Source organism: Megalobrama amblycephala, linkage group LG4 (genome assembly GCF_018812025.1).
Source record: "Megalobrama amblycephala isolate DHTTF-2021 linkage group LG4, ASM1881202v1, whole genome shotgun sequence".
In the NCBI taxonomy this organism is placed as follows: Eukaryota; Metazoa; Chordata; class Actinopteri; order Cypriniformes; family Xenocyprididae; genus Megalobrama; species Megalobrama amblycephala.
Genome location: NC_063047.1, coordinates 4346208 through 4490386, shown reverse-complemented (window position 1 = coordinate 4490386; position 144179 = coordinate 4346208). Strand labels below are relative to the sequence as shown.

The 144179-nt window shown below is 39.5% G+C and overlaps 1 protein-coding gene across 1 annotated transcript; it reads left to right on the top strand.

Annotated features, from left to right (window-relative positions):
* The first annotated feature begins 31862 nt into the window (after window positions 1-31862).
* def8 (differentially expressed in FDCP 8 homolog) lies at window positions 31863-128822 on the top strand. The gene is made up of 9 exons (XM_048186894.1): window positions 31863-32094; window positions 33289-33430; window positions 33935-34099; window positions 34427-34554; window positions 85692-85805; window positions 86101-86181; window positions 126551-126691; window positions 127178-127287; window positions 127989-128822. Exons 1-9 carry the CDS (start codon window positions 31933-31935, stop codon window positions 128071-128073), a joined length of 1128 nt encoding a protein of 375 aa, XP_048042851.1. The 5' UTR covers window positions 31863-31932; the 3' UTR covers window positions 128074-128822.
* Window positions 128823-144179: the final 15357 nt, after the last annotated feature.

The window sequence follows — 144179 nt, the reverse complement described above, 5'->3', positions numbered from 1 at the left end:
ATGGCCTTTGTAGCATATGCACACGTATCAGGATAATCAATAAACTTTGGAATGTTCAGAACGCTTTTAGCATGCTGGACTGGGTTGTAAAACCTCATCTCGCCTCCGACCGGTCTGCCAAAGATGAGCCCACTTGACACCTTTGTTACCCTCCGAGGTAAAACAGGAGGCCCAGTTTCCTTGCTCTTAGGACATCAAAGGGGCCCCTCATGTGGACTACGGGCCAGATCCACATTCCAACACCCAACACACACACACACAGACACATACAAAAACCCACAAACATACATTATTGACTGTAGATGTAAAATACAACTATGCCAAAATATATCCATCTTGTAGTTCGAGTGTATGCATGTTTCCTAGTGTTTAAATGAGTGTATTTGTGCTAGTGTGCATTTTAATGATGGAATTTTGTCTCTAAACCATAACTTCTTTTCTATGCCTTTCTGATCTATCGAGTTTGATCTCTCTGTAAAGCTCCAGACTCGAGCTATTCACTGAGATAGGTCACATAGTTGACAAATGCATTTTTCTATGTGTTTAATGATATTGTGAAGAAAGCACTCCATCTCGAAATCCGATCTGATAGTCATTAGGTATGCAAATTCAGCTTGGAGACAAGACAAAGAAATAACTTGCCCGCCAACTTTGCAGCAATGTCATTGGCTATTCCACCTCAAGGAGGTGTGTCGGCTTATCTATCATAAAAATGGAACACCAGGATTCTGCTGTGTGTTCTCCCGACGGCCCTGAATCATTCACGCACGTCTCTCCCGGACGTCTCCGGTGACCACGCGCCTCCTTCGCGCTTCTCTTTTCGGGACCACCACTTCTTTGGACTCTCTCTCTCTCTCTCTCTTCGGTTAAGTTACTTAAGTTTAAACCTCGTTTGAAAACCCCGCCGGAGAAACCCTCTCGGAAAGGACCAACCCAGCCAGGCGCATTGAAACTGCTACACACGGACTTGAACCAATAAGCAAGTATTATAATTTATCTGAAATTTTGATTTCTGTGCTGGCTCTCTCAAAAGGGTTTAACTGTGTAATTTGCCATTCTTTGATCATCTTTCTTTTCCTTTCTTTTCTTCATTTTCACTCGTGTATATATACGTGTATACCTTCTGTATATATTTAGACGTATAACCTCTGTAGCTAGTCTTAGTTTGCATATATTAAACACATTATTCATGCTCGATTGTTCTGTTTGTTCTTTCAACTGAAGACCAAGTCACTTTAACGTTTTTCGATCGTTTTATGCTTTGATGCTATAATAGCAAGTTATTCTCATGGCCAGAGAATAACTCCGTTCATAATATTCTATGAGAAGCAACGGTTTGCTGGATGAGCAATTATAATTTGTTGTAATTGATTCACAATATATGTTTAATTCCCCCTTTGGGTCGGTATATACATCATCATAACTCATAAAGATTTATGATTTATCATATTCATATATCTACCCATAAATTGATTAATAACTGTACGAACCGCTACATCGTTAAACCTTCTTGGACGCCCCTGTCTCACCCTCAGGTCTCTTCGGGCCAGCTGTGGAAGGGTTCACCGAGCGCTTCTCCGCTGCGCAGAAATCGTCCCAAGCAATGCGACATTTCTTGCCAAAGCGCTCCAGCTCTTCATCCGCTGCAAGTCGGTCCAAACCTGCGCCGACCCAGCTCCAGAGCAAACCCGCCCCTTCCGCATCTCAAGCAGCGCCAACTAAGGAGCAGCGCCAGCGAGCCCGCCCTGCAAAGCGCTCCACGCTCCCGAGACACCAGGGTCCCCGGCCTAGGATAGTGCTGGACCCGACGCCTCCGGCGTCTTCCTGATCAAGTAGGAAGAAAGAGGATGGGGTCAGGTCTCGCCACGGCCGGACCACCCCAAAAGCTCTCTCGCATGCATTCCCCGCCACCTTGCTTAGTTCCGGGTGTTGGGAATCTTCGGGTTACGTGCCCTGGGCCCACAGAGGTTGCGCCCACACAAACCGCCGTTTTAATGGCGAACCCAATATTTTTAAATTCCCAAAAAGAGAGCAAATTTCCTCATCCTGTAACGACGATGCAAAGACCCCTGCACAGCGGTCTGTCACCGGACGCTATTCAGCCCCTGGTCACACGGGTCGAGGTCTGGCAAGCCATCCCCGGAGTGTCACAGTGGGTCATCGGGACCATATCCCGCGGCTACTCCCTGCAGTTCGCCCGAAGGCCCCCGCGCTTCAGCGGTGTGGTCACCACTTCAGTCAAAGCGGACGACGCGCATGTCCCATATCCAGAAGTGACGTCTCTGTTACAGAAGGGAGCCATAGAAATTGTTCCCCCAGCAGAGAGCGAGTCGGGCTTCTACAGCCGCTACTTTGTTGTCCCCAAGAAAGATGGCGGTCTCAGACCCATCATAGATCTCAGGCTTCTGAACCTCTCCCTCATGAGACGGAAGTTCAGAATGCTAACGTTGAAGCAGATCCTTGCGCAGATCCGCCCCAAGGACTGGTTCTTCTCACTGGACCTGAAAGATGCATACTTTCACATCCAGATAGCCCCCCACCACAGGCGATTCTTGAGATTCGCCTTCGAGGGTGTGGCCTATCAATACAAGGTCCTGCCCTTCGGGCTGTCTCTAGCTCCCCGCACGTTTACCAAGTGCATGGACTCAGCGCTTCTCCCTCTGAGGGAGATGGGAATCCGAGTTTTGAATTACCTTGACGACTGGCTCATACTGGCCCAGTCTCGTACCGAGCTAGAACACCACAGATCCGTGCTCCTCAGCCACCTTCAGTGCCTGGGACTCAGGGTCAATTTTGCCAAGAGCTCGCTGCTCCCCAGCCAACGTATCATGTTCCTGGGTGCAGTCTTTGACTCAGTCCATATGAGGGCTGTAGTCTCTCCAGAGCGCACTCTGACGATTCAGAAGCTCTCGGCATCAATCAGGAACAATGTCCGTTACCCTCTGAAGTCCTTCCAAAGGATGCTGGGACTGATGGCTTCCGCCTCCCCGGTACTGCAGCTCGGCCTCCTCCGAATGCGGCCTCTGCAATACTGGCTGAAACTCAGGGTTCCACTGCTTGCTTGGCGGCATGGCCGCTTCTTAGTCAGGGTCAATCAGGCCTGCGTCACAGCTCTGAGACCTTGGACAGACCCCAGCTGGTTCAAGCGTGGAGTTCCCCTTCAGGCGGTGTCAAGAAGGAAGGTGCTCTCGACGGACGCCTCCAACACGGGTTGGGGAGCCATTTTCGAGGGCAGACCGGCCTTCGGCTCGTGGACCCACGAGCAGAGCCATCTGCACATCAACTGCCTCGACATGCTGGCAGTAGAACGCGCCCTGGCCGTGTTCCAGAAGTTCCTGAAAGGACACCACGTCCTGGTCCAATCGGACAGCATGACGGTCGTGTCATATATAAACCACCAGGGAGGCCTGTCGTCCAGCCGCCTTTGTGCCCTGACAAAGCGCCTCCTCGAATGGGCAGCGCCCAGGCTACGGTCGCTCAGAGCGACGCACATACCTGGGAAATCAAACCTAGGGGCAGACATGCTGTCACGGAGCAATGTCCCCTCGGACGAGTGGATGCTCCATCCCCAGACGGTACAAAAGATATGGGAGATCTTCGGGAAGGCAGAGGTAGACCTCTTTGCCTCAGAAGACAGCTCTCACTGCCCAACCTTCTTTTCAAAGGAAATGGATGCGCTGGCCCACGACTGGCCCAGGCTCCTCCTGTATGCCTTTCCCCCGATCGCGATGATTCCTTGCATCATCAGACGGATCAGGGAAGACAGACACAGAGTTCTCCTGGTGGCCCCACTCTGGAGGACCCAAATCTGGTCCTCGGAGCTGTTCAGGCTCTCCACGAGAGCCCTATGGCCAATCCCCCTGAGACGAGACCTCCTCTCTCAGGCAAACAGGACGATCTGGCACCCCCAGCCCGAGCTATGGGCTCTGCACCTGTGGTCCCTCGATGGGAGCCGATAGGTCTCCCCGGGAACATTCTGCACACCATTTCTCAAGCTAGAGCTCCGTCTACCAGGCGTTTCTATGCTCAGAAATGGTCGGTCTTCGTTGACTGGTGCTCAACGCGCAGCGTTGACCCTGTGGAGAGTGACATATCTCAGATACTGTCTTTCCTCCAAGAACGGCTGGACAGAGGTCTCACCCCTTCCACGCTCAAGGTCTACGTTGCAGCCATTGGAGCGTTTCACGCCCCTATCGCTGACCAGACGGTGGGCAGAAACGGCTTCATTGTCCGTTTCCTAAGAGGTGCTAGGCGTCTTAACCCCCCTAGACCACTTACCGTTCCCTCTTGGGACCTCTCCACTGTCCTTGCAGCCCTCAAGGGTCCGCCCTTTGAGCCGCTGTGGTCAGCTGATCTCCGGCCCTTAACGCTCAAAACCGCTCTGCTACTCGCACTGGCATCGGTTAAGCGTGTCGGCGACCAGCAGGCCCTCTCTGTGAGCACTGCATGCCTTGAGTTCGGGCCCAATGACTCTAAGGTCATTCTGAAACCCAGACATGGCTATATCCCCAAGGTGCTCTCGACCCCGTTCAGAGCACAGATCATTTCCCTCTCGGTGCTACCTCCTTCTTTGGATGAGCGAGAGGTGCAATTGCTCTGCCCAGTCAGGGCATTGAGGGTCTATTTTGAGCGGTCCGAGCCGTTCAGGCAATCGGACCAGCTCTTCGTCTGCTTTGGAGGCCGCACCAAGGGGTCTCCTGTCTCAAAGCAACGCCTCTCGCGTTGGATAGTCAACGCGATTGCTCTATGCTACTCCTCTATGGGCCTGGACTGCCCCATAAGAGTAAGAGCCCATTCTACTAGAGGCATGGCCTCATCCTGGGCGTGGTCTAGTGGCGTTTCTCTCAAAGACATCTGTGACACGGCCGGCTGGTCCTCGCCGTCCACTTTTCTCAGGTTTTACAACTTGGAGATCCCGACCTTACATGCTCGGGTCCTCTCAGTGTGATACGACGGCCTCTTCGAGCCCCGTCGTCACGCCTCCTCAGGGGTCTCCCTGCTCCTGTGTACCTAGGGTTCGACGGCCTTGGCCCCTCACGTATCCTCTGGGCCCCCTCGCGCCCATGATATGTTTTTGTCGTTCCCTGTCGTGGCACGGCGTGATTGTATTCGTTCCCCATACGCAGTATGAGTGAGAGTATCGAAAGGGAACGTACTCGGTTACGTACGTAACCTCGGCTCCCTGAGATACGGGAACGAGTACTGCGTTTTATGCCGTGCCTTGACACTGCGGCTCAGTGTCGTCGCTTCAGTCGAGTTTTAACTGAATCCCATGGCGAAACACCGGCTTATATAGCCATAAGCCACGCCCGTTTTGGCGGGCTTGTTGGCGCGCTGTTTCGCCATAGGCTTGCGCGACTATGCCGCGCTGTCATTGGTTCAAAGACTTTCATTCCTTTGAGCCAATAGACGTGCAGTTACACTGCGCTATTGAAAAAGGCTTCAGCGAGGAGGAAAAAGGAGCTTTTCCCCATACGCAGTACTCGTTCCCGTATCTGTAACCGAGTACGTTTTGGTGAAAATCGGATCAACGGTCTAGGAGGAGTTCGAAAAAGTTTTTAAAGAAAAACAATATGGCGGACAGGAAGGTTAAGCCGACTATGGCAAATTTGATATATATGTTCTCAGAATGACCCAAGGAATCTACTGAGACCAGTTCCATTACGATCGGTTAATATAGTTATTAGCATTTTTGTAAATTCTGTTATAACTTTTAACCACAAGGTGGCGCTGCGGCAAAACTTTGAGTATGGTCACGGCATGGTGCCAAAGACGCATACCGAGTTTCGTAATGATACGCTAATGCCTTCGTAAATTACAGCATTTTAGCACAAAATTCAAAATGGCCGATATGGGAAAAATTGGATAATATTCGATTCGGCATGATGCCCCGAATCCAACGAGACCAAATTTATAATTTTTGGACAAACCCATCAGAAGTTATAAGCAAAAAGAGCCATTTTTCATATCTCCGCACCAGTAGGTGGCGCTGTGCCGAAACGCTGCATGTTGCCTCAGGTCATGCTTGTGATGACATGTACCAAGTTTAGACTGAATACAATAAAGCGTTGTGCAGATACTGCCTTACGTCTATTTTTGCAAGCACTACGTACAATTAGTTCGCGTGTTTTTCAAAAACGGTTTCAGGAATCAACTTGAATTCCATAACTTTTTGTTGGCATGGTCTAGTCCAATTTTCGTGAAAATCGGAGTAACGGCCTAGGAGGAGTTCGAAAAAGTACATTTTTCAGAAAATTCTAAATGGCGGAAAAATTTTCATGACGGAAAATTGTCATGACGTCATAGGTGCATTCGATTCATCATGACCCAAGGAATCAGAGGAAAAATTTTGTTTCTAACCCTTACGGTTCAAAAGTTATTAACATAAACATGAGTGCAACTTTGGACAGCTGGTGGCGCTAGAGGGATTGAGTTAGAGACTCCAAATTTGCTATGTACACAGTTCAGACTGTCCTCTAAAGGTGATGATACACGTGGCAACTTTTTCAGCAATATTGCTGGGCAATGTTGCCTTCAACAGGCAACCTGATGAGACACAGGACAACTAATTAGGGCAACAAACAATTGGCAGCAACTAATCAGAGAGGATGTAATGACTGAGGCAAATCAGACACAATTATTGGTTAGTTAACCAATAGTTTTAAGCTCACTCTGGAGTCTGTCCCCATCCCCCGGTAAGGTTTTAAGTTACAAGTTTATTGCGCTGAGGAATGTGGTTGCCGCATGGAGAACAGAGTAGAGACACAGAAAATCTGCATCTTCCCTGCATTTTCCACACAGAACACAGACTCTATGGCATTAATGTATAGACAGACTGTGCTATAAATGAATCCTTCTCAGGAAATGGTATCCATTATTACTGATGTTGTATTGTACTCATTGTATTTACATGTTTGATGATTGTTAAATGTTATGACCTGCACGGTAACTTCAATCATGCCATGTTTAGTGTCTATACGTTCGTAGCGGGAAGATTTAAATGCTTGTGTATGCGGTATGTCCATACCTGTGCAACACATCAGTATTACAAGAATCTTTAATAGATCTGATTCAAGAACTCAGCCTGTTAATCTTTCTGGGTTGTAAAAGCCCTGACAGGAGGGGTGTTGCCACCCAGAATTACAACATCTTCATTGGTCCGGTCAACAACTGAGAGGTGTGACTTTGACCAGAGGTTAAAACCCAGTGAACAGTGACACTCCTCTCTCTTCTTCCTTGCTTCTGGACCGAACAAATCTCCTTGCGGCCGGCCTCTCTAGGCCCGGCCGCAAGGCTGGTAGGCCCCTGGCCTACAACACCCAGCCATGTGCTTATCACCCAACAGACTGGCAACAACTTCAGACGATAACGTCAAGAGTTATCCTCAACCTGCAGATCCGACACTCCTCAGCCTAAAGGCATCTTGCAAGTATCGTACATTTTAATGCTAAACAGCGATTTAGTATTGATTTGTAAAGACTTACCTTTGCTATTGCTAAAAGAAACTGATGAGTCCTTTCCAGATTGCCTTTGACATTTCATGTAGCTCTAGTAACAGCATCTCTTCCGGTTCAACTCTATCATTACTCATTCTGACTTGCGTATGTGTGTGTGTGTGTGTGTGTGACCCTTTATGTATGTTATGTTATGTGTTTGTTAGTTTAGTTATGTGTTTGTGAGTTAGTTAATAAAGATTGTGCACAATACACGTTTGGTTCTGACTCCGTCTGCTAATGAATTGCCTCTTAAGTGATAGATCCGGACTACGTGCTCTGAGTAGTACAGTACAATAAGAAATATTATTTTTCCATAACTTGGAAATTGACATTTCTTAGAATTAATAAACAATCAACACTGAGCGTTCACTGGACGAACAGGTTAACTGATTGTAATGTTAATTTTAATGTAGCTACGTCCAGTTAATCTGATTAACGGATTTGCATATTCATAATTAATCATAATTAATAATCATAATGAGTTATGAATAATTATTAATATTTCCCCTTTGAGTTAATTTTCGCTACAAGGAGCAAATCTATTGCCAACCCAATAAATACCTTATTATAGGCACTTTATTTCAACTTTTCAAATATTTTCTTAATTTTTATTAAAAATAAATGCCTTTCCGATCTGATTTGTGATAGAAAAAGGGAGAAGAGCTAGTTCAGCAAAAGGCGGATTCAAACCCGCGTCGATTGCATCAAAAGCTACATTCATGTGCCATACGCCCTACAGCCTACACTACTATAGACGTTATATTAGCTCCGTCTTTTTAGTATTTAACTGAAAACATTCAGTGGCTTAATTACAGCTTACATGCATTACTCTGGACAGTTGTTGGTATTTTAAACAATATATGAGGTAAATTCCCTGTTTTGGGCTGACGCATGACAACTTACTAGTGTAAAAAGATATAAGTTCACACTCTTTTTCTCCGCTCCACTGCCGCTGAGAGGCCGCCATCTTGTTTGATTTTTTTCCGAAATCTCCGAACCGGATACGTGATCGGCTGCTAACATTCTGATTGGAGGATCTCAAAAAATTGCCCACAACCGATCTAACGTATCCAGATATAAATTTGTTGCTCATTCTCAATGGGAAAGTGCCCAAGCAACGTTGCTCGGCTACATTGCCCGGCAACATTGCTCAAAAAGTTGCCCCGTGTATGATCACCTTAACTGTGTGCCAAATTTCACAACTTTTTACCATACGGTACTATGGGCTGCCATAGACTCGAGCGGAAGAAGAAGAATCAAAAATAAAAATAAATCTAATGATTACAATAGGTGCCTACACACCTTCGGTGCTTGGCCCCTAATAATAATGAACTTTATTTTCTATAGCGCCTTTAAAAGTAGCATCTCAAAGAGCTTCACAGAATAAAAAAAGGAAGCCTACAATTATACAAACAATACTTTAAAATAAGTGAGATATAAATAAAAACACACACAAAATAAGAACATACTATCAAAAAAGTAAATAAAAAAAAAAAAAATATATATATATATATATATATATATATATATATAATCATTTTAATACCCTAAAGAAATAAGCTTTAAGGGAGGATTTAAAAACACGAAGGGATTCTGCTTGCCTAATTCGAGCAGACAAGGAATTCCAAAGTCTTGGAGCGACTGAAGAAAATGCCCTATCACCTATAGATTTTAAACGGGTATGTGGGACGATTAAAAGGCCATTTTACGAAGAGCGGAGAGCACACACAGGTGTGTAGGGGGCTAAAAGCTCAGTAAGATAGTGAGGAGCCAAACCACTCAAAGCTTTGTAGGTAAGCATGAGAACTTTAAAATCCATCCGAAATCTGACAGGGAGCCAATGTAAAGATTCCAAGACTGGAGTGATGTGATCCCTTGTCCTGGTACCAGACAGGATTTGGGCAGCTGAATTTTGAACCAGCTGTAATTTATTTAGGGTAGCATTTGAGACCCCTACCAGCAAAGCATTACAATAATCAATGCGAGAAAACACAAAGATATTGATCAGCTTTTCAGCCACCGGGAGTGACAGCATAGGACGCAATTTGGCAATGTTTTTAGATGAAAGAATGATGTCTTTACAGTGTTCTGAACATGGGGAACAAATGTTAACTCCCTCGGGTCAGCGGTCATGATACCACCTCGGTTTTTTTCTTTACCAGTGTGAAAGAGACTAAAAATACTCTGTCAGTATTGCACATGCAATTAAGAGTTATACACCATTTTAATCTGTGGAATATCTTCTTTTATTTGTGTACACTCAGAGTAAAAACAAAATGTTGTGCTTTTTGTAAAATAAAGAAAACTAACATGATGCATGAACTAACATGATGCGTGAACGAAGTCCAATCTGGTAGTTCTCAGAAAATGAACTGTAACTTAATAATCACAAAAAATTAGACTTATGTCTAAAGAAACGTTGAAATGTCAGGTTTTAAATCGTGTAAGTCAAATCAAAAACAAAAATTCTGTGTTCATGTAATCTGTATGAAAAAGAGCCATGTCAGAAGTCTGTGATTCAGCTCATTATCCGCTAATGCGGCCACGCCCACAGAGCCAGCGCTATTCAGACGCAAATTCTGAGGTAATACATGTATACATCGTCTCAATCATGTATTTATTGTCTTGAAAAGTGTTTATCTCCATATTATAACAATCTCTGGAAGCCTCTGTTAGTTCCTGAAGAGTCACATGGTTGTTCTTCTTTTAGGAGGCATTTGTGGACTAAATGTGCACAGAGCGCCCTCCGGCTGCAAGTATGAATTGAAAACACAGTATCCAGTATCCACACTGCTTCATGAAGCATCGGAGCACAAATGAATCAGTGTATCGAATCATGATTCGGATCACGTGTCAAACTGCCAACGGCTGAAATCATGTGACTTTGGCGCTCCGAACAGCAGATTCGTTACACTGATTCATTTGTGCTCCGATGCTTCATGAAGCAAGTGTTTTGAAATCGGCCATCACTAAATAAGTCGTTATTTAGTTTTTTGGGTGCACCAAAAATATTCTCGACGCTTTATAATATTAATATTGAACCACTGTACTCACATGAACTGATTTAGATGTGTTTTTAGTACCTTCATGGATCTTGAGAGAGGAAGTGTCATTGCTCCCTATGAAGGCCTCACGGAGCCATCGGATTTTAACTAAAATATCTTAATTTGTGTTCCGAAGATGAACAAAGGTCTTATGGGTGTGGAACGGCATGAGGGTAAGTAATAAATGACACAATTTTCATTTCTGGGTGAACTAACCCTTTAAAGTTAAAGACCCAGCCTTACGTATCTGTTAGGGTGAACCAATGAGCATTACCTCCGTCTTGTCACTGTTCAGACACAAGAAATTTCCAGACATCCATTTTTTTTATCGTAGAAATACATTGAGAGAGAAAAGACACAGCCACATTAGCATCAGGTTTTGAATGTACATAAACCTGAGTGTCATCTGCATAAAAGTGAAAGTTGAGATCAAGTGATCTTAAAAGTTGACCCAATGGATAAATGTAAATGCTAAAAAGGGCTCAAAATTGATCCTTGAGGAACACCAGATTTCACAACACCAATATCAGACTTGCAACCACCCATAGTAATGAACTGCTTTCGATCTGAGAGATAAGACTCAAACCAGCTTAGTGCAGTCCCAGAAACACCAAAGACAGACTCTAACCGAGTAAGTAAAATTGAATGATCAACAGTGTCGAATGCGGCACTGAGATCAAGACGAATCAAGATAGAAAGACAGCCAAGATGCTTGATCGTGTTTTAGGTTTTGTAAACCTTCCCTCTTTCTCTTTTTTTTTTTTTACACTAAATCACAGACCTGGTGCTCAGATAATGTGCGCTCAAAGGCCATTATCAGTTTCGAATCTCCCTTCAAGCTTCAAAGGCATTCCAAGGGGGAGGTATGAATCTATGAAGGTAATATGCCATAAAGACTCGCATGTGCAGGGTAAGATTTGTGGAAGTGTAGGGGAGTTTGGGACACAAACTAACGTGAGGCTAGTTGTAACTGTTACAGATCCCTTGTTCCCCTGGACTCCATTTCCCAGTATCCTCCTGTTTCCACTCCTGCACTCACTTCCCTCGTCAGCTCCTCATCAGCACTCATCACCTGCACCTGGACTCTATTGTCAGCACTCCCCATATATTGCACTCACTCCCTTCACTCCTCGTCCGTTCTCTGTTTGTGTTAGTGTTTTGTATGGTGTTCTCTGCCTTCGTTTATATTAAAGTATTGAATGTATTGTGGAAATCCGTATCTGCCTCATCTCTACACCAGCAAACGTAACAGAAGAACGGACCCAAGACGACCGGATTTTCCACAGGAAAAGAAAATGGAGACTTTCACCGGCTCCCTGGATCCAGCTCCTCCAACGCCTCTCACCCTGACAGCCAGCGATCACCTTATCGGGCTTCTGCAGGTAGGTCGTTCGCTGGAGAGGTATGTGGAGGAGTTCGTTGAGCTCGCTTATTTGTCTGACTGGCCTGAAGCAGTTTTGATCTCCCTGTTTTTGGATGGATTGGATGACGACACTATCCGTTTTGATGAACCTGTTTTTTGTTTCTCCTTAAGCGAAACTATTAATTTAATTTTGTGGTTAAATGGCTCCAAATTCTACGTGGATAGGGTTCAGGATAAGTGTTGTCGTCCAGTCCATCCAGAAACACGGTTGGCCGGGCCAGTCAGTCAACCTCCGGCTTCCTCCGCATACCCTTCCAGCGAACTCCCTGCCTGCCCCATGCTGAACCCACATTCCTCTACTGGGCCCAGTAAGCGGAGGAGGAGGAAGAAAGCGGCTCCAGTCTCTCCAGTCTCCTGCGGGCCAGTGTCTCCAGAGCCCGCTCCAGTATCTCCAGAGCCCGCTCCAGTATCTCCAGAGCCCGCTCCAGTATCTCCAGAGCCCGCTCCAGTATCTCCAGAGCCCGCTCCAGCCCTTTCCGAGCCTGCAGCTCCAACCCTGTGCGAGCCACCAAGTGAGATGGCCTGGCTTATAGACTTTTGGACCGAGCCAAGCTCTCCAGTCTCGGCCGAGCCAAGCGCTCCAGTCTCCGCCGAGCAAGCCGCTCCAGTCTCCGCCGCCGAGCAAGCCGCGCCAGTCTCCGCCGCCGAGCAAGCAGCGCCAGTCTCCGCCGCCGAGCAAGCAGCGCCAGTCTCCGCCGCCGAGCAAGCAGCGCCAGTCTCCGCCGCCGAGCAAGCAGCGCCAGTCTCAGCCGCCGCCGAGCTTACTGCCCCTATGAACTGTGTTTCTGAACCCGCCAGCTCTAAGACTGTTTTCCCTCCCTGCCTCCCTCTCCCACCTCCATCCATTTATGTTTACACGGAACCTCCACCTCAAGCCCCCTCGCCCAGATCTCCACCTCGGACCTCTGGGCGATTACCTACACCCCGGCTCCAACCTCCCTCTGCTCCACCGTTACCTATCAGTCCACCAGCGTCACCAGTATCCATCCTGCCTCCGCTCACACCTTGTGCACTCGTCAGCCTGCCCTTCCCTCTGGACTACACTCCTCCGTCTCCGCTCCGTCACTCCGTCCCTCAGTTTCAGTTGGCTTCCTCACTCCCCCCGGTGTTCTTTTTGTTGGCTGTCCTACTGCTTCCACTGCGGCCTTCTGGAGTCCCGGCTGCGCTTCGGTCGGCAGAGCCTTTGGTTCCGCCATCTCCCGCCGGTCCTTCTGCACCGACTGGGCTTGACGGCGTGAGGACTTCAGCTCCTGACCCACCATGGCCGCCTTCGGCTCCTGACCCGCCATGTCTGCCCGCTGCACCTGACCCGCCATGTCTGCCCGCTGCACCTGACCCGCCATGTCTGCCCGCTGCACCTGACCCGCCATGTCTGCCTGCTGCATGTCTGCCCGCTGCACCTGACCCGCCATGGCTGCCCGCCGCACCTGACCCGCCATGGCCGCCCTCGGCTCCTGACCCGCCATGGTCGCCTTCGGCTCCTGACCCGCCATGGCTTTGGAGCCCGCCCTGGAGACCTCCACTCCAGTCTACTCATCCCCCTGCTCCGGTTTGAGGTCTCCAGGGCGCCCGCCCCCCTCCCGGTTGTTGCATCTACGGCGCGAGGACGCGCCTACCGGGAGGGGGAGGTACTGTTACAGATCCCTTGTTCCCCTGGACTCCATTTCCCAGTATCCTCCTGTTTCCACTCCTGCACTCACTTCCCTCGTCAGCTCCTCATCAGCACTCATCACCTGCACCTGGACTCTATTGTCAGCACTCCCCATATATTGCACTCACTCCCTTCACTCCTCGTCCGTTCTCTGTTTGTGTTAGTGTTTTGTATGGTGTTCTCTGCCTTCGTTTATATTAAAGTATTGAATGTATTGTGGAAATCCGTATCTGCCTCATCTCTACACCAGCAAACGTAACAGTAACACACAGTTTAAAAGATTCCACATATGCCAGCTGTCACGGAATAGAAGGCAGCAGACAGGTAAGTAATAACGGAGTTTATTTCACAGGTTGAGAATATAACAGGATCAGGAAGCAGCAATGGTAAGTATAACAGTTCTAGTGAATCAACTTAGCTGACGAGTAACTAAAGTATCTCTTGGCAGGTGAACACAGACAAACACGCACATGAAGGGCTGGGAGAAGCAGGTTCTGTGAGCCTTTATGGAGTGCGATGATGAGGTGCAGGTGTGGTGAATTAGTATTCCAGGGAGAGTGAATGAGTGGGCGGATCTTGTAATGATGGACTAATTGGTGTCTGTGATGGTTGCGACTCCGTGACAGTACCCCTTCCTGCACGAGCGGCTCCCGACATCCGGAATGTGCGATGACGGGGTCTACCTCAACCTCTAGGCGATTCGGATGATCAGTGTGGAACTGGTTGAGGAGAGATGGATCCAGAACATCATCCCGAGCAACCCAGAATCAATCCTCAGGGCCGGAGGAGGAGGTACCTCATCACCACCAGATCCTGTGAGGGGAGAAGACAAGGGTTCAGTGTGAGGTTTTAATAGAGAAACGTGAAATGAAGGTGAGATCCACTGCCTGTTGGGAGACACACATGTGCTGAGTCCCACAACCTCTCACTCTGTTGGAACCAATGATTGATAGCTGGAACCTCCGATGGTTCACCAGACCAGGGGAACAGAGGAGGTTGGTAGCCGAGCATACACGGAAATGGTGTCTTCAGAGGCCTCAAAGGCAGTGGGTAGCCCTCTCAGCGGAATGAGCTTACAGGCCTTTGAAAAGCGATCCACTATGATGAACATGCATGTGTTTTGATCAGAAGAAGGGAGGTCGGTCATAAAATCTATGCCCAGATGGGACCACGGTCGATGTGGAAGAGGAAGTGGAACCAGCTTACCTTCTGGGAGTCTCTGTGGGGTGTTGGTTATGGCGCAGACTGAGCAGCTCTTGACAAATCGGGAGATATCCTGGGTCATGGAGGGCCACCAGTAATGATGACGTAGAGCGAGAGGGTACGATTACTACCTGGGTGTCCAGAGCCCAGAGAGGAATGAGTTAAGTCTATGAGGGGCTGGCGAAGAGCTGATGGAACATAGAGAAGCCCCTCAGGACCTCCTGGTGGCGCAGGTTCGTAGCGGGTAGCTAGAGTGATCTGAACATCAGTGGACCACTGGATAGGACTGACGATCATGGCTGGAGGGAGAATGGGCTCTGGAGATTCTGATTCAGGATCGGGTTGATGAAGATGAGACAAAGCATCTGCTCTGCCATTCTTTTCGCCACACAGTAGTCCATATATGACAAACTTTGTATACATATTTAGAACTTTGTATACATACTCTTTGACTCCTTATTGTCACGGAACAGAAGGCAACAGACAGGTAAGTAATATATAAACAGAGTTTATTTCACAGGTTGAGAATATAACAGGATCAGGAAGCAGCAATGGTAAGTATAGCAGTTCAAGTGAATCAATGGATGACTCAGCTGACGAGTAACTAGAGTATCTCATGGCAGGTGAACACAGACAAACAGTACGGGCACACGAAGGGCTGGGAGCAGGCGACAGAAGATTGACTGAAGATCAGTTACATGGCAGCAGGTAAGTCCACAGGTGAGCAGCAGGAATCGGTACGTGTGTGTAGACGAGACCAGATAATGGAGTGCAGGTTCTGTGAGCCTTTATGGAGTGCGATGATGAGGTGCAGGTGTTGTGAATTAGTATTCCGGGGTGAGTGAACGATTGGGAGGATCTTGTGATGATGGACTGATTGGTGTCTGTGATGGTTGTGACTCTGTGACACCAGCATGACAAAACTTACTGTATTTACTAATTGCCATATCAAAACTAGAGAGAGAAGAAAGTGGCAATATTCAAAAATCTTTGGAAGATATTTGAAAGATATCGCTGAACATTTATTTAGCCATAGCAAATGCAAATTTCTGATTGATGATATTTTTTCATCTCAGTTTTTAGTGTTTATTTAAAACGAGACAAATCTGCTATTTTTAAATCTCCAATCTGTTATTTAGATAGTTCTTTAATGCTTATCTAACTAGCAGAAGACACTAGCCGGGTTTAAATCCCAGTTGCGCAGATGGGGCACGTTCACAATGTGCCCCGTTATTAGAACTACGCTGTTATATGACGTTAGCAATATTTTTAAGACAGAGAGTCAATGTTCAGTGTTAAGAAATTATTGTTTAAATAAATGTGAAGCATTCTGGCTCGTCTACCGTGTCCCATTATGTGGGAGCTGTGTGTGGAGGGAGTGTGTTCGTCTCTGTTTTTATGAATGTCTGACAAGGTTATAATCGTAACCGAAAACAACGAAAAAACGAAAACTAGGTGGGAAAAAACATTGTCGTTAACTGAAATAAAATAAAAACGAGGCATTACAAAAAAACGATAACTAACTAAAACTGCAATGTGTGTTTGGCAAAACTAACTAAAATAAAATAAAATTAAAGATTAAATGTCCTTAGTTTTCGTCTTTATCAATGTCTTTCATAGAGCAAATAACATTCAGCTGCATTTCCTTTCCCTGCGTCTATCACATACACGCGCGCGCGCGCGCGCGCGCGCGCGCACACACACACACACACACACACACACACACACACACACACACACACACACACACACACACACACACATGCCCCTGACAATAAGGAGCCCCTCCCGTCAGTGCACACTGCGTCTCCATGAGAACGAGTGTTCGACTTTGAAAGCAAGTTCGCTAAAGGTTGGTATCTCGTGAACACCTTTACACAAACACACATTAAAAAGTGGTATAAAAATATTTTTTAATTCTGAATATAACTTTGTCAGCGTGTTAATGTCGACGCGAGAAGCGATTGCTACTATAGCAAGTTAACTAGTCGCAAGTTTGAGGTAAAATGCACTTGGGTTGTCGATGTCAAAACACTATATAAGCTGTGATTCAAATATTAAATAATGTAATTTGTTTACTCTTACACTGAATGTTTGCTGCTTCAATCCAAATGTGTTTGCATAGTTCACCCAAAATGAAAATTACTGTGAGAAAAAAAAATCAAGTTTACAGAGTTTTAGTGTCACTGAAGGTAAACCTGCGTTGCTCATGGTGGTTAACGTTACCTCTCTTAACGTGCTCTTGCTGAATGGCAACAAGGATTGCAGTATGGACTATTGTACCTTTTGTATGTTTTCATTTTTTTTAACTGTATTTTATTTTTTATAACGAAGCTGCGATGTCACATTTCGCTGCTTTGTTGTGTGTGCGTGAGGCGCGGGCGCGATCAAACAAGCTGTCTTTGCAGGGGACTTGCCTCATCGTCATGGCAACGGTTCGTAGTCAGGTCAGATTAGGTCAGAGTTGGTTGCCGTTTGTTGGATGCTCAGACTACCAAACTAACGCTGATTAAACATGTTCAGTCTGGTGAAAACCGACTCAGACCAACGCCGGGTATCAGGGTTATCACACCGATCCAACAAACTTCAACAGACGAGTTTGTTGGCGTTTGTCGGTGCGGTGTGAATTGGCCTTTACACTGAATGTTTGCTGCTTCAATCCAGACGAGTAGGCTTTTGTAAATTTAGTAACTGTTATAGGGTGTGAAAATTGTACAGCTGTGGTATTTGTATAGGGTGTGAATAGAAGATGTGTAGATTTTTGGTAGATTTTTTGGCAATTTTCTGAAGGTGTCACACACACACTAAAAAAATTGAAAAGCTGCATTTAAAGGTTTTTTTTTTTTTTTTTTTTTTTTTTGTTATTTGTCATGTTCTTTTCTCAGATTGAGCTCCCTGACAATCTGACAGAAATGTCTTGTTGTGGCTCAAAAATGGGTTGAATACATGCGGTTCATGCATGTCTTCTTTAGTCTGTTGGCTCTTTAGGTTTTTTACTGGCACACGTCACTTACACATTTTGCACTAACTGCGGAGTGTTGAGACTGTTTACATATTTGTGCCCATATGTACATTTTATGTACTGGTTTTATTTTTGAATGAATATTTTCTAAAATTGTATGATGTTTTTGTTGAGTTATTATTACACAATACTTTTTCTGACCTTTTTGAATCTTGCCCCTGACAAATAACCCAAATTACAAAAAAAGACTAAAACTAACACTAAAACTAATAAAAACTAAACTAAAACTAAGCATTTTCAAAAAATAAAAACTAAACTAAACTAGCAAACCCACTTTAAAAACTAATTAAAACTAAACTGTTTTTGAAAACAAAAAGTCAAAACGAAATAAAAATAAAAACTAATGAAAAATGCAAAACTATAATAACCTTGATGTCTGAATGCGTTTATGCATCAGTTTGCCCACATTGTTTTAAACTATGCTGTATAGCTGTGTTTTGTCTGTGCTAATTGTCAAACTTCAAAATGTATTTTTAATTATTAAAAAAAAAAAAAAATTGTAAATGAAAAAGTTAATAATTTTATTTATATTGCTAAATATTTTACTTGCATTTACTTGTATTTACTTGCATTTTTATTTTTTTTTTCATTAGATCAAAAAACGTTTTAAGCTGTCATTTACAAATAGATTGTGCCCCGCAAGATTATGTGCAAAATGTGCAAGAGAAGTTTTGTAAAGGTGTAAATCGTGTTTCAAAAGTAAGAAAATTGATTTGCAGCATTTTACTGTTTTTTTGTAAGTGTAATTCATGTATTGTGAAACTGCATCTTCATGCTAACGTGAAACAAATATGATCTGTGTTCTTCTGATTTCTGATTTTTGTCGTGCTTATACTTTTGGCATGTTTTCTTTGCCAAAATACGGCTAAAAGCATTGCACTCCAGCGAACGGTGATTTGCAAGCGCAAACAGTTTAAAAAAATGCAAATGGATTGACTGTGTAGATCTGTATCTGTATGTTTGAGTAAACAAACTACTGCAAATGTCTAAATGTATTGTGTACATAGGGCAAAAAGTTCCAGAAATAACCCGATATGTACTGTTCCATCTTTCTTTTAGCTGTGCTTACAGTTTTAGCATGATTTTCACTCACCCAAGTTTTGCAAGCATGAGGAGGAAGGTGGGTTTATCTTCTTCTAGCCAATCAAATGAGGTTCTCGCTGACTTTCGATTTTCTCTTATCTGATTGGTTTAATAATCACATCCATGAACATGATTTGTTCCCGAGTCCAATCCCTATTATTTTGCACCGTCCGTTGAGGTGGAGACCACGTCTCAAGATTCTGCTCTCAAACTTGGCGTCATCAAGCTATGCCTTTTGTTTTGAATAGGCCTCTAGCGACCTCTAGCAGACAGAATTATTACATACTACACCTTTAACTGTGCTTTTATTTTGATGCATTGTATTTTTAAGGCTTGCATTTTTATGGGCTGAAATTCAACATGGTCGTATATTTAACACAATAAAAAGTTAAGGAAACTAAACAACAGAGAGAAATATATTACTATCTCAGATTTAACATTTGATCTGTACATCAGCATCGGGCAATAACGCTATAATCTCGTTTGCTGCTGACATGTAGCCTACACAGGGAAAGTAACCGTAAAGACACTGAATTAAACATAAATGCAGCTTTTGTGTCTTTATCAGCTTTTCTGAATTTATACTGGCCCTGATAATCATCACACATTCACACATTCACTTCAATCAGGTTTTAAGAAAAAACATTCCACAGAAACGGCACTGGTTAAAGTTCTTAATGACATTTTATTGACTCTTGACTCTGACAAATCTGCTGTGTTATTGCTGTTAGACTTGAGTTTGGCATTCGATACTACTGACCACTCTGTTCTGCTCTCTCGTTTGGAGCACTGGGTGGGCATTCAGGGTAATGCCCTTAAATGGTTTCAATCCTATTTTAATAACAGAAGCTTCTCCGTTGGTATTGGTGAATTTACTTCGGATGCAGCTCCTCTTATGTGTGGTGTCCCCCAAGGTTCCATTCTCGCACCGATTTTATTTTCCTTGTATATGCTTCCCCTGGGGTAATTTTTTAAGAAACATGGTATCTCCTTCCACTGTTACGCTGATGATACCCAAATTTATCTACCCCTGGGATCTGATCATCAGGGTTGGGATACTTTGGTTGCTTGTCTAGCAGATGTTAAGGCCTGGATGTCCTTAAATTTCCTTCACCTCAATGAAAGCAAAACAGAGATTATAGTCTTTGAAGCTGCTACCTCCCCTTGTCTAAATTTTGGTAAATTGTCTTCATGTGTGAAACCACTAGTGAAGAATTTGGGTGTGTATTTTGATAACAGTCCAAAATTTGGCAAACAGATTAATACGGTAGTCAAAACCAGTTTTTTTCCATCTTAGAGTCTTAGCTAAAGTAAAACCATTTCTTTCTTTTAAGGATTTTGAAAGGGTCATTCATGCTTTTATTTCAACAAGTCTTGATTATTGTAATTCCCTTTATATGGGTATTAACCAAGCATCTCTTAACCGTCTCCAAATGGCACAAAACGCTGCTGCTAGGCTCCTTACTGGTGTGCGCAAATGGGAGCATATTACCCCGGTACTGATATCGTTACATTATCTCCCAATTCGTTACAGAATTGATTTTAAAGTTTTGTTGCTGGTTTTTAAAGCTTTGAACGGTCTAGCTCCGGTATATATTACCGATTTACTATCTGTTCCTAATCCTGGAAGGTCTCTTAGGTCTTCCAACCAGAGACAGTTAAACGTTCCTCGGGCTAGACTGAAGTCAAGAGGAGACCGAGCCTTTGCTGTTGCTGCACCAAAACTCTGGAATAGTTTACCTGTTTTTATTAGAACTGCCTCTACACTACATGAGTTTAAAACTAAACTCAAAACCCATCTTTTTTCTCTGGCTTTTAATTGTCATTGATGTGCGCTGTGTCTGGTTTGTTCTGCGCTGTAATTTATGGTGTACATTGTGTTAGTTTGTTATACTGTACAGCACCCTGGTCAACAATTGTTGTTTTGATTGGTGCTATATAAATAAAACTGAGTTGAGTTGAGTTGAGTTATCGCTTGCTCTATTTCTGCAAAATACGTTTTTATGAATGAATGGTGACTTACTAGCCGTTGCTCTGGTCTTCATAAACAGCTGCTAGCGGCACCTGCTGGTGAAGCCTTCTAACAGCAGAAAGAGATCATGCATCGGCACTCTACTGCTTTTCCTGCAGTTCCCGGATGTGAAATGTTGAATTTTCTGCTGAATTTGAACCACTGAATTTCTGGAAGCGAATATGTAAAGCAAAATAAAATGGACCGAAAATTGCTAGTCAAATATTATAGGTTGTATTTTTAAACAGAATGAATATTTTGGTAGTGAAATCTGAAAGTTGAATATAAATTATTGAATTTTTAATAATGAAAATGTGTGTGAAATGTTTTGAATTAAAATATTCATAGCTTAAAGCTGCTGTAGGTAACTTTTGTAAAAATTTTTTTTTTTACATATTTGTTAAACCTGTCATTATGTCCTTACAGTAGAATATGAGACAGATAATCTGTGAAAAAATCAAGCTCCTCTGGCTCCTCCCAGTGGTCCTATGGCCATTTGCAGAAATACACCGCTCCCGGTAAGAAACAACCAATCAGAGCCAGGAGGAGTGTCTTAGCAGTGTCAATCAAGCTGATCTCACCCCTCTCATGCACAGCGCCAGCGCATACAGGCTTCAAGATTACCAGTGTGCCGCAGCTTTGCTTATGGCGGAAAAACAATCCAAACTGCCAATTCCTCGAGTGGCACCTGCTCATAAAATAAAGACGGGTAAACGGAAAAAGACAGATGACGATGATAAAAAAGCCAAAAAGAAAGAATTAGAGCCCGAAATAAAACGAGGGTAAATATCGGAGCGGCTTTTCCGAGGTGGAGGGAGCTATCCCTGCTTGATTTGTTTAATTTTTTAAGAACTACACAACTAAGATAATTTCAAAACAGGACTGACAAATTATGTATGGCATGGTTTCTTGTAGATTTCAGGGTGGTCCTTTGCATATAACATCGTTTTATTTCGCCATAAGCAAAGCTGCGGCACACCGGTAATCTTGAAGCCTGTATGCGCTGGCGCTGTGCATGAGAGGGGTGAGATCAGCGCGCACGCGAGCTTGATTGATTGACACTGCTAAGACACTCCTCCTGGCTCTGATTGGTTGTTTCTTACTGGGAGCGGTGTATTTCTGCAAATGGCAATAGGACCACTGGGAGGAGCCAGAGGAGCTTGATTTTTTTTTTCACAGATTATCTGTCTCATATTCTACTGTCAGGACATAATGTCAGGTTTAACAAATATGTAAAAAAATATTTTTTTACAAAAGTTACCTACAGCAGCTTTAAATATACGACCATGTTGAATTTCAGCCCATAAAAATGCAAGCCTTAAAAATACAATGCATCTAAATGCAAGCACAGTTAATGTAATGCATTTTTTTTATTTTAATTAGTGCAATTCAACAAGCTTTTTATTTCAAAAACATTTGGCATTAATTTACTTCCATAGTTTTGTGTCTGCTGATGCTGAAATGAAAATGGATACCTGTGTACCTTATTTGTTTTTGACTTGGTTAAATATTCATATTCTTAATGCTGTCGTTTGCAGGGAACAGAAGATATTTTATCCCACTGAATGGTAATTTGATGTTTTCACTTAAGTTTTGTAGAATTCTGTTTACAATGATCTGGTTACCGTGAAAATAGTGTCACGCGCTGCTGCTTCAGCCATCATGGTAGAAAATGTCCAAATAAATAAAATGTGTTCAACAAGCTGACAGAAGTCGATCCATTTCTTTGTTGGAAGGGTGTAAATGTAACTGTATTTTTAATGTTGTAAATATTCACTTTCCCATATGACCACAGAGGAGAATCGGAGGGGCATTCAGTGAACAGACACCCTTTTTTACAGTCTACGACAGACACAGACACACTGTATTTATTTATTTATTTATTTTTATTGCATATTTTTATTTCAAAAAATGACAACCAAAATCAAACCCATAGAAGCTCGTGAACAGTTTTGAAGCGGCTGTGTGCAAGTTACACTCATTCACAAGCAGAGTGAGAGTCATAGGCTACTCAGAAATGTAATGTTAATTATTACACCAAAACAAAATACAATACTTTCAAAAACACTCATCTTTGTGATTATTTTATTGGGTGATAGGGAGTGGGTTCAATCAGTGACATTATTAGATTTGGCATGTTCCCTGAACTATCCCTTAGGAGGTTGCGTAAGGTATATCTTCTTAAGTGCGACGTTACCAGGTGCTGTCCATGGCGGCGGTGCTGAATTGGTTGATATCGATGGCTCTTAAATCGATAATTCACTCTATACAGGGGCTGCTTCACTGCATTATGTGAGAAATCAGTGTTCTTTATAAAAAGAAGCACTTCAGAAGTAGAAATTGCATTTATCAGGACTCATGGGATGTTATTTAATGGGATGTTGTAATTTATCTATATTCTGGGGGTGCGGAGCCCTCATCAGCGCGAGTTTAAGGCGACCATTATTTAATTCCTTGGAGACGCGTCATGCAGCTGACACACATGTAGGCTATGTATCACATTTATATCTTTTTAAAAAAAAAATTTATTCAAAATATTCACAAACTTGTTAAATATATCATGAATTTTATGATATATTCCGATTGTAAAATATGTGGAAGTGAATGTGTTTTGTCGTGCGATGAGTTTGCATGCCAGTACAGAGCTGTTGGATTTACGAAATCTTCCCCGAAATACATAAAAGTATGTGGCCAGTGAACTGGGAGAAGAATAGAGTAAAGTTTATTGTTTCATACACAATGTGTATCTGATATAAATAAAACACTTTGTCAAATTATATAATTGAAAGGGTTATTGTTGCAGCTTTCTTAGACATCAGTGTATGGAATTTGATTTAACAAACAATAAATGTCTTTTTATACAGTAGCCTACTTAATTCAAATGTGTATTTAAATGTCTGAAAACTAAAATAAACCTGATGAGGTTAAAAACACTAAATATTTGTGATACATGACAAGCACAGAGTGCGCGTCTGTCTCTGGTTCAGCCGCCAAAGCACATTTGAATTTAGCGGTGAATCTTTGCATTTTATTCTTTGCCACTTATCCTAATCGAACACTGGGTGTATTACAGCTTCAGAATTATATTTGTATCGACTGACAACAGTGATAATGTATAGCTAAGAGTGGTCCAGACCAACCTTACAAAAGTATGACTTACAGAAGGTAAACTTAACAAGAACGTTTCAGGAAACGTATTAACGTTAAGGTACAGCTTAAGATATAATTTAAGAGTGATGTAGAGTTAAGAAGGTTTCAGGAAATCCAGCCCAGACTAGTACTGAAGGCAGCATGACGGCAGCTTCACATTCTCTACATCTACCTCCTCGATGGCTGGCAAGTCTTTCAACTCAGTAGAAAAGTCACTCCACTTCATAACATAAATATCACATCCAACATATGTTGTGATTTTCTGTTTATAACTTTTTAAACCAGCACAGTGCGGACTTCCATTCTAATTTTCACTGCTTGCCCTCCATCGTAATTCCGCGCATCACCAGAACCACGTGATTGCAAACAATCTATTCCAATCTAGCTACAATAACTAGATTATCACAAGGAATATTAATCAAAGCTTCTTGTAATTTAAAAAAAAATAATAAAACTCGTTCATACCCAACATTGGGAGCATATATATTACAGTTTTTCTCAGTCGCTTTGGTGCATTTCTCACATCACTATTTACATTTGCACAACAATTAGTTCAACCTCCACAACATTTAGTCATTTGTGCACATCATAGTAGCAGTTTCTCATTCCTTCGAACAAATTGCAAATGCTTTTGGACATGCATCAATTGCAACTTTCATACAACTCTCTGCTGTTTTATAACATTATCATTTGCTTATGTCATGTCAGTCAAAATTAATTATACTTGTGAATGCTGAATAGTCATTCCATATAAAACTAATAGTCCTCATTTCATTGCTTGAGTCATTACATACAAAAATGTTGAACTAGTTGTCAAAATCTGTCAAGCAAATTTTACACATTTTTTTAAATCTTTTTTTTCCTGAAAATGTCTTCTAAATTGAACAGTTTCTCTCAGGTGAATCTCAACTTTCACTGATGAGAAGGGGTGTGTGAAGCATTAGTTGCAACCAATGATAAGCCACTTCTCTACAATCACTGTCAGAGCTGAATCCCATAAACCCCCACTTTACAAGCATATATGAACCAAGCAGGACATAGTGTGTACCATTTCTACAATACTGTGACACAGAAATGGAAGGTCAGCCTCGTGGAAGAGGGGTGAGGGTGCGGGGAGGAAGGGGAAGGGGACAAAACAGGGGAAGAGGCCAAGTACATAGGCAGATCCCTAATGAAATCAGGGCTACAATTGTGGATCATGTTGTCAATCACAGCCTCACAATGGCTGAGGCTGGTCGAAGGGTGCAGCCAAATGTTGGGAGAACCACTGTAAATTCAATTATTCAAACATTTCTTCGGGAGAACAGGTGTGTATAAATGGACAGTAATTCAGCACTAAACAATCTGCACTGCACTACTGTCATTGTGTCATACATGAAGCTTGCAGTGGGACAAGATCTCATCACTGTACATTTTACATTTAGACGTACAGGTTTACTGCATCACACATTTAGTGTATTGTAGTGTACAGTAGTGTTACAGTAAAGATTTGCCATATGTACTGCAATATTGTTTACAGTTGTGCACAGCTCTACCCAAAGGGAGTTTATGTTTGTTGTAAATAAAGGTGTATTTTTTCTTTTGCACAATGCTGTGAACAAATTAGAATTGCAAAGAGCATATGTAGTAAAAATGTGAAACATACATATTCAGCATCTTGTACTCAGTTACCTCACTAAATACAGTAATGTGTAACTTTACTGTATTTTTCAAATGTCTGTGCAAATAGTATATAATGCTGTCTTGAGCATTTTCAGGTAGTGTCACCAAGATCTGACTTTTTTGCATTGGAAAACATTGACATAGTAAACTGTCATAATGAAAACATGACAAAGCCATTTGACTATCTTGTTCATAAACAATGGTGTCAGGACTTTTCATCTTGATGACACTGACACTTTCACTGACATGAATACTTGCTTTTGAGGAATGACCTATCCATTTTGAGCAAGTGACACGCTTTTGCAGCTTATCAACTAGGTTTTGCAGTTTGTACTAATTGTTTTGAGAACTGCATTAACTGTTGTGCAAATGTAAATAGTGATGTGAGAAATGCACCAAAGCGTCTGAGAAAAACTGTAATGAATGAAAAAGACAGATTCTCCAACCGCTGCATTCTTCCAGGAATAATTTCTATCATATTGGGAGTATTCCCCTGTACAATTTCTGATATGAGAACAGCTACTCCAGCACTTAGACTGGAACCATGGCTAAGAAAAACCTGTCCCTTCCATTCACTTAGCCATTCTGCCTGGTTAAATAAATCTGAGTGTTTCTTACAAGATTATCACACTAGACTTTTTAAAAGCCAAAAATTTAAAAAGACTATTCCTCTTTTCTTTATTTCGACATCCATTTAAATGTAAAGATCCAATATGTAAGGATGTCATAATATCTTACTATAATGCAGCGAGCAAATACCATCCCCCACAAAACTGTCCTTCACCATATCTCTATTGATTACTCTTTTTCATATCTTGATTAATCAGCTTCTTTACTTTGGTGATTATTTTTTTTGAGACTCTATCGTTTTTGTCTACTAAACTCATCGACTGTTGCATTCATCATTACATCTCTACACAACACTAAAAATCTTTTAAAATCTGGAAAAAACAGTTCAAGTTGTGGATTCCGTACACTTTTAGTTTCATCAAGGAAAACACCAATCTCTCTTGCAGAGTAGAGTTTTAATTCACAAGCCATTCACTTCTGATATCTCTATTTGAGAATCGTTTTCTCCCATTTCAAAACAACTCCCTATACTCTCACATTTATTTTCTGAATCACAATCAGACCTGTTCACACCAGAGCCAGCTGCAAATGGCTGACTGCAATTTTCATTCACATCTTCATCTGATTTATTCTCCCTTTTTATCATTTGCCTCTACATACTCCATAACTAGATCTTCATCTTCTCTATCTTTAGATTGAGAATGTACTTTTTGTGGTTCTGCCTTTGCATTCTCTTTTTCCACCACATTAGCACATGCAGCGCCATCTGCTGGCTGATCAACTCCAATGTTTACATTGTTTGTCTCTCTAGTACTCTCATTACTGCCTAATGTTACATTCCTCTCAACTTGTTCATCAGTCACTTCGTGAATAGCAGTACTGTTTCCTTTAACATTGTTTTTAGGAATTGTTTGTGAAGCTGCCACATCACATTGTCTTGTTTGCTGGGACATGTCTGTCTGAGATGTCCATGTTCGCCACACAAAAAACACTGCATATGGTCTGAACTAATAAAGACTGTATAATCTTTACCCTCTACAGCAATTTTTAGTACCAGACTGAGCAGCTCATTTTGCGAAATCAGTATCATGTACGTGAAGCGTCGGAAAGACATGACATGTTTGGATTTTTAAGTCCCAATGGAATCATCTTAATCGGAGTGGTTAATTTTCCATACCATTCAAGAATTTCTTTCAACGTTTCTTCTTTTATGAACAGGGGTACATTTGAAAGTACAACTTTCTTAGAAGGATTTGACAAGGGCAATACTGGTAAAAAGGTCTCATTAACAACAAGTCCCTACTCTAGCAGTTCATCAACCATTGAAACTTCTTTGATAAATATAACAAGCGCTCTATTCATTCTTGATTCAGATTTAATATTTAAACCACCGACCTGTTCGCTGATCGCAATCAGTACATCCTCAATTGAGATTGAGTCATCTGGCATACACTTGCATCTGTGGTCGAGAGTCAAACGTGAAAAATCACTGCGTAACTCCATACCTGCGCGCAATTTTGCACTGACCGTAGTCAGCGCTTAAAAGTTAAGCTCACAAAATACTTTACTTTATACACAATTCCTAATAATAAGAAGAAGCGAAGAAAAGAGAGAAACGCCAAAGACGAACACGTTCTAGGCCAAACGCTCTCACCGCTACCCACAATCCTCAGAGAGAGAGCGGGCCAGAGAGTGCCCAAGAAAAAAAGTCAGAGAATCAAAGAGAGAGCCCAGAAAAAGAAGAGAGTAAAAAGAGACAGAGCAATAGTTACAATTTTCTTTTATCCCTTCCATGACCATGTGATTGAAACCCAAATGTGAGACATTCAAACTGACCAATCAGTAGATTAAAACTTCCCTCACTGTACTAAAGGTGTGACCATTTTTAGACCCCTGATGTACACACATCTTGGCCTACATCAACACCTTAATGCCTTCCAAATGGCCCTTGTAGCAAGAGAGAGGGGGTTGAAACAGTAAAGCAAATGTCTTTGTTCATTTTAAAATATCTTTGGATATTTTCAACCTTACAAATCCCATCTTGGCACCGTTGGCCACACACATGCCTTCTGTTGTGTGTAGATATCAACTTCAGACTTCTTGTCCAGAGTTGTTGCAATAGCAGTTGGTCAGTCTTCAGTCTTTGTTCTCCTTTCAGTCCTGCATGAGAAGGTCCATCAAATGGTGTTGCACCGTTCATAGATATGCAAATCATCCATCGAACACTTCACACCTCCATAAGAATCAAGCACTGATGATGGTAGAACTCAGTTTTCCCTCTTTTGAGACAAGTCACAAGATTTGAACTTTGGCAGCAGGGATCCTGTGATTTAAAAGAACATATAGGACAACAAACAGTAAAAGCATACATATGGCATTTGTCATTGGTCAGAGGTTTGATGTGGTCAGATTAAATTTGTCTCTGGTAATAAGCCCTTAAAACAATGTACATGATAAAGTGGTCAAGGTGAGAATAAAAGAAGATCTTTGAAATAAATTGCATAATAACAAAACAACAGTTGTTGGTTTTAAACCCCCATTTATCATGAAGAGTATCAGCAAAATATTCAGTGTAACCAGATACAGAGATTCAATTGGATTGATGTCCAAAAACATTGTTACAATTCAAATTGACAAAATACAAAGAAACAAATCAAATAGGATTCAGGAATGTCTCAAAGGCATTAATGATAATACAAATGTTTAGGGCTGCACGATATATCGCATGAGATTGTCACGCGCATTTTGTCAGTAAAGCCAGTTCCCTGATTACCGCTAAATCGCCATCACCTGCTTTCAAATGGAGCAGCATTTAATAGACAGAGCCATAGATCACTGAAAAGCCACGCAATATCGCGTTCATTATTGAAGGCGATTCATCTGCCGCTGCTGCATTCAGTTCAGCACACCTTCCTTTCCTTCACAGTGGTGCGCTTTTATTCCTCCCTAACCCAAACTTAACATCCAAATCAGCCGAATAAGAGAGGGATGTAAAATGCAGTATACTGTTGCTAAACTTTGGGACGTGCTTGATATTAAACATAAACAGTGCTATTAAAAAAGCGCATTAAGCAGCAAAAAGGACGCTGTTCCCTAGGCAGCCACATAAGCATAAGCAAAGGGCTTCAGATACGCGCCTAAACAGTCAAATAGCCAACACATATATCGAAATGCTGTTTAGGTAAGTATCCTTGTAAATGCAGTCTGTTATTTCTTAAGTGTACACTGAGAAAGTGCGCGTGTGTATTGCTGCCTTCACGTGCTATCGGAAATTTGATAATTACCACTTCTGAAGTCATGATTACAAGCTCATCGCATTCATGTTGCGAAATGAAAGGGTGCTCATGTGAAATTTTTACTTAGGAATCTCGTATTTATCATAATTCTGAGACCTCGTGAAGGCAGCATAACAGTAGGCTTATATTGGGTCTGTGCAGCTCTTAAAGGGACAGCAGCCAACATTAATGATTGCTAAAGTCATTGTTAATCTAACAAGAAAAGACAAAGATAAAATCATCCACTGCTCTTGAATAAATAACTTTTTTAATTTTAAATAAGAATTAGTCTATATTTAATGTATACAGCAGTTATTTTACATTTGATTACTTTATTCAATTTCTGTTGGGTATTACTTATGTAAATACCACTGTTAGTACATCTATCTGAAAAACCTAAAGCACTGTTTATTTCATCTGAATTTTTGTTCTGTTGTATTTTTTGTCTGCTTTGTTTGTAATTAGTTTTTTTGTTCTTATTTAATTGACTGTTTATTGTCTTCTGTAGCTGTTTTGAGGACTTTTTACTTAAACTAATACTAGGCTAATTAATCTTTGCTGAAGTATTGATAATTATAAAATTTCACTGACATTTAAAATTACTCATATCATGAAATAAGACTTTGAACAAATCACCCACCAATAATCCTGTTAAATAATCGTGATTTCAATATTGACCAAAATAAACGTGATTGTGATTTTTGCCATAATCAAGCAGCCCTAACATAGTCACACATGCAACTAGAAATTGCAATACATTTCCAGTACACTTATTATTCCAATTTACACAAGATACATGGCCTAGAATGCATAGCATCTACAACCTTTAACCTAAGTGTTTCATACAACACTTATAGTAAAGCAATTGTGTGTTTTAAAGAATAAACTCAGCTATGTGTACATGTAGTATCACAAACAACTTTAATGTGTGTTCTATGTGCACAATGTGTTTAGCACAATATTACACATTTGGAAATACAAACAGGATCATTGCTATTTGGCTGCTAATCCACTAGCAAATGAAGTCAATAGCTGGAGGCCTTGCATGAACAATGCAGTTAACTCACTGATCTTTGCTCTTAGAACGTGGTTTCCTATTTCCTGAAAATAAGGTGGAGGTCTACCCCTACCCAGTGACCAACACTTTTCCTTTGTATGGCCTATTTTTTTGACAGGAACTGTAAAATCTGTTTTCTTTGCCACATGGTTGTTTGCTGTGTTCTCCTGGAGTTTGAGGATTTTAATGACTCTCTAATGCTTGTACACCATGCATTCTGGTACATGGTACATGCTATTCCGATGCTGCATCACCTTAAGAACTGAAATAGGCAGACTTTCTTGTGCAGTGGTCTCTGAACAAAACATTCTAGATTCATCAGAGCAATTCACCTCATCTAAGAAGTGAACATGCTTTTTAGTCCCACCGCTGTTAAGTGTTTTGGGAGACATAGACTCTTGAGCATTTAGCTTAGCCTTGATAATTGCAATGGTCTCTTTGTGTTTTTTACACTTTTCAGTCAGGGCTAACTGCTCAACTAATAAATGATCTAGCTGTGATTTGGAGATCCTCCATTTCATCATCTGAACATTTAATCCCAATATATTGTTTCTTGAGTTTGCACAGGGTAGGCTCAACTTTTTTGCTCCAAAAAGCAAACAATACGTCACTCTTTTCAGAAATGTTCCCTTCCATCCCTGAGGAGATCTGAATATCATACCATTAAACAATTAAAACAGATTTACCCATTCCTTGGTCATCGGTTCCTTGAGATTGCCCAAGAAAAAAGTCAGAGAATCAAAGAGAGCCCAGAAAAAGAAGAGAGTAAAAAGAGACAAAGCAATAGTTACAATCTTCTTTTATCCCTTCCTTGACCATGTGATTGAAACCCAAATGAGAAGAAGATTAAAACTTCCCCCACTGTACTAAAGGTGTGACAATTTGTAGGCCCCCGATGAACACACATCTTGGCCTAGAGGTCTTGATCACTATCAATACCTTTGTGCCTCCCAAATGGCCCTTGTAGCAAGAAAAAGGGGGTTGAAATAGTAAAGGAAATGTCTTTGTTAATTTTAAAATATCTTTGGATATTTTCAACCTTACAACACTATACATTTATGTCCTTCTTGGAACTTGAAACCTGACCTTCACTGTATAGATAAAACAGGTGAAACATTCTTCACAATATCTTTTTATCATACAGGTTTGGAACAACATGAGGGTAAATGGTGACAGATTTAAAATTTTTGGGTAAACTATCTCTTCATGCATTGAAACCTCTCAGGAAAGTAAGTGTTTCATCAAGAGTTGATCGTCCTGTTTTTTAAAGCACTGAAATGTGTGGATGTTTGCACAGGGTTCGTTTGTGGCGTCTGATGTAGAGCAGCTGAAACAGGCAATAGAGGAGTGCAAGAGACTGATCCTGGAACTGCCAGAACATTCTGAGAAACAGAAGGACACAGTGGTTAAACTAATCCACCTTCGGCTCAAACTACAGGAACTAAAGGTTTGCACTACCAGTCAAAAGTTGTAATTTCAACAATTAACAAAAAACAAATAAAAATTGTTAAAAAAAGTTAAGTTGACTTCAGTCAAAACTAATGTTGAGCAAAATGTTTCATCGTCTCTACCATATTAAAATGTAAACATTAATTAAAATGTAATGTACACATAACTTTGTGCATATTTTACGATACAATGTAAGCGTCATAAAAAAAAAATTGCAAATACATTAATATGGTACTATACACGTTACATTAGCTGCATTTATATGGACCTTAATAATCTAATTGAAATCAAACTAGTAGCACAATCAGAGTAAAAAACATCACATGTAACCACATCAATCAGAATGAATTGGTCAAATACGATTCAAATTTTATTCGGATTGTAAGGGGTGGTTTAAACATTTTCTAATCCATTTGATAGGATGTGTAAACATTTGATCAGAATGAAAATCGAAACTTAAACGTTCTATGCATGTGCAATGACGTAGAAATGGCATAATGACATATGACACACAGAACGAGCTGTTGTTGTTGAATATAGTGTTATAAATGACACTCAATCTAAAAATCTCCTTCCATTGATCGTATGTAAAGTAGTGCAAGACAACATTGTCCCACATCTCGCTTTGGACTCTTATACACAGACATCTTGTTTTGAGTGCAAGAAATGGAATTTTTACTGCTTGATTAGCAGCACGTACAAAGCTTTGTGTGCTTGTTGTCTCCTAATAAGGACCCAAAAAAGATAAATATAAAGTCTGCTTTTTAAAACAAAGAAAAGAAGCAATGGGGGTGGTCAGTATGTGCCAACAGCGGGAAACACGTATATCTGTGCTGTGTGTGCATGCATGAGATGCATGAGATGCATGAGATTCCGATTTGAAGCTTCATCAACCCAATCACTCTATTTAGCATTCATAAACAGTATGTTTGGATTCATGAATCTGAATTATTTCGATTTAAACAAAAGGTGTCCATGTAAACATAGCTAGTGTTACTCAGTGTTACTTTAAAGAATATGTACGGGGTACCTGCTATGTCACTCTGTTAATCAAAGGATCTTTGGCCTGATTTAGATCATAACATTTTTGTGTTAATGAGAAATATAAATTCATTAAGTGTGTCCAAACTTTTGGCTAGTAGTACATAAATTGTGTAATTTTGTGTTTTACTGTTGTGTTGGATGTGAACAGGACCCAGAGGAAGATGAGCCAAACCTGCAGGTTCTATTAGAACATCGCTTCTCAAAGGAGAAGAGCAAGAGTGTGAAACAGACATGTGACAAGTGTAGCACCATCATATGGGGTCTCATTCAGACTTGGTATACCTGCACAGGTTAGACCATCTTAGCTGAACCTAATGCAACCAATTTTATTAAGAAGACATATGACTCAGTCATTTTTATACTGTAACCAGCACACAAAAGAAAAAAAAAATATTCTGCAGCTCTTTTCCCAAAAAACAACAGCTTAAAGTTCCCAGTGACTGTGAAGCTCCTAAAAGATAAAACAGATCTATTGTATAAAGTACAATAGAACTATCATAAATATCTATATGAAAGTAGTCCATATGACTATTCCGCTATATTTTAAGCCTTCTGATACTATTTGTGTTAAGAACAAACAGGAATGTAAATGCTTCTTTACTCATAATCTTTCCCTTCCTCCTTTGTATCTTGTCAGAAAACACATTTAGAATTTAAAAAAAATAGGTAGACATACAAAATGTGCATGGCTGGTGGTACTCCAGGACAGGTTTGAGAATCACTGATCTGTGGGGAACAAAACATAACGTTTGGTTTCAAAACTATCATAAATTGCTTTCCATTTCTCATTCCAGGCTGTTATTACCGTTGCCATAGTAAGTGCATGAATCTGATCAACAAACCATGTGTGAGGTCAAAGGTCAGCCATCAGTCTGAATATGAACTCAACATCTGTCCTGAGGTCGGTCTAGACAAACAGGATTACAGATGTGCTGAGTGCCGGACACCCATCTCTTTGCGTGAGTCTTTTTCCAAACATACGTCACGACTTCTTTTGCTTTTCTGCCATTTATCTTTGTACCTGATGATGACACAAATGTTAACAGATTTTTTGTTGTTGTTGTTTGATGAACTCTTTATGTGATTGTTGTCAAAAGTGTTATATTCAGGGTTGTATGATTGCTATAGAATATGAAAAAAAAGTTATTGAAATAAATGTATCTAATAAATGTATCTAATAAATTAAGTTATAACTTGGATATTTAGAATTCGCTTTTGGCACAGGAAGTAGTCTAATGTTGTGTTGTGTTGTGTTGTGTTATGTTGTGTTGTGTTGTGTTGTGTAGGGGGTGTTCCTAATGAGGCACGGCAGTGTGATTATACGGGTCAGTATTACTGCAGCAGCTGCCACTGGAATGACACAGCCATCGTTCCAGCTAGAGTCATACACAACTGGGAATTCGAGCCTCGTAAGGTACACTAACACTTAATCCTACTGAGAAAATATACTGAATCCCAGTGAGTTATCTTGTTGCTACCTTCTAAGGCAACATCTTGACTGAAATGAAACTTCATAAGTGGCTAATTTGGAACACTCTACAAAGGCAGAAAGTACCACATGGCACACACCTCACAGAACATTGGAGACTTGACTCACTATTTATTTCAATAGAGTTTGCATTAGCATGTTGCAAAGCTAATGGCAAATGCTGTATTAAAGGATTAGTCCACTTTTAAATACACTTTTCCTGATAAATTTACTCACACCCATGTCATCCAAGATGTTCATGTCTTTCTTTCGTCAGTCGAAAAGAAATGAAGGTTTTTGAGGAAAACATTCCAGGATTTTTCTCCTTACAGTGGATTTCAATGGCTACCAACAGATTGAAGGTCAAAATTACAGTTTCAGTGCAGCTTCAAGGGCTTTAAACGATACCAGATGAGTAATAAGGGTCTTATCTAGCGAAATGATCGGTCATTTTCGAAAAAAATACAACCGTTTATGCTTTATAAACAGAATATCGCCTTGAACGTACTTTCCGCTTCCGCATTCTTCATAACGCGTACGCTGAATGTCCTACGCCTTCCCTATTCAAGTTACAGAAAAAAACGAAACTGGCGCTGCGTTCGTTCCATAAGTAGAATAGGGAAGGCGTAGAACATTCAGACATGTCGATTTTCCACGTCTGGAACATTTTCTCAAATGCCTCCGAGATAGCAGATGCTGAGTGGGTACCTGCGAACTCCTGGGAGTGCAACACTGCCTTCAACAGATTGAAGTCCTTATCAATCCACTGTGCCGTGAGGCTAAGCATGCTCACAGGGCTTACATCTGAACTCCATATATCTGTGGTGAAACTGATTGCAGCGATGTCGCAAGCCAGTAGCTCATGAATGTGCGTGGCCACAATGTTGTGGATTTCGGGGAGACAGACCTCGGCAAAGTGACGCCGGCTCGGCAGCGTATAGCGTGGCTCCATAAACTTAATCAGACTCCGAAAACCCACGTCCTCCACTACAGAGAAAGGCTGGTCATCTAAAGCGATGAACTCCATCACCTTGTTTGTCTCAACATAACACTGTTATGCAACAGTCGGGATCATTAATATGTACGACCCCAATATTTGCATATGCCAGCCCATGTTCAAGACATTAGACAAGGCAGTATGTATTAACGTCTGGATCTGTGCACAGCTGAATCATCAGACTAGGTAAGCAAGCAAGGACAATAGCAAAAAATGGCAGATGGAGCAATAGTAACTGACATCATCCATGATATCATGATATTTTTAGTGATATTTGTAAATTGCCTTTCCAAATGTTTTGTTAGCATGTTGCTAATGTACTGTTAAATGTGGTTAAAGTTACCATTGTTTATTACTATATTCACGGAGACAAGAGCCGTCACTATTTTCATTTTTAAACACTTGCAGTCTGTATAATTCATAAACAGAACTTCATTCTTTATAAATCTCTCCAACAGTGTGTAATGTTAGCTTTAGCCCCGTAAGCCACGGAGCACTATCAAACTCATTTAGAATCAAATGTAAACATCCAAATAAATACTATACTTACATAGTCTGAGGCTGCATGACGAACATTTTGTAAAGATCCATTTTGAGGTTTATATTAGCTGTGTGAACTTTGTTTATGCAATGTATTATAGAGTCGCGAGCTTGGGGGTGGGGAGCGCGAAGATTTAAAGGGGAAGCAGCCTGAATCAGCACATTTATAATGATGCCCCAAAATAGGCAGTTAAAAAATTAATAAAAAAAAAAACCTATGGGGTATTTTGAGCTGAAACTTCACAGACACATTCAGGGGACACCTTAGACTTATATTACATCTTGTGAAAAAGCATTCTAGGGCACCTTTAAAGGAGCTGCGTTTTTTCCTAGGCACCATTATTAAACAGCATTGCAACATCTAGGCTGCATCCGAAAACTGGAAAATGCTGCCTTCAGAGGACACATTTCAAGGTAGGAAGGCATCAAGGCACGTCCGAATCCAATGTTAGCTTCACTTCTTGTTTCCTGAGATCCCTTCATCTGATCGATTTTTCAAGGCAGCATAGATGTATGCTTAGCTGCCTTTGATATCCCACAAGTAGTTACTATTCTGGGGCACCTGTCAAAAAAATTGATGGATGACCTTTAACCTGACCTTTGACCTGACATTTGACCTTATGAATTATGATATTATCCCTCAGGATATTTTCCCTCCCCCCAAGGTTGAACTTTGACATGGGTTATGAATATGTCCATTGATTCCCGGCATTTTTGAAATACCTACGTCATTGACTCGTAGGTCTTTTATGGGGTGGAAATTGATGATTTTTGAACTTTCCTGAAGGTCTCTTTCAGTCCTGAAGGTAATTTTCGGGGTCACGTGTTGAACAGACATCCACATTCCGACTCATCTTTGTGTAAGTGACAAAAATAAGATTTTAATGAAGAAACAGCCAGATCAAAATAACAAAAGAATAAACATGGTATATTTTATAAAATAGAATACACATATACACAATGATGTTGGGTTAAAATTCGCTTTTAGTTTGAAATATAAAACACCCAAAATGTGGACATATAAGTAAAGGTATATTCATTTTAACAAGGCAGATGCAAAAGGAATTTCTTGTGTGGACATGTCCAGACATGTTGGGGTTTCCATGGTTTATGCAGGGTTTACATAGACTTTTTTATTTTTCTGTATAATCTGTCCCCATGTACCGTAGTAAACATTTTCATTTTTATATTTTCAAAAATATCATTTAGTATAATTTTAAAAGGTGTTTTGCAATTGGGGGATACATTTTGGTAGTTAAAAAAATAATAAAAAAAAAATCTAAAAACATTTTGCTTTTAGTTTATACTGAAATCTAAAAGTCTCTCACTGACTCTCTCTCTCTCTCTCTCTCTCTCTCTCTCTCTCTCAAGATTCAAGATTCAAGATTCAAAATAGCTTTATTGGCATGGAGAAAGGAATCCTTACATTGCCAAAGCATTAATAACAGTCAATAAAAATAAATAAATAAATAAAATAATAATAATAATGAAGAAAGAAAAAATCTAGCAATAAAATAGCAATTAAAAAAAAAAAAAAATGCAATAAAAATGTTCAATCTTATAATATTTATAGAAGTGTCTCTAGGGATTTAGTGAGTGTGTTGGTAGTTCTGTCCCGCTGGAGGCTCTTTCCGTCATGACAGGACCTCACGTACCTGGCAGCCAGGTTTGAGCTTGCTGGGCTTTCTCCTAGCAGGTATGGGAGTTTTTCCATATTTGGATCTCTGATGGAAAGTCTTTGTGGTGGGTTGTGAAATGGGGATAGAAAGCGTCCCTAATTTGTGCATATTTAGGGCAGGATGTTCAGAAAGTGCAGTTCTGTTTCCACTTCATTCTCTGTGCAGTGGGGACACAGCCGGTCTTCCTTTGGTAGCCAGGTCTGTCTGTGTCTGCCTGTCTCTATGGTGAGATTGTGTTCACTGAGTCTGTACATGCTCAGGACTTTTCTCAGTTTAGGGTCACTCACTGTACTCAGGTATCCTGCCAATTCATATTTCTCTGTTTAGGGCCAAATAGCATTCCAATTTACTTTGTAGGGCTGTTGCATCTGTCCAATGATTTAGGTATTTTTCTTTTTGTGTTTTAATTATTTGGTTTGGTCTGGCTAAGTTTTTATTTTCAGTCAGACATGTTGTTGTTTGTGTAGTCAACTCCTAAGACCAATTTGGCCGAGGGCGTTTCTTCCTGGTGTCAGCTCTTGGTAGTTCAGGGCTTTGTGATGGAGGGTCTGTTTATCACTAATTTTTAGGTGGGCATGGAATTTAATGGCCCTTTTTTGAATTGTGATTATAAGTGGGTATAATCCTAATTCTGCTCTGCAGGCATTATTTGGGGTTTTGCGCCGTACTCTGAGCAAAACTTTGCATAGTTCAGTCTGTAGAGTCTCTATTGGGTGTTTGTCCCATTTAGTGCACTATTGGTTTGTGAGTGGGCCCCACACTTCACATCCATAGAGCGCGATGGGCTCTATTACTGATTTGATTATTTTTATCCAGATTCTGATTGGGATGTCAATTTTAATATTTCTCTTAATAGCGTAAAAAGCTCTCCGTGCCTTGTCTTTCAGGTCGTTAACAGCTTTATTAAAGTTCCCTGTGTTACTAATATTTATGCCAAGGTAAGTGTAGTTCTGCGTGTGCTCAAGGAGCATGTTGTCTAATTTAAAACTATGATGTTGGTCTTGGCAGCTGGGTCTTTTTCGGAAAATCATTATTTTTGTCTTTTTGGGGTTAACTGATAGGGCCCATGACTGACAGAAGCTGTGCAGGAGGTCTAGATGCTGCTGTAGACCCTCTTTAGTGGGAGACAGCAGCACCAGATCATCAGCAAACAGGAGACATTTGACTTCAGTGTCTAGTAGAGTAAGACCAGGTGCTGTAGACTGATCCAGAGCCCTCACTAACTCATTTATGTATATATTGAACAGTGCAGGACTTAAGCTACAGCCCTGTCTCACTCCACGACACTGAGGGAGGAATTCTGTGTGTTTGTTACCAATTTTAACAGCAAATTTGTTGTTTGTGTACATTGATTTGATGATGTCATATGTTTTTCCTCCGATACCGCACTGGATTAATTGAAGAAAAAGACCTTCATGCCAAATGGAGTCGAAAGCTTTTTTGAAGTCAACAAAGCATGAGAAAATTTTGCTTTTGTTTTGGTTTATTTGCTTATCAATTAAGGTATGGAGAGTGTATATATGGTCTGATGTGCGATATTTTGGTTGGAAGCCAATTTGACACTTGCTTAGGACATTTCTGTCTCTGAGAAAATGAGTTAAGTCTGCTGTTTAGGATGTTACAGAAAAGTTTACCTAGGTTGCTGTTTACACATATGCCACGGTAGTTATTAGGGTCAAATCTGTCTCCTGTTTTTATGGATTGGGGTAATTAGGCCTTTGTTCCAAATGTTGGGGAATATACCTGAACTAAGGATGATATTGAATAGCTTGAGGATGGCTAATTTGAATTTGTGGTCTGTATATTTTATCATTTCATTTAGGATGCCATCGACACCACAGGCTTTTTGGGTTTTCAGGGTTTGTATTTTGTCTAATAGTTCAGCTAGTGTAATTGGATAGTCTAAGGGGTTCTGGTAGTCTTTGATGGTCTTCTCTAAAACCTTTTGTTTTTCGTACATTGCATTTTGTTCCCGATTGTTGTCTATATTACTAAAAAGGTTGGAGAAGTGGTTTATCCAAACATCTCCATTCTGGATGGCTAGCTCTTGATGGTGCGATTTGTTTAGTGTGTTCCAATGTTTCCAGAAGTGGTTGGATTCTAAGGATTCTTCAATTTCTCTGAGTTGACTTTTTGTGTTTTGTTCTTTTTTCTTTCTTCTTCCTTAAAGTATTCCTATATTGTTTAAGTTTTTCATGATAGAGATGACGGATGTTCTCATTGTCAGAATCTCTGTGTTTCTGGTTTGATAGAATTCTTACTTCTTTCCTAAGTCTTTTGCAGTCATTGTCAAACCATTTCTCAGTGGCATGTGGTCTTTTTGCTTTTCTTTTTGTGTTTTTTAAGTTTGATAATGTTGCTGAGATCTCAAATATTCTGTTCAGCTTGTCTACTGCTAGGTCTGTACCTTCACTGTTATGCAGGAAAGGAATGGCAAGGAATTGGTCTAACAGAACTTGAATTTTTGGTTGACTAATTGTACTTGTATATGTGTCTTTACTGTTTTGTTTCCATCTATACGTGTTTCTAAGTGAGTGAAGCTTGGTTTGTTTAGATGCTTCTTGGTTGGGCATTGCTCTGGTTAAGTAGAGGGTTATTTTACTGTGGTCTGATAGTGGGTTTAGTCGGCTGACTGTGAACGCTCTTAGGGAGTTTGGGTTAAGGTCTGTAAGAAAATAGTCGACTGTACTGCTACCAAAAGGTGAGCTGTAGGTGTATCTACCGTAGGAATCTCCTCTTAGTCTGCCATTGACTATGTACATACCTAGTGTGCGACACAGATGAAGAAGTTGTGTTCCGCTTTTGTTTGTTATTTTATCATAGTTGTGTCTTCGTGTGTGTATAGGTGGGGGGAGGACGTCACCTCCAGGCAGGTGTTTGTCCCTCTGAGAGTTAAGTGTGTCCATTTCTTCTCCTGTTCTGACATTTAGGTCTCCACAAATCAGTACACTTCCCTGTGACTGGAAGTAATTAATGTCTTCTTCAAGAATGGAGAAACTGTCTTCATTAAAATAGGGAGACTCTGCTGGAGGGATATAAGTGGCACATAGGAAGATATTTTTCTCTGTTGCAGTGACTGTCCGATTAATTTCTAACCATGTATAGAATTGTCCTGTTTTAGCTACTTTGATGGCATGGACAAGATTTGATCTGTACCAAATAAGCATGCCTCCTGAGTCTCTTCCTTGTGTCACTCCAGGCAGTTTAATGGATGGGATGATGAGTTCTCTGTAGTCTTTGGGGCAGCCGGTGGGTCCATCTCTGCTCCATGTCTCCTGCAGGATGATGATGTCTGAATTTCTTATTTCTGAGTTGAAATCTGTGTTTTTGCTTTTGAGGCCAAAGGTAGAGGATCTCAGGCCTTGAATGTTCCAACATGATATTATAAATGCTTTGTTGTCCATAGGGTCTTAGTTTTGTTGATACGTTTTGACCTATGACAGTAGGTGTGAGCAGATGAGGTTGAGCATCTGACGGATGTCACTGAGCTCTGATGTTGTGGCTTGTACTGGTCCTGTTGTTGGTTTTCTGCTCACTATCTGAGCATAGCTGTGGCTGCCAGGGGTCTGCTGTATATGAGGGGGGTAGGGGATAGGCAGGAGTGGCTTTGGTCTGGCCTGATGCACTGAATGTGTGGATGTGAGGGCTGGGAGAAGATGCTCAGGTGTTGGCTGGGGTGGTCTCAGCATGTGAGAGTGCTGTTGTCGTGATGGAAGTCTTCTGGATGTTCTCTCTGGGTGTACACTGTACTTTCCTACAGGTCTGGGTAGATGTTGTTGGACTCTGTTGCTCCTGGGGTGCTGTTGCGGTTCCGATTCAGGGCCACATCTTTTAGGGTCCTGGCGAAGACAGGAACAGCTGTTTTGTACAGATGGACATGGTCGTAGAGGCATGTGAAGTCCAGGGTGGGGTGGTGTGCTAGGTGCACATTGGGTTTAAGTGCACAGGTACGGGAGAGGTTGGCATTCACCTGGTGGATAGTGTCAGGGTGGAAGTCTTTTCGGGGCAGGAGTGTGGAGATGGTAATTTTAGCATGTGGGAAGGTGGTTGAGGCCTTTTCAATCACTGTTTGTAATGATGTAGCCACCCTCTCCTGTTGGGTTCTCAGGTCGTTTGTGCCGGTGTGGATTATTATATGGCTTGGGGATCCCAGTTTGTCCACACTTAGCGATTTGAGTGCACTCTGAGTGTTCGGACACCAGAGTTTGACCACACTGTGTTTGGGAAAGAGCTTCTTTTCATCAATAAATTTCCCATTTGAATCAATTAAAAGAGCGACTTCTGGTTTTACTGTTCCTTCTGTTGGTGTGGAGGGGTCGACTGAGTGTGATGTGGGGGAAATGTCTGATGGGAGAGGAGGATACTGGCTGTGATGTATCTCTGTTGTTTGGGAGCTGTGATCAGGGTGAAGGGTGTCCTGCAGCCAAAATTTCTTTCTGTGCTGTTCTTTCAAGCAAATATCCAATGAGAGAAATATATCACTGTCTCTTCAAATGCCTTTACCTCTCTTTTTCTGAAAGTTTTCTTCTTAATTGTTGTTGTTGTTCGTTGTTTGTTGCTTGAAGTTATCCTTTCAAACATGAATATCCTTTCTGCAGAGGGTTGTCCTTTGATTATGTCCTCTTGAATTTTCCTCAGATTCAGGTGACAGTAAAAAACAAAACAAAAAAAAACTGTTCTAATCCAACAAAAGCTTTGTCTAGATGTTGTCTAGATGTTGTTTTATGTTTAATCTTCTATTTTCTCTAGTTTATTGGCAAACTTTTCTCATTTTTCATGCAATTCATCTGGAGCTCAACAGTTGCTGACAGTTTGTTGTTGTTGTTTTATGAATATGCAGATATCCACTGGAGTTAGACCTTATATTGTAGCTTAATTTGTCCAAAAAACAGTTTCTAGGCAAATATTTTCCCAAAATATAGGCAGTTGATTGCAGATCTCATGTAGTATATCTGTACTCACTCTGAGAGCTCTTCTTTTCTCTCTGTGGCAGTTGTAAGACCTTTTGGCCTGCTGTCAGCTAGTTGTCAGCTAGTTGTCCTCTTTGTCTTCTGTTGATTTTTCTTGATAAATTTGAACTTCTTTTTGTAGTTAATAAGTTGTAGAAGTCTTGTATTCTTGAAATGTATCAAAACTGAATGTTTGTCTTATCTTAAAACAACATTGAAACTAAAAAATCAGGAGCTCATTTTCTTGCTGCTGCTCAGCTGCTCAGCGGAACTCTCTCTCTCTCTCTCTCTCTCTCTCTCTGTCTCTTTCTCTCACACACAAACACACACTTTTCAAAAGTGAAAAACATTCTGTTCTTTGAATGAAGATGGTAATAAATAAAAGTATTTTATATAAAAGTATTATTAACAATGTTAATAATAACAAACAGTTACTAAGCCAAAATGTCTTCCTTCTTGATTCCTCCTTAACATTAAAGGTGCTCTAAGCGTTGTCACGCGTTTTTAGGCCAAACATTTTTTTGTCACATACAGCAAACATCTCCTCACTATCCGCTAGCTGCCTGTCCCCTGAACACACTGTAAAAAAAATGTGGTCTCTGTAGTCGCCACAAGCTCCAAAAACGGCAATAAAAACAAACTGGTGCAGCCTGGACCACGAAACATGATAAACATGCTCCAGCCAATAACCGACAAGAATGATTTTAAATGCGCGTTCATGACTGTTTCAGGAAGCACGGAGGGGAGGGGGAGGAGGAGGAGGAGGGAGGGTCTAGATAGCCTCTGTTTTGTTTGACAACACTTCGAACGTCAACAGGAAGTTACTCCACCCAGGATCGCTTAGAGCACCTTTAACCCTCTGGAGTCTGAGGCTGATTTGGGGCCTGGAGAAGTTTTGACATGCCCTGACATTTGTGCTTTTTTCAGTTGTTCATAAACATATAAATGACAAAAGTGTCATTACACTGTATTCAGCACAAACTAGGCTACCATAATATGTGAGGAACATTTATGTACATGTTTGTGTTTTTGAAGGAATAACGTTTATGCGTGGTTATTGAAAAAACAAAAAACGTAAGTCACTGAAATAAGGCCAAAAAAATAATATTAAATCTGTGTTCACAAGACTTTTGGGTATTGGAGGTTGTAGACTAGAGTTTTTGCTTCAAAATTATGTAAACATTATGCTGACTACTCTTTCATATAAAACAATAGAGAGATTTAAATTTTCTAAAACATCTTTGGTCAAGAAACACAGTATGCGTGGAGGCGTGAATCATCATGAATAATGGGTGATTCTCACCTGAGAAGACAAAAGAATCACATAATAATGACCTGAAATGACTTGCATAATAATGAGCTCTTTCAGTCAGGTAGGCTGTGAAAAAACCCTCTGTGATCATGTGGTGTATATCAAACATACAGAAAAAACAGCAATACTGTGAAATATTATTACAATTTAAAATAATGGTATTCTATTATATACTTTAAAATATAATGAATTTGTGTGATGCAAAGTGTCTGAACAATTATGTTACTTCTATGGCATTTCATATAGGCTTTTAGCTTAAAAGCATGCACATTTGGAGAAATATTGATGGATTCTCATATGTTTGTCAATTTTCTATACAGAGTAGTAATATTTATTCAGGATTTATTGTCATTACTATGAATGCTGGATACTGTGTTTTCAATTCATACTTGTGCACCTTTAGTCCACAAATGCCTGCTAAAGAAGGATAGGCCATGTGACAATCCAGGAACTAACCGAACTAACAGAGGCCAGAGATCGCTAACTATGGCTATTCAAAACACTTTTCAAGACAATAAATACACGATTGAGACGATGTATGCATGTATTGACTGAATTTGTGTCTGAATAGCGCTGGCTCCGTGGGCGTGGCCACATTAGCGGATAATGAGCTGAATCACAGACTTCTGACATGGCTCTCTTTTCATACAGATTACATAAACAGAGAATATTTGTTTTTGATTTAAAACCTGACATTTCAACGTTTTTTTAGACATAAGTCTAATTTTTGTGTCATTAGTATTCACTAAGTTACAGTTCATTTTCTGAGAACTATCAGATTGGAGTTCGTTCAGAGGGAGACGAGAGATCACGCATCATGTTAGTTTTCTTTATTTTGCAAAAAACACAACATTTTGTTGTTACTCTGAGTGTACACAAATAAAAGAAGATATTCCACAGATTAAAATGGTGTATAACTCTTAATTGTATGTGCAACATTGACAGAGTATTTTGAGTCTCTTTCACACTGGTAAGAAAACAACCGCGGTGGTATCACCGGCGATACCTCAGACCTCAGAGTGTTAAATGGTTTTCTCATTGTCTCTCCAAGTGACTTGCGACAATGCATGATAGTATCAGAGACAGAGGGGGAGAGCAATGGTCAGTGGGGGTGGATGAAAATATTTTGTTCAAGCTAACAATTAAAGCATAAATGTAAAAGTTTAAATTACATTTTTTAAAATTAAACAATTGTTCAAATCTTTTTAGTTTTTTTAAATTATATTTTTAAAGTCTTAATAAATCAAACATTTGACATTTTATTATCAGTGTATGTGTAAAAATGTATGTGTCTCACAAGCCATCTCTCACATTGTGTAACATTTTCAATAATTCAATATGAAAATCACCAAGCACTTTCACAGAGAAACAATGATTTCATTCAGACCCTGTGATGCCTCAGGTTAGTTCTATAAAAGGAACTTATCTCTATTTTAAAATTAAATTATTCTAAATATAAATAATATCAAATATGTTGCTAAAACATATTTAAACAATTGAAAAAAATAAATAAATAAATAAATAAATATATATATATATATATATATATATATATATATATATATATATATATATATATATATATATATATATATATATATATATATAAACTTACATTTTCAGAGAACCAAAGTAGGTCCTTTTGCAATGATAATAAACAAGTAAAAATAAGATATGGTATTAAAGCATTAACAAAATAAAATCATTCATAAAACACCCCCAGATCCTCCCAGAAATAAACTCCAGTGTGAATGAGAGATGGGAGGGTGGAGTCAGACAGATGAGTCTCTGTCACAGTGTATGTTAAGACAGCTAACTCCATTCCAGAGGGAATGTTTTTGTACTAAATTTATTTCAAAGCACAATCTTAAAAGTTTAAAAGTAGTCTTTTAAATTAAATCTTTTAAAGATTTAATAAAAATCAAATATTCTTCTTAGAAGTCTACAGTATCAGGATAACATCTGATGCCAATAGTAGAAATACTTTTGCTTAAATTTAACCTAAAGTATCATTTTTATTAAACAACATCTGTTCAAAAACCTGTACATAGTCATCTTAAATCTTATTTCTCAAAGATTCAAGCAGAAGGGTTTGGGTTAAGTTTTTTGAGAAAACAGCATGTTAAAAACACCATGGTAACTAGAAATAATTAATTTGTTTTTTTGAAAAAAAAATCCAAACATGAAGGTGTCTGTGTGTTTGACGACTCACAGATGAAACTCACATGTCCCCATAAAAATGAGTTTCAAAGATCTTTGCTCCACATTCTATACCGTAAAATATAATACAGTACATGAAATGAGTAAGAGTAACCTCCATTTTATTAAATTAATTAAATGGTATAAACAAATAGATGCAGAGAACAGTGAGAGTGCAATTTCAACATCACATTACACCTAAATGTGTAGAAAACATTGATTTCCAGACAAAATGGAATGGGTAAAACGGTAATGGAAAACAAATACTCTCAAAATACAATTACAGACGAAAGAAGAATGGAGATGTTAAAACACTGTGTTTCAAAAAAATTGAATATAATCAAAGAAACATCAAATTTATGAGGACAAGAACGGTAGAGCCCCTACACATGCGGATAAAGTCAAGATATCTAACTATTGCGAATTGGTTATTTGAGGTATCCTTACCTGGGGTCAGTTCGGGTTTGTGAAAGAGTTAGAGTCATGTGTGTATGTTGTTAGGCATTGTTTTAGTTATTCATAGCCGATATTTGTATGGTTACAGTTATTTCAATGTATTTACGAATACAGTTACAGAGCTTGTCTTAATGACTCTGAAAATTTTTAAGGACAGAGGACGTCTTGAGTGACAACCTAATCATCTCTTGCTCTCTCTCCTACAGACACCTGACTGTACCTAGGACCTGTAACACTATCATAGTTATATGATATATGTATATTATATTATATATCTATCTTTTTTTCTGTCTGACCTCTTTTGTAAATGAAAACAAGTAATATTTAATCAGGAGCATATATTAAAAATTCAAGAGATGTTAAACAATTTTGATCGTAAAACGGCCTGAATCAACTCACTTAAAATAACAAATCAAGTTACTTTTTATTGAAGTCTTGTTTAGAGTACAGAGACAATATTTTTTTTCAAAACTGTAACACGCTGTAACTAAGTGTAATATGTAACAGAATGTACCAGAAAAACAGCAAGACTTGTTTAAAGCGCATTATGTGTCTTGTGACCACAAACACACCAGAAAGGTGACATCAGAACATCAAAAAGAACATCAGTACTACATCTCTCATGTTTTCATTAATTTTCATAAATAGTAGCTGTATGTTTGGCCAAACTCAGAGAGAAGTCTTCATCTAAAACTGTATTTTAACAAAATTAAAATTAACAAAAAATAACAAAAATTTTAAGCAGGGTGATAGACTGATAATGGAAAAATGGCATTTACAATCTTTTGCATTAGATCAGAAGAGAGGTTTTCTGTATTATGTTTACATTATAGCTAAATGTATCTTATATGCCATACACACATGGTAAATTGTATAATACCTGTATAATGATTGTTTGAATTTCTTTACAAGGGTATGCAATGCTAGTTCTCAAATGAGCTTGCATTACAACTGCGTGGCAGAGACTCTAACAAAACTGTGTACTATAATATGTACACATATTCTTTATCGTCATGCCGGGATGTTGAAAGAAATGAATTGGTTTTGTCAAAAGTTCAGTCATACATCTAAAAAGATGCTTAAATGAATGGTCTGTGTTCATCACACATGTGATGATTTGCAAAAACTTACACTGACAGCAGCCTGAGAGGAGTATTCGGCTAAAAACATGTACAGACTGACAAATAAAATGCTACCAGTGATCTTGATTTTTTCTTGAGTTTTTATAATGTGACTAAAACCAGTGAAGGAGGTAAAAACACCTATCACAATAAATGAAGAGTCGACTTCTGCATGCAGTATGACACTTTTCTTACATGATGTCGCTGCTTTCTTAGTTACTAGGCCTCTTGAATTTAGATGTGAGAATTTATTGTGTTCACTTAATTTCTACAAAAGATCATGTTTGAGATGTATCTATAACTTTACTACATTGTGTAACTTTGTTTACCTACCTCAGACTGGATGAAATCTTTGCTTTCAGTGCAATGGATGGATATGTATCTTTGCTTTCAGTGCAATGGATGGATATGTTTCAGTGGAAATCACTTCAAGTGCAAACAGACAGACTTACTTTTCATGCTGCATGCAATCCCACATCGAAGAGATGGATAATTGCACTACAAGAACTATACATTTATTTTCTTTGTAACTGCGCCCTTTGAATTTCTGAAAATATCATAACTGTATAAAGTATTCTCATTGATTTGTGTCTTCGCATAATTTCTACATAGAAAATGTTTGGCTTTTTTTTTTCTGTAGGGGCATAAGCAATGTCAGTAAGCTATATTCAATAGTAAGCTATATTCAGTAAATTATATTCAATATTCAAATTGTTATAACCAGTTGAGACACACATGTACACTGGTACAACTATTTAATGTCATGTTGGTTGCTAAAATCTGCATTCTGGTCTAAAGCGTTACTAAAACCTTTTCAAAAATTGTGTGCAGATATTGTATAATACATGTTGAAAAATACATGTTGAATACAAGTGAAAATGCCATATTCTTTTCTTTGTTTAAAATGAAGCTTCATCTGAATGCTTGTATCGCATGATTATCATGTCTGAAACTTTAAAAAATAAGTCCTGTTCCAACACCACTGAGGAAAATAAATTTTGCCTGAAAAGTTTGTCAAAAGAAAAAATAATCTGGTTTAGTTGTATTTTGAAATCACCCCTTTTTCTTAAAAATATTGTATCAAACGTATTTGGTAGTGTGATTCTCTTGTTTCATCATGTATTAACTTTATATTTATCAGGCCGATAAAAGTATAATGAACTAAGAAATAATAAAAGTACATTTATAAAACAATTAATGGCATTGTGTCAGAACAAACGGCTATGCATAATATGTTTGCTTTTAACTTTTTATTCATACTTTAAAGTAAGATTATCTTAAAAAAAAAAAAATGTAACAGTATTATTTGATTTTTGGTAAAACTATCATACATATCTTAGTAATGTGTTTTCACCCGTTATGAGCCTCTGGCTACCCTTAATGGTTTCATTGTGTGAGGAACTGTTTGTAATCCCTATTTGTTAAAAAACATTGCAGTAAAATATTTGTCAACATTATTGTTTTGTTTTATAATCTTTTTACTGTAAATTTACTAGGAATTGAAACTTTATAGAAATAAGAAAAGTAAATAATATAGATCTATGAGGCTTAAAAAATATAAGTTTACATGTGAGTTTTTTTTTTAAACATATTTAACAGCAAAGATATTTTCAGGCACAGAGTCTGATGTGGACATTGTCGTGTAGGGGATTTGGCCTGATCTTTGGTTTTTAAGCACAATTAAATATTCTCAAGAGACCTGCTGATCCTGAAGTCCCGACTCTGAAAGACCTCAGATGTGTAGATTCACTCGATTGAAAAATGCTGTTTTGTAAATAACACAGTTGAAATAAATGACTACTTGTAGGGTGTTTAACACCCATGCAAAATTGTTGGGGGTCAAGGGACATGTGTCCTGCTAGTGTCATCTCCCCCCAAAGGATGCTCAAGGGGTGGTAACATACAGGCTCAGCACAGAGAAGTGACTGATCTGTAAATCACCTCATCAACCGATATCCTGAGGCCATCATTAAGGATTGTTGAGGTTCCCTCTCTGAAAATGCATAGTGATTTTCTTAAAGATGCAACTTAAGCTAAATAAGAGCAAAGTTGAGTCCTCATTTTTACGGGGACATGTGAGTTTCATCTGTGAGTCGTCAAACACACAGACACCTTCATGTTTGTTTGTTTTTTTTTTGTTTTTTTTAATCATATCAAATTAAATATTTCAATAAGATTTAAGATGACTATATGTACTGGTTTTTGAACAGATGTTGTTTAATAAAAATGATACTTTAGGTTAAATTTAAGCAAAATTATTTCTACTATTGGCATCAGATGTTATCCTGATACTGTAGACTTCTAAGAAGAATATTTGATTTTTATTAAATCTTTGAAGATTTAATGTAAAAGACTACTTTTAATATTTTAAGATTGTGCTTTGAAATAAATTTAGTACAAAAACATTCCCTCTGGAATGGAGTTAGCTGTCTTAACATACACTGTGACAGAGACTCATCTGTCTGACTCCAACCTCCCATCTCTCATTCACACTGGAGTTTATTTCTGGGAGGATCTGGGGGTGTTTTATGAATGATTTTATTTTATTAATGCTTTTTGTTTTATTTTTACTTGTTTATTATCATTGCAAAAGGACCTACTTTGGCTCTCTGAAAATATATAATATATATATAATAAATATATATATAATTTTAATTTATATATTAATTTAGCCTATATTTCAATTGTTTAAATATTTTTAGCAACATATTTGATATTATTTATATTTAGAATAATTTAATTTTAAAATAGAGACAAGTTCCTTTTATAGAACTAACCCGAGGCATCACAGGGTCTGAATGAAATCATTGTTTCTCTGTGAAAATGCTTGGTGATTTTCATATTGAATTATTGAAAATGTTACACAATGTGAGAGATGGCTTGTGAGACCCATATATTTTTACACATACACTGATAATAAAATGTCAAATGTTTGATTTATTAAGACTTTAAAAATGTAATTTAAAAAAAAAAAAAAAAAAACTTAAAAGATTTAATTTGAACAGTTGTTTAATTTTAAAAGATGTAATTTAAACTGTGTGTGTGTGTGTGCGTGTGTGTGTGCGTGTGTGTGCGTGTGCGCGTGTGTGAGAGAGAGTCAGTGAGAGATTTTTAGATTTCAGTATAAACTAAAAGCAAAATGTTTTTACATTTTTTTTATTTAACTACCAAAATGTATCCCCCATTTGCAAAACACCTTTTAAAATTATAATAAATGTTATTTTTGAAAATATAAAAATGAAAACGTTTACTACGGTACATTGGGACAGATTATAGAGAAAAATAAAAAAGTCTATGTAAACCATGGAAACCCCAACATGTCTGGACATGTCCACATAAGAAATTCCTTTTGCATCGGCCTTGTTAAAATGAATATACATTTACTTATATGTCCACATTTTGGGTGTTTTATATTTCAAACTAAACCGATTGTTAACCCAACATCATTGCTGGAGGAAAACTTTTTCCATGTTTTTATATTTATATTTAACTATAATAAACAGTCTCATTAAATTTAGTAAAATTAAATTTTGTTTTTTATTATTCAGCGTGTTATAATCTTTTGGAGATGTGAATGTTTTTCAATTTTTGAAATGCGTGTGTGTGTGTGTGTGTGTGTGTGTGTGTGTGTGTGTGTGTATGTATGTGTATTCTATTTTATAAAATATACCATGTTTATTCTTTTGTTATTTTGATCTTGCTGTTTCTTCATTAAAATCTTATTTTTGTCACTTACACAGAGATGAGTCGGAATGCGGATGTCTGTTCAACACGTATGACCCTGAAAATTACCCCCAGGACTTCCAATTTGTACGGTCAAAGTTAAAAAATCACAATTTGTTCCACCCCATAAATGACCTACGGGTCAACGACGTAGGTATTTCAAAAATGCCGGGAATCAATGGACATATTCATAACCCATGTCAAAGGTCAACCTTGGGGGGAGGGAAAATATCCCAAGAGCTAATATGTCAGGTCAAAGCTCATCCATCAAATTTTTTGACAGGTGCCCCAGAATATTAACTACTCCCACAATCCTGTGCTTTCCATCCTGTGACAGTTGAGGTAGAAAAATAAAAATGGCATCCGAAAGTTGCGTTTGCTGGCCAGTTTGTGAGTAAATGTACATTTTTGACCAACATTTTCCACTTTTGATGTCATTTCTAGCGAGAAATTACTACTGTAATAGCTAAATATTTGTTTAGGTCTCTCCAAAGCTTGCACTATATTGCTGTAGATCATTAAACTGTTACACTGCCTCAGAAGTCTGTCCGAAATCCGTTTCGTGAGGTGCCTTCATGCACAAACACTGACTTAGAGTCATTGCTTGATAAGGCAGTGAGGCAGCAAGTCCGCTATCTAGGTTTTCGGACGCAGCCCTAGTGAGAAGTGTTTCCATTCGACACACACCTCTCAGTTGCAAACCACCAAACACTCGATGATTAAACTAGTTTTAAATCGGATGAAACAGCCTCAACATTCCCAACAAGACTGATGAGGAAAACAGGAGAAACGTGCCTTGAATGAAGATAGAAGACTTTTAAATCCCAAAATCACCACACTAACACACAAACATTTACCATGAATAAACTGTAGTAAATTACCATGGTTTGTGGAAATGTGGAATATTTATATTGAAAACTATGTTATAGCCATTTATATTGCATTATTTATTTGATGGGTAGGGGAATATATAATTCATTTCTTCGTGAAGGTGTGTATAGTTTTTACCTGTGTTTAGGTGTTTTTTTTTATAGACCTATATAACATATCATAATATAATATCATTTGACAGTGGTAGTGAGTAGCCATGTATGGTTTTACCTGTAGTTCTCACTGTGATTATATTTTCATTTAAACCTAATAATTAATAAAATAATTTTTACCAATAAGACCTGTTCCTCAGCGGACTTTTAAAATGACTTTTATAATGGATATAATATTATGGACATCAACTTGCAGAATGAATGAATCAGACACAGGTAATACTCGCTCTGGCGAACACTCTCTCTCTCTCTCTCTCTCTCTCTCTCTCTCTCTCTCTCTCTCTCTCTCTCTCTCTCTCAATAATACTGTACAAAATACAATGAGCTTCAATGGAGGGACTCAACATTCCTTTGTTACTAGTTCTAAAGTTCTGAATACAGTGTAATGACACTTGTGTCATTAATATGTTTATGAACAACTGAAAAAAGCACAAATGTCAGGGCATGTCAAAACTTCTCCAGGCCCCAAATCAGCCTCAGACTCCAGAGGGTTAAGAACTTTTACCAGTGCTGTCTCAGTACTATGTAGCGCTTTGAAGCCCAATTGAAAGATCTCATGAATATGATTGTCATCTATATAAGACTGAAGCTGATTAAGTACAATCTTTTCCAGTAGTTTAGATAGGAAAGGCAATACAGAAATCGGTCGGTAGTTTGATAAAATAGAGGCATCAAGGACCAGCTCTAGACCTACTGTGTCAAGCAATAACCTTAAATATCGGGGGTGAATAATATCCTGAGGAGAAGGGGGTGGTTTTAGCTTAGCTGCAATCTCTTTGACTGAATTTAGAGAAACAGGATCAAATTTTGACCAGCTGTAAGACGGAGCAGCAGTTATCAGGGGTTTACTATTTGAAACCTGAATTTGAGCTCTCAAAGTTGCAACTTTGACCTCAAAATAAGACCTGAAATCATTACAAAGAGAAATGGAAGGGTTATGAAAATTATTAACAGGAGGGTTCAATGCAGAGTTTATAACAGAAAAAAGTGTTTTTGGAGTGTGATGGTGTTTCTCTATGAGATTCGAAAAGTAAGCATTTTTGGCCCTCTTGACTGAGTTCTGATATCTTGTTAAACAGTCCTTTAGAATGACATAAGAAACTTGAAGTTTATTTTTTCTCCAGGTTCTTTCCGCCTTTCTACACTCTTTCCTCAAAGAGCGGGTATCTTGGTTAATCCAGGGCTCAGATTTGGGTTTAGGCTTAAAACGTTTATAAGGTGCAATAGAGTTTAATATATCAGTCCAGGCATTGTTTAGAATAAGAAAGTGTTTTTCAGCATCAAGAACAGTGAAAGAGGGCTCAATCACAAGTGTAGAGCAGGATTCCTTATAGCACCTAGTGAAATCCTCAGTGAAAGAGGGGGTGTAAACCCGGGCTCTTCGTAAGTCTTTTTCGATTTTGAAGGGAGTTGAGGGAAAGTCCAATTTAAAAACAATGGGAAAATGATCAGAAATTAGAGTTTCAGTAATTTCAGTGTCGGTGATCGTCAGTCCAGAGGATAAAATTAAATCCAATGTATGTCCTCAAATATGTGTGGGATGTTTAACCCATTGTATCGAGTTGAAGGAGTCAATAATATTCAATATTCTATATATATATATATATATATATATATATATATATACAGTACAGTCCAAAAGTTTGGAACCACTAAGATTTTTAATGTTTTTAAAAGAAGTTTCGTCTGCTCACCAAGGCTACATTTATTTAATTAAAAATACAGTAAAAAACAGTAATATTGTGAAATATTATTACAATTTAAAATAACTGTTTTCTATTTGAATATATTTCACAAAGTAATTTATTCCTGTGATGCAAAGCTGAATTTTCAGCATCATTACTCCAGTCTTCAGTGTCACATGATCCTTCAGAAATCATTCTAATATGCTGATCTGCTGCTCAAGAAACATTTAATGTGTACAACTGTACAAAATATTTGTGTACAATATTTTTTTTCAGGATTATTTGATGAATAGAAAGTTCAAAAGAACAGTGTTTATCTGAAATCTAAACTTTTGTAACATTATAAATGTCTTTACTGCCATTTGTATTTCAGATAAATGCTGTTCTTTTGAACTTTCTATTCATCAAGGAATCCTGAAAAAAAAAAAAGTACACAACTGTCTTCAACATTGAAAATAATCATAAATGTTTATTGAGCAGCAAATCAGCACATTAGAATGATTTCTGAAGGATCATGTGACACTGAAGACTAGAGTAACGATGCTGAAAATTCAGCTTTGCATCACAGGAATAAATTACTTTGTCAAATATATTTAAATAGTACACAGTTATTTTAAATTGTAATAATATTTCACAATATTACTGTTTTTTACTGTATTTTTAATTAAATAAATGTAGCCTTGGTGAGCAGACGAAACTTCTTTTAAAAACATTAAAAATCTTAGTGGTTCCAAACTTTTGGACTGTACTGTATATATATACAGTATATATATATATATATATATACAATATATATATATATATAGAATATTGAATATTATTGACTCCTTCAACTTGATACAATGGGTTAAACATCCCACACATATTCACATTATATATTATACATATATAATATTATACATGTAGTTTTCTGTGACGGATAGGTTTAGGATATGTAAAGGGGTGGAATATACAGTTTGTATAGTATAAAAACCATTAGGCCTATGGAGAGTTCCCGTAAACAACATATGCCAATGTGTGTGTGTGTGTGTGTGTGTGTGTGTGTGTGTGTGTGTGTGTGTGCTTAAAGGAGTAGTTCACTTTCAAATGTCAAGTGCTTCCGCCAAAACGCTTACGCTGTATGTCCTATGCCTTCCCTATTCTACTTATTGAACAAATGCAGCACCAGTTCCATTTTTTCTGTAAGTAGAATAGGGAAGGCATAGGAAGTACAGCGTAAGCTTTTTGAAGAACACAAAAATGCGGTTTTGGCGGAAGCACTTGGAAGGCGATCATTTGTTTATATAAAGCATATACATATACATTTGTTTCGAAAATGACCAATCGTTTCACTAGATAAGACCCTTATTCCTCATCTGGTATTGTTTAAAGCCCTTTGAAGCTGCACTGAAACTGTAATTTTGACCTTTAACCGTTTGGAGGACATTGAAGTCCATTATAAGGAGAATAATCCTGGAATGTTTTGATCAGAAACCTTAATTACTTTTCGACTGAAGAAAGAAAGACATGAACATCTTGGATGACATGGGGGTGAGTAAATTATCAGGAAAATTTTATTTGAAAGTGAACTAATCCTTTAATGTATTTGTAAACATTTTAAAGAACACTGAATATGAATGCAATTAATGTGTAGTTAAGGTTGGTTTAAAGCACTTAATGACATTTTAAAGGAACAATTCCTTACTACAAGCTAATTAAACAGTAATAACTGTGTTAATTACAGTGACAATAAACTCCAAGGTCATAGTCCAAGGTCATACACAGAATACAAATAACAGGGGAAAACGCTCAGTAGCGTCAGCCGGGGCAAAACAAGACTTCACAATGGGTGAGTGTGTGCGTCGGCTGAAATAGTCTGGGTGATGGGAATCAGGTGTGTGGGTAATCAGACCAGGTATGGGGTTATGGGTAATGTAATCGTAGATAAAGTTAATATTCAGGTGAGGGAGCCCTCTGGTGGCGATCGGAGGGAGCCACAGAGGCAGTGTTCATGACAGGTTGAATAGTATTGTAACTGATAGGGAAACAGTGCGAGTTCTGCTGCGGAACAGTTGAACTTGCAACAGGAGGTTGTGATCAGGCAGCAGTTTTCATCAAACAGTAAATATAGCATACTCCTGTAAAAATGATCTTGTATGTTTTAATAAATGACACACGTGACAAATTCAACCAGAGTACCTCTTTTATTTAATCAGAATCAGAAAGAATCAAAAAGAGCTTTATTAACAAGTATGTTTGCACACACAAGGAATTTGTTTTGATGACAGAAGAAGCTTCCAGTACACAGAGACAACAACAGTATACAGATAGCAAAGTAAAAAAAAAAAAAAAAGAATAAAGATAAATGAATAAGATACACATATGTATATATAATTTATAAATAAACAAAAATAGACACATTTGTAGGTGTGCTATATACAGAATAGAATAGAATAACAGGGAATGGAGTAAGAGGTATAAGGTTATTGTCAAATAAATATAGCTAAGTGGTAATGCACATATTTATCATTGTCACAGACACGCCAGCCTCCAGCACCCACAGTGCCACTAAAGGTGGCGCTGCGCACGCGGCGACTCGCAGCTATAGGTGTCAGCGTGATTTGTCTGCTCGTTGTTTGTTTGTTTCCTTCTTAAGATTTTTAATTTTGTTTTATGTGGATATTTTTCTTATATCATCTTGAAGAAATTTACAGAGGAGGAAATGGAGAAAATGGGAATAATCGTTTTATTGACTTTAATTCACTTGAGCGTGTGCCTGTTCGAATCACCTCCGTACTCGGCAACGATTCTGTACTCCCGGGAGTTTCTTTTACAATATAATAAGCCTAACGGCGTGAAGCAAACTGTGGAACTGTTTCCTGATCTGGGACATTTTTCACCCTTTAAGCAAAAACTAAACCTCACTGGACAAAATAATTCAACAGTGAAAATTCGGAAAAGAGGACGTAAAGGAGGCATTCGTCAGAGACTGAAAAAACTAAGTCTCTCAAAAATTCCTCTTCCTACAATTATTTTGGCGAATGTGCAATCGCTCCAGAAAAAAACGGATGAGCTTCAAGCCATGGTGAAGTTCCAGCATGACTACAGGAATGTTTGCTTGATGGCGCTCACAGAGACGTGGCTTTCCGAAGGGGATTTAGATTTGGACCTACAACTGGATGACTTCGGAATACCTGTTCGTATGGACCGGGATGCGAGGGAAACTGGTAAAGTGCAAGGAGGTGGGGTATGTCTGTATATTAGAGAGAACTGGTGCAAATCGATATCTGTTAAGGAGAGAGTATGCACGAAAGATATTGAGTTACTGACTGTGGCACTTAGACCTCAGTACTTGCCTCGCGAGTTTCCTCAGCTGTTTGTCACGGTTGTTTATATTCATCCCCGAGCAAACGAGGAAAATGCGGCAAGGGAGATTGAGCGTGTGGTGCATGAACTGCAATCTGTATCTCCTGATGCCCCCAGTTTTATCCTGGGAGATTTTAATAATTGTACATTGGATAAATCATTGGGACACTTCAACCAGTATGTAACTTGCCCTACACGTAAGGATAACATTTTGGACTTGTGTTATGGATCGATCAAAGGAGCTTACAAATCAGTTGGTAAGCCACCTATAGGAACTTCTGATCACAATACAGTATTACTTGTTCCGACATATAAAACTTGTTTTGAAGCGTGAAAAGGCACAGGTAATTAAGAGGAAGGACTGGTCTGAAGATGCGACGCTATGTTTAAAAGGGTGTTTGGAATGTACAGATTGGACAGTTTTTATGGACTCTGGTTTGGACATTGATGAATTAACAGAAGTAATTTGTAGTTATGTGACGTTTTGTGAGGATATGTTAATACCTGTGAAATCTTTTAAGAAATTTCCAAATAGCAAACCATGGGTCACAAAATCACTCAAGATTCTTCTGTCAAAAAGAAATAGGGCCTTTAAAGAGGGAGACACAGTTGAGTATTTTAGGATAAAAAAAGAAATTAAGTGTGAAATCAAGAGGGCTAAATCAGTTTATAAGGAAGATCTTGAGGTAAAATTGAGAAAAGGGAAATCTAGGTTCTGCTTGCGAGGGGATGCAATTGATAACAGGTCAGGATTGTAGGAAAAGTAAAAATATTATTTTAAACGGATTTAGTTCAGATGAAGTTTTGTCGCAGGAGTTTAATAATTCTAAGATTTGATGTTCATGATTTAAAGAGGAAATTGATGGGTTGAAAAATGATTGTAAAGTAAATGGGGAGGATGATTGTGTCTTTTTTAACCCTCAGGGGTCTGAGGCTGATTTGGGGCCTGGAGAAGTTTTGACATGCCCTGACATTTGTGCTTTTTTCAGTTGTTCATAAACATATTAATGGAAAAAGTGTCATGACACTGTATTCAGCACAAACTAGGCTACAATAATATGTAAAAAATATCATTCCTACTCCTTCATATAAAACAATAGAGAGATTTAAATTTTCTAAAACATCTTTGGTCAAGAAACACAGTATGCGTGGAGGCGTGAATAATCATGAATAATGGGTGATTCTCACCTGAGAAGACAAAAGAATCACATAAAGAGCTCTAATGACCTGCATAAATAATGAGCTCTTTCAGTCAGGTAGGCTGTGAAAAAACCCTCTGTTGATCATGTCTCAAGCTCATCATAATGTAAATCAAACATACAGAAAAAACAGCAATACTGTGAAATATTATTACAATTTAAAATAATGGTATTCTATTATTAAAATATAATGCATTTCTATGATACAAAGTGTCTGAACAGTTATGTTACCTCTATGGCATTTCATATAGGCTTTTAGCTTAAAAGCATGCACATTTGGAGAAATATTGATGGATTCTCATGTTTATGTCAATTTTCTATACAGAGGAGTAATATTTATTCAATATTTATTGTCATCACTGTGAACGCTAGATACTGTTTTCAATTCATACTTGCAGCCGGAGGGCGCTCTGTGCACTTTTAGTCCACAAATGCCAATGCTAAAGAAGAATATGCAATCCAGGAAATAACTGAACTAACAGAGGCCAGAGATCGCTAACTATGGCTATTCAAAACACTTTTCAAGACAATAAATACACGATTAAGACGATGTATGCATGTATTGACTGAATTTGCGTCTGAATAGCGCTGACTCCATGGACGTGGCCGCATTAGCGGATAATGAGCTGAATCAAGGACTTCTGACATGGCTCTATTTTCATACAGATTACATAAACACAGAATGTTTGTTTTCGATTTGACTTACACGATTTAAAACCTGACATTTCAACGTTTCTTTAGACACATGTCTAATTTTTTTGTGATTAGTATTCACTAAGTTACAGTTCATTTTCTGAGAACTATCAGATTGGAGTTCGTTCAGAGGGAGACGAGAGATCACGCATCATGTTAGTTTTCTTTATTTTACAAAAAGCACAACATTTTGTTTTTACTCTGAGTGTACACAAATAAAAGAAGATATTCCACAGATTAAAATGGTGTATAGCTCTTAATTGTATGTGCAACATTGACGGAGTATTTTGAGTCTCTTTCACACTGGTTAGAAAGAAAACGCGGTGATCACGCCGGTGTGACCGCCGACCCGAGGGACTTAATGAGAGTGATGTGATAACATTTTTTAAACAGTGTAAAGTCAGGAAGGTACCTGGGCCTGACAATATAGGGGGTAGGTTATTGAAGGAATGTTAGGTCCAATGTTTTATGAAATTTTTGCTCTGTCTCTCCAACAATAAAAAGTGCCTGCACTGTGGAAGCAGTCCACAGTGATTCCAGTACCAAAAAAGCAAAATGTAAAGGTATTGGAAGATTTTAGACCTGTGGCGCTTACTTCCCTAGTTATGAAATGTTTTGAAGGTTTAGTTAAGAAAGTAATTATGGAAAAGACACAGAGTTCTCTAGACTCCCTTCAATTTGCTTATAGGTCTAAACGAGGAGTAGAGGATGCAGTTGCGACTCTCTTACACTTAGTACTTCAGCATTTGGATAAGCCGAAAACTTTTGTTAAATTACTTTTTATTGATTTTTCATCCGCCTTTAATACCATTCAGCCACATATTTTAGTTGAGAAGCTCATAAATGAATTTGGTTTGGATTTTAGTCTTGTAAGATGGATTTTAGATTTCCTCGTGCAGAGAACTCAGAGAGTTAAAGTAAATGACTGTTTTTCCAAATGGCTGGTGTCATCCACTGGGTCACCTCAAGGATGTGTCCTTTCTCCTTTATTATTGATCCTGTACACAAATGACTGTAAAAGCAGTTATAGAAATAGGCACATCATAAAATTTGCTGATGATTCTGTAGGGCATTGCTCGACAGAACCTACCAATGACTTTATCAATGAACAACATGATTGAACAAAGCTTCATTTTGGTCCAAAAGATCCATTTCCTGACAGGAAACGCCTAGCCTTAACCGGAGTGATGACGTGACTTCTTTTAACAAAGGACTCTGTCTAAAGGACTTCTTAGCTCATCAGCAATAAACTAATCAGAACCCATCACGTGGATTTGATCACATTAAATCTATTGATTCTCTCACAAAACCCTCTTGTATTATCGGACGGAACAGGAAAATACCCATCAACGGATTTAAAGACGAATCTGTCCTATCAATACCTCCCTTGTGTTGACCGTCCATCGTGACCCGGTCACTCGTGACTCCGGTCAAAGTTTAAACTATGCTTAAGGACTCAATCTTGAATCTCAAAAGGGACAATTGTCGATTACTTAAAGTATTAACTATATACAGAATAATACATGCCATGATGTAATTACTAACATGTCTATTCAATGTATTCAATATGTGGGTTTTCTTCAAATGCATTATTGTAATCATTGTTTTAATTAGGTCAGTCTAGTAATATGTGTGTAAGAAGTGTGCCATGTTTGAGTTCTAAATGCAGAATTTATAATTCTGTGTAATTCTGTGTGAATGAAACATTGAAATTCAGTATCAGGAAAATATTAAGAAACTTTATAAAGTTGTTAATAAAACAGGAGAATGTTCTGCAGATATCACGCGATGTGATCAATAGACAATAGACGAGGCGTGTCTAATCTCCGTAGCAACGTCTCATTGGAGGATCGCTCCCTTAAAACTATGCTGTCCGAACAAGCTAAGGTCAGAAGCTGGAAGTCAGAAATCAGAAGTCAGGAAATCAGTCAAAGGTCGGCCAGAAGCCGGACTGAAGCACAGTCGTTGAAGCCGGTAGCCGAAACACCGCTACTTTGACCACGGCGGAAAAGTCGCATGGGTCATTGATAACTGATTGACCGGGGCTGATTTTCCATCTAACACCCGATTTCAACCACGAGCTGCGCCGCTGATCATTCGACAGCCGTCACATCCAGACTCCAAAACACTTCGTGAAATATCTGACCAAAGTCTCCCAAGAAGAGAGCCGCTCAAGCCAGACGCTCAGCCAGCAGCATCCTTCAAAGCTTCCGCGCAACCCACTGGGCTTTCCCGAGAAGACGTCACCTGAAAGACAGCCAATCCAGAACGGGATTCCGCTGTACACGAGTCACGGAACAACCCGATTACCTCAGCTGTCACAGCAAACGCAGGTACAAGCAAACTTCTCTCTCTCTTGCTGGAAACTGGTGAAACTCCTTTAAACCTAAAGAATCAAGCCAAAGCTCTGCTTTTGTGATTTCCCTCAGGTTATGAGTTAAGTTAGCACTGAACTTGGGACTTTTCATAACTCATCAACTCCGCGAATGTGTGTGCATGTATGTATGTATGTGTGTGTGTGTGTGTTTAGCCTTAGTTTCCTGTAATCATTAGAAGTAGTCAATAAATCTTGTTTTGATTTTCACATATACAAGTTTCTTGTGCTGTGTATCAAATTACTGTCTTAAACTCAAAGATCAAGTTACCTCTTGCTTATAATATAATAATTACAATAATAACAATAATCATCATAAAATATTGTTACTGTTGGCCGCAGAATAATATTTTATCCAGAATTGGTAAAATACTCTAACCTCAATTTTCGCTGGACGAATAATTGATGAAGTGTTAAATATTAATTCTGAATCATTTACAGTGAATCATTTACAGTTGATTCAATTCTTATTCCCTGTAACAATTAAATTGAGCTAATAAATAGGCTAAGTCCTTACAATTCTGTAATTGTTAGCTTAATGAGTGAGGAGGACCCTATGCATGGTCCTGTGGTTGATGATTTTATTATGTGGTGTCAAAATACTTTCTTAAAACTAAATGTTTCTAAAACTAAGGAGATGACTATTTATTTTAACTCTAGGAGGAAATCTTTTCATGATATGCAATCAATCATTAATGGAGTAGGTATCGAGAGTGTTGAACAGTACAAGTATTTGGGGACTGTTTTGGATAATAAATTGTCATTTTATCCCAATACTGAGGCTATTTGTAAGAGGGGGCAGCAAAGATTGTATCGTTTGTGGAAATTAAGGTCATTTCAGGTGGACAAAACATTGATGTGCATGTTCTATAGATCCTATATTGAGTCACTGTTATCCTTTTCATTGTTGTGCTGGTTTAATTCTCTAAATGTGAAAAACAAGAATTGTCTTGAGAGAATTGTAAATCAGGGAAGTAAAATAACTAGGAGTAAGCAGATGTCTATGGCCCAGTTATATCATAGACAGGTTCTGGGTAAAGCCCAAAGTATTTTACTAGATGATTCTGTCACGGAATGCACAGAGACAACGATGGTAAGATCCAAGCGCAGCTTTTAATGTGATAATCCAAAGTCATAAACCAGAAACAGGCAAGAGTCAAACTCCATAGAAACAGTCCACAAAAACAGAAAACCAGAGATACCAAGTGCATGTAACACAAAATAACAAACCACAAAGGCAGAAACAACTGGGTATAAATAGACAGAACACTAATGACAAAACTCAAAACAGCTGGTGCAATGAATGATAATGAGTCCGGGAGTGGGTTATGGGAAATGCAGATAACAAATGGGGTGAGGAACAGTCCGGGTTGGAGTGCCCTCTAGTGGCTACTTAGGGCACTACAACTGGTGATCATGACAGATTCCCACCCAATGTACCATGAGCTTAACCTTCTCCCTTCTGGCATTCGGTATAGAACTCCGATTAGTAAAACAAATCGTTTAGACATTCATTTATCCCCTACGGAGCGGATACCAGACGCTCCACGAAAAAACAAAACCAAAAAACAACCAAAGAAAAACTCTCAGGAGGGAGGTGGACAGGAGGAGGACCAGGGGGAGGGATGGTGGGCCAGGTCCAGAGTCCCCGCCTGAGGGCCAGGGGGGAGCCAGAGGAACAGACCATGGGGGCTCCATGAAGGTCGGAGTCCTGGCTGAGTGCCAGGGCGGCGCCGAAGTAAATGACCAGGCGGGTTCCAGCAGGTCTGGAGTCCTGGCTGATTGCCAGGGCGTGCTGGAGGAACTGACCAGGCGGGTTTCAGCAGGTCTAGAGTCCTGGCTGATTGCCAGGGCGACGCTGGAGGAACTGACCAGGCGGGCGCCGGCAGGTCTGGAGTCCTGGCTGATTTCCAGGGCGGCGCTGGAGGAACTGACCAGGCGGGCTCCGGCAGGTCTGGAGTCCTGGCTGAGTGCCAGGGCGGTGCTGGAGGAACAGACCAGGCAGGTCTCAACGGTTCAGACGGCCTGGGCAGTGGCAGCAGGGCAGAAAGCCTGGGCGGCGACGGCAGGGCAGAAGGCTTGGACGGCGGCGGCAAGGCAGAAGGCTTGGACGGGGGTGGCAAGGCAGGCGGCCTGGGCGGTGGCGACCTCTGGGGTTGTCTTCGGGCCCACCACGGGCTCTGGGAAGGCCTCCGGACCTACAGCGGGCTCTGGGAAGGCCTCCGGGCCTTGAGGGATGGAAGAAGCCTTTCTTCTCTTCTTCCTCCTCTTACATGGCTGAGGCAGTGGCTCTGTGCCTACCTCCTCTGTGGGCTCTGGAGCGAACTCACGGACTGGAGCGGTCACTGGAGCGGACTCACTGGCTGGAGCGGATTCACTGGCTGGAGTGGGGCTCACTGGCTGGAGCAGACTCACTGGCTGGAGCGGGCTCTGGAGTGGACTCACTGGCTGGAGCGGACTCACTGGCTGGAGCAGGCTCTGGAGTGGACTCACTGGCTGGAGCAGGCTCACGGACTGGAGCGGGCTCACTGGCTGGAGCGGGCTCTGGAGTGGACTCACTGGCTGGAGTGGGCTCACTGGCTAGAGCGGGCTCACTGGCTGGAGCGGACTCACTGGCTGGAGCGGGCTCTGGAGTGGACTCACTGGCTGGAGCGGGCTCTGGAGTGGACTCACTGGCTGGAGCGGACTCACTGGCGGGAGCGGACTCACGGACTGGAGCGGACTCACTGGCTGGAGTGGGCTCTTGGGAGGCCTCCAGGTCTTGAGGGATGGAAGCCTTCCTCCTCCTCTTCCTCCTTTTACGTGTGTGAAGCGGAGACTCAGTACCCACCTCCTCTGTGGCCTCTGGAGCGGATTCACGGGCTGGAGCAGGCTCTGGAGCGGACTCACGGGCTGGAGAGCGTTCTGACTGAGCAGGTGTTGCCCAGTGGACTCTATGGGAGAGATAACTAACAAAGTCCCAAAAATCCAGGATTTGAAGCCCTTCCAACCAGGGCTCTGAACCGGTTCAAGGAACGAAATCGAAAACCGGAAACGGACTAAATTTTGACCAGAACGTAACCAGAAACGGAAATCAAATCAAATTGAATCGTTCTGAACAGAAACGCTAATTTGAAATGGCCATTAACCGGTTAATAATGTTATTTTATCGTTCCGTTTAATATTTTGATTTGGCACTCAACCAATCACGAATTCAAATAGTACAGCCTATGCAAATGTGATGCTGAAATGTGAGTGAAATGCCCGCGCTCACGCTCTACGGTGAGTTACATGCACGCGCTCACGCTCTAAAAGTGAATTGCTCAGCCCAGCTGTCAAGTCATCATAGGTTAGGTAAGTCACAATGGCAATGCCCTGGCATTAGTTTTTCCAATGATATATGTAACCAACCATCAAGTATTAGGCCTACATTTAAGTGAAAATTAATGTCAAGTAATATGCAGCTTATTCCCAGCTAACCAAAATACGTGACTATTACGTAACTGCAACGTAATTTGGTGACCAAACTTTCGTCGTGGCAACGTAACTAGTTACGTCTTGGCAACCAGAAAAGTGAAAGGTGCCTATACGTCACCACAACGTAACTTTGTGACGTTGCCAGTTAGTAACTGCGACGTCGTGGCAACGTTGTGTATTATAGTTGTGTGTTGGTAATCAGTTGGTAATTTTTATATTTATTTATTTATTTTTCTATGGGCGGACATGCAGTAGTTTAACCTAATTTATGTCCTCATTTGCCCAAACTAATTTAAAGGCTATTCCAACAGCTGTGAAAGATGAATGCAGACTCAAAATGAATTCAATTCATTTATTTTGAAAAACACAGAAGAACAAAACTCCAAATAAAAATAATAAAATACACTCAAACTATAAATACAAACATATAGCCTACAGCGAAACATAAAATAAAAGCATTCAAGATGTTTTCCACTCAGTATCATTAAAAACATATGCTATGCTAGCGTAACATTTTGCTAACATATATTTCAGACAATCAAGGAAAGATACCATATAATCACAGAGGTAAAAATATTAACAAAAGTACTTAAAGTAGACTGTGGGTAATGTTACTTAACCAATCTGACGCAGTTGTTGAATTTTATTGCTATAAAACTGACGAGAAACACGGAGGTGTGCACTGTATGTCACGTCATATATAAAAAGCAGTCATCCATACTCTGACTTGGTGAAAAGAAACATTTTTTTTCTTAAGGGACATTTCAGTCTTGTGTCTGACATTTAATTACACATTTTAAATTGCAAATTATGGTAATAATAACATAAAGAATGTGTAAATGATGGTAATGAAATTACGAGCACATGACGTTGCTGTAACGTTGCCAGTAAGTCATGGAATGACCATTATATTACGAATAGAGTACGTATCAGGAACGTCCTTGGTTTTCTTATAACGTTAGGAGAACGTACGGATGACGTTGTGATATGGTAATTTGATGGTAGGCTAATAATATTACGGGCATACAATGTTGTAGTTACATTACTAGTAAGTCATGGAATTACCAATATATTACGAATAGATGACGTATCTGGAACGTTCTTGGTAATCTTATAATGTTAGGAGATTGTACTGACGATGGTAATGAAATTACTGGCATGCGACGTCGTAGTAAGTCATGACATTACCAAAAAGAACGAATACATTACGTAACTGTTACGTCGTGTGTTAGCTGGGTTGTACATTTTGAAACCAGCGAAAATTGCAGGATAGTACAATTTTCAACGTCACACCACGCATCTGCAGCTTCTCTGAACGGAGAAAACTAGGCCTACCTACATAACACACATAAAATAAAAGGGAATATTTAGGCCTATAGGCTATGCAAAATATTTAATTTAAATAATTAGGTCTACAGATTAACAAAACGAAAGTGGTTATTTGTGGCGCACTCCAAAGATCTAGAAAAGGAAACAGACATTCTGCTTGTTTTCGTTATTTGTGTCTTTTGTAAGTGTATGAATTAACTTATGTCTTGCTTTTACCTGTATGACCATAAATTACAGAGACAGTTTACTGTCTTATAGAAGGAAAACAAATCCAGTGGTTGCGCCGGCGCCTCACGCGCGCGCACAATAATTATTGCATTGCTTACTTGATATCACACCCTGTTAAATATTAAAATAAAATACAATCAACCAAACGTTGCACTGCTCAATTCAATTCTGTAATACATTCTGCCGTTTACCACCCGTGACCACCGCCTCACGGTGCTGTTATATGTGAAGGATGATGATTTACATCGATAATGCGAGAGAAGAACAAAACTTATATAGGCTAATAAATAATAGTTTAGCATTCGTCTCAAAAATGAAAACAGTTGGATTTGTGCCGAATGAGAAAGGTAGGCTACAGATTCACTTTAAATGAATTCGTTTTGCATCTTTAGTTTTATTTCCAATAAATAAACCCATTTCTCGCCTTGAATATCAATAGGTTTATAGCCTGAATAGTCCAACTGTTAATTTTAGTGGTTTTGTTGTGGAGTACATAAATAATATAGGGCAGATTTGTTCATAATTTATGTTTACAAACATAATGTAATGTAATAATAAAATGCGACGTATAGGCCTATGCGACTTTTTTTCCTCTCAGGAATAGCGTCGGTATTTTTAACTAGGCAGCAAACATTAAAATATCTTGAAAAAATATTTTAATTTATAAATAGTTTTTCCTTTCGTTTAATAGGTTTACATTTGGACAGAATCTTGTTATAAAAGATAAAAGATAATTGTAGGCCTATTGGCTAAACGGCAAATAAACTCTTTGTTTTTTAATAAATAAAATGCTTTACGTAGTAGTAATAATAATAATAATAATAATAATAATAATATGTAGTCTACACGCAAAAAATAAATAAATAAATAAATAAATAAAATAAATTAATAAAAATAACATTATTAACCATTATTTTTTCTAATCAAACCGGTTTCGGAACGTTTATGTTATGATCACCGTCTGTTCCTGTCAGTTCCCGGACTACATTACCCATAATCCTCCCTGCCTATCACCTGCACTCACTCCACCAATCACTATCACCAATCACCACACCCAGCTGCAGTACATTAACAGGACTATAAAGGACTCATACACACACCACCTCACCGCGAAGTCTTGATTCCTAGTGACAATTCCGAGCGTACCTTGTATCCTGTCTGCCTGTGTTTGATCTTGCCTGTTCCTGTGTATTGACCCGTTGCTGCCTGTCCTGACCCTTGCTGTTATACTGTTCTGTGAATGATATCCGCCTGCCTCGATCTACTGCCTGTGCCCTGACTACGATTCTGCCTAACCCTCTGCTGTACCTGTTTGCTCCTGATTGACCCTGCCTGTATGACCACGCTTACTTTAATAAAATGCTGCATTTGGATCTCTGCCTCAGTCCCCCTTCGTTACAGAAGACTTCGCCACAACAACGATCCAGCAGCTTTCCCGGAAAACGTTTACACGGTATGGTATATCACTCAGTTGTTATTATGGAGTTCGCAGGGCACGCGATCGTTAGAGGAATATGTGCAGGAATATTTGGATATTGCTCACCTCTCTGATCTACCGGACTGTGCTTTGATTGACTTCTTCTGTGATGGCGTCAACCAACCTCTCCAGGATAAACTAAGACGAGAGGGACCGCGTTCATCACTCAGCAGCTTTTTGGACTTTGCTTTGTTGTCGGTTGGTTCTCTGCTTACTGTGGGGGTCGTTGAGGAATGTGACACCATGGTAGATCACGTAATGGCCGCCGCGCCAGGTAACACGCACAAGATGGCGGCTATCATCACAACAGCAACAGTTCATGTCGCCGCTGATCGCCCAGAGCAACGTCACGCCTTCGTTGATCGCCCAGAGCAATGTCACGTCGCCGCTGATCGCCCAGAGCAACGTCATGCCTTCGCAGATCGCCCAGAGCAACGACACGCCTTCGCTGATCACCCAGAGCAATGTCACGTCGCCACTGATCGCCCAGAGCAACGTCACGCCTTCGTTGATCGCCCAGAGCAAAGTCACGTCGACGCTGAATCACGTCACATCTCTGGATCTGTCTGGGAGTGGAGAGGGTTGCGTTCCAGTGTGGCTGATTCACCGCTGATGTCGGCGCAAGCGGCTGGAATTCCCAAGCATCAGCCGGCCACTTCGCACTCAAGCCCGCCGGCCGCCTCGCTCTCAAGCCCGCCGGCCGCTTCGCACTCAAGTCCGCCGGCCGCTTCGCACTCAAGTTCGTCAGACGCTTTGCACGCAAGTGCATCTGTTTCAACGCTCTCAAGTGCGCCTGTTTCAACGCTCTCAAGTGCGCCTGTTTCAACGCTCTCAAGTGCGCCTGTTTCAACGCTCTCAAGTGCGTCTGTTTCAACGCTCTCAAGTGCGCCTGTTTCAACGCTCTCAAGTGCGCCTGTTTCAACGCTCTCAAGTGCGCCTGTTTCAACGCTCTCAAGTGCGCCTGTTTCAACGCTCTCAAGTGCGCCTGTTTCAACGCTCTCAAGTGCGTCTGTTTCAACGCTCTCAAGTGCGCCTGTTTCAACGCTCTCAAATTTGTCGGTTGATATGGACTCAAGTGCCCTGGACGCGATGGACAAGATGGCCGCCCCTGTAGTGTCAGTGAACAAAGGGGCCGTTCCTGCCGTTGAGTCCGCTCCAGCCAGTGAGTCCGTTCCGGAAACCGCTCCAGTTAGTGAGTCTGCCCCAGAGTCCGCTCCAGCCAGTGAGCCAACTCCAGAGCCCGCTCCAGCCAGTGAGTCCACTCCAGAACCCGCTCCAGCCAGTGAGTCCACTCCAGTTCTGCATGCTCTCCCTATCAGTCCGGTGATGGCCAAAAGGGCTGTACTCATGTTTTATGTTTTGTCGTTCTTGCGAGCCTGGAGGATGCACTCAGAGCAGCCCGAGCCCGCTGCCGTCCCGGAGCAGCCCGAGCCCGCTGCCGTCCCGGAGCAGCCCGAGCCCGCTGCCGTCCCGGAGCAGCCCGAGCCCGCTGCCGTCCCGGAGCAGCCCGAGCCCGCTGCCGTCCCGGAGCAGCCCGAGCCCATGGCCGTCCCGGAGCAGCCCGCTCTGCCTGATACGGCCATAGAGCAGCCTTGGTCGGCCTTGCCACCACCGCCTGGACCATTTGCTCTACCGCTGCCACTCAGGCCATCTGCCCTGCTGGCGCCACCCGAGCTCCTTGCCCATGAACCCGCCAATGCCTCCCTTGATTTCCCCAAGAACTTTTTGGGGGGGGCAGTATACCTAGGGGTGGGGAGCTTGGGGGTGGGGACCCTGCCCAGCCACTGCTGCCACTGCTGCCACTGCTGTCACTGATGTCATTCATGGACTGTAGGCCACTAGGGCCATGCATGGACCCTGACCCGCCGTGGCTGCCCGAGCCGCCTGACCCGCCGTGGCTGCCCGAGCCGCCTGACCCGCCGTGGCTGCCCGAGCCGCCTGACCCGCCGTGGCTGCCCGAGCCGCCTGACCCGCCGTGGCTGCCCGAGCCGCCTGACCCGCCGTGGCTGCCCGAGCCGCCTGACCCGCCGTGGCTGCCCGAGCCGCCTGACCCGCCGTGGCTGCCCGAGCCGCCTGACCCGCCGTGGCTGCCCGAGCCGCCTGACCCGCCGTGGCTGCCCGTGGCGCCTGACCCTCCGTGGCTGCCCGTGGCGCCTGACCCTCCGTGGCTGCCCGCGTTCCTGGACCTGCATTGGGGGCCCTGTTCCTGTCTGCATGCAGGTCCCCAATGCACCCACCCCCCCTCCCTAGCTGTTCCTTTTACGCCGCGAGGACGCGCCTTCCGGGAGGGGGGCGTTATGTTATGATCACCGTCTGTTCCTGTCAGTTCCCGGACTACATTACCCATAATCCTCCCTGCCTATCACCTGCACTCACTCCACCAATCACTATCACCAATCACCACACCCAGCTGCAGTACATTAACAGGACTATAAAGGACTCATACACACACCACCTCACCGCGAAGTCTTGATTCCTAGTGACAATTCCGAGCGTACCTTGTATCCTGTCTGCCTGTGTTTGATCTTGCCTGTTCCTGTGTATTGACCCGTTGCTGCCTGTCCTGACCCTTGCTGTTATACTGTTCTGTGAATGATATCCGCCTGCCTCGATCTACTGCCTGTGCCCTGACTACGATTCTGCCTAACCCTCTGCTGTACCTGTTTGCTCCTGATTGACCCTGCCTGTATGACCACGCTTACTTTAATAAAATGCTGCATTTGGATCTCTGCCTCAGTCCCCCTTCGTTACAGTTTATAATGCGAAGGAACACTGGAACAGAAACGTTAAAATATCAATTCTGCTCGGAGTGGAACGATTGAATTTTTTTTTTTCATTTTTAAGCCCTGCTTCCAACTCCCATTCTACCTCAATGGGAGTTGGAAGCAGGGCTTAAAAATGAAAAAAAATAAAAAATAAATCTAAGACACCCATTAAACAAGTCCTTAAGAGCCGCCTCATTATACTTAAGCCCCACCGCCATTGTCCAAAAATACTGGGCAAAACAGCCTACCTCCCATTCCCCTTGTCGTAGGGCCATCACTGCCCTAAGTAAAGCGATACGCTCCCTCCTCGTGGCTGGCGGAAGAACCCTGAAGCTCATGCTGCTGGATCTATTAGAGGTGGTTTGTTCTGTCACGAAATGCACAGAAACAAGATGGTAAGATCCAAGCACAGCTTTTAATGTGATAATCCAATGTCATAAACCAGAAACAGGCAAGGGTCATACTCCACAGAAACAGTCCACAAAAACAGAAAACCAGAGATACCAAGTGCATGTAACACATAATAACAAACCACTAATAAAGAGTAAAATAGACAGAACACTAATGACAAAACTCAAAACAGCTGGTGCAATGAATGATAATAAGTCCGGGAGTGGGTTATGGGAAATGCGGTTCACAAATGGGATGAGGAACAGTCCAGGTTGGAGTGCCCTCTCGTGGCTACCTAGGGCACTCCAACTGGTGATCATGACAGATTCCCACCCAGTGTACCATGAGTTTAACCTTCTCCCTTCTGGCATTCGGTATAGAACTCCGATTAGTAAAACAAATCGGTTTAGACATTCATTTATCCCCTCAGCGGTAACGTTTTTAAATTTAAGGTGAGGATTTTTTTAGGAAGGAAATGAACATTTAATGTTTGTATTGTGTTCTTGTTGTTTATGTGAAATGCTTGTGTGCTGCAACCAAATTGCCTTCGGGAAATTAATAAAGATGAACTGAACTGAACTGAACCAATCACAGCGCACACCTTCCCTGGAGTACTAATCACCCCCACCTGCATCTCATCAGCGCACTCATCACCAGCACCATTTAAGACACACACACAGTCACATTGTCCGGTCTCGTTCGCATCAAGGAACTTATCTCTATGCTTACCTGAAGGTCTCCCATTGCTACTTACCTGTCTCCTGTGTCTCCGTGCTCCCTCCTGTGCTCCAAGTCTGTGTGTGAGTGTCATCCGCCAGCATTGTCTCCAGTCAGCCACCGCTACCCACCTGCAAACCACAAAGGACAGTATTATCATCCATTCCTTCATCATTCACTTCCACAACCACTATCTACTCACCTGTTGTCACTGTATACTCTGCTTGTGTCCAATAAACCACCTAAACTGTTATCTTCTGTCTCCGACTGGTACATATTGTAACAGTCATTGCCCAGTGGAAGCATTTAACTGTTTGTTATTTACTCTATATCTATTTAAAAGCACAGAGAAAGATGACAGATAATGTTGATTAAGCTAATGATATTCAATGGCTAGCCTCTTTATTAGAATTTATAACAGATTAAAGATATAAATCAATTAATTTATTATTTCAAATATTATCAAAACCAAGCACGTGGAGGGCAAGAAAATTATCAAATGAAATCTTGCATTACACCATATTGTGATTTGTTATTATGGAAATATGATCCCCAGAACAGTGCCACCCTAAGGTAACTGTATGTACCGACAGAGCATAGGTTAAAAGCTGCCACCTCAGGCAGCCACATCTATTTTGTTCTTTCTGCGCCAAAGCTTGTTCTTGATAATTTCGATTTAGTTTTGTCATAATTTCGACTTTTTATCTCATAATTATGACTTTTAAAGTTATTTTTTCTCATGTGGCGGAAATGGGCTTTCATAGACATGCAATAACTCAGGAAGGAAATAAGGTAGGAGGACAATTTTTTTGTATGAAGCTCATACATGTGAGCTGCATCTGGATCAATTTTTGTGGTGATAGCATAAAGTAATCAAAAGTTACAGCATTTGAAACCAAGGTAGCCTTTTTGTTTAGCCCTTGACACCCCCCTAATGGGCATTTTTAAAATCATTCCTCCATGAGGACTATATCGTGATCGACGCAAAGGATAATGTTGATTTTGGACTCATTTCTACGATCTATGTATGTTTCATGAAGTTACAAACGAAAAAGCCACATGAAAGATACATTTGATTTTAGTTAGCATCTGTGGAGTTTTATGTGTCATAACTCTGTGAGGAATATCTCGTGATCGACAGTGTTGATTTTGGACTCATTTAAAAGGTGCCTTAGAACGCGTTTTCAAAAGATGTAATATAAGTCTAAGGTGTCCCCTGAATGTGTCTGTGAAGTTTCAGCTCAAAATACCCCATAGATTTTTATTAACTGCCTATTTTGGGGCATCATTAAATATGCGCAGATTCAGTGCGCTGCCCCTTTAAATTCTTGTGCTCCCCGCCCCCGAGCTCGCGACTGCCTTAAACAGCATAAACAAAGTTCACACAGCTAATATAACCCTCAAAATGGATCTTTACAAAGTGTTTGTCATGCAACATGTCTAATCGCATAAGTATGATATTTATTTGGATGTTTACAATTGATTCTGAATGAGTTTGATGGTCCTCCGTGGCTAAAGCTAACATTACACACTGTTGGAGAGATTTATAAAGAATGAAGTTGTGTTTATGAATTATACAGACTGCAAGTGTTTAAAAAATGAAAATAACAACAGTCTTGTCTCTGTGAATACAGTAAGAAACGATGTTAACTTTAACCACATTTAACAGTACATTAGCAACATGCTAACGAAACATTTAGAAAGACAATTTACAAATATCATTAAAAATATCATGGATCATGTCAGTTATTATTGCTCCATCTGCCATTTTTCGCTATTGTCCTTGCTTGCTTACCGTCTGATGATTCAGCTGTGCACATCCAGACGTCCTGCCCTTGTGTAATGCCTTGAACATGAGCTGGCATATGCAAATATTGGGGGCGTACATATTAATGAGATTAATGAATATGAATGTTATGTTGAGATTCGCTTGTTCTTCGGAGGTCTTTTAAACAAATGAGATTTATATAAGAAGGAGGAAACAATGGTGTTTGAGACTCACTGTATGTCATTTCCATGTACTGAACTCTTGTTATTCAACTATGCCAAGGTAAATTCAATTTTAAATTATATGGCACCTTTAATCGTGACAATCTGCTGTAAATAATGGTGTACCATTTTCCCATATCGGAGCATGTTTCATGAAGTTACGAGCGATAACGTGATATAAATGCAACATCCGTATATTATTCACATATGGGTCTTGCGGGGCTTTTATGTACATAAACTCACTCAAATTTTGTCAAAGCCCAGAACAATTATATGTGTTGTATTCTACTCCGTGAGATCTTTTAAATGACATATGACACAAGACTATCTGAGCTGTATGATGTTTCTGACACATTGCAGTACATAGTACAAAAAAGTATTTCATAAATTATGAAAACATATTTTTTTATTCAGCAAATGACTCTGGACTACTTAGCAGTTAATCAAATTGGTTACATTCATTTAAAATAGAATTACATTACATTATCATATGTTCTGTCATATAAATAGTATAAAAACAATAAAATAACAGCACAATTTACTTGCCTCAAACAACTCATTATCAGTATTATTATAGGCTAATTATTGTTGTTTTTGTTGTTACATTTAATTTATTGCCACACTTTAATATGTGAATTATATTATCAGAAAACTGAACATATTTAGCATAGTCAGGCTTTTGTTTGTGCTTAATGGATAAAACAGTGGAGCTGCTGTAATTTTGACCTCTTGATGCTTCGAATCTTTTCCTGAAACAGAGAAAAGCTTCAAAGATTTAAGAGGCTTTATTTCTCCATCCCTACTCAATAGTTTTAGGCCCTTTTGCAAATGTTTCAATCGAATTTAGCTGTTTTAGAGAGTGTTTACTGATTTTGAGCCTGTTTTTAAACATTAACTATCTGTAATGTAAATTTTAATGTGTGAAAAAAGCAACCAAACTAAACTATCCAATCAGATTTCTTTCACCCATATCCCTCACGCCCACCCATGCACACACATACACATTTGACTTCACAACACACAAACGCACACCTTTATTTATTCTCATTCTCTCTTGCTCTTTTAATATGTCATGAGATATGTCATGAGATATGTCAAATAGATTTTAATAATCAATTTAAAAATTATGTAAAAAATAAAAACAGCATCATTTAGCACACTCTTATGGTACGCACAGTGCGTACAGCCGTATGGCTGCAGGCGCCACTGATTGGGTCTTCTGGCCAAAAATTATGAACACATGCAAAAACAAGAGAAAACCAATGAAACATTAATAAATTATGTTGTAGTCAGTGCATGCTCTTCTTCCTAAAAACTTTTTTTTTTTTTTTTGTATGCATTTCTTTCTCTTTTTTTTTCTTTCTTTTTGTTTTTTTTTTTTTGCATAATAAAAAACAGTAGCTGCAGTTTGCATTTTTTGTTAGATAAATACCTATTTTTACGTTTCTAAATTCATAGTGTATGGGGTAAAATAGAAACAAACAATAAAAATTGTTTATGGGCTGTCTCCAGACCCAGAGTCACCACACTACACCTTTTTTGTTGTTTAAAAAGTGATAGCCATAAAGTGCTCTTTTACAACCCGAATTCCGGAAAAGTTGTGATGTTTTTTAAATTTGAATAAAATTAAAACTAAAAGACTTTCAAATCACATGAGCCAATATTTTATTCACAATAGAACATAGATAAAATAACAAATGTTTAAGAAATTTTACAATTTTATGCACAAAATGACCTCATTTCAAATTTGATGCCTGCTACAGGTCATAGTTGGGATGGGGGCATGTTTACCATGGTGTTGCATCTCCTCTTCTTTTCAAAACAGTTTGAAGATGTCTGGGCATTGAGGTTATGTTTCTGGAGATTTGGTGTTGGAATTTGGCCTGATATAGGTTTCCAGCTGCTGAAGAGTTTGTGGCCATCTTTCGTTTAATGATGCGCCAAATGTTCTTTATAGTTGAAAGCAGGGTTGGGAAGGTTACTTTTAGAATGTATTTCACTACAGATTACAAAATACAAGCTTTAAAAAGTAATCTGTAACGTATTTCGTTACATTACTCAAGTTTAGTAACTTAATCTAAATACTTTGGAATACTTTGAAATACTTAATACAAAGGACCATATTAACTTGATGTTCTGTTTTAAGTTTACAACCTGTAAATAAAAATGACCTCTACCCACCAGGATTTGGTTTTTCACTAAATTGTATTTTTAACATCAGTTACAAAATATTTATCTGCAGTTTATTAGACATAACCTGTGTGTTGGTAAAGAATTTCACTATCTTTATAAACAAATACGAAAACATAGGCGCCGATTTATGTTTCTGCCGGTGGGTGCCCAGTGCCCCACATCAACCCCCATATAGGCTATTATATTACAGATAAATCCACTTTCAGTTTTCGTCTTCCCTAATAGTGTAGTGGTAGGATTTTCGTTAATACAGTCAGAGGTCCAGCCGTGCTATTATTATCAGTGGTTCGAATCTGCCCTCAAATCGTTTTTTTCCTCATAAAGTTCAAAGAAGTTAATGTTTGTATATCAAGAGCAGGAAAATGTATGTGTGCATTTTGTTAGTGATTTCCCTAGAAAGAAGAGTCAAGCAATAGATTCACATGTATACTTGCATGATTTCAAAAACAACACGTTTCAGCGCTAGTTCGCTTCTTATTTAACTCAAATCAACGTCAACTTGATGTTTATTTGCATTATAATTTATTATAATTGCAGCAATATGACAATTTCGACCCAAAAAGCACATTCTTTTCACGAGTGTTGTCGCGAGTCATGCTCTCGCTGATATCTCATGCAAGCAGAGTTTAAGCGCGCGCATGATCGAGAGCAGAGTCATTTGTGCTCGCGCGCATCACTTGGATGCGCTCTCGACGTTTGCCATTAAAATATTGCCATATAAACGGCCTTAAATAAACTATAAAAAAGGGTGAAGATAGTGTCTGAAAGCTCCAATTGATTTTCTATTGGTTAAAATCAATGGAGAATATCTCGTATTTTTCCGTGGGTGCTCGACCATTTCCGTGGGTGCTCCAGCCCCCGAGCACCCACGGGATCGGCGCCTATGTATGAAAATATAATTTTTCTCTTAACATCACATCCATATATAATTACTATTGATATATCATTCCTAATATTTGTTAAAATGTGCATCAGAGGGATAACAAAATATTAAATAATAAAATATTGTAATGAATTATAAATATTTTTCAGGTTCGGAAAAAAATATGATCATTTTGTATGAACTATCCCTAGTATAAGTATGTTTATACTAATATTTAACCTTAGTGCACTGATAGCTGCATTAATATTAACCATATAAACATCAAACAGCGAATCCTTTATTTATTTATTTATTTATTTTTTAATTATTATTATTGATGCACCTATTTTGATTTTTCATGGCCAAGAGAAGCAAATTGGCCAATTCTGATACTGGTTGTAGATTTGTTTAAAGCAAATTTATTTGTTCAAAAAATATATAGCTCTTTGATATTGGAGGCAAACACTGCATTTTTATCACAATCCCAACAAAGATGTTATGTACATGAGCAGTTGTTTTTCATTTAAATTATTGTATAATTTCAAGATTAACAGAAAAAACAGCATGGTCTGACTTTAGCTTTGTGAAATTATGCTACATAAAACAACTGCACAAAACAAAATCAGCAGACGGACTGAAAGAAATGTAAATTCACTCTCTGACAGTAGGCGGCGCTTATGGAACAGCAGTGATATAGCATTTCCATGGTTACCAGTATATACAAAGCTGAGCTGGAGATAAGAGGAAAAGCCATCAAACGTTTTCTGAAGACAGTTCCCTTCAGAGATACATTCATATCAACCCCAATTTAATATTTGTATTATTCTTCCTATATTTCGCGAACAGTGAGTTTGTGCATGGTGCAGTATTTTCTCTGCGGGCGCGTCTGTTCTCCTCTTTGTGTCCGTATTCACCGTGTGCCTGTGTTAACGTCCTGTTGACAGGCTTAGTAAATATTTCCTGAAATTTTGTGAAATTATTACAAAGCAGTTTGTTTGCAAGCCCGGAATAAAACTAAAAAACATCTGCATCTCTATTTTTGATCATGAACTCGAGTACGCGCCATATACCTAAACATTTGGAATAAATTATTAAGATTTAAAGTTTGTCTGTAAAGTACACCAAGAAATTGGCTTTATAAAACATTATTTAATGCATGATTTAAGTGGATGTTAATTCTATGAGGATTTGGTGTTATTTTTCAAAGACCTAATAAATTCTTATAAATATTAAACGTAGGCTAATGATAACCATACAAAGCTCAACATATGAGTAAATAGGTAAATAAGGAGTAAATAAGGAAAATAACATTTTCAAAGACCAAGAACAGCTAAGGCCTACCTCAAGATGCTTTTTCAGATTAGACGTTGAATCCTTTGAAGCCGGTAGACATTTACATAGCTTGCACTGCACTGTGATGTTACTGTACGTCCTTTTTCATGTTTATAAGTAAAAGTGTCTTTGAATTTCCACTAGAGAAATGCGTTATGCCGTTTTCCCGTCCATTTTTGTGTGCGATCTCATGTCTGCACTCTGCAGGTTGCTGATATCTGAACAGGCTGCGCGCGCGTTTTTTTTTTTTTTTTTTTTTTTTTTTTTATAAAAGAGTCGGAGAATCATCAACATTGGCTCGTTGGTTAAAAATCCTCAAACAGCTTACGTTAATAGATTATTAAATGAAATAAATGACATTAAAATTCAAAGTAATCACCTTGGTAATCTAAAATACTTTTTGAATGTAACTGTAATTTGATTACCATCTATTTAAAATGTAACTGTAACGAAATACAGTTACTCGAATTTTGTATTTTAAATGTTGTTACATGTATTTCGTTACTCCCCAGCCCTGGTTGAAAGATCTGGACTGCAGGCAGGCCAATTCAGCACCCGGACTCTTCTATGACGAAGCCATGCTGTTGTAATAGCTGCAGTATGTGATTTTGCATTGTCCTGCTGAAATACACAAGGCCTTCCCTGAAATAGACGTCATCTGGAGGGGAGCATGTCATCTATGTTCTGTTGTGAATAAAATATTGGCTCGTGTGATTTGAAAGTCTTTTAGTTTTAATTTTATTCAAATTTAAAAAAAAACGTCCCAACTTTTCCGGAATTCGGGTTGTATTTAACAGACAAAAAAGAAGCAAATAAGTGTAATTAGTGACTACAATTAGCTTATTGTGGTCAGGCTTGAATATCACTCAATAAGTGCCATAATTAATGTGGATATACCTTTCACTTTGGGGGTCAAATTGTCTTTATTATACTATTTTAGCAATTTATAACTGCAAAACCATTCGTAATTAAGCATAATTTCTAGTTTATTGTTCGGTTAACTTAATAGAATGGCACAGAAATATAATTTCATCACTACACAAAAATACTATATGGCTTATTAAAGTAGATAATGACTAAAAAATGACTAAAAGGCGTTTACTGTACATTCAGTTAATCACTAATTACTAGGTTATTTTTGTTTATAGCATAAATATGTATCTTTCAAATGTTTAATCATTTATAAATAATGACTAATATGCCCTACTATATATTAAGTTAATCATTAATTACTATTGTGTCCATGCTTAACTAATGCATAATTGTGAACAAGTAAATCATTAATTACTAGTTTACTTAAGCTTAACTAATGCATAATTCATGACCCTTAAAATGTAAAGTTAATCATTAATTACTTGTGTGTTCATTCTTAATCTTAATTGTGAACAAGTTAGTCATTAATTAATGCTTAATAATGCATTATTCTGGACCCTTGAAATAAAGTGTTACCGTGAGCCATTTTTAACTCACATGTTATAAATGCTTAATAAATGTATTTATTTACACATACTTAGAACCAGAAACAATTAAGATTAGACTGAAGGGTGATTTATTTGTGTTTTTCTCAATGTCATCTCATGACTTGTGTCACTTTTCTCACTGTTACTCATCAGACTTTACTTTGTGCATTACCCATGATACTCTGCAAAAAGGTCATGATGCCTATTCAGAGCAATGTATAAAAACTGATTTCATGTTTATCAAGATGAAATGATTAAACTTCCTTTTGGGGGAAAAAAACATACAAGCACAACCATAACTCAATGAGATATCAATAATGAAAAATGTAATTACATTATTAGTTACTTGTGAACCCTAATGAAGGGTGAACAAATTATTCATGAGTTATAAACGTTAGTAACCTGTGAAAGTGAACCTTAATGTAAAGTGAATTACTCTGAAACATTTATTTAAACTTTGTATGATATGATCATGTTATTTTAACCAATAAGTAGCTCAGCGGTTACATGCAGTGTAGGTATTACAAATCTGTCTTTGCTTATGATAGCAATAATCTCTACAGTGATGGATTTGTGGTTTGGGTCGGGTTCGGGCTTAAACTTTAACAATACTGGTCGGGGTCAGGTCAAACGATAGCACTGTCTTTGTACTTTTAACTGAATTGTTTTTGTTTATTTCCTATTGTACAAACTTCTTATGCTTGTATAATGGATATTATTCATTAAATATCATTGTTCAATGGATAATATTTTATATAAACAATTTGTGTGAGTATCTGATATTGAGAAACGTCTGTGCATTTAGTGGTGGGGATTTCATCTTTGGAGGGGGGGGGGTCCCCACCCCCTCAATGAGTTAAAAGATGGAATCCCCTGCAAGCTCTTCTGCGTGGTGCGTGGGAATTTTTATCTGTATCACTATGTTCTATGTGACCGGAGTGTACTGGGACTCAAGATTCGCTGGGTAGGTGATGCTAGGTGCAACTGAAAAATTTGGTGAGGTCTGGTTGGGGAGTTATGGACGGCCGAAGGTGGAGTGTAGGGTAGAGTTAGTGGTTTGGCATTTGTTGTAGCGTTGTGTAGGAAATCAGCAATTTAATTGACAAGTCTTTAGGATCGGCTGCGGGGCGGAGTTTGCGCTAAACTGGTTTAGGGGAAAACAAACCGTGTCATGTGTCTGTCTGTCAATGGGAGGAAGCCACATCACGTTTTAGAGCTCCCACCGATCTCCAGACTGCAGCTATATCCTTCTTGATTTTTTTCATTCACTTAAAAGTGACTGCATGCACTGTTCATTCAGTCAATTCATTAAAAAATGCTGATCCATTCAGGAATGAAACAAGGTTTTAAGGGGGACCTATTATTCCCCTTTTTTAGAAGAGGTAAAACAAGTCTCTGATGTACCCAGAGTGTGTATGTGAAGTTTTAGATCAAAATACCCCACAGAAATTTTTTTTATAGCATTTTAAAAAGGCCACTTTTGGGGGGTAAGCAAAAACGCACTGTTTTTTGTGTGTCCCTTTAAATGCAAATGAGCTCCCTTTCAAGAAGAGGCCAGAGCTTCAAGAGATGAGTGTACAGCTCATTCAGGGTGGAAAAAATGCTAATATGGCAGAGAACACCAGCATTCGTGGGCAGGGCCTGTATAAAGTGATGTCACTTTGTACAGAAAATGAAAACAGCTTGTTTTATGAGACTGTTGAGGTTTTATGGGGATTAAAAAAGGAATTGGTGGATTTTTATCATTTTATGTCTGCATTGTGTACACACACTGCCGACACACATTTATGTTCAAACACTATGTAAATGTGAAAAAAGTGACGCTTCACGTCATAGAGATGATGAACATCACTGACACCAGTCAAGTGAAATCCCCTTAACCGTTGAAAGGATGCTACGAAAAAGATATCGTTTTCATCAGTGGACATGTCAAACTGATTTATTTTCATGAATTTATGCCTTGACCTACAGAATGAAAGCTATATAACAAATAAAGGTAATTGCACACATTTCTTTGATTTCTATGATTTCTTAAAATGTCTGTAAATTTAACTTTCAAATTGTAACTGGTTTCCTATCAATCGTGTTTTCTTTTTTCTCTTTTTAGTTTAACAGAACATGTAAGTTTGTCCAGCTCTTTTCAGTTAAGGATACTTATCTCCTCTACTTCACTAAGTAATAGAGATATTGAATTTATGATCCATATTGTTAGATTTTTTAAATTATTACTTGGATTAAAGCGTTAAAGCTATCCCATGACTTTATATAATTTCTCCTTTTAACATTGTAATGGCTCACATACTGTCAATTTTTGCTACTTTTGGCCTTCATAAACAATTATTTTTACATAAACAAATGGAAGAAACAGACTGTAACTCTAAACTCAATGGTGTATTTCAGATGCTGTCACATCCCACATGTCTATATGACTTTATTCTTTCTGATGAACACAATCGGAGAAATATTAATAAATATCCTGACGTACCTGAGCTTTATAATGGCAGTGAACAGTGTACTCCAGTGTAATGACTATACATCCATCCATCCATCCATCCATCCATCATAAACGTGTACTCCACATGGCTCCAGGGGGTTAATAAAGGCCTTCTGAAGCAAAGTGATGTGTTTGTATAAAAAAAAAATCAATTTTTAACAAATTATGAAGTAAAATATCTAGCTTCCGCCATACTGCCTTCCGTTTTCAAGTTACAAAGAAAGTTTAAACTGATGTCGCGTCAGTTACACTTTTTCCGTAAGTTGAATAGGGAAGGTGTAGGATGTAGTGTAAGCGTTTTGAATTGCAAGAGTTTTACACTTTCTTTGTACATTGAATACAAAAGGCGGTCTGGCAGAAGCTAGATATTTTACTTTATAACTTGTTAAATATGGAAATAAAATAAAAATAAATAAACAATAAAAGTACATAATTGATACAACATGCTGTTTTTTATGTAAACCCTATTAGAGGCTACAAGACATTATAAGACCAGGCTGATAACATAAAATAAAAAATAAAAAAGATAAATAAATAATATATTAAAAATAATATTAATGATACTAATATAAATAATATAATGATAATAATATACTAATATTAATGAAAGTAAACTATTATTAAAGAGGTTATTTATAACACCATTAAGGTCTTATATAGCACTTTTTAAAGCATGGTTCTTTATGAAACCTTATAAAAAGGGTTCTATTTAGCACCAAAAAGGGTTCTGCTATTGTTACAAGCCAAAGAACCCTAATTTGGTACTGTTTAGAACCATTTTTCTTTAGAGTGTACTACTCTACCCAATAATACTCTAATACACTAATATCTTAATTGAAGCAGCCCAAGCTATCATTGCTAGTTCTAAAGTGAAAGTTTAAAATTAGTAATGGAGGCTTTGGCGCAAGCAATTTACAATGTGTTTTTCTTTCTTCATTTTGCTTTGCACTGCTCTCATTTTGCACTGTTTAATTACACTCGGCAAAGATATTTGTCATGCCGGCCCCTTAAAACTGAAACCACACACACTTACACTGCGTTCCAAATTATTATGCAAGTGACATATCAGTAAGATTTCAGTACAATAAACAGTCAGATTTTAGTTTTTCTAAGTAAATGTTTGTTTGTTTATTTATCCATGTCTTTTTAGATAACTGGTATCATTCTCAGACAAAAAAAAATTGCCAGGTCTATGGAAACCCTACTTAGAGGTTGTTCCACATTATTAAGCAAGTCACAGTTCTCATACAATATAGGAGGAAGAAAGATCTTTCTGAAGATGAAAAGCATGAAATGGTGCAATGTTGTGCAAAAGGCATGAAAACAAATAATATTGTGTGAAAACTGAATGGAGATTATCAAATTATCATAAGATTTGTGAGTGATTTAGAGCACAGCAGAACCCGGTCAGATAAAGGTTTATTAATGAAAGTTCCTGTCAAAAAAATTAATTGTATTAAAAGGGCAGCTATAAAAGAGCCAGTGTTGAGCAGCAAACAGGTATTTGAAGCTGCTGGTGTCTCTGGAGTCTCAAGAAGCTCTCCATGCAGGCTGGCAGTTGTGTGTAAAGATGCATTTCAGCCACTCCAAACCAAAGCTCACAAAGAGAAACATTTACAGCGGGTGTAGAAATACATTTTCAAACAGTTTTATTTCTGTGGTGTTTTTTTGCAGCATGGGATAGTGCATAGTGCATTGTATTTCAGAAGGCACTATCCTCCTTTTTATACCATAACTTAAAATGGCCAGTTATGAACTCCACATATCTTGCATAAATGATTTTAATACCCTCAGAGACCCTAAAGGGACCTTTCATCTCACTTCCCAATATTCCAGCCCAAATCATCACCCGTCATCTCCTTGCTGACGTCACAGTCTTGTTGGAACGTGGTGGCCATTCACCAGCCATCTAGAAATCCATCCATTTAGACCATCTATTGTAGTACGCCATTCGTCAGTTAATAAAAATATTTAAAAATGAGTCTTCCTGTATTTCTACACCCACTGTAGATGTTTCTCTTTGTGAGCTTTGGTTTGGAGGGCCTGAAATGCATCTTTACACACAACTGCCAGCCAGTGTGGACAGCTTCTTGAGATTCCAGAGACACCAGCAGCTTCAAATACCTGTTTGCTGCTCAACACTGTTTTTTTTATAGCTGCCCTTTTAATACAATTAATTTTTTTTGACAGGAACTTTCCTCAATAAGCCTTTATCTGACCGAGTTCTGCTGTGCTCTCAATCACTCACAAATCTTATGATAATTCAATAATCTCCATTCAGTTTTCACACAATATTAGTTGTTTTCATGCCTTTTGCACAACATTGCACCGTTTCATGCTTTTCATCTTCAGAAAGATCTTTCTTCCTCCTATATTGTATGAGAACTGTGACTTGCTTAATAATGTGGAACAACCTCTAAGTAGGGTTTCCATAGACCTGGCAAATGATTTTGTCTGAGAATGATACCAGTTATTTAAAAAGACATGGATAAATAAACAAACAAACATTTTCTTAGAAAAACTATAATCTAAATGTTTATTCTACTGAAATCTTACTGATATGTCACTTGCATAATAATTTGGAACGCAGTGTAGTCGATCTCTCTGTCTCATAATACTTTTAATAATCTCAATAATACACTATTACACGAAGCAACACAAGCCGTCGTTGCTAGTTCTAAAGTGGCGTTTCCGTATTAGTAATGGAGACTTGGGCTCAATTGTTAAACGGTCAACTTGAGATTTGGATCCGTGGCGGAAAAAGTAGTTCCACACAAAGACATTCTGTGTTTTTAAAGACAGTCAGTGGTTGTTGTTGTTCATATTTATTTAAATACTTACTCTGTCAAACTGTATAAAAGCAATATCACACTCATAGCTTTGCGATATGGCTCTATATCAGCATGGCTCTGATTGCCTCTTGCCTACAGCCAAATTACAGCTGTTCTTATATTGCATGGCTACAAGTGTGATGTTGCCCATATTTATATATCCATCCAAAGTACTGTCCTTTTGCTGTTTTCCATTTTTCAGTTTGATAAACCTTTGATTTTGGTTTGTGTATTGATGTGTTCAGGTGTGTCGTTCATCCATGCGCTATCTTGCTCTGATGTTGTCAAGGCCTGTGCTCAGACTTAAAGAGATCAACCCTCTGCTATTCAACTTTGTGGAGGAGCTGGTGGAGATCAGAGTGAGTATCCATAAAACTGGTGAAATATCCACACCTTCCCATCACCACCTTAAAATAGTGATTTTTGACCTGTTCAAGTTCTGAGGTTTTGACTTTCTTGTTTATAACCAACAATTCAATCATGCAACTATGTCATAATTTTGACAGTGCATTGAAAAGATATTCAGTAAATTATTCCAAAAATACAACTTTTTTAAAATTGTGACACCATATATGAACAGTACATTTGCTGAACATAAACAACCTTTAATAAAAAGCAATCTAAAGTAATTTTCTGATCATTCTTGCACTGCAGAAATTACGTCAGGATATCTTGCTAATGAAGCCATATTTCATCACCTGCAAGGAGGCCATGGAGGCCCGACTCCTGCTGCACGTAAGTGATTCGAATGCAATCCCATTTAGGCCCTGTCCCAAATGGCACACCTACACCCTCTCAGTTGTCTTCTGAGTTTAAATTTTAGTGGCATAAGGATAGGCCAAATAGGAGAAGGATCTACCGCCTGTGGTTGATTTTGATATTCTAGGTATTATCAGCTGGCCTGAATTCTGAGATCGCAATAGACATGAAGGACTATAATGCTTTAAGAGCTCTCTCAGGTACTGGGGAGCTAAACCATTTAGTGTTTGCAAGTAATTAGCAAGATTTTAAAATCTACACGATTTTTAACGGGAAGCCAATGTAGTGTTGGCAGAACTGGGCTAATATGGTCATACTTCCTAGTTCTAGTAAGAACTCTAGCTGCTGCATTTTGTACAAGCTGTAGTTTATTTATCAGGCCAGCAGAACATTACAGTAATCTAGCCTTGAGGTCATGAACGCATTTTACAGATGCTAGTAACATGGCCTTCAAATGAAAGATTGGTATCAAAGAGCACACCCAGGTTCCTAACTGACGACGAAGACTTAACAGAGCAGCCATTAAGTGTTAGACAGTATTCTAGGTTATTACGTGAAGAAGTTTTTGGTCCAAAAATTTAGTAGTTGGAAATTACTTGTCAGCCAATTTTTTATATCAGCTATGCATTCCGTTAATTTTGTGAATTGCTAAGTTTCGTCAGGGCGCAAAGAAATATAGAGCTAAGTATCATCAGCGTAACAGTGAAAACTAACACCATGCTTCCTAATGATATCTCCCAAAGGTAGCATGTACAGAGTGAAAAGCAACGGTCCTAGTACTGAGCCTTGCGGTACTCCATATTCAACTTGTGATCGATATGACATTTCTTTGTTTACTACTACAAACTGATAATGGTCAGACAAGTATGATTGAACCATGAGAATGCAATTCCACTAATGCTAACATAATTTTTGAGTCTATTTAAAAGAATATTGTGATCGATAGTGTCAAATGCAGCACTAAGATCCAGTAACACTAATAGAGAGATACAACCATGATCTGATGATAAGAGCAAATCATTAGTAACTCCAGACCTGCCAACATGTACGCATTTTGCGTAGCGGGTACGCATTTTGACCTCAAAGTACGCTGGTACGATCTGTCACTCTATACTACACAAAATCCCGCTCGATCCTCCTTCCACTCCCGCCATCTCCGTAGGCTACAGCAGTCACGGTACTTCTGACTCCTTAAGGTAAACGGGTATAAAATGCTCAAGTAATGTTGAACAACAAATCTAAATAAAATTGAAATCGCTGATTATGAAAATGTTGTGATGTGTGACTGACTGACAAGCACAGATCTGGAGAAACAGGCGTTTATGTATTTATTCTCAGTGTTGAGAAATGTGTAGCCTACATGTGTTGCATTATTGTGTTAATACTAACTAAAGTACCTAATTATGTTACATAGCCTACATATTTTGTATGAAAACTAGCACATTAGTTACTTATGCATTTAAAAGTACCATTGTCTCAGTGCAGCGCGAGCTCTCTCTCTCTCATACACAATCGCGCGCACACAGAGAGAGGGAAGTTCATTGTAAAATGAAAATTGCCGTGCTTGGTTTAAAATTTATTCTTGCTTGTGTTATTTTTTTGTCAGAAAACATTTTTAATTATCCAGCCATGTTTTTAATATTCGGTAAATGACGGACACTCTAGTTAACACAACCCCTTGTTATATGTCAGACTAACTTCTACTTGATATTCTTGAATACTTGATGCATTTTGCTCCTATTGGTCCTTTCTATTCATTGTCAACTGTTTTCTATAAATATGTTTGTATTGGCTAACCTTTATTCAGCAAATGTTTGTCTTGTTTATAATTCAAAGACAGCACGTTACAAATAGAAACCATTTTTTTTCTGTGGGATTTAGTATCATATTTGGATATTGGAATAATAAATTAAGTATTCTAAATGAATCACATGTAAACTTTTTTTCTAAGGGTTTCTTAATTTTAGACTAGTTTTCATTACAAAACCTGTATAAAAGACTTGACTCATTAGTTGTATGTAAATATAGCCTACTTGAAATTGCAAACAATTTTTTTTAGTCCATATTAAATATGAATGCGATTCACTTGGTTGTCAGTTTGTATAAGCACACATTATGCAATGCAATATTAATCATGAATTAAAAAGATGCTTTTGAGCAGGTGTGAAATAAAAAAAAAAAAAAACTTTAACAGTCAAAATTAGATTAACAAAGATGGATGTGTGTATATGCTTTGTGTATTGTATTCTCAAAATATATGTAAAAAAAAAATTATATATATATATATATATATATATATATATATATAAACGTGTCCTGTCCCGTCACACTGGTACTCGAAAAAATTTTCCAAGGATGGCAGATCTGGTAACTCTAATGAGAGCAGTCTCAGCACTATGGTACGGTCTAAATCCTTACTGGAAAAAGGAACATAGTTGTGATGATACTGCCTTTTCTAGTATTTTTAACAGAAAAGTGAGATTTGAGATCGGCCTGTAATTGACTAATTCTCTAGAATCAAGTTGTGTTTTTTTTTAATAAGAGGTTTAATAATAGCCAGATTAAAAGTTTTTGGTATGTATCCTAGTGATAAAGATGAATTGACGATATTAAGAAGAGGATCTATGACCTCTGGAAGCATCTCTTTCAATAGCTTAGTTGGTATAGGGTCTAACATACATGTTGTTGATTTTGATGATTTAACAAGTTTAGACAAGTAAATGAATTGAATATTTCCTCAGGGACACTACAATGCACTGTCTGACGCGATACTGTAGTAGACGGTTGCATGGTTATAATTTTCTCTCTAATATTATTAATCTTGCAAGTAAAGAAGTTCATAAAGTCATTACTGCTGTGCTCTTTGGAAACATCAGAAGTTGAAGCTTTATTTCTTGTTAATTTAGCCACTGTATCAAATAAATACCTAGGGTTGTGCTTATTTTCTTCTAAAAGTTTTGAAAAATAGGCAGATCTAGTAGTTTTTAAGGCCTTTCTGTACTCAATCATTCTCTCTCTCCACGAAATGCGAAATACTTCTAGTTTTGTTTTCTTCCAGCTGCCCTCCATTTTTCTGGCTGCTACCTTTAGGGCCCGAGTGTGCTCATTGTACCATGGCGTTGGATTAATTTCCTTAATCTTTTTTTAAATGCAAAGGAACAACTGAGTCTAATGTGCTGGAAAAGACAGGCAATAGTTTCTGTTGCAACATCGAGGTTTTCTAAGCTGTCTGACAGGCTAAGGCGATGAAACTGATCAGGAACATTATTTATAAAGTGATCTTTAGTGGTAGAAGTGATGGTTCTACCATATTTATGGCATGGAGGCAGTTTAGCCGCCTTGACTAAATGTAGTATACACAAGACTAGATAATGATCTGAGATGTCATCACTCTGCTGCAGAATTTCAACAGCATCAATATCGATTCCCTGTGACAATATTAGATCTAAAGTATGATTACGACAATGAGTGGGTCCTGACACGTGTTGTGTAACACCAATAGAGTTTAGAATGTCTGTAAATGCCAATCCCATTGAGTCTTTTTTATTATCTACATGGATATTAAAATCACCAACAACAAGGACTTTTATCTGCAGCTAGTACTAACCCTGATAGAAAATCAGCAAATTCTTTGATAAAGTCTGTATGGTGCCCTGGTGGCCTGTATACAGTAGCCAGCACAAATGTCAACTTACTTAATGTTACATAAAGTACCATCACTTCGAAGAAATTATATTTGGAAGACTTTTGACTAATACTGTAAATATTACTATAAATTACAGCAACACCTCCCCCTTTGCCTTTCTGATTGTGTCGATAATCATAACCTTGAGGGCTAGACTCATTTAAAGTAATGTAATCTTCCGGTTTTAGCCAAGATTCTTTCAAACACAGCACATCTAGATTTCTGTGATAATATAATTTACAATAAGTGATTTTGAAGAAAGGGGTCTCATTAATATACTTATCATTAATATCTCTATTTTTTATTTGTTGAACATTAATTAAATTTTTTAGTTCCAGCTCGTGGTTCCTAAGACCAGACTTAAAACCAGGGGGGACCGGGCCTTCTCTGTGGTCGGCCCCAGACTGTGGAACGCTCTGCCTTCCCAGGTCAGAACGGCCCCCACAGTTGAATGTTTTAAGTCTCGTCTTAAGACCCACTTTTATTCCTTGGCTTTTAACTCCGCGTGAGTTGTGTGGTCCTGTGTCTTTTATTGGTTTGTTTTATTGATTTTATTGATTTTACTTATTTAATTATGTGCCTTTTTATTGTATTGCTCTTATATCGATTTTACTAGTTTTTATTGTTTGAATAGAGCATTTATTTATTTATTGTTTTTTAATTTTGTGCAGCACTTTGGAGACTGTTTGTTGTTGGTAAAATGTTCTATAGAAATAAAGTGGATTGGATTGGATTGGATAGTTCTAAGACTATGTGCCATATTACTAGAGAGAAGAGCAGCACCATCCCGGGAGGGATGAATACCATCTCTTTTCAACAGGTCAGGTCTGCCCCAAAAACGTTTACAATTGTCTATGAAACCTATATTATTCTGCGGACACCACTTAGACAGCCAGCCATTGAGTGATGATAATCTGTTAACTATCTCATCACTCCGAGTTCACACACCTCTTTAATGTTAATTTTAGTGATCTCCGACTGGCGAAGTCGAACATCATTAGTGCCAATGTGAATAATAATTGTAGAGTATTTACGATTAGCATTAGTCAGCACTTTTAAATTTGCTTTGATGTCAGGTGCTCTGGCCCCCGCTAAACATGTGACTATGGTAGCTGGTGTCTCTATTTTCACATTCCGTGTAATAGAATCGCCAATAACTAGGGCACTTTCAACAGGATTCTCAGTGGGTGTGTCACTGAGTGGGGAGAACCTGTTTGATGTTCTTATTGGAACGGAAGAGTGGTGTATTCCGCGGCTAGGCCGCCTCACCGTTACCCAAGTGCCCTGCTGCGCGGGCTCTACAGCCGGAACCGAACAATGTACAGAGTTCACTAAGCTAGTCGCATCCAATACAGTATCTGAAGCCCTTGCATTCTTACTATCCTCGATTAAAGTTTGGATGCGTGTCTCTAATTCTAAAATTTTCTCTGTCAGCCTGACTATTTTCCTACATTTATGACATGTAAATCCCTCGTCGCTGACAGAGAAAACTATAATAAACATGTGACAAGTGGATCAACTTGCAATAATGGTAGAGGATGTCATGACTCACCGTGTTTGTAGACTGATCCGACTTACCACAGCTGTTTGATGAACACGTAGAAAAAGGAGCACACGAGAGACTGATGACAAGTTAACAAGCTAGCGAGATGCAAACGCATTGTAACATCATTTAGATTCAAAGATTAAAAGCTAGCGACATCAGATTAATGTGGTAGGCAATATTATATATAAGGTAATGATAATATAAGTAACAATGAATAAAAGTTTATTTTTATTATGTGTTATATTACGATATATATATGTGTGTGTGTGTGTGCATATATATATATATATATATATATATATATATATATATATATATATATATATATATATATATACATACATATATACACACTGTAGCGTATGCACACATATCAGGATAATCAATAAACTTTGGAATGTTCAGAACGCTTTTAGCATGCTGGACTGGGTTGTAAAACCATCCCGGCTCTGAACAGATCTGCCAAAGATGAGTCCACTTGACACTATATATATATATATATATATATATATATATATATATATATATATATATATATATATATATATATATATATATATATATATACATACATACATATATACACACTGTAGCGTATGCACACGTATCAGGATAATCAATAAACTTTGGAATGTTCAGAACGCTTTTAGCATGCTGGACTGGGTTGTAAAACCATCCCGGCTCTGAACAGATCTGCCAAAGATGAGCCCACTTGACACTTTTGTGGACCTGCGAGGGTAAACAGAAAGTGCAACTTCCTCACTTTGGTGACTTCAAAAGGAGCACCCCCCCCCAGAGACTGACCAGATCCACATTCCAACACCCCACACACACAGGGACACACAAAAACACACACACAGACACATACAGAAACACACAATCATACATTTTTAACTGTATATGTGAACTACCACTATGCTGGAATATATATATGATATATTTTAGAGCCTATGCATGTTTCCTAGTGTTTAAATGAGTGTATTTGTGCTAGTGTGCATTTTAATAGGGGAATCCTGTCTGTAAACCATAACTTTTTGTCTATGCCTTTCTGATCTGTCGAGTTTGATCTCTCCGTAAAGCTCCGGACTCGAGCTATTCACTGAGGTGGGTCACATGGCTGACATATGCATTTTTCTATGTGTTTAATGATACTGTGAAGAAAGCACTCGATCTCGAAATCCGGGCTGATAGCCATTAAGTATGCAAATTCATCTAGGCGACCAAACCAAGGAACTTTGCCCGCCAAATAGTGCTGCGCCTCTATTGGCCGCTACAATTCAGGAGGTGTGTTAGCTTGGGTTTCCATAAAAACAATGACACACACCTTCTCCTTGGTTCTCCCGGTGTTCTCCCGATCGTCTCGTGCACGTCTCTCCGGACGCCTCAGGTGACCGCGCTTCCCAACCACGCGCGCAGCTCGGGAGGACCACTTCCTTAGACTCTCTCTCTCTTCTCTCTCTTCGGCTAAGTTACTCTTCAGTTTAAACCTCTTTTGAAAACCCCGCCGGAGAAACCCTCTCGGAAAGGACCAACCCAGCCAGGTGCATTGAAACTGCTACACACGGACTTGAACCAATAAGCAAGTATTATAATTTACCTGAAATTTGTTTAAACTGATTTCTGTGCTGGCTCTCTCAAAAAGGCTTGACTGTGTAATTTGCCATTCTTTGATCATCTTTCTTTCCTGTCTTTTCTTCATTTTCACTCTTGTGTATATATATATGTGTATACCTTCTGTATATATTTTAGACGTATAATCTCAGTCATAGCTGCATATATTAAACACTTAATTCATGCTCGATTGTTCTGTTCGTTCTTTCAACTGAAGACCAAGTCACTTTAACGTTTTTCGGTCGCTTTATGCTAATAGCAAGTTATTTTCATGGCCAGAGAATAACTCTGTAATAATATTCTGTGAGGGACTTAGTTTGCTGGACAAACGAACAGTTTCTCTAAATAATTATTAAACCAGAACTAAACATATATGTAATTGATTATAATTCGTTGTAATTGATTCACAATATATGTTTAATTCCCCGTTGGGTCGATATATGAATCATAATTTATTCATAACCTTATGAATTATTATATTCATATTTCATCCATAAATTGATTAATAACTGTACGAACCGCTACATCGTTACAACACATACATACATACATATATATATATATATATATATATATATATATATATATATACAATATATGTATTGGGGTGTTTAACTGGGGCCCTGGAGCTCCCATTATTAGGGAAGTATCTCCTCTCTTTGTAAGGCTTTTATATAGTGGGTAACATTTAGAACTAAATATTGTATCACCTTTAGTGAATGGCATGGCCTCCTCTCAATCTGAGAGTCGGTTTTTTAGGCCGCCGCTCATCTGAGATCCAGATAGTTGATATGTCAGGTGCTCAGGCTGCTATTATAATCCTTCCGGTTGAGTGAGTTGGCTTCCTCTTGTTGGAGAGAGTCGTTTTGCTGAAGCCACCGCTCTGCTGAGCTCCAGGTAATATCATGATTTAAGGTGTATGGCCTTTGTTAGGCCCCCTTGATACCTTCCCTAGGTCGAGTGAAGTGGTTTCCTCTCACTGAGAGAGTAAAAGGCGATATGCTGAAGCCTCTGCTCCCCCGAGCTCCAGATAGATCATGACTGTAGGTGTCGGCCCTCTCTGGGCCGCCTTGACATTACTCTGTGGTGAGTGAGCTGGCTTCCTCTCATTTCAGAGTCTCTGTTCCATTGAGCTCCAGGTGATGAGTTTACCTGTGTGCTGTGAGCTGGCCTCCTTTCTTTAGAGTTGTTAGGCTGAAGACTCCACTCCATTGAGCTCCAGGAAGGTCATGAGTGTGTGTGTGTGTGTCAGACCTTTTTTTTTTTGGGCCACCCCTATATCCAGCCTAGGCTAGTACTTTAGGAGTGTCTTTTAAACAGAGGTGCTGTAGCTTTTCCACCTCCTAGCATGCCATAGCTCGGAGTAGGCTACTAGGAGAGTCTCTCCAGCTTAGGACTGGCAGCTAGTGATCCTAGTACACCTCCTCTCATTGTGAGAGTCGTCCCTGGCCGGGGTCCGCCTTCTGCATTAGGCTATACATACAGACTTTCTAGAGCTTTGGTAGTAGCTTTATCTGGTTCAAGCTTAGAGCAATCTCTCCGCCAAAAGCTCCTTGGAATTTCTTCCTGTTGAGGCCTCCATTCCTCCAGAGCTGAGCTCAGACGGTCATTCTCGTCTTGGAGCAAGAGTTTTTGCTCAGGCTTTCACCCTTGAGGCCTTTCTCAGGTTTAGCTCACTTCGCTCCCACAGCTCTGTGCCCCATATGTGCCCATCACCAGTGATGCTCAGGTCAAGCGTTTCAAGTACTCCCTCCTTTCGGGGTGAGTTGAGCACGCTCCCTTAGAGCTTGAGCATTAGCCCCGGGCCTGTGACCGTGTTAAGCTAGAGTAGTAGGCCCTATCTGAGGCCTGCTCGTAAGACTGGTCACATAACTTTGTACTCCCCTTGTTTTAAAGGTAGAAAGTGATATGCTGAGTACACGGCTCGTGATGGCAATGCAAACGATTATTCTAAGCCTAGATTTGCTACCAAGTAGTTGGCCCTCCTGAGGTGTCCTTGAGAGCAATCCTCTGGGTTGAGCTAGGTTCCTGAGTGTCCTAGTTCCCTAGAGTTGAGCAGACGGTTATCAGGTAGCTTAGTCTTCAGTGGAGCCTCCCTAATACTAGCCCTAGAATTCTAGATCTGCTAGCAAGTAGTTGGCCCTCGAGCGGGCCACCTTGAAGGCAATCCTCTGGGTCGAGTAGGTCCTTATCACTTCCAGCTAAGTTAGTATCCTGACTCCCTAGAGTTATATCATTGTGTAGGCTCTTCAGGAGCCTCCCTGGTACTTGCGTTGAGCTTGGTCAATACTCATCTCGGTCAAGTCTAGTTGGTACTCCCCTCGTATTGAGGGTCGTTCTTTAGAGTACAGCGCTCCCGAGTTCTGATCGGAAGGTCGAAAGTCTCTCGTGAGACCTCTCTGGTAGATCAGTATTTTAGGCTGTAGGTACTCCCCACTCTTGTGTGGGTCCTCGCCCCCTGAGTTGGTCTTAAAGGTTTAAGAGATTCTTTTAATAAGAACTCCCTTGGTAGATCAGCTCCTGGAGCTGGAGGTATGCCTCTCATTAGAGACCCTATGTAGAGTACTCAGCCTCCAGAGTGCCTTGTTTAAGAAGCACTCTGTAGATCCTCAGGTGAGCAGAGTAACTCCCTTTGATTGCAAGGTTTCAAAAGCACTATGCTGAGTCCTGTTCCCCAGGATGCCCGTCTCTACGATCCGGTCTGAGTTGGTTACTGCCAGTTGGCAGTCCCTCTTTCTGGATGCCTCCTCTGGAGTCAAGTGCTTTAGAGACTTTGGTCGGTCGACTCAGGTCGGCCTCCCTGGTGGCATTAGGGGTAGACTATGCTCCTCTGAGAAGTGACTGGCCGGGGCTCCATTAAGCTCCCATGGCCACATTCCCTTAAAGGGACCAATTCTGTTTGAAGTTGTTGGTTCCAAGCCTTTGAGTGGCTTTGGTAGGCCTCTAGATATTTCTGGAGGCCTCTTTGAGGCTTATAGCTTGGGTGTTAGCCATAGGGAATGCTGTCAATGACAGCCTATTTGACCCGTAGGAGGAGTGTTTCAGTTGAAATGATCTGATTTTTGTCACAGCCATTCTTTGGCAGACATTCTCCTCAGCATGGCAGCATAGGTATTTCATTCCCCATAGCGTATTAGACGCAGTGCGAGTTCCCTTTCGAAAGGGAACGTCTCAGGTTACGCACGTAACCATGGTTCCCTGAGAATAGGGAACGAGACACTGCGTCTCCCAGCCATGCCATTCCCCAGTCCCTTCAAACGATAAGTGGATGACTCGTTCTCTAGGCGCCCCTTATGTGAGTTCGGGTCGCAGTAGTAGTGACGCCATAGGCTGTCGCCAGCCAATACGATTGTCATGATTTTATAGCATTTCAGACACCGGTTCCCGCTGAGGCGTTCCCCCATAGCATGTCTCGTTCCCTGTTCTCAGGGAACCATGGTTACATGCGTAACCTGAGATGGTCTCTCCAGTGCTGGAAAGATTTTCTAATATTAACGTGGGTCCTAAAGCTCTTGCCTGATCATAACTCTTCTTTTTCAAGTGATATTCCACTAGCCTTTTCTCATTTGCAATGTCTCTCAGCCATCTCTTTTTCTATAGTCTCTCTTCAAATCTCCTTATTGCTCACTCACTCTCCTCCCCCATCATGTGTATACATCCCCTACTGCTGATTGGCTACAAGTGTTTTGTATTTTGTGCTCTGATCCACTTTCAACAGTGTTTCTCAGAATTCGCCAGGGCTTGACATTACCAAGTCTGGTCCAAACACACAGCTACTGTAAGAGATACTGCAGCTCAAATTGCTCAAATTGCATAATATAGTTAGTTAATTGTATAATACTTGCATTTCCTTAGCCGTGGAACAAACGATATGCAGGTTCAGGAGAAAGTCTTGATGTTTCGGTCCAATGGTGCTGAAGTTGCGATCAAATTTTTTCCCTATTGAATGAAGGAATGATGTTGAACTTGGGGTGTTTGTTTGACTCTGTGGTCAGACCGGGTGTTTCCAGTCCCACATGAACAGCAACCAGGAGAAGAAGAAAGAGAGAGGGAGGTCACTCCTCTCGAGTTTGGCTTGACCAATGAGAAAGGTGCAATTTTCCAGTGGGAAATTCCTTTGTTTGTAAGATGTCTCATTCGCATGATAGGAGTAAGCTGTCAGTTTGTGTCCCTTTATGCTCTGATTAATATAACAAGCATACAATGCATCCTATAAGAAGATTATATACACAAATATGCTGGGTGTCACACAAGGATTAATTAGATAGGAAGCATGATACCAATAAGGTTACATTATCTAATGGTTCTATCAGAAAGCATGCATAAAACGGTATACAGTACAAAAGACACTATACAAGACAGTAATAATCATACACACAATGTCCTGGGGATATGCATGTTCATTTATAGAACAGTTTGTCTATAAATTAATGAAGAAAAATCTGTTTTATGGGCTTTATTTGTCTTTCCTATGGTCTTTGCTTTTCCATGTGATATCTTGTATTTTCTGTGTGGATCAATAAAGACTGTTTTGTTTTCTTTACTCCATCATGGGGTCTTTGCAAGCACTGCAATGTTACCGAATAACGGACCCTCATTCTGAATAAATATGGACTTACTGGCAGTCTAGCTGATCTACCTGGAGCAGGGGCAGCAATATCTTGAGATTTTTAACACTCTGAGGTCTGAGGTATCGCCGGCAATACCACCGCGTTTTTTTTTTTCTTACCAGTGTGAAAGAGACTCAAAATACTCAGTCAATGTTGCACATACAATTAAGAGTTATACACCATTTTAATCTGTTGAATATCTTCTTTTATTTGTGTACACTCAAAGTAAAAACCAAATGTTGTGCTTTTTGTAAAATAAAGAAAACTAACCTGAAGCGTGATCTCCCTCTGAATGAAGTCTAATCTGATAGTTCTCAGAAAATGAACTGTAACTCACGGAACGAGAGTTCCCACGGAACGAGCGCTATTCAGATGCAAATTCAGTCAATACATGCATACATCGTCTCAATCATGTATTTATTGTTTTGAAAAGTGTTTTGAATAGCCATAGTTAGCGATCTCTGGCCTCTGTTAGTTCAGTTCCTGGAGAGTCACATGACCTGTTCTTCTGGAAGCCAATGCAGTGTTGACAGAACTGGGCTAATATGGTCATACTTCCTAGTTCTAGTAAGAACTCTAGCTGCTGCATTTTGTACAAGCTGTAGTTTATTTATCAGGCGAGCAGAACAACCACCCAGGAAAGCGTTACAGTAATCTAGCCTTGAGATAAATTTGTGGACTAAAGGTGTACAGAGCACCCTCCGGCTGCAAGTATGAATTGAAAACACAGTATCCAGCGTTCATAGTGATGACAATAAATATTGAATAAATATTACTCCTCTGTATAGAAAATAGACATAAACATATGAGAATCCATCAATATTTCTCCAAATGTGCATGCTTTTAAGCTAAAAGCCTATATGAAATGCCACAGAGATAACATAATTGTTCAGACACTTTGCATCACAGAAATACATTATATTTTAAAGAATATTATAGAATACCATTATTTTAAATTGTAATAATGTTTCTCAGTATTGCTGTTTTTTCTGTATGTTTGATATACACCATATGATGAGCTTGAGACATGATCACAGAGGGTTTTTTCACAGCCTACCTGACTGAAAGGCCTCATTATTATGCAAGTCATTTCAGGTCATTATTATGTGATTCTTTTGTCTTCTCAGGTGAGAATCACCCATTATTCATGATGATTCACGCCTCCACGCATACTGTGTTTCTTGACAAAAAGTGTCTTACAAAATTTAAATCTCTCTATTGTTTTACATGAAAGAGTAGGTAGGATAATTTTTACATCATTCTGAAGCAAAAATTCTAGTCTACAACCTTCAATACACAGAAGTCTTGTGAACACGTATATAATATTAGTTTTTGGCCTTATTTCAGTGACTTAAGTTTTTTGTTTTTTCAATAACCACGCATAAACATTATTCCTTCAAAAATACAAACATGTACATACATATTCCTCACATATTATTGTAGCCTAGTTCGTGCTGAATACAGTGTAATGACACTTTTTCCATTAATATGTTTATGAACAACTGAAAAAAGCATGCTGGACTGGGTTGTAAAATCTCATCTCGGCGCCGGCCGGTCTAGAGGAAAACAGACATTCTGACACCTTTGTTACCCTCCGAGGTAAAACAGAAGGCCCAATTTCCTAGCTCTTAGGACATCAAAGGGTCCCCTCATGTGGACTACGGACCAGATTCACATTCCAACACCCACCACACACACACAGGCACACACAAAAACACACAAACATACATTATTGACTGTATATGTAAAATATAACTATGCCAAGTCACATCCATGTATGTACCCATCATGTATCTCGAGTGTGTGCATGTTTCCTAATGTTTAGACTTAGTTTAACTCCCTGAGGTCTGAAAACGTGCCGACGCATTTTGCAGGATTTTTTACACATTGCAGCAAAACAGACTTAAAATACTCCGTCATTTCTTGTCATAGAGACATAAGTAATATATCAATTGAAACTATAGAATGTCTTCTTTTATTTGTGTACACTCAGAGTAAAAACACAATGTTGTGCTTTTTGTAAAATAAAGAAAACTAACATGATGCGTGATCTCTCCTCTCCCTCTGAACAAAGTCCAATCTGATAGTTCTCAGAAAATGAACTGTAACTTATGAATACTAATGACAAAAAAATGACACTTACACTTACAGAAATGTTGAAATGTCAGGTTTTAAATCGTGCAAGTCAAATCGAAAACAAACATTCTGTGTTTATGTAATCTGTATGAAAAGAGAGCCATGTCAGAAGTCTGTGATTCAGCTCATTATCCGCTAATGCGGCCACGCCCATGGAGGGAGCGCTATTCAGACGCAAATTCAGAGGCAATGCATGCATTAATCGTCTCAATCGTGTATTTATTGTCTTGAAAAGTGTTTATTTGAATGTTAAAGCAATGGTTAGCGATCTCTAGAAGACATGCCGTTAGTTCCTAGTTCCTTTTCTTCTTTATATGAATTTGTGGCCTAAAGGTGTACAGAGAGCGCCCTCTGGCTGCAAGTATGAATTGAAAATACCATTCCTGAAATGTCCTCTTCTTCTTTAGAATAATTTGTGGACTAAAGATGTACAGAGAGCGCCCTCCGGCTGTAAGTATGAATTGAAAAAACAGTATCCAGCACTCATAGTGATGACAATGAATATTACTTCTCAGTATAGAAAATCGACATAAATATATAAGAATCCATCAATATTTCTCCAAATGTGCATGCTTTTAAGCTAAAAGCCTATATGAAATGCCATAGAGGTAACATAATTGTTCAGACACTTTGCATCACAGAAATAGATTTTATTTTAAAGAATATAATAGAATACCATTATTTTAAAGTGTAATAATATTTCACAGTATTGCTGTTTATGATGAGCTGAGAAATTATTACAGAGGGTTTTTTTTTCACAGCCTACCTGACTGAAAGGCCTCATTAATATGCAAGTCATTTCAGGTCATTATTATGTGATTCTTTTGTCTTCTCAGGTGTAAATGGCCCATTATTCATGCAGATTCACGCCTCCACGCATACAAAAAGTGTCTTACAAAAACTAAATCAATATATTGTTTTATATGAAGGAGTAGGCAGCATAATTTTTACATAATTCTGAAGCAAAAACTCTAGTCTACAACCTCCAATACCCAAAAGTCTTGTGAACACAGATTTAATATACTTTTTTTGGCCTTATTTCAGTGACTTAAGTTTTTTGTTTTTTCAATAACCACGCATAAACATTATTCCTTCAAAAATACAACAGGTACATACATGTTCCTCACATATTATTGTAGCCTAGTTTGTGCTGAATACAGTGTAATGACACTTTTGTCATTTATATGTTTATGAACAACTGAAAAAAGCACAAATGTCAGGGCATGTCAAAACTTCTCCAAGCCCCAAATCAGCCTCAGACTCCAGAGGGTTAAATAACTGTAGTTGAGTTAGTTTTAGTTGTAATAAGGGAATTTTGTCTGTAAACCATAACTTCCTTTATATACCTGTCTGATCTATCGAGTTTGATCTTGTTTTAAAGCTCTGGCTACTGATCATTCACTGAGATATGTCACATAGCTGACAAATGCATTTTTCTATGTGTCTAATGATACTGTGAAGAAAGTACTCCATCTCGAAATCTGATCTGCTAAATTCAGCTAGGAGACCAAACAAAGGAACTTTGCCCGCCAAATAGTGCTGCGCATCTATTGGCCGTTACAATTCAGGGGGTGTGTTAGCTTGGTTTTCCATAAAAACAACGACACACAACTTTTCCGTTGTCTCCCAATTGTCTCTCGACTGCCCCTGAACTGCCTCAGGCGACAGCACTGTCATCACGCGCTCTCCTTCCGGGACGACCATCTCCTTGGACTCTCTCTCTTCTTTCTTCTCTGTCATCTTACGCATCAGTTAAACCTCGTTTGAAAACCCCGCTGGAGAAACCCTCTCGGAAAGGACCAACCAAGCCGGGCGCATTGAAACTCTGCTGCACACCGACTTGAACCATATGCAAGTATTATAATTTCTCTGAAATTTGTTTAAACTTATTTCTGTGCTGGCTCTCAAAGGGGTTAACTGTCGTAATTTGCCATTCTTTGACCATCCTTCCTTTCCTGTCTCTACGTTCCCTTTTGTATATATTTGTATATTCTGTATTTAGACGTATAACCTATGTATTAGTAGTTTTCATATAATAACAAGTCAAGTCAAGTCAAATTTATTTATATAGCGCTTTTACAATTGGTAATTGTTTCAAAGCAGCTTTACATATTAGAAGCACAGAAAAAAGGGAAGTGGTTAAAAATAAGCTGTACAAACAAGCGCGGTAATATGTAACATATACAAGATGGTGCTACATTAAGCCAATGTCGGCTGACTCCCAGGGGTGGAAAAAAACCCCTAGGAGAAAAAACCAACGTGCTAACACTGGGAAAAAAGTCCTAGGAGGGAAAAAACCCCTTGGAAGATATATATAATATATGTAAATGGATATGGAGATCAAAATCTGAATTATACATATTTATTATAGAGATTAAAAATAGATTATATATAAATATATGTAAGCGGATGCGAAGATTAAAAATCTGAATTATAGATGCAGCCAGAACTGGATCTGTAGGCCCATTGTCTCCTGGGCTACGTTGTGGTCAGGTCCAGACACAGGTTCTCCATCTGATCTGGATACGGCCTGGATCCAGCACCCGGAAAACCTCAGGATAAGCAGAGAGACAGATATTAGCGTAGATGCCATTCTTATTCTGATGTACAGGTATATCTAGTGTTATAGGAAATGTTCTCGGTTCCGGCCGACCTAATTATTGCAGCGTAACAATCCTTTAACGGATTTGAAAAATGTTAATGTATTGATAATGTGTTATGTGTATGCAAGAGCAAAGAGATGTGTTTTTAGTCTAGATTTAAACTGACAGAGTGTGTCTGCTTCCCGAACAATGCTAGGAAGATTGTTCCAGAGTTTAGGTGCTAAATAGGAAAAGGATCTGCCGCCTTCAGTTGATTTTGATATTCTGGGTATTATCAACTGGCCTGAATTCTGAGATCGCAATAAACGTGAAGGACTATAATGCATTAAGAGCTCACTTAGGTACTGGGGAGCTAAACCATTTAGAGCTTTATAAGTAAGTAGCAAGATTTTAAAATCTATACGATGTTTAATAGGGAGCCAATGTAATGTTGACAGAACTGGGCTAATATGGTCATACTTTCTGGTTCTAGTAAGAACTCTAGCTGCCACATTTTGGACCAACTGTAGTCTGTTTAAAAGCCGAGCAGAACAACCACCCAGTAGAGCGTTACAATAATCTAGTCTTGAGGTCATGAATGCATGAACCAACTGTTCCGCATTTGTCATTGAGAGCATATGTCGTAATTTAGATATATTTTTTAGATGGAAGAAGGCGGTTTTACAGATACTAGAAACATGACTTTCAAATGAAAGATTGGTATCGAAGAGCACACCCAAGTTCTTAACTGAGGACGAAGGTTTAATGGAGCACCCGTCAAGTGTTAGAGAGTATTCAAGGTTTTTTCGTGAGGAAGTTTTTGGTCCAAAGATTAGGATATCAGTTTTTTCTGAATTTAATAATAAGAAATTTCTTGTCATCCAGTTTTTAATGTCAGCTATGCATTCTGAGTATCGTCAGCGTAGCAATGAAAACTAACACCATGCTTCCTAATTATCTCTCCTAAGGGCAGCATGTACAGAGTGAAAAGCAACGGTCCTAGTACTGAGCCTTGTGGTACTCCATATTGAACCTGTGATCGATACGACATCTCTTCATTAACTACTACAGACTGATAACGGTCAGATAAGTACGATTTGAACCATGCCAAAGCAATTCCACTAATGCCAATATAGTTTTCAAGTCTTTTTAAAAGAATGTTGTGATCGATAGTGTCAAAAGCAGCACTGAGATCTAATAACACTAATAGAGAAATACAGCCACGATCGGATGATAGGAGTAGATCGTTTGTAACTCTAACGAGAGCAGTCTCAGTACTATAGTATCCTCACAGATACTATTTCTTTCTAAAAAGGAACATAGTTGTGATGAAACTGCCTTTTCTAGTATTTTTGACAGAAAAGTAAGATTTGAGATTGGCCTGTAATTGACTAATTCTCTAGGATCAAGTTGTGTTTTTTTTAATAAGTGGTTTAATAATAGCCAGCTTAAAAGTTTTTGGTATGTATCCTAGTGATAAAGATGAATTAACAATATTAAGAAGAGGATCTATGACCTCTGGAAGCATCTCTTTCAATAGCTTAGTCGGTATAGGGTCTAACATACATGTTGTTGGTTTTGATGATTTAACAAGTTTAGACAATTCTTCCTCTCGAAAAGCAGCAAATGAATCGAATTTTTCCTCATGGACACTACAATGCACTGCTTGACACGATACTGCAGTAGACGGTTGCATGGTTATAATTTGTTCTCTAATATTATCAATCTTGCAAGTAAATAAGTTCATAAAGTCATTACTGCTGTGCTCTTTGGAAACATCAGAAGTTGAAGCTTTATTTCTTGTTAATTTAACCACTGTATCAAATAAATACCTAGGGTTGTGTTTATTTTCTTCTAAAAGTTTTGAAAAATAGGCAGATCTAACAGTTTTTAAGGCCTTTCTGTACTCAATCATTCTCTCTCTCCACAAAATGCGAAATACTTCTAGTTTTGTTTACTTCCAGCTGTGCTCCATTTTTCTGGCTGCTGTTTTTAGGGCCCGAGTGTGCTCATTGTACCATGGCATTGTATTAATTTCCTTAATCTTTTTTAAATGCAAAGGAGCAACTAATGTGCTGGAAAAGACAGAGGTAATAGTTTCTCTTGCAACATCAAGGTCTTCTAAGCTGTCTGGTATGCTAAGGCGATGAAACTGATCAGGAAGATTATTTATAAAGCGATATTTAGTGGTAGAAGTGATGGTTCTACCATATTTATGGCAGAGAGGCAGTTTAGCATCATTGACCAAATGTAGTATACATGAGACTAGATAATGATCTGAGATGTCGTCACTCTGCTGCAGAATTTCAACGGCAATATCCATTCCATGTGACAATATTAGATCTAAAGTATGATTACGACAATGAGTGGGTCCTGACACGTGTTGTCTAACACCAATAGAGTTTAGAATGTCTGTAAATGCCAATCCCAATGAGTCTTTTTTATTATCTACATGGGTATTAAAATCGCCAACAACAAGGACTTTATCTGCAGCTAGTACTAACTCTGATAGAAAATCAGCAAATTCTTTAATAAAGTCGGTATGGTGTCCTGGTGGCCTGTATACAGTAGCCAGCACAAATGTCGACTTACATAATGTTACATAAAGTACCATCACTACGAAGGAATTATATTTGAAAGACTTTTGACTAATACTGTAAATATTACTATAAATTACAGCAACACCTCCCACTTTGCCTTTCTGTCGAGGATTGTGTCGATAATCATAACCTTGAGGGCTAGACTCATTTAAAGTAATGTAATCGTCCGGTTTTAGCCAGGTTTCTGTCAAACATAGCACATCTAGACTATTGTCTGTGATAATATCATTTACAATAAGTGCTTTTGAAGAAAGTGATCTAATATTTAACAACCCAAGCTTTATCATTTGTTTATCATTATTATCTCTATTTTTTATTTGTTGAACATCAATTAAATTTTTACCATTAAATGGGTTTGGAAGTTTTTTGTTTTTACTAATTCGGGGTATAGACACAGTCTCTATGTGATAATATCTAGGTGTGAGAGTTTCTATGTGTTGGGAATTATCTGACTTCTGTAACGTGAGGCAGCTAGCAGACGGTCGGTTTAGCCAGTCTGTCTGCTGCTTTTTCCTGTCCTGGGCCCCAGTTTGTCATGTTTCAGCTCTAAGACTATGTGCCATATTACCAGAGAGAAGAGCAGCACCATCCTGGGACAGAAGAATACCATCTCTTTTCAACAGGTCAGGTCTGCCCCAAAATAGTTTTCAATTGTCTATGAAACCTATATTAGTAACCTATATAACCTATATTACTTAGACAGCCAGCCACTGAGTGATGATAATCTGCTATCTCATCACTCCGACGAACAGGAAGAGGGCCAGAGCGAATTACTTCTCCTGACATTGTACTTGCGAGTTCACCTCTTTAATGTTAATTTTACTGATCTCCGACTGGCGACGTCGAACATCATTTGTGCCGACATGAATAATAATTTTAGAGTATTTATGATTAGCATTAGCCAGCACTTTTAAATTTGCTTTGATGTCAGGTGCTCTGGCTCCCGGCAAACATGTGACTATGGTGGCTGGTGTCTCTATTTTCAGGTTCCGTGTAATAGAATCGCCAGTAACTAGGGCACTTTCAACAGGATTCTCAGTGGGTGCGTCACTGAGTGGGGAGAACCTGTTTGATGTTCTTTCTGGAATGGAAGAGTGGTGTTTTCCGGGGCTAGGCCGCCTCACCGTTACCCAAATGCCCTGCTGCGTGGGCTCTACAGCCGGAACCGAACAATGTACAGAGTTCACTAAGCTAGTCGCATCCAAAACAGTATCTGAAGCCCCTGTATTCTTACTATCCTCGATTAAAGTTTGGACGCGTGTCTCTAATTCTGAGATTCTCTCTGTCAGCCTGACTATTTCCCTACATTTATGATATGTAAATCCCTTTATTCAAAGATTATAAGCTGGCGACGTCAGATTAATGTGGTAGGCAATAGTATATATAAAGTAATAATAATATGAGCAACAATGAATAAAAGTACGAGATTCAATAAAAGAAAGAGAAAACAAAGCTATACGGAGATAGCTCTGAGTAGCGAGGCAGACAGGAGCCTCATCCACAACAGTGACGAGTCTGCATAAAGACAGGAGGTTGAACAGCTGGCTGTCTGGTGTAGTCACAGCAACCTGGAGCTGAAGACACTCAAGACTGTAGAGTTGATAGTGGACTTCAAGAGAAACCCCCCAGCACTCCCCCCACTCAGCATCATGAACAGCACTGTGGAAACAGTGGAGTCATTCAGGTTCCTGGGCACCACCATCTCACAGGACTTGAAGTGGGCCAATCACATTGACTCCATTGTGAAAAAGGCCCAGCAGAGGTTGTACTTCCTTCACCAGCTGAGGAAGTTCAACATGCCACAGGAGCTGCTGACACAGTTCTACTCAGCCGTCATTGAGTCTGTTCTATGCACTTCTATAACTGTCTATTTTGGTTCAGCTACCAAATCGGACATCAGGAGACCAGGAGTCTGGACTGCTGAGAGGATTATTGGTGCTACCAACCCTCTAGGACCTGTACTTTTCTAGAGTGAGGAAGAGGGCAGGTAAAATCACCACAGACTCTACTCACCCTGGCCACAACCTGTTCAATTCAGATCACTGGGCACTAGAACATCTAGGCACAGGAACAGTTTCTTCCCACAGGCCCCTATTTTTCCCTATTGAACTGTTAAATGCCTTCCAAGGCATATGCCTGTAAATGCAATACCCCACTGCTTAGTGCAGTATCTTTGCAAACTCAGCTAATATTATATTGAATAATATGAATATATTATTCATAATACTGTAAATATTAGACAGTGCTTCATGGTCGCAAAAGTTTTTCATTTGTATGCATATAGCATCTGGACCAATCAGACACAAATAAATTATTCATTATATTTGTGAATAATCCAGCAAACTCACTCTCCCAACAAAGGTCCGTGAACCATCCCCCAAAATTGCAACTCCCAAATGCAGCTAATCAGCATATTAGAATGATTTCTGAAGGATCATGTGACACTGAAGACTGGAGTAATGATGCTGAAAATTCAGCTTTGCCATCACAGGAATAAATTACTTTGTGAAATATATTCAAATAGAAAACAGTTATTTTAAATTGTAATAATATTTCACAATATTACTGTTTTTTACTGTATTTTTAATTAAATAAATGTAGCCTTGGTGAGCAGACGAAACTTCTTTTAAAAACATTAAAAATCTTAGTGGTTCCAAACTTTTGGACTGTACTGTATATATATATGGTGTCCACATACGTGGACAGTTAAAAGGTTACGCTTTAGATTACAGCCCGGATAGTACTGCGTAATTACAAAGAATTTACAGCGTAAGTTTTGATAATTATAGTGTACCTATAAAGTAAGTACGTGTAAGTATAGGGGAACAATATGTAAAGTATTGGGAATAAAGGGGTAACAACCAGGAAAATAACAAATTATTTATACTGTAAGTATTTTAGAACTAAGGGGTACTTACACTGTTATGATAGACAACAATCTTACATTTGGGAGCAATTTAGCGAGAAAGTGCACTGATTAAGTTGTTTCAAGGCAAGTAGAAATAACTATTGGAATCTTTTTTAATACATGGGGAAATATGCTTTTGTTTTATGTAGTTACAGGGTAAGTATCACATTGCGGGCCGTAAATTAAAGTGGACCTTGTTACACTCTTATTTCATGTAGTTACAGGGTAAGTATGATATTACGGGCCATAAATTAAAGTGGAGCTTGTTACCCTCTTATTTCATGTAGTTACAGGGTAAATATGACATTACGGGCCGTAAATTAAAGTGGAGCTTGTTACACTCTTATTTCATGTAGTTACAGGGTAAGTAATTAAAAAAAAAAAAAAAAAAAAAAAAACGCAAACAGTCATATCATTTGGAAAACTTTATTTGAAAAACAACTTATTTCAAAACAGATTTAAAGTTACAACACTTCTTATTAGTTTCTCTTGCTTGGCTTCCTCCTCCTCTTGTTCCTCTTTTTCTTTCTTTCCACTGTAACGAATGTAGCGGTTCGTACAGTTATTAATTAATTTATGGATGAAATATGAATATAATAATTCATAAGGTTATGAATAAATTATGATTCATATATCGACCCAACGGGGAATTAAACATATATCGTGAATCAATTACAACGAATTATAATCAATTACATATATGATTAGTTCTGGTTTAATAATTATTTAGAGAAACTGTTAGTTTGTCCAGCAAACTAAGTCCCTCACAGAATATTATAAACAAAGTTATCTGGCCATGAAAATAACCTGCTATTATAACATCAAAGCATAAAACGATCGAAAAACGTTAAAGTGACTTGGGTTTTCAGCTGAAAGAACAAACAGAACAATCGAGCATGAATAACGTTTTACTATATGCAAACTACGAATACAGAGGTTATACATCTAAATATACAAGAAAATACACACCTATGTACAAGAATAGAAGTAGAGAAGGAAAGAGAGAAGGCAAGTAGCAAACTCACAACCAGTCCTAAGCCAGCACGGAAATCAGTTTCATCATCTAAGATTGAGAAACGGCAGTATACTTGCATTGGTTGCGTGTGTCGAATTTCAGGTTAGCGCTGGTGCAGTTCGTTGGCTTCCTCCGTTCAGCGGGAAGGTTTGAACTGAGGACGAGAGTGAGTTTCGCTGGAAGATGGCGATCCCGAAACTGAGCGCGGTGGCAGCGCGTGGTCACCGGAGAGGTCCGGGAAAAACGTGCACGAGATGCTCGTGAGACAATCGGGGGAGAACCGGGAGAGATTGTGCGTCTTTGCTTTTATGACAGATAAGCCGACACACCTCCTTGAGGTGGGGTAGCCAATAACATGGGTGCAAAGTTGGCGGGAAAGCTTTCCCTTTGTTTTTGTCTTGCAAACTCATTTGCATGATTTACAAGGTTGGATTAGTGTTCATTTTCCTTCGAAGTACTATTAAAAATAGTACAATGCATTTGTCAGCAGTGTGACATACATTATGGAATAAATCAGATGAACAGCTTTCAAAAGAATCTAGACTTGACATATAAACGAAACATGTAGAAGAAGTTATGGTTTACAGACAAAATTACATTAATAGGAATGAAACTAGAATGGCTACAGTCATTTAAACTCTAAAATCTAAACACTAGGAAGCATATATGCACTTAAAATATAGCGGGTACACTTTGGCACAGTCATATCTTGAGAATAACTGTACATACCATCTCTAGGCATGTTTGTATATGTGTGTGTGTCTGTGTGTGTGTGTGGGGTGTGTGTGTGGAATTTGTCTGGTCAGTCTCTGGCGCTGAGTTTCTTGCCCACAACCGGGGGTTGATCCTTTGATGTTCCAAAAGCTAGGAAATTGGGTCCACTGTCTTACCTCGCCCAGGCCACAAAGATGTCAAATGGGCTCATCTTTGCAGACTGGTCGGAGCCGACTTAGTGATTAACGAACACAGTTCATCAGGTTAAAAGCATTCTGAAAACTCCAAAGTTTATTGATTGTCCTGATACATGTGCATATGCTACAGACCCCCCTTCGGCCAACAAAGTCCCTGTGCGGACTTCGTTGGACGGTAACCAAGTTCGATGGCACATGGATCCGGATGGTCACGCAGCAGGTGGTTCCTACTCGTCCTTGAGGAGGGGCAGATAGGCACCTGTCCATGGACTCTTGCATCCCTTTGATCCCTTGGGATAGGATGAAGGCCAGACCCAGGGCGAGTGCATACTTGATTGCCATGGAGAAGCAACGGACTGTGTTGGCAGCGGTCCAAGCGTGGGCTCTAGGTGAGCTGGTCAGGACAGGCAGTCGTGAAAGTGCTTGGCGGGCTGCATCGATGGGAGTACTGTCACTTAGCTGGGACCCCCCTTTGTCAATCCTCAGTTCCAGTCCTGGATCTAAGGTGTGATGGTGATTCCTGGAGGAGGATGGGATTTCCAGTTCTGACTGGTCCTCTTTGCTTGAGAGACAGTACACTGCCAGATGGCTGCGGTGAAGGATGGAACCCAGGGGTACCTGGATCCACTTACTTGGATTGGGCAGGCTGACACGAGTGGCGGTGTTGTGCTGATGGTAGGTTAGGGTGGCAGCATGAGTGGGGGTGTGGACGAGCAGTGTCCCGATGACTTGGGTGCGAAGCTTGGCCTTGGCAGGGCAGCGTGTGTTGCTGGTCATGGGCTGCAACCGGCCCCTTCCTTCAGTGTGGTTTCTGAGGAAGAGCTGGTTAGGGGAGAAGTACGGAAAGTCTTTGGTGAAACTACGCCTGCAAAAGTGGGGAGCCAGGCACAGCCGTGGGTTGCTGTTGTGGTAGGCTACCACATCTGAGGTGTGTTTCTCGGCAGGGGTGTTACATTGCCACCACCTGACATTGACCATGTCTTTGGGTCTGCCAGTAGCAAAGTCCAGCACAGTTTGTGTGGGATACTGAGGAATCCTATTCATAGCCACTCTGTCCATAGAGAAGCTAACTTCTCGCAGCAGGTCTGTCAACAAAGCTATAACCAGCTGATTCTGGGCAAAGTCATTCTGGAGGACTGTAAACAGTTGCTTCCTTGAGTTAGCCGTTTGGATCAGCAGGAAACTGTGAGTATAGAGAACCACCACAATACCTTTCCGGGATTTGCAGGTGGTTTGCAGGGTTTGGCTCTGTGTTGCGAGTTGTTCTCTCAGCTGTAGGCGGAGCTTGTTGCGATGCTGATGGGTGGAGTAGGCTGTGATGAGACTCGAGTCTCCTGGTTGGTACAGGTGCAGTGGCACCTGCCGTGCCATCAGTAGTTCCGTGGGGAACACCTGAGTTGACTCCTGTATGGTGTCTGTGATGGCCATGAGCATCAGAGGAGGTTTTACAGTCCAGTCTTTCTGGTCGACTGACCGTGGAAACGTGACTCCTCTGCGTTGCAGTGGAGCTCTGTGCTTTGGGTTTACAGTTTGGACTTGACAGCAAACCTGACATTCTCTGACATACTCTGCCACATCTTCCTGCATGCTGGGCCAGTACGCCACTTGTTTCAAAGTCTCATAAATAGTTCTGGTGCCCTGGTGTTTGGCACATGGTGTGTCGTGGGTGTATATCCGTTCACCCCCCTTTTGGCCCTGTGGCAGTACAAGCTTTGGGGCTGTGAGGACATCAGGGACATACATTAGAAAGTTTACTCCCACACGTAGCATGTGGTTGGTCTTATGTAGTCGTTTGTGGCCAGGGGCCGTCGTGGGACCAGATGCCGTGAACGGGAGGTTGGAGGGGTATGAGTGGTGGTGCAAAACATTTCGCCTGGAAGTGTTGGCAAGTTTGGTTGTTAGTGGCAGTGGCAGTAAGGCGGGAAATGTTGCAGGAACAGTCCGCTGGCCGCGGGTTGTTGTTGCCACACTAAGGGTGGGTGAATGGGGTGGGTGTGACCATAGCTTGTTATGCAGTGTGCCAGTCTTGGCAAGGGCATTAGTTTGGTCGTTCACACCTTTGTCACGCCCTGGTTGCTTCAAGCATCTTTTCACCTTTTCCCAGTAAACGATCATGTCGTGTGCTTGGGTGAGGTGATCACGTGTCTGAAACATGTGTTGATGTTTCACCTGCTTGTTGCATTCAGTCTTGAAACCAGTTTGTTTCCAGCCCAGAAGATGGCATGTGAAACAAGGTCTGGCAAAGTGTGAGTCTGTGCACATGAGTTCTCTGATGTTATGGACAGAGGAGACTTGAAAGGTTTTGAGGGTCGCTGCTGCTTCACCATACTGACATGACTGGGGACCCCACCTGCTGTTCTGTGGTTGGCAGGGTTGGTTGTTTAACCATCGTGCCCCTGCACTTGCCTGTAAGATGCCCTCATGGTTGTAGGAACGTCCATCGACGTAGGCCGTGGGCATTCCTTGGCACGCATTCTCTTTGAGGTATCTGTGACAGGCTGGTCGCTGTTGTTGGGGTACCAGTATCTCAAGTGTCAACGCTGGTGTGCTGTTATAGCAGTTTTGACAGGCAGCTGAATCTCCGCTCCGTGCAGACTTGTGCTTTCTGGCACGTTGTGGCAGTGGCACCTGCTGGTTCAGCCTCCTGAAGTCGCTGGTGGGTCGCCACTTGCTGTCTGGTTTGACAATGGACCAGGTAGGGACTGAATAGGTGCTGTTGCATGGGCAGATAACACCTTTTCCTTCTGTTGAATGAACAACCTCCTGTACTGGTTCATGTGGGGCGATGTGACCTTCGTACTGCCTGATTAAGGTGGGAGGAGCATTTGGGTGTGTTGCACTATGCACTGTGTGAAGTTTAGTGAGACCACAGCATAAAAGGTCTTTGTCCAATGTCACTTTGAATTTGTGCAAGACGTTTCTGAGTCTTTGACAGTCTGCATCATTCTTTAGCGCACTTGCATCTTTCTGGATCTGTTGGCCTTTAGGCTCAAACCTTGGGAAGGGTTCCTCTGTTGTGGTGTAAGCTGTCAGGTTGGCTGTCCGAGGTGCAGCGCTTTCCTGAGTTTCACAGGCAGGCTGGTTAGCGACTGTGGGTACAGCGAGGTGTTGGTCCTCCATCAGCTCCATTCTGCGCACCTGTTTGGTGGGTACCAGGTTGATGGGAGTGATGGAGATGCTCTTGAAGGATGCCGTGAAGCTTGTGTTGCTTAAGCTTCCTTCTGGGACCATGGCAGCTGGTATTAAGTTAATGACTGTTAACCTGAGTTTAAAGTCATAGTGGCCGTGGTCCACTATCCATTCTAGATGGTAGGCTTTGGGAATGCTGATGTCTGCGACCATGCACTCGTTGAGCCAGCTGTGAACTATGTAGGGTGACACTTCAGTTAGTGGTGTGGCTTTTAGAGCAAGTCCAAGTTCCACGCCTTCAGGTGACAGTGTGAAGGATGCTGGCATGTGGCTTAGGGTTTGACCACATTGCCTGTTGAGCCAAACAGCACCCCCTTTGGTGTAAGGTGGTACTACAGTTTCCTGTGTGTGGAGCCAAACAGCACCCCCTTTGGTGTAAGGTGGTACTACAGTTTCCTGTATGTGGATCAGGATGCAGACCTCTTGGGTGGTCTGGCCTGACAGGAAGTTGGCAGTGTTGACAGGAACAACAGGAAGCTGTACAGTCATTGGGGCCCACAACAACTCATTTGCACGGTCCGTGTGAGCATTAGAGTGCATCAGGAGGTCTGGAAGGACCAGGAAGTGATGGGTTGAATGCCGGTGGTTCCATTTGAAGTTCAAAACACAGATGTACTTGACAGTCATCATGGTTGGCAGACGAAAGTCTAGTGGAAAGTGTGTTTGCTTGTTGACAAATGGGAGGTCCGGTGTCCCTTCACTGAGAGCACTTAACAGCGTGTGGCTGAAGGCTGAGTTGTCTGCCCACAGTGTGAGAATAATATCTGTTGTAGTTACATCATTCAGCTGTGAGTCTGTCGTGGCCTTGGAGCAGAGGGAGTTACAGTCTATGGTGAGTTGAAGTACGCCGGGTAGCGAACTTGAACTGTGCTCTGAGACGGGGTTCCCGCGGTTAGCTGGGAGATTTCCTGCGACCTCTGTGACCTGACCGTCTGGCTCAGGTGGTCTGGGTGACTGGGAAGGCAGAAGTTCACACACTTGAGCCCAGATTTTCAGCGGTCTGGCATTCAATAAGGGCTCAAAACAGTCTAGCAGGTCTTTGTGGGTGAAACAGAGAAACGTGTCCATTTGCGCTACGCACACAGGAGGTACCGGGCTCACTCGACCAATGGTGTGGTGCGTGGGAGCTGTGTGTTCAAGATGGACCTCATTTGGACTGTGCGACTGCACATTCAGCTCACATCTTTGTGACTTGAGAGTCTGATTTTGTCTTTCAGCTTCATTTCTCAGTCTTTCAAAAAGGTAAGGACAGGTTTCTGGGCAGTGATCGGAGCCTGGATAACTGGTTGGATTTTCTACAGTCCCTTTAGACGCAGTTCTCTGCTTGGCTTGAGCTTCGTTGACCAAGTCTCGCAGCTGCTGAATAGACATGCTGCGTGAGCAGGCCAAGGCTGCCAGATGATCACTCACCGCAGGGTGCAGCTCTCGGAGAAGCAGAGTGTTGAAGATGAAATCTTCCTCCATTGCTGGCTGACCACGTGCTCTGAAGTAGGCCATTTGCAGTCGGCTGTAGCAAGTGTATGGGTTTTTCAGTCTGCCCCGTTTTAGGTCCCTGGCAGCAGGGAGCCCTTGATCTGATGCAGGGTCAGAAAGCTTTTGGATCAGAGCCTGTCGCAGGTGCTGGCAGTTGGATGTGACAGCTCCCGGCAAAGTTTCTTGGCCGCTGGACGTTTTGGGCAGTGGACTTTTAACCCCATTTGGAATTAGGGCTTCTTGACTGGTTAGGGGAAACTCTGTGATGTGTGTTTCCCCTCCCATGCCACTTTTCAGTTCTCTGTAACCAGTGTCAAGTTCATTCACATAGTCTCTTTGTTGTTTCGGAGCCATAACTCCTTTCTGGGCCTGTTTGAGATGATTTTCACAGGTCAGGGATTTGGTGTGTCTGTCTTTCGGCTTAGTCTCTGCTTTGGCTAGGGGAGCTTCGCTGTGTTGGAGTTTTTCAGTCAGTTCTCTACGCTCCACCTCCAGGTGGAGCTCTGCAAGGGCTTTTTGAAGTCTTTGCAGCTCCTCCTGTAGCTCAGGTTTGGATTCAGAAATAGAGCAGTAGACAAATAGAAAGGAATAAAAATAGAATAAAAATAAACTAAAACAGAAGGGCTAGAGGGGAGAAGTAAAACTTAAACTTCCTATTCCGGCTGGGTTTATGACAGTGTCAGGCGAGTGCACTGTTGTGTCATAAAACCTAGAGGGATGGTATGGCTCAAGAGTATAAGGGTTGGCCCGCACCTGAATAATCAAAGAATATGTAATATTCTGTGGCTTTCAATTAGGTGAAGTGACTGTATGTCACTAATTTAGGCCTGGGTGAATTGTGGGTGCTCAGACAAGAACTCAATGGCAGGCAACCTTTCCTCGACGTTCAAACACTCCACTGCGGTGTCCGTGGTCACCTGTCCCCTTTGTAACACGGTGCAACCTCTCAAACAGGGAACATCAGCACAATTGCGCACTTCGGCAAGGTATTTGCGCCAACGGCCCGAGTGACCAGTCAAAATTGAGTTTTCCCTGAACCCAGAGTCTGTCCCCTTTACGGGCAGTTACTCCAAACGGGCGGTTCTGTCGTGCAGAAGCCTGAGCAGGGAAATTAAACAAAATTGCCGTTTGCTGTCACTTTGGACTCGTTGCCTCCCTTTACCTGATACACAACTCGCTGATGTCCTTGCGTGTTGCCCGTAATACGAGGTCAGAATGTCTCCGATTCACACACAGTCAGTGCAAGAAGCGCCAGGCCAGGTAGCTCCACTCACTGGAACTCACTGGAGCAACCGTCAACTCACCACCAGGCGGTGAAGGGCCTTCTCTGCAAGTGCACAAACAGTCAGGTAAACACGACTTAATTGTAAATTTAAATCTCAATTTAAATCTTGTTTAAATAGAATTTAAATAATTAAGTGTGTGGGATAAAAGAATAGGGGTCTAAAATGAACTAGCTAGAAGCAGAACAAAAGTAAAAATAAAATAAAACAAAAACAAATCAGATGCACTTGATTCAAATTTGAATTAAACTCTGTTCAATTAAATTTAAATGAGTGCATAGAATAACAGAATGGGAGAAAGAAAGGAGAAAGCCTTCCCTATTTGCAGATTCCCTAAAGAGAATTGCTTGTTGATGAGCAAAATGCCAACTGATTGACACCACTTAATTTTAAAATTCAATTAAACGTTATTTAATTAAATTCAAAATGAGTGTATGAAATAAGGGAGGCTTGGGTGTGCGTGAATGTTATTGCCAGCCAATAACAACAGGACCCAGAACTAAGAGTGAATGAAATAAAACATTAAGTAATAAAGGGGAATGAATTTCCAAAGTAAAACTAAAGAAATAACTTGAGAGAAAGAGAGAGAAAAGACAAAAGGGAATAGATGAAATAAAACAAAGTAGAATAAAAATAAAATAAATAAACTAAAATAAAATAAAAAAATAGAGTAGATCTGTGAATACAGGAAAAGAATGCAAGGAAAAGAGAATTGACTTATCTGGCAGTGTCCACCAGGGGGCGCACTCTCAGAAAGTGACTTCTCTTGTTGGAGGGGAAACTTAATTTAAATTAAAAATTTAAACGTGTTTAAATTAAATTTAAATCAGTAAACCACATTCCAACAATGATTGGAAAGCATAACCACCAAAAGCAAATTACTTTTACAACTCCCCGCAGTATAGAGAAGCAAAAGATAATTTGGAGATAATTTCAGTTCAAAGCATGGCGCGGCTTTGACTCAGAACGTCCACGCGGTGGCGTCAATGAGTCCACACAACCAATAAGTAGGGAGGGGTGCCACACCTGAGTAGACTGCCCTCTGGCGTCTGGTCAGAGTTACTGCATCCCCCTTCCTTAATTCGTGATACAAAAACGAGCGCGCTTGTGGGTTTCTGACCCTTACGCTGTTTTAACTGCACGGTCACGATTACAACTATAGAACCTCAGCGGATTCTTTCATAAATATATGTGTACCGTTTTACTCACGGGTACACAACTCTGGGAATCAGTCCCTTTGGTGCAAACTTTAATGCACGCGAATATGTAACGCTTGCGGGATTCCTTCGCCGCGGGTTACAAATCAACATTGGATCAGGATGCTGATATAGCTCCGAACTCTCACACATCAATCGTTAAATCAGACGGACTGCTTTTCCGATTAGATCTGTAACGGGGATCACGTGGTTTGGGTAGCTAGTCCAAACGACGTAACCCAGGAGCAAACCGGCTATTGTGAATTTTTGGACGACACAAGAAATTCAGATTTAATAGCGGGTAAATATAATGAGGCCTCGAAAGAGTGATCGCAGGAATCTCGCCACGACCCTCTAAACTCGCTGAACACGATTCAATTCGTTTATTCAAGCGGAAATTAATATTCAAAACTGTAACTTACTGCAAAGATTGTCGTCCTTCACAGATACGAGCTTGAGATATCAATGGACTGCAGTGTATTTCACGGTCAACCAAGGCTATGCCTGCAGTGTTTCTAGACACAAACAGCAGCTTGTTAACGGTGCGTAGTGAGGACCCGTGCGTCTTCTCACTGAATAAAGCGCGCATGTAAGTTAAATCATACAAAATTATTCTACATTGCTCTTTTACCAAAAACCAAGTTTAAAACGTTGCCCGCATTCTCCACCAAATAATATATGTAACGAATGTAGCGGTTCGTACAGTTATTAATCAATTTATGGATGAAATATGAATATAATAATTCATAAGGTTATGAATAAATTATGATTCATATATCGACCCAACGGGGAATTAAACATATATCGTGAATCAATTACAACGAATTATAATCAATTACATATATGATTAGTTCTGGTTTAATAATTATTTAGAGAAACTGTTAGTTTGTCCAGCAAACTAAGTCCCTCACAGAATATTATAAACAAAGTTATCTGGCCATGAAAATAACCTGCTATTATAACATCAAAGCATAAAACGATCGAAAAACGTTAAAGTGACTTGGGTTTTCAGCTGAAAGAACAAACAGAACAATCGAGCATGAATAACGTTTTACTATATGCAAACTACGAATACAGAGGTTATACATCTAAATATACAAGAAAATACACACCTATGTACAAGAATAGAAGTAGAGAAGGAAAGAGAGAAGGCAAGTAGCAAACTCACAACCAGTCCTAAGCCAGCACGGAAATCAGTTTCATCATCTAAGATTGAGAAACGGCAGTATACTTGCATTGGTTGCGTGTGTCGAATTTCAGGTTAGCGCTGGTGCAGTTCGTTGGCTTCCTCCGTTCAGCGGGAAGGTTTGAACTGAGGACGAGAGTGAGTTTCGCTGGAAGATGGCGATCCCGAAACTGAGCGCGGTGGCAGCGCGTGGTCACCGGAGAGGTCCGGGAAAAACGTGCACGAGATGCTCGTGAGACAATCGGGGGAGAACCGGGAGAGATTGTGCGTCTTTGCTTTTATGACAGATAAGCCGACACACCTCCTTGAGGTGGGGTAGCCAATAACATGGGTGCAAAGTTGGCGGGAAAGCTTTCCCTTTGTTTTTGTCTTGCAAACTCATTTGCATGATTTACAAGGTTGGATTAGTGTTCATTTTCCTTCGAAGTACTATTAAAAATAGTACAATGCATTTGTCAGCAGTGTGACATACATTATGGAATAAATCAGATGAACAGCTTTCAAAAGAATCTAGACTTGACATATAAACGAAACATGTAGAAGAAGTTATGGTTTACAGACAAAATTACATTAATAGGAATGAAACTAGAATGGCTACAGTCATTTAAACTCTAAAATCTAAACACTAGGAAGCATATATGCACTTAAAATATAGCGGGTACACTTTGGCACAGTCATATCTTGAGAATAACTGTACATACCATCTCTAGGCATGTTTGTATATGTGTGTGTGTCTGTGTGTGTGTGTGGGGTGTGTGTGTGGAATTTGTCTGGTCAGTCTCTGGCGCTGAGTTTCTTGCCCACAACCGGGGGTTGATCCTTTGATGTTCCAAAAGCTAGGAAATTGGGTCCACTGTCTTACCTCGCCCAGGCCACAAAGATGTCAAATGGGCTCATCTTTGCAGACTGGTCGGAGCCGACTTAGTGATTAACGAACACAGTTCATCAGGTTAAAAGCATTCTGAAAACTCCAAAGTTTATTGATTGTCCTGATACATGTGCATATGCTACACCACCGATGAATCTTAAGAGGGAATCCTATTTGCTATTCTGTATTATAAGAACATACAGTACACCCGAAAATGTGCTCACCGTTTACTCATATTTTACCCTCATGCCATCTGAGATGTATACGACTTTCCTTCTTAAGATGAACACAAAAAGGTTTTTAGGAAAAAATAAATCATATGGGAACGCTTTATATTGCAAGCTCACGTGTTCCTAAAAGTCGAAATATCAAACAGCACAAACAGTAATAACTACAGTAATCCATACGACCACAATGGATGAATTGATGTCTTCTGAAGTGAAACGATATGTATTTGTAAGAAAAATACCAAATATTTTAATATTTTTATTTATTTTTAAAAACTTTCGACCAACTGTGTTCTGCACGTTTATGCGAGGGTTGAGAGTTCATGCTTGACATAACTTGAAGCGTGACGTAAGTGTGCCGAGAAACTCACGCAGATTTTGGACGCCGTCAGGTTTTTTTTTTTTTTTTGTAAATTATTTTTTTTATTAATGACAACAACAAAATACACAGAATAACAGATAAGGAGAATGAGAAACAAACAAGACAGAATAACAGAGACGGCAGTTCTCGTGCAAGTTTCACATTAATCTCCAATGAGAACGTCATGAAAGCTTCACGTTGCTCATTACAATGTGCTTCCTCTAACGCAAAGTTGACTTTCATGAAGGCGCTGGTGACAGGTCAGAAGCGAAAAGATGAATAGCCTCAACCATGAGAAAATTTCGGGGTGTACTCTATTTCTTTTAATGGGATTCCTTCTTAAGATTCATCAGTTGAGAAACAAGAGGAGGAGGAAGCCAAGCGAGAAACAACAACCAAAAAACGGACAAAACATGTTACTTTCTGTCAGGACTTTAGAATTTGAAATGAAAAGTTTATTTAAAAAAATGAATAATAAGTGTTGTAGACCTATTTTTAATAAAGTTGTTTTTCAAATAAAGGTTTCGGAGTTAGTGATATCAGATTGTTTGCATTTTATTAATTACTTACCCTGTAACTACATGAAACAAGAGTGTAACAAGCACCACTTTAATTTGCGGCCCGTAATGTCATACTTACCCTGTAACTACAAGAAATAAGAGTGTAACAAGCTCCGCTTTAATTTAAGGCCCGTAATGTCATACTTACCCTGTAACTACAAGAAATAAGAGTGTAACAAGCTCCACTTTAATTTACGGCCCGTAATGTCATACTTACCCTGTAACTACATGAAATAAGAGGGTAACAAGCTCCACTTTAATTTACGGCCCGTAATGTCATACTTACCCTGTAACTACATGAAATAAGAGTGTAACAAGCTCCACTTTAATTTACGGCCCATAATGTCATACTTACCCTGTAACTACATAAAACAAAAGCATATTTCCCCATGTATTAAAAAAGGTTGTAATAGTTATTTCTACTTGCCTTGAAACAACTTAATCAGTCCACTTTCTCGTTAAATTGCTCCCAAATGTAAGATTGTTGTCAGTGTAAGTGCCTCTTAGTTCTAAAATACTTACAGTATAAATAATTTGTTATTTTCCTGGTTGTTACCCCTTTATTCCCAATACTTTACATATTGTTACTTACTGTATAGGTACACTATAATTATTGAAAATTACGCTGTAAATTATTTGTAATTACGCAGTACTTTCCGGGCTGTAATCTGAATTTTGTAAAATATGAAAATGGATTTCAATTTTAGCATCATATTAAAGTAATAAAAAGAATCTTAAATAAAAATCTAGATAATTTATTCCGTAATTCATGCATAAAAGGGCTAATGAACTACATGATCATGTATTATATGTTGACACCTATGCAACAAATTAGTATTATAAGAATCTTGAAGGTTCCTCTCTTAAACACCCAATCAAATTACATATGCAAATACCTGCTAGAGGACAAAGGATGCTAAAGTTTCCCTCCAAAGGAACAACTTCTTATTGGCTCACACACCTCCAGAGGGTGTGACATCTTCAAACTTGAAAAGGTCACTGAGCACAAGATCATGCAGGTTTTCCGCTTTTTGAGAAATTCTGATGTGAAGATGATGCCGAACTAGAAGTCTTCTAAGGACCCTTAAGTTTGTGCCAGGCTTCGGCCTTGTCTTTCCATTCACCAGGGTCCTCTGGACTCCAACTGGTTCTCTCTCATCAAGACAGCATCAGCAAAGATCAACTGGAGCCTCAACAAATTGCATCAGGACAGTTTAATTCAAATGATGATTAGGTGACTAATCAGGTGACTAATGATCTTCTCATCACAGCCGACTCTGGTTTACTCTCTATTCTTATACTCCTTGATCTTAGTTCTGCCTTTGACACTATCTCTCACTCCATTCTTCTCAACCGACTTTCTTCCATCTGTATCACTCACACCTCTCTTCATTGGTTCCGTTCATATCTCTCAGGCCGCACTCAGTTTATTCAATTAAAATCCTTTCAATCACAGTCCTCCCTGGTTTGTACTGGTGTTCCTCAGGGATCTATATTGGGTCCTCTTCTTTTCATCATTTATCTTCTCCCCATTGGCAATATCTTTCGAAAATGTAATATTCACTTTCATTGCTTTGCAGATGACACCCAGTTGTATCTATCTAGTAAACCTAATTCTACACTTCCACCCACCGCTCTTACAAACTGTATTTCAGAAATAATATCTTGGTTTACATCTAACTACTTACAAGTAAACAGTGGCAAAACTGAAGTTCTTCTCATTGGCACAAAAAACACATTATCCAAAGTTGACAGTTTTTCTTTATCAATTGGCAGCTCTGTAGTTCACCCCTCACCTCAGGTCAAAAGTTTAGGGGTCATACTGGACGGTTCCTTATCTTTCCAATCTCACATTAATAATGTAACCCGCTCTGCATATTTTCATCTACGCAACATTAACCGTCTTTGTCCTTCGCTCACTGTTCAATCCACCTCGACTCTTGTACACAGCCTCGTCACCTCCCGTATTGATTACTGTAATTCTCTTCTTTTTGGTCTTCCTCGTAAATCTATCTATAAGCTCCAACTGGTCCAGAACTCTGCTGCCCGCATTATCAGTAAAATCCCCACTTTTCACCACATTACTCCTGTTCTTCAACAACTTCACTGGCTCCCGGTCAAATTTCGAATTAATTTCAAAATTCTCCTTTATGTCTTCAAGGCCATCCATTGCCTTGCCCCACCGTATTTATCTGGTTTGCTTGACATTGCCACTCCTTCCCGTTCACTTCGATCTTCTTCTTCCATTCACCTCACTGTGCCCACTGCTCGTCTCAGCACTATGGGGAGCAGAGCCTTCAGTCGCTCTGTTCCCCTACTCTGGAATGCACTTCCACCTGACATTCGTAATACTGATTCTCTTCCTCTGTTTAAATCCAGACTTAAAACTCATCTGTTCATACTGGCTTACTCTTAGTGATTGCTCTCATCGTCCAACTGTTTAATGTTTATGTAATGTTTATGTGTGTTGTTTATTTGTTATGTAAAGTGACCTTGAGTGTTCAGAAAGGCGCTTCGAAATAAAATGTATTATTATTATTATTATTATTATTATTATTATTATTATTATTATTATTATTATTATTATAAATGGCCGAGACATGCAAGTATCAAACTTAGTCTCATTAACTATCCTTTTAAGAAAGTATTATAACAAACTGATATTAACAAACTAATGTTAACAAACTGATGGTTTGCTCAAGGCTGTTGATCTGCTGAATTTCAAACAGTGCTATAACTTCTTGCTTTCCTGTATTCTGCTTCATCTCTCTTTCCCTTGGTAAACTGTATGCATGTATGTGTGTGTATGTTAGAGTAGTTCAAGTGTTTAGTTAATAAAGTCTTGTTCATGTCACACGTAAAGTTGTCAGTGTTTAATGCTCATATACTGTCCCTAATCATGCAGATTTTGACTGCATACTCTGAGTAGTACTGTACAGCAAGGAAGTTATTTCCATACCCTAGAAATTAACATTTCTTAAAATGTATAAATAATTATGTAGCAAATTAGCTCAAAAGGGAAATATGAATAATTATATGAATAATAATCATCACTCGTTATCATCACTCGTTATAATTAATTATAAATATTTGGATCAGTTAATTGAATTAACTTTATGTAGCTGAATTAATATTACAATCAATTAACCTGTTCGGCCAGCGAACACAGTATTGATCATCTATCAACTCATCAGAAAGGATATTTTCCGTGGCCACAGAAAAATAATGCTTTCTTAGCATGTAGCTGTGATCATTAACGTTAAAATTGACATTGGTTTATAAGCTGATCAGAATCAACTCAGAAGAATGTGCACAATGGTTTTATTTAACTAAATCATGAACACATAACCAATCTAACAGGCACAGACATACAAATAATGCATACATTGGAAATGAGAAAGTGGGAGTGAATGAAACCGTAGCATAACAGATGAAGAACCATCCGTTTCTCACTATAAAGCACCTTTGTTAACAAAGGGGTTCACAACGTAATACTAAATTGCTGTTTAGTGTTCAAATGTACGATACTTGCAAATGCCTTAGCTGTTAAAGAGCTCAGGAGAAATTCTTGATGATTTGGTCCGAGGGTATTGAAGTTGTAATCAATATCTTCTGCGTTGAATGAAGAAATGAAGACAAACTTGCATTGTTAATGTGACTCTGTGGTCTAGAAGGTTGCACATGGCTTGAAGTTAATGAGGCCTGCCAGCCTGGCTGCGCCAGCTCGGGGGCCAGGTGAGGTCTCAAGTGAACAGCAATCAAAAGCAGCAGCAAGCAGGGAGGAAACTTTGTGTTGGCTTTTAAGTTCTACAGAGGTCACACCTTTGTGTTTTGGCTTGACCAATGAGAAAGGTGCAATTCTCAAGCGGGAAAGTTCCTTTGTTTGAAAGTGAACTCATTTGCATGGGAGGAGTAAGCTGGCAGTTTGTGTCCTTTTATACTCTGATAAATATAACAAACATACAATGCATTCTATGAGATGGTGATGTCCACCAAAGTGCGAGTCATTAAATGATGAGTATTTTGATATGCAACACCACCTAGATGGGCTACATTATCTAGTATTTCTATCATAAGGCATGCATAACACTATACAATATACAAAAGCACAATATACAAACAGTAATAATACACAAAATGTACTAGGGAAATGCATGTTCATTCTTTTAAGCAAATTTGTCAACGATTTAGTGGAAAGGATTCCATTTCTGTGGGCTGCATGTCTGATTCTTGTGGCCTGTACTTTTCTCCCAAGCATCTTTGAAATGTATGAGGGAAGCAAATGGTGACAGTTCTCAGTGGGGAACTCGGACATCACGGAGTCTGCATGGGTCAGGGGTTGTGAAGATTAACTTTTACAATTGTGTGTTTGATCGATCCATTAATTACAATTAATATCGTCCAGCACTGTTCGTCCAGCAATAATTATACAATTAATTGTTGAACGAACAGGTTAGTTGATTGTGGTATTAATTCTACTACATCAAGTTATTTCTATTAACTGATCCAAATATTCATAATTAATTATAACAAGTTATGATTTATTATTGTTATTTCCCTTGAGCTAATTTGCTACATGTGTTTTCAAGCCTTGCCAATTTAAGCATTCAAGCGGAGGTGTGAAAGAGAATGGGTGTGCGCTGTGTGAGAAGTTTTGTTTGCACAAACACAAATCTGCATGTCTCAGACAGCGTGCAAATAATAAAATGAAATTTCTTGCCCGTCTCCTTACGCTTGAACGGACAAATTCACAGATTTATCTCAAAATGCTCGCCTTGGCGAGTATCCTAGTAAATATATTCGGTTATGGCTTAATTGAAAGACAACACATGTGTATCAGTATATTAGATTTGTGCATTAGTCTTAAAGTGACAGCAGCTGTCTGTGTTTTTAATGTTAATCAAACTACAAAAGACAAATAAATCATTCACTGCTCTTTACTGAATAACATTTTTGTAACTTTTGTAACTAAAATATGGATTAACCTTTATTTGTATAGTGAATATTGTATGCAGTGTTGTTTTACATTTGGCCTCCCCCCTTCCATACGCCCCCCATCAGCCTCCCTGGCCAATAATATCCATTAATCCATCCTGTGGAGGAGAGAAATGTTTCAGGACCTGACGTGGTGCGCTCAGAGGTGCAGCGGCGAGAGCAGGCAGTTCTTGAGGCGGCCCATCATTTTCCATTTCAGCTGTCTAGATGCATATTATTGATGAATGCGATGTTTATGTTTCGACCCTGCTTGAAGAATTAATCAGCAGGTCAACTGAGAGAAGGCCCACTTTTGGAAAGGTGTGAAAGCCCTTAGGAGCGCAAACTGTTCTTTTTCTGAATGTTGTATGATATAGCCTAGTGTTATGTAATAAAGGCTTGATTTATTCATTTATTTCGTTTCATTTTCTTAACAATTAAGATGCTGCATGTGTTTATCCAGTCTAATCGAAGTGTGCGTCTCTCCCCCGACTTTCCCAACAAAAATCCCGCCCCATCAGAAAATACATAAAACTGACATTACTGAGCTATATGCGTTTAAAAGTAGCCTATTCAAATGGTACAATGGCATTGCTCAGTTCAACGTGTTGGGAAATCGGCATTTTGTCCCGCGTCAGCATTTATTCAAAAGTTATTAACGCTCAACATTCAAAAGGTAAATAAGGATTTCCCACTTGTATTAGTAGGCTTAGGCTATTTTGCCAAGTGAATGCCCAATTGAAGCTCTCACAAGCACAAAATGCAGGGATAGAATATATTAATAAAGTATTTATTTACGCATTTTAGACGAACAAAAACAGTTAGGCTAAGCCAAAGACTGAGGCTACAATATCCATAAATAAATGTTCACAAATACCCATGAAAGTAAAACTGAAACCTTTAGTAAGTAAAACTGAAAATTACTAAGGTTTAATTGGCATCTTTATTTCAAACGACCCGACCAACCGCAACCCGAATATCATTAAAAATATTTTTGGAAGACTCGTAACTCTGAGACCTTTACAATCACACCCACCACAAGTGTAGCTTGCAAACTCAAAATACATCAGTGATATACCTCAGTTTAAATAGATTTGTGTGTGTGGTGGTGCTGTGGGTTTCAGGGATGTTTAGATAACTATAAAAGAGTTAATGTTCACTTTTCTTAAAAATATGAAGGCTGCATATGTTATCAAGAATGTCATAATTAAGAAAAGTAATCATAATAAAATTGACTGATATTCATTGTGAGGTGTAAAATACTGTAATTTCTTTCTTACGTTGCAATCTAATGCTTATTTTTCTTAAATGAGACACCCTCGATGATGTATGCATGTATGTCCTAAATAAATTATCATTCAGATAGCAATAGGGTTAAGATGGTGGAATTTAAAATAACTGATGGTATAATTGTAATGTCACAGCTTCAAGACCGTCAGCATTTTGTGGAGAATGATGACATGTACAGCCTACAGGACCTGATTGACACCTCCAGTGGGCGTCTCAGCTGTTCCCTCACTGAAATTCACACAACTTTTGCCAAACATATTAAACTGGACTGTGAGGTAAGTTTGTGGGTGACGCTTTGAACATGGAAGCAAAGACAATGAAGATCGGGGTCGTGGGTGTTTGGACCCTACTGACTTTCAATTTTTTTCTTGGTCTATTGTAAATAACCTCTTCATGTGTGAAGTAATAGCTCTTTTCTGCACCCACACACAGGCTGTGGGTATGCTGTTGAGTTCAGCATAATTGATAATTGTCATCTAAATGATAACATATTAAAGTAATTAGAAAGGTTTACAGTGAAAAACAAAATCTAGTTCTTATTTTATATATTTCATGGCTAGAAATTGTTAGTTTTCTGTGCTTGTTTTGTAAAACAATCTACCCCAGCAATTTCAGCTAAACTTTGAATTAAATGTCTCAAAAATTGAAGGAAAATGTGATAATTTTATGACCCATTGAAAGTGAGCAGCCTCTGAAGTGAAATCAATTCTGCTGTGTCAATTCTGCATCTCTGTCTTAACTCTCTCATTTTATACCATCAGAAATGCCAGGCCAAAGGCTTCATGTGTGAATTGTGCAAAGAGGGTGACATTCTCTTTCCATTCGACAGCCACACCTCCCTCTGTCATGACTGTTTTGCTGTTTTCCACAGGTTTGCTTTGTTCACTGTTTACATTTCCTTATGTATATTTATTCAGAGACAAATTTTTTCTATAGTGCATTGATAATGTAAACTCTTGATGAGAGAAGATAAACGGTATTTCGATTTCTCTGTATGTTTGTACATATGGTGGAATTGACAAATAAAAAATCTTTAACTTGAACACATCAGATACATTTCCAATTACCACATTCCATATGTGCTGTTATAGGGCCTGAAAAGGTACAGGTTTGGTCCAGTAAGTTTTGTTGTGACCACATCATATTAACTCAAGGGAATGTGATTATATATCTTGGCCACAATATATTATTTTGGGGTCTTAAAAGCTATAAAGATTAATTTTGTCAAAATAACATTCATACCTCGTGACCATGCAGTGTGAAGTCGTGACCTTGCTCTTTGCTTGAAGTATGATGAGAGAACAAAATCCTTTTCTCATGGCCATGAGTTTAATAAATAAAACAGACCTGTATGACTACAGCAATATGTGATAATCAGAAAGAAGATTTTTGAAGTATTTTTTTTTTTTATTATTATTATTTATTTATACTTGTGCTGAATGAAACTGCACATTTCTGAATGCAGCACAAAATCAAGCTTGTGTTTATTTAGAAGTGTTTGTGTTCATGTACCTATTAATTCCTTCTAAGTTTAGGTTTTGTTTTTGCTTGTGATTTTGCTCTCTTGCCCAGGGATTGCTACTATGATAACTCGACCACATGTCCACGCTGTGCGAGAATGCTGGAACGCAAAAATGAGGAGTCTCTGAACCCATAGATCAGCCTGATGGATGGATGCCTTGCAAACACTGTGAAATCTTCAAAGCCAGAACTCTGGCATGTGGGTCTTGTCTCATCTGTAATTTATTTCTTCCTGAGGTTTGTACCATGCTCCTGTCAGATTCTGTATTGTCATAGATTTGGTGTGATCAGCATAGCAGGAAAACCTAATGGCTTTTAAAACCAGTTTCCCTATTTTTTTTCTATAAATATGACATTTTTTTGTTACTGTTAAATGTCTAAACAGAAATCATCAATGTCAAACTTTAACAATGACATGTTCTAGATCAGTTGGATCTAAAGATTCCTACACATAATTCTGGGTAGCATGCTTGTTTAAGGGATCAGGCAAAAATACTACAAGGCAACACTATGATTTACTTTATAGTTATATTCCCATAATATACTGTGGCTTAAAAATGTTGTAGATAATATTCTAAAGGTTATATTGTGCTCTCATTTTATAAGATCAACATGGTCATGTTTTAATCTATTCATGTATCTGAGGAGAACCACTACTTCAGTTATATCCAAAATGTCATTAGATGTTTTTGTACGGATTATGTAACAGTCATTACTGGTTTAAGAATTTTACAGTTACCCGGTGTTACATATGCTATTAAATGGCAGAATGCTATTTAATTGTCTCTGTAATAATAACTCTGCAAAAGAGCCTATGACGTGTTATGAAGTCCAATATCTAAGATCTCTTTACACAAAGCATGAATAAAAATGAAAATAAAGGAACACTGGCCCATGTTTGGTTGATCTCCAGCTTTGCTTCTAGCATTACAGTATTTCACAATTGCTAAAACACATTTCTTGAAACCATCTCTCATTTTCTCAAAACATTGAACACAAATCCAATTTTCAAACTAATTTCACAAAACCTCTGACTCTTATGGCAAAATCAAACAAAGCTTTCAGATCATACACACATTAAACAATATATAAACACTACAGATCATTCATTAGACACTACATTAAAAAATGGAAAACACAACATCCAGAACATGAGGTTACAGAAAAAAAGTATATTGTAACACAGTAAACACATTTTGCCATTACATAAAATGTATAGAAATCACAAGTAATGTGAATTTAAAGTATACTGTATGTACTGCAAGTACAGTATTATATTCAATATTATATAGTATTGAATGTCTGTATATACAGTACTTACATACTGCAAACATACAGCAGTCTAAATGCAAATGACTAAAAGGTCAAAGAAAACTCTAAATGAAAAGCATGATACAGTACACACACACACACACACACACACACACACACACACACACACACACACACACACACACAAAAAAAAAAAAAAAAAAGAGTCAGTGAGAGATTCATTCTGCTTCAGCATCACGACTTCATGTTGGGTCCAACCTAAATCAGGTCAAGTCACCTTTATTTCAATTGCAATTTATACTACGCAGATACTAGTCTAGTCTAGTATAGTATAGTATAGTATAGTATAGTATAGTATAGTATAGTATAGTATAGTCAAAGCAGCTTTACAGTGATAACAGGTACATGATGATCAGTAATGCAAAGAAGGTTCATTTTGGCTGTACAGCTCTAAAAGAAAATAGTGTCATTGTTCAGCTGAAGTCAGTTCAGTGTTGATTCACTTACATTGTAAAGACCATCAATTATTATGTAAATGACTGTAATTATTTTCCTATATAAAGCAGTTCTGCAGAAAACAGTGATGTCATCATCTAGGCTAGCTTAGTTCAGTTCTCGTCCTATAATGTCAGTACTGTCAGATCAATAATATTGTTGAATATTATTGAATATTGTTGAGGACATTTTCCACATCACAGGCAATGTTGTCTTTTGCAAGGCAAAGGGAAAAACCTGTGCCGCATCCAGCCTTGACAGCCTTGTCTACACACCCCTTGCTCTTTCTCCTCATCATCCTTTTACACACACTCTTCCTCCTCTACTTTTCAGATTGTTTGTATCTATTGTTGGTATCATCATTCAGCACCTGTGTTACCTGTGCACTCTGAACTGACCTATATTTTATACAGTTGATTTGATCACATCATTAGAAATAAGTGTGAAATAATTTTGAGCCATTGTGTTTAAAGGATGACAACTGTGTTGTAGTTGTGTTTAACTTTTGCCACATGTATTTACCATTTTGCAACACAGTGCAAAATGTGTTTTAGTGAGTAAGAATGTGTTTAGAGTTTTGCAAAAAAGAGTGGATGAGATTTGCAAACAGTGTCTTAACTACCTGAACTTGTTTAAGGTTTTGCCTACAAAGTGATTGATTCGACAAATGGGTTTAGGCCACTGAGCATTGGGTTCAGAGAATGGGGTTTAGTGTTTTAGCAATTGTGAAATACTGTAATCAAATAGGGTAAGATATGGGGTAAAGATGACACTCACACCTTAATTTTAGTGTAGAATAAAGACTAGGATAATCCCTCTGTCATTACTTATGATCCAGTAGAAGTACGAGGACACAGGAAGTGTCCTCATAAACCATGTTTATGTTGTAATACCCATGTCATTATAGTCAAGTCACCTTTATTTATATAGCGCTTTTTACAATGCAGATTGTGTCAAAGCAGCTTTACATTGATAACAGGTACATAATTTTTGCTGCACAGCAGCTCTAAAAGAATAGTGTCAATGCAGGCAGATCAAAGCACTGTTGAATAAATGTCAAGAATACTGTTGAATATCAAATCAAGTCAAATGTCAAGTGTCCCCAACTAAACAAGCCAAAGGCGACAGTGGAAAGGAACCCAAACTCCAACAGGTGACATCAGGTGGCAAACAAGTGGCAAATAGGTGTTAAAATGGAGAAAAAAAAAACCTTGGGAGAAACCAGGCTTAGTCGGGGGCCCAGTTCTCCTCTGGCGAACAATGTTTTGTTACCAATCAGGTTGCTATCATAAGTCTGATAGGATCGCAACAATCAAAGTATTTATTTCAGTTCCATCCAGTTGAGGATCGTATTCATCACGCCGGTATGGACGGTTTGTTGAGGAACTGTGCTACTGGCTGTCGTGTCGATGAGGCCTTCACAGTGAATGATCTAGTTGACTCGACCTCTGCTGATACTTCAGGGCTGCGTTGTGGTCGTGTCCAATTGAGGATCGTATTCATCACGCCGGTATGGACGGTTTGTTGAGGAACTGTGGCACTGGCTGTCGTGTCGATGAGGCCTTCACAATGGATGATCTAGTTGACTTGATCTCTGCTGGTACTTCAGGGCTGCGTTGTGGTCGTGTCAAAGCACAGGTCCTTGGTCTCAGCTGGATACGGCCTGGATCCGGTTGACTACGGTAAACCTCGGGATAAACAGAAAGATTAATATTAGCGTAGATGCCATTCTTTTTCTGATGTAACAAGTACATCTGGTGTTATAGGAAGTGTTCCCGGTTCCGGCTGACCTAATTTATGCAGCCTAACAATCCTTTAACGGATTTGAAAATATAAATTGATAATGTGTTATGTGTATGTCAGGTTAAAGAGATGTGTTTTTAGTCTAGATTTAAACTGACAGAGTGTGTCTGCATCCCGAACAATGCTAGGAAGATTGTTCCAGAGTTTGGGTGCCAAATAGGAGAAGGATCTACCGTCTGCGGTTGATTTTGATATTCTAGGTAATATCAGCTGGCCTGAATTCTGAGATCGCAATAAACGTGAAGGATTATAATGATTTAAGAGCTTGCTTAGGTACTGGGGAGCTAAACCATTAAGTGCTTTGTAAGTAATTAGCAAGATTTTAAAATCTATACTATGTTTAACAGGAAGCCAATGCAGTGATGACAGAACTGGGCTAATATGGTCATACTTCCTAGTTCTAGTAAGAACTCTAGCCGCTGCATTTTGTACGAGCTGTAGTTTATTTATCAAGCGGGAGGAACAACCACCCAGTAGAGCGTTACAGTAATCTAGCCTTGAGGTCATGAACGCATGAACTAACTGTTCTGCATTTTTCTTTGAGAGCATATGTCGTAGTTTAGATATATTTTTAAGATGGAAGAATGCGGTTTTGCAGATGCTAGTCGCATGGCCTTCAAATGAAAGATTGGTATCAAAGAGCACACCCAGGTTCCTAACTGATGATGAAGACTTAACAGAGCAGCCATCAAGTGTTAGACAGTATTCTAGGTTATTGCGTGAAGTAGTTTTCAGTCCAAAAATTAGAATCTCTGTTTTTTCTGAATTTAGTAGTAGGAAATTACTGGTCATCCAGTTTTTTATATCAGCTATACATTCTGTTAATTTAGCGAATTGGTAAGTTTCGTCAGGGCGTGAAGAAATATAGAGCTGAGTATCATCAGCGTAACAATTAAAACTAACGCCATGCTTCCTAATGATATCTCCCAAGGGTAGCATGTACAGAGTGAAAAGCCTTGCGGTACTCCATATTTAACTTGTGATTGATATGACATCTCATTGTTTACTACTACAAACTGATAACGGTCAGATAAGTAAGATTTGAACCATGCCAATGCAATTCCACTAATGCCAACATAGTTTTCGAGTCTATTTAGAAGAATATTGTGAACAATAGTGTCAAATGCAGCACTAAGATCCAGTAACACTAATAGAGAGATACAATCACGATCTGATGATAAGAGCAAATCATTAGTAATTCTAATGAGAGCAGTCTCAGTACTATGGTACGGTCTAAATCCTGACTGGAAATCCTCACAGATACTATTTCTTTCTAAAAAGGAACATAGTTGTGATGAAACTCCCTTTTCTAGTATTTTTGACAGAAAAGTGAGATTTGAAATCGGCCTGTAATTGACTAATTCTCTAGGATCAAGTTGTGGTTTTTTAATAAGAGGTTTAATAACAGCCAGCTTAAAAGTTTTTGGTACGTATCCTAGTTGATGAATTAACAATATTAAGAAGAGGATCTATGACCTCCGGAAGCATCTCTTTCAATAGCTTAGTCAGTATAGGATCTAACATACATGTTGTTGATTTTGATGATTTAACAAGTTTAGACAATTCTTCCTCTCTTAAAGCAGTAAATGAATTGAATTTTTCTTCAGGGACACTACAATGCACTGTCTGACACAATACTGTAGTAGACTGTTGCATGGTTATAATTTTTTATAACCAAAAAAAGTCATTACTGCTGTGCTCTTTGGAAACATCAGAAGTTGAAGCTTTATTTCTTGTTAATTTAGCCACTGTATCAAATAAATACCTAGGGTTGTGTTTATTTTCTTCTAAAAGTTTTGAAAAATAGGCAGATCTAGCAGTTTTTAAGGCCTTTCTGTACTCAATCATTCTCTCTCTCCACGAAATGCAAAATACTTCTAGTTTTGTTTTCTTCCAGCTGCACTCCATTTTTCTAGCTGCTGTTTTTAGGGCCCGAGTGTGCTCATTGTACCATGGCGTTGGATTAATTTCCTTAATCTTTTTTAAACGCAAAGGAGCAACTGAGTCTAATGTGCTGGAAAAGACAGAGGCAATAGTTTCTGTTACAACATCGAGGTCTTCTAAGCTGTCTGGTATGCTAAGGCGATGAAACTGATCAGGAAGATTATTTATAAAGCGATCTTTAGTGGTAGAAGTGATGGTTCAACCATATTTATGGCAGGGAGGCAGTTTAGCCTCTTTGACTAAATGTAGTATACACGAGACTAGATAATGATCTGAGATGTCATCACTCTGCTGCAGAATTTCAACGGCATCAATATCGATTCCATGTGACAATATTAGATCTAAAGTATGATTATGACAATGAGTGGGTCCTGACACGTGTTGTCTAACACCAATAGAGTTTAGAATGTCTGTAAATGCCAATCCCATTATTTACATGGTGTAGGACATTCAGTGTAAGCTTTTTGAAGAATACGGAATCGCTGTCTGGAGGAAGCACTTGTAATGCGATCATTTGTGTCTATATAAAGCATATACATTTTCATTTTTTTAAGAAAATGGCCGATCGTTTCTCTAGATAAGACCCATATTCCTCATCTGGGATTGTTTAAAGCCCCTTGAAGCTGCACTGAAACTGTAATTTTTACCTTCAACCATTTGGGGCCAAATGAAGTCCACTATGAGGAGAATGTTTTCATCAAAAAACTTAATTTCTTTTTGACTACAGTGCTCTGGGCAATGTTCTGTGCCCTGGCATTCATGTGGATGTTACTTTGACATGTACTACTTACCTAAACACCTTGACAAAGGCTTTTTGCCAAAATGTTGGTGAAATAAAGTATTTGCAAGTGAGTGTGCGGTTATATCTCCTTTATACAGATCTGTTAGCTTTGACCTGCACCTCAGATGGTGTGCGTTCACTTTTAAAGTGTTTTATTAAGCGACCACATACACCCCAATGTTGTTTCCTGATGGCAGTGATCTCTTTCAGCAGGATAATGCACCCTGCCACACTGCAATGTTCAGTAGAATGACATAAACACAGAAGCTCTGCAACGTAAATAGCGTAGCAGAATGACAGGGGAGAGATGAATTTGTTGAATAAATTCATTATTTTTGTTTTGTTTTTGCACACAAAAAGTATTCTTGTCACTTCATAAAATTTAGGTTGAACCACTGTAGTCATATGGACTATTTTAATGATGTCTTTGCAACTTTTGACATCCAGAAAGGTATTAATGACATTGCTGCCTATGTGTGGATCAGACACCCTCGGATTTCATCAAAAATATCTTAATTTGTGTTCTGAAGATAAACAAAGGTCTTAAGGGGTTTGGGACGACATGAGGGTGAGTACTTAATGACAGAGATTTCATTTTTTGTGTGAACTAACCTTTTAATTTAACCAACCTTTTAATGATAGTTTCATCAAACGGTAAATCAATATGCAGTACATAAATAAAAGTAAACTGAACACTACTTAGCATTAATGTGACCTCTGGTGCTGCATGGTTTTGCAGTGTGCTTTGTAGTCAGTTCACATTTTAAGTAACACAAATTCAATTGTAAAATGTAAAAACCACAGATTCAGTTCACTCCACAAATGCAAATTCTTCCTGCCGTTATGAAAAGTAAAGAAAACAGTCTTTTTTATTCATTACCACTTTGTTCACATTGCCATATTAATTATAATTCAAATGAATTTTTTTGTTTTTTGACCACAATATTACTGTTGATTGTTGAGAGGGGCACTTTTGATTCATTTTGTAAAAGGGCAGATACTTGACCTACATTCTCATTTAGTGAGATAAGTCAACGGTCCGGTGATGTCCGAATAGTTGGGTACAAACGTCCCATAATAACCTCCACCTATAATTAATCTTACCTCCTTTTTTGGTCTTGGATATCTGGCAGGCTGCAATCCTTGCTAATTTGTGGATTCACCTCCCCATGACTCAAGTGAAGGCCCAGAAGTCGTTCTGAAAATTCAGTCTGCAACCTGGCTACCTCAGCGAGCTGGCAGGGTGTGAGGTGATCTCCAGCAGGGATCTGAAGCTGAGGATTGACTCTTGGATTAGCTTCTGGTCTGAGATCATCCTCTCCACTCACTGTTGTCTGCTTTAACCTCATAATCGAGATCCCCAATCCGTTTGACCTCAAACTTGGCAAGTAATTTCAAGTTAGAAGTAGGGAGCATTACAAGCACCTTATCTCCCAGTGTAAATACATATACATATACATAAATGCAAGGAGATTAACCCTTGTATTATATCAATTTCTGGGTATGATTTTGTTGGAGAGAATTCAATACAATTCCCAAAAAATCACACTATTTGAAAAACATCAAAGAATCAGGTACAAACAGTAAAATATCATATTTTAACATCAATACACTTCACACATTACAAAATAAATATCAGTTATATAACTTATGATTTATAAAAATGTTTTAACCACTATTATTTCAAACTGTCACCAGTTTGCTATTACATTTTTATAACAATAATATCTTCTAGTCTAAACCTAAAGTAATCTTGACAAATATTATTTGAAAGCTTTCAGACTCTAGTTTTCATATTTGGCGACTGATTTTCAATAGAAATGACAGAGCAATAGATAGTGATATATTGTACATTTGTGATGCATCGCTGAACAATAACGCACACCCAGATTCTTTCTGCTTTTATGTTTTTTAGAGGTTGAATTCAAATCAAATATTAGCATACTGCACAAACTACTTCTGAATATGATGTCTGCTTTATAAATATTATAAAAAAATAATTGAAATATATGGTTCCGATCACTCAAACCGTAAGAAAGGTACTAAATAAATCGTTAAAATAGTCCAAGTGACTGCAGTGGTTCAACCTTAATTTTATGAAGTGACGAGAATACTTTTTGTGCGCAAAAACAAAACAAAAAAACTTTATTAAATAATATTCTCTCTTCTGTGTAATTTTCTTACGCTGTTTATGTTCAGCGCTTCTAGGTTCTACGTCAAAACACCGATTCAGTATTGGCCGACGCTGTTCACATGAGCAGCACGACGCATACATGTGATGGTGACGCAGGAGTCGGCCAAGGCGTTCGGACGTAAACACGGAAGTGCTAAACTGTGTTCACTGCATCAACTGCGTACGAGACTGACAGGGTAGGGAAGAAATTGTGTAACAAAGTCATTAATTTTGTTTTGTTTTTGCATACAAAAGTATTCTTGTCGCTTCATAACATTAGGGTTGAACCACTGTAGTCACGTGGAATATTTTAACAATGTCTCCAGTACCTTTCTGGACCTTGAAAGTGGTGGTGAAATTGCTGTCTATGGACAAGTCAGATACCTCTCGGATTTCATCATGGTCTTACGGGTGTGTAACGACATGAGGGTGAGTTAATTAATGACACAATTTTCATTTTTGGGTGAACTAAGCCTTTAACATCCTCCTACTGTATTGAAGAGAAAAGTTATAGCACGTTGATCTGCCAGTCGTGGGTCTTTCATGTGGAGAACTCTGCTCATATTTTTACACAATGATTTATTTAAAGATTAATGGTTAAACAGATCTTTATAAATGTTCACATTGTTGTTGCAGATGAAATATGACACAGATAACATTAAATATTTTTATCAGGTAAAAAATGTTGATGTGAAGGAAATTTTTTTATTAATCATAACTAACATTTCCTTTTCTTGCAGGATTAACATTTATCCCCATTTGTCCCCAACACTTGGGTCAAAAATAGTGTGTGTTAAAATAACAGATGCAGATGGACAAGAGATGGCTGTCTAAATATAGAAATCTCATGACTTGAGCAACAAGCTGAAGTAATCAAGAAATCCATATTTGCTTTTACCTAGTAACAGGGGAGGGTTTGCTAAATTACACACATGAAGAACCAATTATATTAGAGAAAAGTTATGTAATGAATCATGTCACCTTTGCCACACTATATAATATAAACTCATCACATTTTATATAAACTCGTCACCTTGGAATTACTAAACTTCAACTTAAAACTATTTCAAACTAAAAACCTTTTAACTTTCTGGCTAACTTTTCAATACAGAGATCTGTAGAAAAAAAAGACATTTTACCTATCGTTTTCTGTGGAATAAAGTCCTGGTGTTCTGATAATTTGTGCTTAACTTACTCAGATTTTGCTACCTCCCATTGAAACACTAGGTAGCACAATTCATCAGTGAAAAATACTTTAAAAAATCAGATTGTGCTTCTAGCATGATATTAATGTGTTCCCTTTTGAAAGGGAACTCTACACTGCGTTTGAAACGCATATGGGGAACGTCTCCGCGTAAACCAGTGTCTGAGGAGCACCTAGAGAACCAGTATCTTTTCGTCTTCAGGGACTGTTTTGTTTGAAACGATATCAAACCGATATTAAGGTAAGACAATTTATGTCTGACAAATGTTTCAGGAAGTGTGTGCAGCCGTGTCCCATAGTGTTGACATCTGATCACATAGATAACTTGTAACACTCAGCCTATATAAGGCAGTATACACAAAGTCAACTGGTTCTTAATCCCTTTCTCTTAAACGTGTTTGAATAAAATACTCCACAAAATAAACAGAATAAATGTCAAACCAAAGTGTATTATACCAGAAACCCAAACCACAACCCCTACAATAAATACAATATATACATATATACAAAGATGTATGTGTGTTGGAATATTCCGTTTCAGTCCAATGTACAGTATGAGTGTATGTGTGTGGGTGCGTTGAATCGGCCTCACCGGAAAGGCTTTTATTCCGGGAGCTAGATGTGCGTTGTCCTGTACAGGATCCGGTGAACGGTGAAATAAATTCAAAGGATATTATTTCCACAACGGGATAACCAGTCACAGATGACGACAACGTAGTGTAGAGCGATCGATCGCTTAATCCACCATACAATGCATGAGAACATCCTCTCTCGAACACCGGCAAACCGGCTATTTTTATCGGAAGTGACAATCAGCTGTCTGACTCCCTGACGTCACGGGGATTCCCTGGATCTTCCCGACAGAAGTCTCGCGTGAGGAGGAGAACGTCCATAATAACGCTTCAGGTTTACCACATTTAATACGTCTGTTCTAGGTGGGTTGCCCCAGCAAACAGTGTAATTAATTGGCCCTGTTTTACTCTTTATCTCAGCTGGACCCTCCCACTTGGGCGCTAGCTTGGCAGAGAACTTATTTGATGAACTAGAGAGAGGATGAGTTTTAATCAAAACCAGGTCACCCGTTTGAAACTGCACATTTTTTCTATGGTAATTATAATACCTAGCTTGTTTGGCTTGACACTTCCTCATTCTATTCTTCACCTCCTCCGCCATGGTGTTTTGTCTTTCCACCAGGGAATATGCAGCTTGATCTGGTGAAGGTGGCCGATGGATTAGGCGTTCCAGTGGTCCCAGAATCTGCCTACCCAGCAGGTGTCCTTCCTGTGGTTTCCTGTTGGGCGGTGTTGATGGCATAGCGGAACTCTGGCAGCCACTGGTCCCAGGTCTGATGTTGTTGACCCACAAAAGCAGCAATCATTGTCTTTATGGTTCGGTTAAATCTCTCAGTTAGATTTGACTGTGGGTGGTAGCTTGTTGTTAATTTTTGAACGCAACCCCATGTCTTGCACAGATCGCCCAGAAGGCTGGAAGTAAATTGGGGACCCCTATCGGACACCAGGTATTTGGGCACCCCCCATCTGGTAAATATCTCCTCCCTAAGGATTTTCACTATTTTCTGGGTCTTGCCGTCTCTCAATGGGAACATTTCCACCCACTTAGTGAAGTAATCCACAATGACAAGGAGGTAAGTGTTCTGTTTTTTACTGCTGGGAAATGGTCCCATTAGGTCCACCCCTAGCATGTATCCTGGTTCTGTGATCGGTGAACTCTGCATAAATCCAGAGAGTTTTGTATTGCTGGGTTTATACTTCTGGCATACCTCACAGCCTTTGACATACTGCCACACATCCTTCCTGACGGATGGCCACCATGCCACATCCAGGATTTTCAGCAGGGTTTTCAACTGTCCAAGATGGCCACCTAGGGGATTATCATGGTAATAATGCATGAAGTCAGTGGTTAACGAGGATGGTACTACCAACTGATACTTCTCTCCCTTATTCCTTAACCCTCTGGAGTCTGAGGCTGATTTGGGGCCTGGAGAAGTTTTGACATGCCCTGACATTTGTGCTTTTTTCAGTTGTTCATAAACATATTAATGACACAAGTGTCATTACACTGTATTCAGCACAAACTAGGCTACCATAATATGTGAGGAACATGTGTGTACATGTTTGTGTTTTTGAAGGAATAACGTTTATGCGTGGTTACTGAAAAAACAAAAAACTTAAGTCACTGATATAAGGCCAATAAAAGTATATTAAATCTGTGTTCACAAGACTTTTGGGTATTGAAGGTTGTAGACTAGAGTTTTTGCTTCAAAATTATGTAAAAATTATGCTGACTACTCTTTCATTTATAACAATATACTGATTTAGTTTTTGTAAGACACTTTTTGCCAAGAAACATGGTATGCGTGGAGGCGTGAATCTCCATGAATAATGGCTCATTCTCACCTGTGAAGACAAAAGAATTGAATAGTAATGACCTGAAAAGACTTGCATATTAATGAGGCAATTCAGTCAGGTAGGCTGTGAAAAAAAACTTCTGTGATGTCTCAAGCTCATCATGGTATATGAAACATACAGAAAAATTTTATTACAATATAAAATAATGGTTTTATATTATACTTTAAAATATAATGTATTTCTGTGATGCAAAGAGTCTGAATATAGGCTTTTAGTTTAAAAGCATGCACATTTGGAGAAATATAGGATTCTCATATGTTTATGTCAATTTTCTATACAGAGGAGTTATTTTTTATTTAATATTCATTGTTATCTCTATGAGCGCTGGTGTTTGCAATTCATACTGCAGCCGGAGGGCGCTCTGTGCATTTTAGTCCACAAATTCACCTAAGAAGAAGACGATATTCCATGAATGGTGTTTACCAATTCATACTACAGCCGGAGGGCGCTAAAGAAACAAAAACTCACTTAAAACTTATCAATAGAAGAAAACAAACAGGAATTTACTGCATGTCTTCCAGAGATCGCTAACCATGGCTTTTTCATCCAGATAAACAATTTTCAAGGCAATAAATACACGATTGAGATGATGAATGCATGTGTTGTCTCTGAATTTGCCTGTGAATAGCGCTGGCTCCGTGGGCATGGCCGCATTAGTGGGTAATGAGCTGAATCACGGACTTCTGACATGGCTCTCTTTTCATACAGATTACATAAACACAGAATGTTTGTTTTCGATTTGACTTGCACGATTTAAAACCTGACATTTCAACGTTTTGTTAGACATAAGTATGAATTTTTTGTGATTAGTATTCACTAAGTTACACTTCATTTTCTGAGAACTATCAGATTGGACTTCGTTCAGAGGGAGATGAGAGATCACGCATCATGTTAGTTTTCTTTATTTTACAAAAAGCACAACATTTAGTTTTTACTCTGAGTGTATACAAATAAAAGGAGATATTCTATAGTTTCAATTGATGTATTACTTATGTCTCTATGACAACAAATGACAGAGTATTTTAAGTCTGTTTTGCTGCAATGTGAAAAAAAACCTGCAAAACGCGCCGGCGCGTTTTTAGACCTCAGAGTGTTAAAGGAACCTTGCGGTACCACACCCCCTGGTGGTCTTCAAAGGTGATGGGTTGTTCCTTGACTGATCGAGGTTTGATGCCAGACTGCAGGTGAGTGATAGTATTGTCCAAACGTTGTGCTTGAGCGATTTCTTCCAGCGAGTGGGGTAAAGTGGACGAATGTTGCGATGACATGGAAAGACATGGGGCATCATCAGTAGAAAACGGCTCCTGGGCGTCAGGTCCCAAGTTAAGGCAGCCCTTTCTGTGATGGACCTGAAAGTTGAATTGTTGCAGGCGGAGTGTCCAGCGGGTTAGTCGGGAGGAGGTTTTAGGGCAGTTGAATGCCCAGGAGAGTGCTGAGTGGTCCGTGAAAACCTCAAAAGGACATCCCTCCAGGTAATGCCTCCACTTTTCAACAGCCCACACCACTGCTAAACATTCCTTTTCAGAAGTGCTGTAATTCTTCTCGGCCCCTGTTAAGGTCCGTGATGCATACGCCACCACTTGTTCTCCTTCATCCGAGTGTTGAGTGAGAATGGCGCCCAGTCCAACATCACTCGCATCCGTGTGAACCTGGAAGGTTTTGTTGAGGTCAGGTTGTATCAACACAGGTGAGTTCTGTAATCTTTGTTTAAGAGCATCCATACTAGCCTGACACTCTGGAGTCCATTCCCACTTTACTCCTTTCTTTTTGAGCTGGTTCAAGGGAGCAGATATGTCAGCGAAGTGGGGAATGAACTTATGATACCACCCTGCCAGGCCCAAAAACCTCTGAAGGGCTTTGAGATCTTGTGGAGGGGGAAACTCATCAACAGCCCTGGTCTTTTCTCGATCAATCTCCACACCCCTCTCAGTGACAATATGGCCTAGAAATTTGAGCTGGCGTTTGAAGAAGTGGCATTTCTTCATGTTCAGCATCAAATTGGCTTGGGTAAGTTTATGTAGAACCGTGTTGATATCTTGAATGTGTTGGTCTTGTGACTTTGAATATATGATGATGTCGTCGATGTAGACGAAACGTAACTTCCCCCTCAAATCAGATAGCATCCTCTCCATCAAACGCTGGAAGGTGGCAGCGGCATTTCTGAGTCCATACGGCATAGACTTGAATTGAAATAACCCTTTGGTGGTGATAAAAGCGGTCTTCTCTCGACTCAACTCCTCCATCTCCACCTGCCAGTACCCCGACTGTAAATCCAACGAACTAAACCAAGATGCACCTTCAAGGGACTCAAGGATGTCATGAATCAAGGGCATTGGGTAAGCGTCAGGTACAGTCTTGCTGTTTAGCTTCCTATAGTCCACACAAAACCTATATGATCCATCAGGTTTGGGGACTAGGACCACCGGGGATGACCAAGGTGAGAAGGATGGCTCAATAATGCCGTCCTGCAGCATCTTATCAACATGCTCCTCTATGCCCTGTTTCTTGAGAGGAGACACTCTATATGCTCGGGATTTGATGGGTATGTCATCCATTAATGTAATCTTGTGTTGTACCACTGATGTCCTACCCAGGGTGTTAAAGGTGGTGAGTGGCCAAGTGGATATCAATTTCATCATCTCCTCCTGATTGTCTGAATCCCACTGAGTGATCTGGGGTTTGAATGACGTGAGCTCAGGAAGAGTGTCAGCTGGTGGTAAGGCGTAGTATAGATTCAGCTTTGCCGCCGTAAGAGAATGAGCCTGTCCTGTAGAGGTAACTGGACCTGTTGGTATCAGTGAAGGCAAGAAAGGGTAATATGTGTATCCTCTTTCAGAGTTTAACCCATACCTGCGTTGTCCGACCTCCAAGACAGCACCTGTGGCACTCAGGAAATCCAGACCAGCAATAAGAGGAAAGGCGAGGTGAGTGTCTTTCAGGATATAAGTATCCATACTGCACTCTTGATCATGCCACTGAAACCTGATCTTTTGCAGGTCTCTGGATTGGTGAATTGTGCCATCCGCCATAATAAATCTCTGAGGACTGGAGTTAACAACCGCTGGTGTCTCCCCCTTCAACTGTTTCCACAGGTTCTCTTGCATTAATGTGTAAGTGCTTCCTGTGTCCAGAACCGCCCTCACTTCTCTGCCATTCACCCTTATAGGCACAACAAGGAGAGAAGACCCAGGATGGGGTTGGGCTAGATTTACTCCGGCCAGGTTTTTGTTGAAGGTACGTTCTCCAGCTTTTTTGTATGGCTTTTCTTTGCTGCTCTGAGTGCTGACTTTTTGCCAGTAGTCTTTGGCTCCCATGCAGTCCTTCTCCACTCTTGACCCCACCTTCACCAGCTGCTCCACCGAGTGAACTGTCCCTCTCAGGCATCCTGCGACCCTGGGGTTGATGTTGTTCAAGATGCTTACCAGTTTACCAGTTCCTCCTCCAAGATCTCTGGCTTCCATTTAAGACAGAGGGCCCGGTAGTCATAAGCAAAGTCCCTTAGGCGTTGTTGTGGCTGTTGAACCAGGGTCCTCAGCTTTTCCTCCACTTCAGAGAGGTAATCGTCTGAGAGAAAAGCAGCCATGAATGCCTTTTTGAAGGACTTCCAGTCTGTTACCTTCACCTTCTCTGCCTTCCACCAGCTCAGAGCGGCTCAGGTCCCTTCAGGACCGTACTTAGGGTTCCGATCAGCTCGACACAAGGAAGGGGCCTGATCTCCAGGAAGTTTTCACATTGCTCAATAAAGTTAAGCACCTCCGAGGTCTCACAGGAGTCACCAAAAGAGGGGAACTCGATGCGGATGGGAGGTCGAGCACAGAATGAGGAAGCGACAGCTCCTACTGAAGAAGAGGTAAGCACATTTTGGCGATTAGTATGCACAGGGGGGGGGGATGTCATATGTATCATCAAGAGGTTTAAAAGTTGGAACTTTCTCCCTAGATACTGGAACAGGGGTCTGTGGATGATGTCCGGACGAAAAGCGTGAGGCATCCGGAGAGTAGGCCTGTAATCTGGAGAGTGTGGGAGTGCTAGTCAGTCTCAATTTCCTCATTTGACTTTCCCATTTATGGTCTCTCCTCAGAAAACAATTTGTTACAGCCTTTTCTAATTTTTCCAGTGCCTTCATAAAATAATCCTCCAG

Bases quoted from the DNA above. Each gene is read 5' to 3' on its own strand.
- def8 (XM_048186894.1), top strand. From the start codon at position 31,933: ATGTTTGCACAGGGTTCGTTTGTGGCGTCTGATGTAGAGCAGCTGAAA. The intron at 34,555-85,691 runs GTACACTAACAC...TGATGTGTTCAG, and splicing joins GGGAATTCGAGCCTCGTAAG to GTGTGTCGTTCATCCATGCG. The intron at 127,288-127,988 runs GTTTGCTTTGTT...TCTCTTGCCCAG, and splicing joins TGTTTTGCTGTTTTCCACAG to GGATTGCTACTATGATAACT.